This window comes from Stigmatopora nigra, chromosome 11 (assembly GCF_051989575.1).
Source record: "Stigmatopora nigra isolate UIUO_SnigA chromosome 11, RoL_Snig_1.1, whole genome shotgun sequence".
Lineage (NCBI taxonomy): Eukaryota > Metazoa > Chordata > Actinopteri > Syngnathiformes > Syngnathidae > Stigmatopora > Stigmatopora nigra.
In genome coordinates, this window is record NC_135518.1 from 480,801 (window position 1) to 624,979 (window position 144,179).

The 144,179-nt window shown below is 42.2% G+C and overlaps 1 long non-coding RNA gene across 1 annotated transcript in view; it reads right to left on the minus strand.

Annotated features, from left to right (window-relative positions):
• Positions 1 to 144,176: 144,176 nt before the first annotated feature.
• The window catches only part of LOC144204102 (uncharacterized), a 6,040-nt gene continuing 6,037 nt past the window's right edge, over positions 144,177 to 144,179 (minus strand). Inside the window, exon 2 of the long non-coding RNA XR_013327818.1 lies at positions 144,177 to 144,179. This exon is cut by the window's right edge and continues 3,587 nt beyond it. This is a non-coding gene — a long non-coding RNA (uncharacterized LOC144204102).

The window sequence follows — 144,179 nt, forward strand, 5'->3', positions numbered from 1 at the left end:
TTCTCTGTCTCCCACAGAGGAGGTCCTGTCCCCAGGAGACCTGGTACTCGTCAAGGTGATAAAAAGAAAGTGCTGGTCTTCTCCACGTTGGGACGGACCTCACCGTGTGATTTTGGCCATCATCATCACCGCTCTGTGTTCAACCACATGGGGGGAACGTACCAGAACCTTGGTACATTCCCACTGGAGGAGAATGCCCCACTCGCTGGTTCAGGAAACGATTAGGGACCCCAGATCTGCATCCCATTAACCAAGACACCAATCGTCGTTCAAGTCCCTTTGCTCAGCCTACAGCTTACTCACTTGGGATTATACGGGACTGACTCCAGTTATTTTTATTGGTACCTACAAGCTCCCAGAGTCTGAGTGGTCTGTCCGGACACCTTGGACCAGGTCCTCCTCCATACAGGCTACAAAACCATCACATGGCCCCTTTCCAAAGAAGCTACCACCATGACCGCTAACTTCACCAAGTTAGCCACCACCATCAAAGATGGTAAACATATGCTAGACCTTACGACCAATATCCAACAAAAAGGCTGCATCAACCTATGCCTCCGACCGGACCGACCAGGAAAAGGCCCCCTCTTTACTATCACCATCCGCACTACTAGTCCAGCCATAGTCCCAAAAGTGATTGGTGTGAACCCCTTCGTACAACCATCCGCCACACGCCTACTCAAAATCCGTCCGGCAGGAACACCTAAGCCTGAGTAGATACACCTTATTCTCGCCCATGTCCAAACACAGCAAGAAAACGACTACAACCTGATGATGAGGAACAGTTGGTACAGATACACCGCACTCACAGCCCGCGCCACAACCAATGAGTTGTTATGTCTGTTCCCTCTTGCCTACTGCCGTAGCCCAACCACAGCTATGGGCCAACCGACAGAACGAAGAACTCGCCACCCTCACCTACAACTGTATTCTGGGTAATTTGAGAGAATCCTTCCAGCAAAGCTCGACCGCCTACATACCATGGTCGCAGTACCATTAGCAGCTACAGTCAATACCGCAACGTATGTCCAGTGCAAACACCGAACAGACTGTTATCCATCCTGTTTCAACTTCAGCGGACCGGATCCGAAGACCCCTTTAGACCAAGTTCACGTCACCAGGTGTGCCGAGATCAGACACATTCCTTCCCAATCATGGACAGTACTGGACCAAATATGGTGGATCTGCGAATGGCAAGTGTATATGATCATCCCCACCAATACAACTGGGCTCTGTGTCCCTACATCTGCATCCGAACACACGTACGTTCTAACAGCAGACTCGAATCCAACTGTCGACGCCAACCCACATCTACCCACCAGGCGTCAACGACGGAGCTTTGATTTCTTCCCCCATGATTCAGTTTGGGGCTCGGATGTCCCCCTTCTAATACAAACAATGGTCAGTCCCCTCCAAAATCATGATGGCGGTGTTCCCCAGGGTAGGAACAGCGAAGAACACCCTACGTCTGGAAACCATTGACTACAGATTCCAGGCCCGACACTAATCAATTACTTGTTTCCCTGCAAATGACTGAAACGTATCTGTCCAAAGTCTTAGGGACAACTGTCAGTTTTGCCTGTATTTAAGACACACTCACTAGTCATTCGACTAGAGTTGAAGTAACATCGCAGTGAACAGGACCCCACTGTAGGAACTCTCACTGTCCACTTTGCAGTCTGGTAATACATATTTTCTATTTAAATTTATCTCACTCTTTCTTAGCCTGCTCCTGAAGTTGTATTTTCAGACCTAACAAACATTTCAGTTTTTTTGCCCTAATGTGCGTTTCATGCGCTGAAAATCACGTTTTGGCCAAGTATCATAGTTTTCACTATAACTTAACTTAACCTAACCCTAACCCTAACCCTAACCCTAACCCTAACCCTAACCCTAACCCTAACCCTAACCCTAACCCTAACCCTAACCCTAACTCTAACCCTAACCCTAACCCTAACCCTAACTTCCATCACTTAGAATTATATCAAATGAAAAACCTACCTAATTTGGACGATTATACACTATATACACATGTGTCACTGACAGTTTGTTTCGCAGCAGGGGAACATTTCAGTTTTTATTGCCTTAATGTGCATTTCATGCGCTGAAAATCACGTTTTGGCCAAGTATCATAGTTTTCACTATAACCTAATTTCTAGCACTTAGAATGATGCAAAATGAAAAACTTACTTGAATTGGACAATTAAACACTATATACACAGTAACTATGTGCCTCTGACAGTTTGTTTCGCAGCAGGGGAACATTTCAGTTTTTATTGCCTTAACGTGCGTTTCATGCGCTGAAAATCACGTTTTGGCCAAGTATCATAGTTTTCACTATAACATAATTTCTAGCACTTAGAATGATGCTAAATGCAATACTTACTTGAATTGGATGATTTAACACTATAGACACAGTAACTATGTGCCTCTGGCAGTTTGTTTCGCAGCAGGGGAACATTTCAGTTTTTTTTGCCTTAACGTGCGTTTCATGAGCTGAAAATCACGTTTTGGCCAAGTATCATAATTTTCACTATAACTTAATTTCTATCACTAAGAATGATGCTAAATGCAAAATTTACTTGAATTGGACGATTTTACAATATATACACAGTAACTATGTGCCTCTGACAGTTTGTTTCGCAGCAGGGGAACATTTCAGTTTTTATTGCCTTAACGTGCGTTTCATGCGCTGAAAATCATGTTTTGGCCGAGTATGATAGTTTTCACTATAACTTAATTTCTATCACTTAGAATGATGCTAAATGAAAAACTTACTTGAATTGGACGATAATACACTATATACACAGTAACTATATGTCTCTGACAGTTTGTTTCGCAGCAGGGGAATATTTCAGTTTTTATTGCCTTAACGTGCATTTCATGCGCTGAAAATCACGTTTTGTCCAAGTATCACAATTTTCACTATAACTTAATTTCTATCACTTAGAATGATGCTAAATGAAAAACTTAGTTGAATTGGACGATAATACACTATATACACAGTAACTATGTGTCTCTGACAGTTTGTTTCGCAGCAGGGGAACCTTTCAGTTTTTATTGCCTTAACGTGCGTTTCATGCGCTGAAAATCACGTTTTGGGCTAGTATCATAATTTTCACTATAACTTAATTTCTATCACTTAGAATGATGCTAAATGCAAAACTTACTTGAATTGGACGAATTTACACTATATACACAGTAACTATGTGTCTCTGACAGTTTGTTTCTAAGCAGGGGAACATTTCAGTTTTATTGCCTTAACGTGCGTTTCATGCGCTGAATATCACATTTTGGCCAAGTATCATAGTTTTCACTATAACTTAATTTCTATCACTTAGAATGATGCCTAATGAAAAACTAACTTGAATTGGACGATAATACACTATATACACAGTAACTATGTGTCTCTGACAGTTTGTTTCGAAGCAGGGGAACATTTCAGTTTTTATTGCCTTAACGTGCGTTTCATGTGCTGAAAATAACGTTTTGGGCAAGTATCACAATTTTCACTATAACTTAATTTCTAGCACTTAGAATGATGCTAAATGCAAAACTTACTTGAATTGGAAGATTTTACACAATAAACACAGTAACTATGTGTCTCTGACAGTTTGTTTCGCAGCCGGGGAATATTTCAGTTTTTATTGCCTTAACGTGCGTTTCATGCGCTGAAAATCATGTTTTGGCCGAGTATGATAGTTTTCACTATAACTTAATTTCTATCACTTAGAATGATGCTAAATGAAAAACTTACTTGAATTGGACGATTTTACACTATATATACAATAACTATGTGCCTCTGACATTTGTTTCGCAGCAGGGGAACATTTCAGTTTTTATTGCCTTAACGTGCGTTTCATGTGCTGAAAATCACGTTTTGGCCAAGTATCACAATTTTCACTATAACTTAATTTCTATCACTTAGAATGATGCTAAATGAAAAACTTACTTGAATTGGACGATAATACACCATATACACAGTAACTATGTGTCTCTGACAGTTTGTTTCGCAGCAGGGGAACATTTCAGTTTTTATTGCCTTAACGTGCGTTTCATGCGCTGAAAATCACGTTTTGGCCAAGTATCATAGTTTTCACTATAACCTAATTTCTATCACTTAGAATGATGCTAAATGCAAAACTTACTTGAATTGGACGATTTTACACTATATACACAATAACTATGTGCCTCTGACAGTTTGTTTCGCAGCAGGGGATCATTTCAGTTTTTATTGCCTTAACGTGCGTTTCATGCGCTGAAAATCACGTTCTGGCCAAGTATAATAATTTTCACTATAACTTAATTTCTATCACTTAGAATGATGCTAAATGCAAAACTTACTTGAATTAGGCGATTTTACACTATATACACAGTAACTATGTGCCTCTGACAGTTTGTTTCGCAGCAGGGGAACATTTCAGTTTTTATTGCCTTAACGTGCGTTTCATGCGTTGAAAATGACGTTTTGGCCAAGTATCATAATTTTCACTATAACTTAATTTTTATCACTTAGAATGATGCTAAATGCAAAACATACTTGAATTGGACGATTTTACACTATATACACAGTAACTATGTGCCTCTGACAGTTTGTTTCGCAGCAGGGGAACATTTCAGTTTTTATTGCCTTAACGTGCGTTTCATGCGCTGAAAATCACGTTTTGGCCAAGTATCATAGTTTTCACTATAACTTAATTTCAAGCACTTAGAATGATGCTAAATGCAAAACTTACTTGAATTGGACGATTTTACACTATATACACAGTAACTATGTGCCTCTGGCAGTTTGTTTCGCAGCAGGGGAACATTTCAGTTTTTATTGCCTTAACGTGCGTTTCATGCGCTGAAAATCACGTTTTGGCCAAGTATCATAGTTTTCACTATAACTTAATTTCTATCACTTAGAATGATGCTAAATGCAAAACTTACTTGAATTGGACTATTTTACACTATATACACAGTAACTATGTGTCTCTGACAGTTTGTTTCGCAGCAGGGGGACATTTCAGTTTTTATTGCTAACGTGCGTTTCATGCGCTGAAAATCATGTTTTGGCCGAGTATGATAGTTTTCACTATAACTTAATTTCTATCACTTAGAATGATGCTAAATGAAAAACTTACTTGAATTGGACGATAATACACTATATACACAGTAACTATATGTCTCTGACAGTTTGTTTCGCAGCAGGGGAATATTTCAGTTTTTATTGCCTTAACGTGCGTTTCATGCGCTGAAAATCACGTTTTGGCCAAGTATCATAATTTTCACTATAACTTAATTTATATCACTTAGAATGATGCCAAATGAAAAACTTACTTGAATTGGACAATTATACACTATATACACAGTAACTATGTGTCTCTGACAGTTTGTTTCGCAGCAGGGAACATTTCAGTTTTTATTGGCTTAACGCGCGTTTCATTTGCTGAAAATCACGTTTTGGCCAAGTATCATAGTTTTCATTATAACTTAATATCTAGCCATTAGAATGATCCCAAATGAAAAACTTATTAAATTATAAAATTTGATGATATTACACTATGTCATTTGTGTCTCTGACATTTTTACACCGTTTTACAAGTTATGACTCCAGACTCTTAATTTACAATTCTGCCTTTATGGATACATTGCATCACCACCCCTTGAGTGGATCTCTTACCTCTCACTGTCTTTCACTTACCTTCATTCAGCATGTAGGTGTCAGATCACCTTGTACCTAATGTCTATTCATATTACCTCACCCGAAGTTATTACACAGAAGGGATTGTGTTGTGTTACCCCAAGTTTAGAGTCCCAACGGATGTGGGAAACTTACAGCGTCTGTCTGCCAGAGAGCAGCAGCTGGAACCGATTGTGACCAGGGTGGCATGGGTCCCTGATCATGTCCCTGGCTCTGCTGAGGTAACGAGGGCTGGCAATGTCTTCCAGTGAGGGCAGAGTTGTTAAGATCGCCGCCGCGTAGTGCGAGGCGATCGGAGGGGAAGTTGAACCCAGATGCAGAGTCGCCGAAGGAATGGAAAGGTGAGGCAGGTCTGTAGCTCTTGTAGGTTGATTTATTGAACGGGGTATCATAACTTCAACAACTTAGCTTGACCACTCATTACAAACGAAAACAACATGCGGCGGGGCGTCATGGAAACAGCAATGACTACGAGGATTAACAGGAAACGAAACCAGAACTAAACCAGTACTACACCAGTGTACTACAACAGACGATCTAACGGCGTCCACAGAAAGTCACAATGCTTAAATACCAAAAATAATCCAATCACGTAATTAGCCACGGCTGATAACTACCGTGACGTCATGTCAGGAGAGGCGATCCAGCGACTCCTGACAGTACACCCCCTCTAAGGGACGGATTCTAGACGTCCCAAGGTCAATTACAACATGAGAAACGGGAACAAGCAGGGAGGGTGGGTGGGAGATCTAGAATTGTCCGGTGGTCTTCCACACCAACCCAAGAACAGACGGAGAGGTCGCTCCGGCGGGCGTCCGCGCCAGCCAGAAACGAGACAAGTCAGTGGCAGGTCTGGCGGGCCTCCGTGCCGGTCAGAAACAAGACGGGGCAGAGGCAAGTCTGGCGGGCGTCCGTGTCGGCCAGAAACAAGACGAGGCTGTGGTCGATCCGGTGGGCGTCCGCGCCGGCCAGAAACGAGACGAGTCAGTGGCAGGTCTGGCGGGCGTCCGCGCCGGCCAGAAACGAAACGAGGCTGAGGTCGATCCGGCGGGCGTCCGCGCCGGCCAGAAACGAGACGAGGCGGTGGTCGATCCGGCGGGCGTCCGCGCCGGCCAGAAACAAGACGAGGTTGTGGTCGGTCCGGCGGGCGTCCGCGCCGGCCAGAAACGAGACGAGGCAGTGGTCGATCCGGCGGGCGTCCGCGCCGGCCAGAAACGAGACGAGGCAGTGGTCGGTCCGGCGGGCGTCCGCGTCGGCCAGAAACGAGACGAGGCTGAGGTCGATCCGGCGGGCGTCCGCGCCGGCCAGAAACGAGACGAGGCTGTGGTCGATCCGGCGGGCGTCCGCGCCGGCCAGAAACGAGACGAGGCAGTGGTCGGTCCGGCGGGCGTCCGCGTCGGCCAGAAACAAGACGAGGTTGTGGTCGATCCGGCGGGCGTCCGCGCCGGCCAAGAACGTGACGAGGCTGTGGTCGATCCGGCGGGCGTCCGCGCAGGCCGGATACAAGACGAGGCTGAGGTCGATCCGGCGGGCGTCCGCGCCGGCCAGAAACGAGACGAGGCAGTGGTCGGTCCGGCAGGCATCCCAGCTGGTCCCTTAAGTCTTTGCCAAACTGCCTGCCTTCAGGAAATATTAGAAGTTTAGTACGGTCGGGCACCTTACCCTGTTTGCTCGGGGGGTGGACAGCCCTCGTCTCCCAGGAACCCGGATCATTGCTTCTCTGGACGTCGCCGGCTTCTTCCTCCAGGAGCACCGGCGAATTACCACTCTTGACGTCGCCAGCCCCTTCCTCCAGGGGCAACGGCAAATTGGCACTCTCGACGTCGCCAGCCCCTTCATCCAGGGACTCCGGCGAATTGCCACTCTCGACGTCACCGGCTTCTTCCTCCAGGAGCACCGGCGAATTGGCACTCTCGACGTCGCAAGCCCCTTCCTCCAGGGACTCCGGCGAATTGCCTCTCTCGACGTCACCGGCTTCTTCCTCCAGGGGCACCGGCGAATTGGCACTCTCGACGTCGCCAGCCCCTTCCTCCAGGGGCTCCGGCGAATTGCTTCTCTCGACGTCGCCAGTCCCTTCTTCCAGGGACTCCGGCGAATTACCTCTCTTGACCTCGCCAGCCCCTACTGCCAGGGACTCCGGCGCATTACCACTCTTTACGTCGCCAGCCCCTACTGCCAGGGACTCCGGCGCATTGCCACTCTCGACGTCACCGGCTTCCTCCTCCAGGGGCACCAGCGAATTACCACTCTCGACGTCGCCGGCCCCGTCTTCATCGAGCGCCGGAGCATCGTCGCCACTTCTGGGCGGGCAGGCGCTGGACGGGCAGGCGCTTGGGAGAGCGGTGCTTGGGAGAGCGGTGCTTGGGAGAGCGGTGCTTGGGAGAGCGGTGCTTGGGAGAGCGGTGCTTGGGAGAGCGGTGCTAGGGAGAGCGGTGCTTGGGAGAGCGGTGCTTGGGAGAGCGGTGCTTGGGAGAGCGGTGCTTGGGAGAGCGGTGCTTGGGAGAGCGGTGCTTGGGAGAGCGGTGCTAGATTTGCCGTCAGTCACCAGAAACCTGATCCGTGGCTTCGGTACGGGTGCGACCGGCGACCCCAAAGGCAACGGGAGTAATTTGCGTGGCCTTGGCACAGGAGCTTGGGGCACTTGAGACGGCGCGCTGGGCCGAGTAACTTCGGCCACTTGGACAGGCGTGGTCGGCCGAGTGACTTCGGGCACTTGGAACGGGGAGGGCTGCATAGTCCTTAGGAGCTGCTGGTACAGCGTGTTCGGCCTAGTAACTTCGGGCACTTGGAAAAGCGTGGTCGGCCGAGTGGCTTCGGCCACTTGGAACGGGGAGGGCTGCAAAGTCCTTAGGAGCTGCTGGTACAGCGGGGTCGGCCGAGTAACTTCGGGCACTTGGAAAAGCGTGGTGGTGGTCGGAAAAGGAGCTTGGAGGGACGTGGTCGGAAAAGGAGCTTGGAGGGACGTGGTCGGAAAAGGAGCTTGGAGGGACGTGGTCGGAAAAGGAGCTTGGAGGGACGTGGTCGGAAAAGGAGCTTGGAGGGACGTGGTCGGAAAAGGAGCTTGGAGGGACGTGGTCGGAAAAGGAGCTTGGAGGGACGTGGGCGGGCGCGTAACTTGGACAGTGGTTTGTGTGTCCAGGCATTGCTTTCGTTTCGCCCTACGGCGTGGCGCTCGGCGCCTCCTCTGGGAGGATTGCACAGCACCCCCGCCATCACGTCGTGCCCCATAATTGGTGGCTAGCCCACTCTGTAATTGCTGGTCTGGATATTTGTAATAGGAATTATCGGGGAAACAATCGGGATAATCCTCCTCCAGTGGAAGGTCTCGGGGTCCGAATTGGTCAAAGAATTCATCATCGGATTCCGAAACGCCAGCGAAAAAATCAATTTCCTCAACGATGTCCTCCTCACCAGAGTCTTCAGGCTCCCTCCATGGTGAATCAATACCTCTGGGCATAGGCATAAGATAACTTGGGCGGCCTCTGGTGGTTGTACGCACCTGGGCCTCATGATGAAACGGTAAAGGCTTCCCAGGGCGGCGTGCATAGCAGTGGTGGGGCGTATGAGTACGCTGCGGCTCTAACTCTCCTCCTAGCTGTGGCTCATCTCTAGCGATGATGTGCCTGAGAGCCCCGCACCACAGTGTGTCCATTACAAAATTCCTAAATGATTCTGAGGGGTTTCTTATACATTCCAAGCAGTCCGGTGTCTTCGAGGTGGATGGTTTGCGGCGTCGCCGAGTGCGTCGCCGCGAGCGTGGGTGGCGCTCCGCTGGGTCCATAATGGTTGGATCGTGCTGTTACGATCGCCGCCGCGTAGTGCGAGGCGATTGGAGGGGAAGTTGAACCCAGATGCAGAGTCGCCGAAGGAATGGAAAGGTGAGGCAGGTCTGTAGCTCTTGTAGGTTGATTTATTGAACGGGGTATCATAACTTCAACAACTTAGCTTGACCACTCATTACAAACGAAAACAACATGCGGCGGGGCGTCATGGAAACAGCAATGACTACGAGGATTAACAGGAAACGAAACCAGAACTAAACCAGTACTACACCAGTGTACTACAACAGACGATCCAACGGCGTCCACAGAAAGTCACAATGCTTAAATACCAAAAATAATCCAATCACGTAATTAGCCACGGCTGATAACTACCGTGACGTCATGTCAGGAGAGGCGATCCAGCGACTCCTGACAAGAGTAGCCGACGTTCTTCTGCGTAGTGGTGATACCTTTCTAAATAGCCTTTTTGTCTGCTGCCGTTCTTCCCGCGTACCACCAAATGTGCTTTTTATGTGCTGATAAGCACGTTTTGGTCGAATATGAAAGTTTTCAAGTGTGCACTTGACCCTAGATGACCTGGAGAGTGACAGTTACTCCTGAAGTTGAACCTCTTTTCATCGCACAATACAAGGAAAAAATTGCAAACCCTGTTAGCCAGCCTTTCTTATATTTCTCGAGGCGAACAAACAATTGCAAGGCCAACTAGTTAGTCTTTCTTACATTCCACGATCTTTTAATTCAATTGTAAAACCAGTTTGGCTAGTCTACCTTGCATTCTACGATCTTAAAAAACAAAGTTAAACCAGTATGACCACATGGTGCGACAAGAATAAACAATTATTAAGCCAGTTAGCCAGTCCATCCCACAATTCCCTCCTTTTGTGTCTGTGAAAATATTGAAATATTGAAGTGGCTGTTTCCATGAGCCAAAGAAGAACCAGTCAAGCCATCCTCGTTGTGGAACCGGATCTCCGGTCACAGCTCTCTGCATGTTCCTAATAGCCTGCAGGGCATCATGGACCGAGCAGGACATGCCGGCAGGGATGAAGGGGCAGCACGAGTCTCCCACCATGAAACACACACAGCCCCGCTGGGTGGCCACTCCGTCAAGAGCAGGGCAGCCCTGGAAAATCACCTGGGCCATAGCGGCTACCCAGCCTGACTGATGCGCCGATACAGGCCCGGAACCTGCCTTCACTACTATTTTTTATCACAAAATGCATGTTTTGGAGACTATTTATGGTAGTAAATACCCCTAGAACCATCCTGGATCTTTATTTTTAGACAGAATAGTGAAAATACATCCACCTACACAATCAACACTAACTCTGGGTAAAAGCACCAACCAGAACCGACTGGGCTTGGTTCTACTACAACCAACATGTAAAATAAAGTGCCCAAATGGAGGTCATTTATTCGGGCATAGAAGAACTTCTGAACATCCCTAGATGATAATTTTTATACAGAATAGTCAAAAATACAACCCCATTCCTATTGGACACACGTTAAGGGGGTATACACAAACCAGAACCGACTGGGCCTGGTTCTAATACAACCACTATTTTTGTCGCAAAATGCATGTTTTTGACACTATTTCTGGTGGGAAATAGTCTCAGAACATCCCTGGATCTTTATTCTTACAGAGAATAGTGAAAATACATCAAACCCACACAATCGACACTAATTGTGGGTAAAGCACCAACCAGAACCGACTGGGCCTGGTTCTAAACAACCACTTGTAAATAAAGTGCCCAAATTGAGGTCATTGATTAGGGCATAACAGAACTTCTGAACATCCCTAGAATATTATTTTTATAAAGAATAATAAAAAATACATCCCCATAATCATTGGACACAATTTCTGGGTAAAAACACGAACCAGAACCGACTGGGCGTGGTTCTAATACAACCACTACTTTAACCGCAAAATGCCTGTTTTGGACACTGTTTGTGGTGGGAAATAGCTCCAGAATCATCCTGGATCATTATTGTTATACAAAATAGTGAAAATACATCCACTCACACAATAAACACAAATTCTGGGTAAAAGCACCAACCAAAACCGACTGGGCCTGTTTCTAAACCACCACTTGTAAATAAAGTGACCAAATGAAAGTAATTCATTCGGGCATAACAGAACTTCTGAACATCGCTAGATGATTACTTCTATACAGAATAGTCAAGTATACATCCCCATCATAATTGGACACAAGTTTCGTATACAAACACCCACCAGAACCGACTGGACCCTGTTATAATGCAGCCACTATTTTGTATCGCAAAATGCATATTTTGGACACTATTTATGGAGGGAAATAGCCCCGGAACTGTCCTGGATCTTTATTTTTAGACAGAATAGTGAAAATACATCTACCCACACAATGGATACTATATCTGGGTAAAAGCACCAACCAGAACCGACTGGGCCTGGTTCTTAAAAACCACCACTTGTAAATAAAGTGCCCAAATTGAGGTCATTGATTCGGGCGTAACAAAACTTCTGAACATCCCTAGATGATTATTTTTATACAGAATAATCAAAAATACATCCTTATCATCATTGGACACAATTTCAGGGTAAAAACACCAACCAGAATCGCCTGGGCCTGGTTCTAATACAACCACTATTTTAATCGCAAAATGCCTGTTTTGGACACTTTTTATGGTGGGAAATAGCTCCAGAATCACCTAGAATGATGCCAATGAAAGACTTACATGGATAGGACGATTTTACACTATATACACAGGAACTATGTGTCTCTGACAGTTTGTTTGGCAGCAGGGGAACTTTTCAGTTTTTATTGCCTTAATGTACTTTTCATACCCTGAAAATCACGTTTTGGCCAAGTATGATTGTTTTCATTGTAACTTAATTTTTAGCAATGAGAATAATGCCAAATGGATAACTTACTTGAATTGGACGATTTTACACTATATACACAGTAACTATGTGTCTCTGACAGTTTTTTTGGCAGCAGGGGAATATGTAAGATTAGACAAAGTATCTTTGCAAATGCTTGTTCATATTGTATAAGTTTTTGTGAGTATAACAGCATTGTAGTCATCCTTACGGCTGACATAGCAGCATAAACACCCAACTGTCTGACTGAATAAACAATCTTAGTCTTGTGATTGGGGTGACATGTCAGCACAAATATTCAACTGTCTGACACTGATCAATTACTTTTTGCCCTGCAAATGACTGAAATGTATCTGTCCAAAGTCCTAGTGACAACTGTCAGTTTTTCCTGTATTTAAGACACACACACTGGTCATTCGACTAGAGTTTCAGGAACATCGCGTTGAACAGGACCCTACTGTAGGAACTCTCACTGTCCACTTTGCAGTCTGGTAATAAACCAATTGGTCCGGGACCAATGAAAGTAGAACAAGAATTAGCAAAGGCATTATAGTCTTGGTCTGTTAATAGAGTCAGGGACTTAACTAAGACAAAGTCAGGGACTTTTGGTCTTTGTGTGTTCAGAGATATTGGGTTAATCACAAAGTGGAGATCAATTTCGGGTAATTTAGAAAATAATTGTTGTTTAAACTATTAAGTAAGTGATTAATATGGGTCAGAAAGCAACAAAAGGGATGGGTTTATTGTCAGACTGCAAAATGAAAATCGGAGAGTTACCGGGACGAGATATCATGGTCCAGCTTGGGCTAAGCCTAGTGGCCACCCAAAATGGCCTCCGACCCAGGGAATTACAGACCAAAAATATCTTCCACACCACCACATCTAACAGCTTCTACTCTCTCGACATTGTCGGGAATGATTCTGCCAAGGTAGCTGAAAGTCTAAGAGAACAGTCTGAAGATATCTGCCCAGCAGCCCCAGGACAGGAACAACAAACATGGCCATTACGTGTCACCCTGAAGTTCATGGGAGACCGGACGACAAGTGGTTAAACCAATTCTCACAGTTGCCCACTCAACGAATCATAATTAACCACGTATATGCAACTGACCTAATGGACAACCCATTGCCCCCCGGACACATTGCCTATGGGGATGGATCATCATCAAAAACCCTGGATGGAGAAAAACACAACGTATATGCCGTGGTGACTCAAAAAGACAACCTCAAGACAGGACGACTCCCCGGCGACTGGTCTGCACAAGCCGCAGAAATAGTGGCACTGACAGAGGCATGTAGACTATTCCTAGAACAAGACGTGACGGTGGAAAGACACAGCCCAATCCCTGCTGAATTCCTAAGAGAAATGCAAAATCATTCCCCAGAAAAAGAGAAACTGCAATGGGAAACAGAAGGAGCCACTCAACACAAGAACGGACTCTATGCAGTAGAAAACAAGCCATGCGTGACACGATCATTGTTTGAAGTAATTGCCAAATTGAGCCATGGGAGGAGCCATGTCTCAACAGGAGGGATGATCAGTACAGTACAACAAACAATGCATGTTCCCAGAGGTCTCCAAACTTACCTCAATTATTTTGCAGAAACTGTCTAAACTGCTGTAGACACAACTCTCAAGGCAATGAACAACCCAAGCATGGAACAAGGCAAACAGGAACATATCCCTTCGAGCTTCTGAACATGGATTTCATCAAACTGAACCAAAGTGCTGGACTCGTCGAACAAACCATTAGAACAGTAAAACTCAGACTCAGAAAAACCATGGAAGATACAGGAAAACCATGGCAAGAATGCCTGAGCCTGGTAGAAACGTACATGAGAATCATTCCAACAGCACAGGGATGCACACCATTTGAGGCAGTGAAAGACAGAATCTTCCACTAACAATGTGGGAAAAAGATCTGGTGGTAAAAGAGAAAGGAGAAACAGAATCCCTCAATAAGTGGTTATGCAAAATGTTCCAAGAAAGAACTGTGATGAATGCAAAATAATCTGCCGACATCTTCTCTGTCTCCCACAGAGGAGGTCCTGTCCCCAGGAGACCTGGTACTCGTCAAGGTGATAAAAAGAAAGTGCTGGTCTTCTCCACGTTGGGACGGACCTCACCGTGTGATTTTGGCCATCATCATCACCGCTCTGTGTTCAACCACATGGGGGGAACGTACCAGAACCTTGGTACACTCCCACTGGAGGAGAATGCCCCACTAGCTGGTTCAGGAAACGATCAGGGACCCCAGATCTGCATCCCATTAACCAAGACACCAATCGTCGTTCAAGTACCTTTGCTCAGCCTACAGCTTACTCACTTGGGATTACACAGGACTGACTCCAGTTATTTTTATTGGTACCTACAAGCTCCCAGAGTCTGAATGGTCTGGCCAGACACCTTGGACCAGGTCCTCCTCCATACAGGCTACAAAACCATCACATGGCCCCTTTCCAAAGAAGCTACCACCATGACCGCTAACTTCACCAAGTTAGCCACCACCATCAAAGATGGTAAACATATGCTAGACCTTACGACCAATATCCAACAAAAAGGCTGCATCAACCTATGCCTCTGACCGGACCGACCAGGAAAAGGCCCCCTCTTTACTATCACCATCCGCACTACTAGTCCAGCCATGGTCCCCAAAGTGATTGGTGTGAACCCCTTCGTACAACCATCCGCCACACGCCTACTCAAAATCCGTCCGGCAGGAACACCTAAGCCTGAGTAGATACACCTTATTCTCGCCCATGTCCAAACACAGGAAGAAAACGACTACAACCCGATGATGAGGAACAGTTGGTACAGATACATCGCACTCACAGCCCGCGCCACAACCAATGAGTTGTTATGTCTGTTCCCTCTTGCCTACTGCCGTAGCCCAACCACAGCTATGGTCCAACCGACAGAACAAAGAACTCGCCAACCTCACCTACAACTGTATCCTGGGTAATCTGAGAGAATCCTTCCAGCAAAGCTCGACCGCCTACATACCATGGTCGCAGTACCATTAGCAGCTACAGTCAATACCGCAACGTATGTCCAGTGCAACAACCGAACAGACTGTTATCCATCCTGTTTCAACTTCAGCGGACCGGATCCGAAGACCCCTTTGGACCAAGTTCACGTCACCAGGTGCGCCGAGATCAGACACATTCCTTCCCAATCATGGACAGTACTGGACCAAATATGGTGGCTCTTCGAATGGCAAGTGTATATGATCATCCCCACCAATACAACTGGGCTCTGTGTCCCTACATCTGCATCCGACCACACGTACGTTCTAACAGCAGACTCGATTCCAACTGTCGACGCCAACCCACATCTACCCACCAGGCGTCAACGACGGAGCTTTGATTTCTTCCCCCATGATTCAGTTTGGGGCTCGGATGTCCCCCTCTAATACAAACACTGGTCAGTCTCCTCCAAAATCATGATGGCGGTATTCCCCAGGGTAGGAACAGCGAAGAACACCCTAGGTCTGGAAACCATTGACTACAGATTCCAGGCCCGACACTAATCAATTACTTGTTGCCCTGCAAATGACTGAAACGTATCTGTCCAAAGTCTTAGGGACAACTGTCAGTTTTGCCTGTATTTAAGACACACTCACTGGTCATTCGACTAGAGTTGCAGTAACATCGCAGTGAACAGGAGCCCACTGTAAGAACTCTCTGTCCACTTTGCAGTCTGGTCATACATATTTTCTATTTAAATTTATCTCACTCTTTCTTAGCCTGCTCCTGAAGTTGTATTTTCAGACCTAAAAAACATTTCAGTTTTTTTGCCCTAATGTGCGTTTCATGCGCTGAAAATCATGTTTTGGCCAAGTATCATAGTTTTCACTATAACTTAACCTAACCCTAACCCTAACTTTCATCACTTAGAATGATATCAAATGAAAAACCTACTTAATTTGGACGATTATACACTATATACACAGTAACTATGTGTCACTGACAGTTTGTTTCGCAGCGGGGGAACATTTCAGTTTTTATTGCCTTAATGTGCATTTCATGCGCTGAAAATCACGTTTTGGCCAAGTATCATAGTTTTCACTATAACTTAATTTCTAGCACTTAGAATGATGCAAAATGAAAAACTTACTTGAATTGGACAATTAGACACTATATACACAGTAACTATGTGCCTCTGAGTGTTTGTTTCGCAGCAGGGGAACATTTCAGTTTTTATTGCCTTAACGTGCGTTTCATGCGCTGAAAATCACGTTTTGGCCAAGTATCATAGTTTTCACTATAACTTAACCTAACCCTAACCCTAACTTTCATCACTTAGAATGATATCAAATGAAAAACCTACTTAATTTGGACGATTATACACTATATACACAGTAACTATGTGTCACTGACAGTTTGTTTCGCAGCGGGGGAACATTTCAGTTTTTATTGCCTTAATGTGCATTTCATGCGCTGAAAATCACGTTTTGGCCAAGTATCATAGTTTTCACTATAACTTAATTTCTAGCACTTAGAATGATGCAAAATGAAAAACTTACTTGAATTGGACAATTATACACTATATACACAGTAACTATGTGCCTCTGAGTGTTTGTTTCGCAGCAGGGGAACATTTCAGTTTTTATTGCCTTAACGTGCGTTTCATGCGCTGAAAATCACGTTTTGGCCAAGTATCATAGTTTTCACTATAACTTAATTTCTAGCACTTAGAATAATGCTAAATGCAATACTTACTTGAATTGGATGATTTTACACTATAGACACAGTAACTATGTGCCTCTGACAGTTTGTTTCGCAGCAGGGGAACATTTCAGTTTTTATTGCCTTAACGTGCGTTTCATGCGCTGAAAATCACGTTTTGGCCAAGTATCATAGTTTTCACTATAACTTAATTTCTAGCACTTAGAATGATGCTAAATGCAAAACTTACTTGAATTGGACTATTTTACACTATATACACAGTAACTATGTGTCTCTGACAGTTTGTTTCGCAGCAGGGGGACATTTCAGTTTTTATTGCTAACGTGCGTTTCATGCGCTGAAAATCATGTTTTGGCCGAGTATGATAGTTTTCACTATAACTTAATTTCTATCACTTAGAATGATGCTAAATGAAAAACTTACTTGAATTGGACGATAATACACTATATACACAGTAACTATATGTCTCTGACAGTTTGTTTCGCAGCAGGGGAATATTTCAGTTTTTATTGCCTTAACGTGCGTTTCATGCGCTGAAAATCACGTTTTGGCCAAGTATCATAATTTTCACTATAACTTAATTTATATCACTTAAAATGATGCCAAATGAAAAACTTACTTGAATTGGACAATTATACACTATATACACAGTAACTATGTGTCTCTGACAGTTTGTTTCGCAGCAGGGGAACATTTCAGTTTTTATTGGCTTAACGTGCGTTTCATGCGCTGAAAATCACGTTTTGGCCAAGTATCATAGTTTTCATTATAACTTAATATCTAGCCATTAGAATGATGCCAAATGAAAAACTTATTAAATTATAAAATTTGATGATATTACACTATGTCATTTGTGTCTCTGACATTTTTACACAGTTTTACAAGTTATGACTCCAGACTCTTAATTTACAATTCTGCCTTTATGGATACATTGCATCACCACCCCTTGAGTGGATCTCTTACCTCTCACTGTCTTTCACTTACCTTCATTCAGCATGTAGGTGTCAGATCACCTTGTACCTAATGTCTATTCATATTACCTCACCCGAAGTTATTACACAGAAGGGATTGTGTTGTGTTACCCCAAGTTTAGAGTCCCAACGGATGTGGGAAACTTACAGCGTCTGTCTGCCAGAGAGCAGCAGCTGGAACCGATTGTGACCAGGGTGGCATGGGTCCCTGATCATGTCCCTGGCTCTGCTGAGGTAACGAGGGCTGGCAATGTCTTCCAGTGAGGGCAGAGTAGCCGACGTTCTTCTGCGTAGTGGTGATACCTTTCTAAATAGCCTTTTTGTCTGCTGCCGTTCTTCCCGCGTACCACCAAATGTGCTTTTTATGTGCTGATAAGCACGTTTTGGTCGAATATGAAAGTTTTCAAGTGTGCACTTGACCCTAGATGACCTGGAGAGTGACAGTTACTCCTGAAGTTGAACCTCTTTTCATCGCACAATACAAGGAAAAAATTGCAAACCCTGTTAGCCAGCCTTTCTTATATTTCTCGAGGCGAACAAACAATTGCAAGGCCAACTAGTTAGTCTTTCTTACATTCCACGATCTTTTAATTCAATTGTAAAACCAGTTTGGCTAGTCTACCTTGCATTCTACGATCTTAAAAAACAAAGTTAAACCAGTATGACCACATGGTGCGACAAGAATAAACAATTATTAAGCCAGTTAGCCAGTCCATCCCACAATTCCCTCCTTTTGTGTCTGTGAAAATATTGAAATATTGAAGTGGCTGTTTCCATGAGCCAAAGAAGAACCAGTCAAGCCATCCTCGTTGTGGAACCGGATCTCCGGTCACAGCTCTCTGCATGTTCCTAATAGCCTGCAGGGCATCATGGACCGAGCAGGACATGCCGGCAGGGATGAAGGGGCAGCACGAGTCTCCCACCATGAAACACACACAGCCCCGCTGGGTGGCCACTCCGTCAAGAGCAGGGCAGCCCTGGAAAATCACCTGGGCCATAGCGGCTACCCAGCCTGACTGATGCGCCGATACAGGCCCGGAACCTGCCTTCACTACTATTTTTTATCACAAAATGCATGTTTTGGAGACTATTTATGGTAGTAAATACCCCTAGAACCATCCTGGATCTTTATTTTTAGACAGAATAGTGAAAATACATCCACCTACACAATCAACACTAACTCTGGGTAAAAGCACCAACCAGAACCGACTGGGCTTGGTTCTACTACAACCAACATGTAAAATAAAGTGCCCAAATGGAGGTCATTTATTCGGGCATAGAAGAACTTCTGAACATCCCTAGATGATAATTTTTATACAGAATAGTCAAAAATACAACCCCATTCCTATTGGACACACGTTAAGGGGGTATACACAAACCAGAACCGACTGGGCCTGGTTCTAATACAACCACTATTTTTGTCGCAAAATGCATGTTTTTGACACTATTTCTGGTGGGAAATAGTCTCAGAACATCCCTGGATCTTTATTCTTACAGAGAATAGTGAAAATACATCAAACCCACACAATCGACACTAATTGTGGGTAAAGCACCAACCAGAACCGACTGGGCCTGGTTCTAAACAACCACTTGTAAATAAAGTGCCCAAATTGAGGTCATTGATTAGGGCATAACAGAACTTCTGAACATCCCTAGAATATTATTTTTATAAAGAATAATAAAAAATACATCCCCATAATCATTGGACACAATTTCTGGGTAAAAACACGAACCAGAACCGACTGGGCGTGGTTCTAATACAACCACTACTTTAACCGCAAAATGCCTGTTTTGGACACTGTTTGTGGTGGGAAATAGCTCCAGAATCATCCTGGATCATTATTGTTATACAAAATAGTGAAAATACATCCACTCACACAATAAACACAAATTCTGGGTAAAAGCACCAACCAAAACCGACTGGGCCTGTTTCTAAACCACCACTTGTAAATAAAGTGACCAAATGAAAGTAATTCATTCGGGCATAACAGAACTTCTGAACATCGCTAGATGATTACTTCTATACAGAATAGTCAAGTATACATCCCCATCATAATTGGACACAAGTTTCGTATACAAACACCCACCAGAACCGACTGGACCCTGTTATAATGCAGCCACTATTTTGTATCGCAAAATGCATATTTTGGACACTATTTATGGAGGGAAATAGCCCCGGAACTGTCCTGGATCTTTATTTTTAGACAGAATAGTGAAAATACATCTACCCACACAATGGATACTATATCTGGGTAAAAGCACCAACCAGAACCGACTGGGCCTGGTTCTTAAAAACCACCACTTGTAAATAAAGTGCCCAAATTGAGGTCATTGATTCGGGCGTAACAAAACTTCTGAACATCCCTAGATGATTATTTTTATACAGAATAATCAAAAATACATCCTTATCATCATTGGACACAATTTCAGGGTAAAAACACCAACCAGAATCGCCTGGGCCTGGTTCTAATACAACCACTATTTTAATCGCAAAATGCCTGTTTTGGACACTTTTTATGGTGGGAAATAGCTCCAGAATCACCTAGAATGATGCCAATGAAAGACTTACATGGATAGGACGATTTTACACTATATACACAGGAACTATGTGTCTCTGACAGTTTGTTTGGCAGCAGGGGAACTTTTCAGTTTTTATTGCCTTAATGTACTTTTCATACCCTGAAAATCACGTTTTGGCCAAGTATGATTGTTTTCATTGTAACTTAATTTTTAGCAATGAGAATAATGCCAAATGGATAACTTACTTGAATTGGACGATTTTACACTATATACACAGTAACTATGTGTCTCTGACAGTTTTTTTGGCAGCAGGGGAATATGTAAGATTAGACAAAGTATCTTTGCAAATGCTTGTTCATATTGTATAAGTTTTTGTGAGTATAACAGCATTGTAGTCATCCTTACGGCTGACATAGCAGCATAAACACCCAACTGTCTGACTGAATAAACAATCTTAGTCTTGTGATTGGGGTGACATGTCAGCACAAATATTCAACTGTCTGACACTGATCAATTACTTTTTGCCCTGCAAATGACTGAAATGTATCTGTCCAAAGTCCTAGTGACAACTGTCAGTTTTTCCTGTATTTAAGACACACACACTGGTCATTCGACTAGAGTTTCAGGAACATCGCGTTGAACAGGACCCTACTGTAGGAACTCTCACTGTCCACTTTGCAGTCTGGTAATAAACCAATTGGTCCGGGACCAATGAAAGTAGAACAAGAATTAGCAAAGGCATTATAGTCTTGGTCTGTTAATAGAGTCAGGGACTTAACTAAGACAAAGTCAGGGACTTTTGGTCTTTGTGTGTTCAGAGATATTGGGTTAATCACAAAGTGGAGATCAATTTCGGGTAATTTAGAAAATAATTGTTGTTTAAACTATTAAGTAAGTGATTAATATGGGTCAGAAAGCAACAAAAGGGATGGGTTTATTGTCAGACTGCAAAATGAAAATCGGAGAGTTACCGGGACGAGATATCATGGTCCAGCTTGGGCTAAGCCTAGTGGCCACCCAAAATGGCCTCCGACCCAGGGAATTACAGACCAAAAATATCTTCCACACCACCACATCTAACAGCTTCTACTCTCTCGACATTGTCGGGAATGATTCTGCCAAGGTAGCTGAAAGTCTAAGAGAACAGTCTGAAGATATCTGCCCAGCAGCCCCAGGACAGGAACAACAAACATGGCCATTACGTGTCACCCTGAAGTTCATGGGAGACCGGACGACAAGTGGTTAAACCAATTCTCACAGTTGCCCACTCAACGAATCATAATTAACCACGTATATGCAACTGACCTAATGGACAACCCATTGCCCCCCGGACACATTGCCTATGGGGATGGATCATCATCAAAAACCCTGGATGGAGAAAAACACAACGTATATGCCGTGGTGACTCAAAAAGACAACCTCAAGACAGGACGACTCCCCGGCGACTGGTCTGCACAAGCCGCAGAAATAGTGGCACTGACAGAGGCATGTAGACTATTCCTAGAACAAGACGTGACGGTGGAAAGACACAGCCCAATCCCTGCTGAATTCCTAAGAGAAATGCAAAATCATTCCCCAGAAAAAGAGAAACTGCAATGGGAAACAGAAGGAGCCACTCAACACAAGAACGGACTCTATGCAGTAGAAAACAAGCCATGCGTGACACGATCATTGTTTGAAGTAATTGCCAAATTGAGCCATGGGAGGAGCCATGTCTCAACAGGAGGGATGATCAGTACAGTACAACAAACAATGCATGTTCCCAGAGGTCTCCAAACTTACCTCAATTATTTTGCAGAAACTGTCTAAACTGCTGTAGACACAACTCTCAAGGCAATGAACAACCCAAGCATGGAACAAGGCAAACAGGAACATATCCCTTCGAGCTTCTGAACATGGATTTCATCAAACTGAACCAAAGTGCTGGACTCGTCGAACAAACCATTAGAACAGTAAAACTCAGACTCAGAAAAACCATGGAAGATACAGGAAAACCATGGCAAGAATGCCTGAGCCTGGTAGAAACGTACATGAGAATCATTCCAACAGCACAGGGATGCACACCATTTGAGGCAGTGAAAGACAGAATCTTCCACTAACAATGTGGGAAAAAGATCTGGTGGTAAAAGAGAAAGGAGAAACAGAATCCCTCAATAAGTGGTTATGCAAAATGTTCCAAGAAAGAACTGTGATGAATGCAAAATAATCTGCCGACATCTTCTCTGTCTCCCACAGAGGAGGTCCTGTCCCCAGGAGACCTGGTACTCGTCAAGGTGATAAAAAGAAAGTGCTGGTCTTCTCCACGTTGGGACGGACCTCACCGTGTGATTTTGGCCATCATCATCACCGCTCTGTGTTCAACCACATGGGGGGAACGTACCAGAACCTTGGTACACTCCCACTGGAGGAGAATGCCCCACTAGCTGGTTCAGGAAACGATCAGGGACCCCAGATCTGCATCCCATTAACCAAGACACCAATCGTCGTTCAAGTACCTTTGCTCAGCCTACAGCTTACTCACTTGGGATTACACAGGACTGACTCCAGTTATTTTTATTGGTACCTACAAGCTCCCAGAGTCTGAATGGTCTGGCCAGACACCTTGGACCAGGTCCTCCTCCATACAGGCTACAAAACCATCACATGGCCCCTTTCCAAAGAAGCTACCACCATGACCGCTAACTTCACCAAGTTAGCCACCACCATCAAAGATGGTAAACATATGCTAGACCTTACGACCAATATCCAACAAAAAGGCTGCATCAACCTATGCCTCTGACCGGACCGACCAGGAAAAGGCCCCCTCTTTACTATCACCATCCGCACTACTAGTCCAGCCATGGTCCCCAAAGTGATTGGTGTGAACCCCTTCGTACAACCATCCGCCACACGCCTACTCAAAATCCGTCCGGCAGGAACACCTAAGCCTGAGTAGATACACCTTATTCTCGCCCATGTCCAAACACAGGAAGAAAACGACTACAACCCGATGATGAGGAACAGTTGGTACAGATACATCGCACTCACAGCCCGCGCCACAACCAATGAGTTGTTATGTCTGTTCCCTCTTGCCTACTGCCGTAGCCCAACCACAGCTATGGTCCAACCGACAGAACAAAGAACTCGCCAACCTCACCTACAACTGTATCCTGGGTAATCTGAGAGAATCCTTCCAGCAAAGCTCGACCGCCTACATACCATGGTCGCAGTACCATTAGCAGCTACAGTCAATACCGCAACGTATGTCCAGTGCAACAACCGAACAGACTGTTATCCATCCTGTTTCAACTTCAGCGGACCGGATCCGAAGACCCCTTTGGACCAAGTTCACGTCACCAGGTGCGCCGAGATCAGACACATTCCTTCCCAATCATGGACAGTACTGGACCAAATATGGTGGCTCTTCGAATGGCAAGTGTATATGATCATCCCCACCAATACAACTGGGCTCTGTGTCCCTACATCTGCATCCGACCACACGTACGTTCTAACAGCAGACTCGATTCCAACTGTCGACGCCAACCCACATCTACCCACCAGGCGTCAACGACGGAGCTTTGATTTCTTCCCCCATGATTCAGTTTGGGGCTCGGATGTCCCCCTCTAATACAAACACTGGTCAGTCTCCTCCAAAATCATGATGGCGGTATTCCCCAGGGTAGGAACAGCGAAGAACACCCTAGGTCTGGAAACCATTGACTACAGATTCCAGGCCCGACACTAATCAATTACTTGTTGCCCTGCAAATGACTGAAACGTATCTGTCCAAAGTCTTAGGGACAACTGTCAGTTTTGCCTGTATTTAAGACACACTCACTGGTCATTCGACTAGAGTTGCAGTAACATCGCAGTGAACAGGAGCCCACTGTAAGAACTCTCTGTCCACTTTGCAGTCTGGTCATACATATTTTCTATTTAAATTTATCTCACTCTTTCTTAGCCTGCTCCTGAAGTTGTATTTTCAGACCTAAAAAACATTTCAGTTTTTTTGCCCTAATGTGCGTTTCATGCGCTGAAAATCATGTTTTGGCCAAGTATCATAGTTTTCACTATAACTTAACCTAACCCTAACCCTAACTTTCATCACTTAGAATGATATCAAATGAAAAACCTACTTAATTTGGACGATTATACACTATATACACAGTAACTATGTGTCACTGACAGTTTGTTTCGCAGCGGGGGAACATTTCAGTTTTTATTGCCTTAATGTGCATTTCATGCGCTGAAAATCACGTTTTGGCCAAGTATCATAGTTTTCACTATAACTTAATTTCTAGCACTTAGAATGATGCAAAATGAAAAACTTACTTGAATTGGACAATTAGACACTATATACACAGTAACTATGTGCCTCTGAGTGTTTGTTTCGCAGCAGGGGAACATTTCAGTTTTTATTGCCTTAACGTGCGTTTCATGCGCTGAAAATCACGTTTTGGCCAAGTATCATAGTTTTCACTATAACTTAACCTAACCCTAACCCTAACTTTCATCACTTAGAATGATATCAAATGAAAAACCTACTTAATTTGGACGATTATACACTATATACACAGTAACTATGTGTCACTGACAGTTTGTTTCGCAGCGGGGGAACATTTCAGTTTTTATTGCCTTAATGTGCATTTCATGCGCTGAAAATCACGTTTTGGCCAAGTATCATAGTTTTCACTATAACTTAATTTCTAGCACTTAGAATGATGCAAAATGAAAAACTTACTTGAATTGGACAATTATACACTATATACACAGTAACTATGTGCCTCTGAGTGTTTGTTTCGCAGCAGGGGAACATTTCAGTTTTTATTGCCTTAACGTGCGTTTCATGCGCTGAAAATCACGTTTTGGCCAAGTATCATAGTTTTCACTATAACTTAATTTCTAGCACTTAGAATAATGCTAAATGCAATACTTACTTGAATTGGATGATTTTACACTATAGACACAGTAACTATGTGCCTCTGACAGTTTGTTTCGCAGCAGGGGAACATTTCAGTTTTTATTGCCTTAACGTGCGTTTCATGCGCTGAAAATCACGTTTTGGCCAAGTATCATAGTTTTCACTATAACTTAATTTCTAGCACTTAGAATGATGCTAAATGCAAAACTTACTTGAATTGGACTATTTTACACTATATACACAGTAACTATGTGTCTCTGACAGTTTGTTTCGCAGCAGGGGGACATTTCAGTTTTTATTGCTAACGTGCGTTTCATGCGCTGAAAATCATGTTTTGGCCGAGTATGATAGTTTTCACTATAACTTAATTTCTATCACTTAGAATGATGCTAAATGAAAAACTTACTTGAATTGGACGATAATACACTATATACACAGTAACTATATGTCTCTGACAGTTTGTTTCGCAGCAGGGGAATATTTCAGTTTTTATTGCCTTAACGTGCGTTTCATGCGCTGAAAATCACGTTTTGGCCAAGTATCATAATTTTCACTATAACTTAATTTATATCACTTAAAATGATGCCAAATGAAAAACTTACTTGAATTGGACAATTATACACTATATACACAGTAACTATGTGTCTCTGACAGTTTGTTTCGCAGCAGGGGAACATTTCAGTTTTTATTGGCTTAACGTGCGTTTCATGCGCTGAAAATCACGTTTTGGCCAAGTATCATAGTTTTCATTATAACTTAATATCTAGCCATTAGAATGATGCCAAATGAAAAACTTATTAAATTATAAAATTTGATGATATTACACTATGTCATTTGTGTCTCTGACATTTTTACACAGTTTTACAAGTTATGACTCCAGACTCTTAATTTACAATTCTGCCTTTATGGATACATTGCATCACCACCCCTTGAGTGGATCTCTTACCTCTCACTGTCTTTCACTTACCTTCATTCAGCATGTAGGTGTCAGATCACCTTGTACCTAATGTCTATTCATATTACCTCACCCGAAGTTATTACACAGAAGGGATTGTGTTGTGTTACCCCAAGTTTAGAGTCCCAACGGATGTGGGAAACTTACAGCGTCTGTCTGCCAGAGAGCAGCAGCTGGAACCGATTGTGACCAGGGTGGCATGGGTCCCTGATCATGTCCCTGGCTCTGCTGAGGTAACGAGGGCTGGCAATGTCTTCCAGTGAGGGCAGAGTAGCCGACGTTCTTCTGCGTAGTGGTGATACCTTTCTAAATAGCCTTTTTGTCTGCTGCCGTTCTTCCCGCGTACCACCAAATGTGCTTTTTATGTGCTGATAAGCACGTTTTGGTCGAATATGAAAGTTTTCAAGTGTGCACTTGACCCTAGATGACCTGGAGAGTGACAGTTACTCCTGAAGTTGAACCTCTTTTCATCGCACAATACAAGGAAAAAATTGCAAACCTTGTTAGCCAGCCTTTCTTATATTTCTCGAGGCGAACAAACAATTGCAAGGCCAACTAGTTAGTCTTTCTTACATTCCACGATCTTTTAATTCAATTGTAAAACCAGTTTGGCTAGTCTACCTTGCATTCTACGATCTTAAAAAACAAAGTTAAACCAGTATGACCACATGGTGCGACAAGAATAAACAATTATTAAGCCAGTTAGCCAGTCCATCCCACAATTCCCTCCTTTTGTGTCTGTGAAAATATTGAAATATTGAAGTGGCTGTTTCCATGAGCCAGAGAAGAACCAGTCAAGCCATCCTCGTTGTGGAACCGGATCTCCGGTCACAGCTCTCTGCATGTTCCTAATAGCCTGCAGGGCATCATGGACCGAGCAGGACATGCCGGCAGGGATGAAGGGGCAGCACGAGTCTCCCACCATGAAACACACACAGCCCCGCTGGGTGGCCACTCCGTCAAGAGCAGGGCAGCCCTGGAAAATCACCTGGGCCATAGCGGCTACCCAGCCTGACTGATGCGCCGACACAGGCCCGGAACCTGCCTTCAATGGTCTTCAAATGCAGGGCGTTCCTTGCCGCTCCCACTCAAGGGAACTGAGCCATTAGGATTTTGGATGAGACTGACCAGTATTTGTGTTTGAGGGACACATCCGAGCCACACACTGGATCATGGTCGTGAGCTCCGTCAATAATGTGCCCAAATGGAGGTCATTGATTCGGGAATAACAGAACTTCTGAAGATCCCTAGATGATTATTTTTATACATAATAATCAAAAATACATCCCCATCGTCAATGGATACAATTTTTCGGGTAAATTCACCAACCAGAACAGACTGGGCCTGGTTCTAATACAACCACTATTTTAATCGCAGAATGCCTGTTTTGGACACTGTTTATGGTGGGAAAATAGCTCCAGAACCATCCTGGATCATTATTTTTACACATAATAGTGAAAATACATCCATCTACACATTCAACACTAATTATGGGTAGAAGCACCAACCAGAACCGACTGGGCCTGGTTCTAATACGACCTCTTTTTTAATCGCAAAATGCCTGTTTTGGACAATGTTTATGGTGGGAAACATTATTTTTATAGAAAATAGTGAAACTACATCCACCCACTCAATCAACACAAATTCTGGGTAAATACACCAACCAGAACCGATTGGGCCTTGTTCTAATACAACCACTATTTTTATCGCAAAATGTTTTGGACACTATTGACGGTGTGAAATATTCCCAGAACATCCCTGCATCTTTAATTTTACACATAATAGTGAAAATGCATCCATCCACACAATTGACACTAAATCTGGGTAAAAGCGGCAACCAGAACCGACTGGGCCCGGTTCTAATTCAACCACCGTGCAAAATAAAGATCCATTGGAGGTTTTGGATTCTTGTGTAAAAAAAGCCCCAAAACATCCCTACATGATTATTTTTAAACAGAATAGTAAAATATACATCCCCATCCTCTTTGGACACAAGTTTCGGATATAAACAGCAACCAGAACCGAGACTACCCAGTTATAATGCAACTATCCATCGTTCCTGCCTGCCTAAAATCTGCCACCATCATTCCTGTCCCCAAAAAGGCCAACCATCTGCAGCATGAACGATTACAGGCCTGTTGCTCTCACGCCTGTGATCATGAAGTGCTTTGAAAAGTTGGTGGCCCGACACATCAGAAGGACAATCCCCCCCTCAGTTGACCCTCACCAGTTTGCTTATAGAGAAAACAGGTCCACTGAGGATGCTATCGCTGTGGCTCTTCACACAGCACTGAGCCACCTGGAGCACCGGGGGAACTATGTGACGATGCTTTTCATAGTGTCAGGAGTCGCTGGATCGCCTCTCCTGACATGACGTCACGGTAGTTATCAGCCGTGGCTAATTACGTGATTGGATTATTTTTGGTATTTAAGCATTGTGACTTTCTGTAGACGCCGTTGGATCGTCTGTTTTCGTCCTGGTGTAGTACTGGTTTAGTTCTGGTTTCGTTTCCTGTTAATCCTCGTAGTCATTGCTGTTTCCATGACGCCCCGCCGCATGTTGTTTTCGTTTGTAATGAGTGGTCAAGCTAAGTTGTTGAAGTTATGTTACCCCGTTCAATAAATCAACCTACAAGAGCTACAGACCTGCCTCACCTTTCCATTCCTTCGGCGACTCTGCATCTGGGTTCAACTTCCCCTCCGATCGCCTCGCACTAAGCGGCGGCGATCGTAACAGCACGATCCAACCAATATGGACCCAGCGGAGCGTCACCCACGCTCGCGCCGACGCACTCGGCGACGCAAACCATCCACCTCGAAGACACCGGACTGTTTGGAATGTATAAGAAACCCCTCAGAATCGTTTAGGAATTTTGTAATGGACACACCGTGGTGCGGGGCTCTCAGGCACATCATCGCTAGAGATGAGCCACAGCTAGGAGGAGAGTTAGAGCCGCAGCGTACTCATACGCCCCACCACTGCTATGCACGCCGCCCTGGGAAGCCTTTACCGTTTCATCATGAGGCCCAGGTGCGTACAACCACCAGAGGCCGCCCAAGTTATCTTATGCCTATGCCCAGAGGTATTGATTCACCATGGAGGGAGCCTGAAGACTCTGGTGAGGAGGACATCATTGAGGAAATTGATTTTTTCGCTGGCGTTTCGGAATCCGATGATGAATTCTTTGACCAATTCGGACCCCGAGACCTTCCACTGGAGGAGGATTATCCCGATTGTTCCCCCGATAATTCCTATTACAAATACCCCGACCAGCAATTGCAGAGTGGGCTGGCCACCAATTGTGGGGCGCGGCGTGGTGGCGGGGGTGCTGTGCAGTCCTCCCAGAGGAGGCGCCGAGCGCCACGCCGTAGAGCGAAGCGAAAGCAATGCCTGGACACACTAACCACTGTCCAAGTTACGCGCCCGCCCACGTCCTTCCAAGCTCCTTTTCTGACCACGTCCCTCCAAGCTCCTTTTCCGACCACGTCCCTCCAAGCTCCTTTTCCGACCACGTCCCTCCAAGCTCCTTTTCCGACCACGTTCCTCCAAGCTCCTTTCCAAGTGCCCGAAGTTACTCGGCCGACCACGCCTTTCCAAGTGCCCGAAGTTACTCGGCCGACCACGCCTTTCCAAGTGCCCGAAGTTACTCGGCCGACCACGCCTTTCCAAGTGCCCGAAGTTACTCGGCCGACCACGCCTTTCCAAGTGCCCGAAGTTACTCGGCCGACCCCGCTGTACCAGCAGCTCCTAAGGACTTTGCAGCCCTCCCCGTTCCAAGTGGCCGAAGCCACTCGGCCGACCACGCTTTTCCAAGTGCCCGAAGTTACTCAGCCGACCCCGCTGTACCAGCAGCTCCTAAGGACTATGCAGCCCTCCCCGTTCCAAGTGCCCGAAGTCACTCGGCCGACCACGCCTGTCCAAGTGGCCGAAGTTACTCGGCCCAGCGCGCCGTTTCAAGTGCCCCAAGCTCCTGTGCCAAGGCCACGCAAATTACTCCCGTTGCCTTTGGGGTCGCCGGTCGCACCCGTACCGAAGCCACGGATCAGGTTTCTGGTGACGGACGGCCATTCTAACACCGCTCTCCCAAGCACCGCTCTCCCAAGCACCGCTCTCCCAAGCACCGCTCTCCCAAGCACCGCTCTACCAAGCACCGCTCTACCAAGCACCGCTCTACCAAGCACCGCTCTCCCTAGCACCGCTCTCCCTAGCACCGCTCTCCCAAGCGCCTGCCCGTCCTGCGCCTGCCCGCCCAGAAGTGGCGACGATGCTCCGGCGCTCGATGAAGACGGGGCCGGCGACGTCGAGAGTGGTATTTCGCCGGAGTCCCTGGAAGATGGGACTGGCGACATCGAGAGAGGCAATTCGCCGGAGTCCCTGGAGGAAGGGGCTGGCGATGTCGAGAGTGCCAATTCGCCGGTGCCCCTGGAGGAAGAAGCCGGTGACGTCGAGAGAGGCAATTCGCCGGAGTCCCTGGAGGAAGGGGCTGGCGATGTCGAGAGTGCCAATTCGCCGGTGCCCCTGGAGGAAGAAGCCGGTGACGTCGAGAGTGGTAATTCGCTGGTGCCCCTGGAGGAGGAAGCCGGTGACGTCGAGAGTGGCAATGCGCCGGAGTCCCTGGCAGTAGGGGCTGGCGACGTCAAGAGTGGTAATGCGCCGGAGTCCCTGGCAGTAGGGGCTGGCGAGGTCAAGAGTGGTAATTCGCCGGAGTCCCTGGAAGAAGGGACTGGCGACGTCGAGAGAAGCAATTCGCCGGAGCCCCTGGAGGAAGGGGCTGGCGATGTCGAGAGTGCCAATTCGCCGGTGCCCCTGGAGGAAGAAGCCGGTGACGTCGAGAGTGGTAATTCGCTGGTGCCCCTGGAGGAGGAAGCCGGTGACGTCGAGAGTGGCAATGCGCCGGAGTCCCTGGCAGTAGGGGCTGGCGACGTCAAGAGTGGTAATGCGCCGGAGTCCCTGGCAGTAGGGGCTGGCGAGGTCAAGAGTGGTAATTCGCCGGAGTCCCTGGAAGAAGGGACTGGCGACGTCGAGAGAAGCAATTCGCCGGAGCCCCTGGAGGAAGGGGCTGGCGACGTCGAGAGTGCCAATTCGCCGGTGTCCCTGGAGGAAGAAACCGGTGACGTCGAGAGAGGCAATTCGCCGGAGTCCCTGGAGGAAGGTGCTGGCGACGTCGAGAGTGCCAATTCGCCGGTGCTCCTGGAGGAAGAAGCCGGTGACGTCGAGAGTGGCAATTCGCCGGAGTCCCTGGATGAAGGGGCTGGCGACGTCGAGAGTGCCAATTTGCCGTTGCCCCTGGAGGAAGGGGCTGGCGACGTCAAGAGTGGTAATTCGCCGGTGCTCCTGGAGGAAGAAGCCGGCGACGTCCAGAGAAGCAATGATCCGGGTTCCTGGGAGAAGAGGGCTGTCCACCCCCCGAGCAAACAGGGTAAGGTGCCCGACTGTACTAAACTTCTAATATTTCCTGAAGGCAGGCAGTTTGGCAAAGACTTAAGGGTCTAACTGGGATGCCTGCCGGACCGACCACTGCCTCGTCTCGTTTCTGGCCGGCGCGGACGCCCGCCGGATCGACCTCAGCCTCGTCTCGTTTCTGGCCGACGCGGACGCCCGCCGGACCGACCACTGCCTCGTCTCGTTCCTGGCCGGCGCGGACGCCCGCCGGATCGACCACTGCCTCGTCTCGTTTCTGGCCGGCGCGGACGCCCGCCGGATCGACCTCAGCCTCGTCTCGTTTCTGGCCGACGCGGACGCCCGCCGGACCGACCACTGCCTCGTCTCGTTTCTGGCCGGCGCGGACGCCCGCCGGATCGACCACTGCCTCGTCTTGTTTCTGGCCGACGCGGACGCCCGCCGGACCGACCACTGCCTCGTCTCGTTTCTGGCCGGCGCGGACGCCCGCCGGATCGACCACTGCCTCGTCTCGTTTCTGGCCGGCGCGGACGCCCGCCGGACCGACCACAACCTCGTCTTGTTTCTGACCGGCACGGACGCCCGCCAAACTTGCCACTGCCCCGGCTTTTTTCTGGCCGACACGGACGCCCGCCAGACTTGCCTCTGCCCAGTCTTGTTTCTGACCGGCACGGACGCCCGCCAGACCTGCCACTGACTTGTCTCGTTTCTGGCTGGCGCGGACGCCCGCCGGAGCGACCTCTCCGTCTGTTCTTGGGTTGGTGTGGAAGACCACCGGACAATTCTAGATCTCCCACCCACCCTCCCTGCTCGTTCCCATTTCTCATGTTGTAATTGACCTTGGGACGTCTAGAATCCGTCCCTTAGAGGGGGTGTACTGTCAGGAGTCGCTGGATCGCCTCTCCTGACATGACGTCACGGTAGTTATCAGCCGTGGCTAATTACGTGATTGGATTATTTTTGGTATTTAAGCATTGTGACTTTCTGTAGACGCCGTTGGATCGTCTGTTTTCGTCCTGGTGTAGTACTGGTTTAGTTCTGGTTTCGTTTCCTGTTAATCCTCGTAGTCATTGCTGTTTCCATGACGCCCCGCCGCATGTTGTTTTCGTTTGTAATGAGTGGTCAAGCTAAGTTGTTGAAGTTATGTTACCCCGTTCAATAAATCAACCTACAAGAGCTACAGACCTGCCTCACCTTTCCATTCCTTCGGCGACTCTGCATCTGGGTTCAACTTCCCCTCCGATCGCCTCGCACTAAGCGGCGGCGATCGTAACACATAGACTATAGCTCAGCCTTTAACACCATCAAGCCGGACATCCTGAAGGACAAACTCTACCACCTTGGACTATCCTCTTCAATCTGCTGCTGGGTAAAGAACTTCTTGACTGGTCGACCACAAACTATCAGAATGGGTCCACACCTCTCTTCCGCCATTACACTGAACACTGGCTCACCACAAGGCTGTGTACTGAGTCCTGTCCTGTACTCCTTGTACACATACGACTGCACACCAGCCCACCAGTCAAACTCTATCATCAAATTCGCCGATGACACCACTGTGATCGGACTCATCTCAGGCGGGGATGAGTCAGCTTACAGAGACGAGGTCGACAAACTGTCTTCTTGGTGCTCGGCGAACAATCTTACACTAAATACCGCAAAGACTAAAGAAATAATCCTGGACTTTCGCAAGCGCAGCACAGACCTGGCCCCACTCCTCATTAACGGAGTATGTGTAGACAGGGTCCAATCCTTCAAATTTCTGGGAGTCCACGTCACGGATAGGCTCTCCTGGTCCACAAACACCACAGTGTTAGTAAAGAAGGCCCAGAAACGACTCCACTTTCTCAGGGTACTGAGAAGGGACAAATTGGACACCAAGCTTCTGGCAACCTTCTACAGAGCCACTGTGGAGAGCATCCTGACTTACGGCATTACAGTGTGGTATACCGGAAGCACGGCAGCAGACAAAAAAGCCATACAGAGGGTGATAAACACTGCCCAGAAGATCGTCGGCTGCTCTCTGCCATCACTAGAAGACATTGCCAACCCCCGATACCTTAGAAGAGCCGGGTCCATTGTTGGAGACCCATACCACCCTGGACACGGCCTATTCCAGTTGCTTCCATCTGGCAGACGCTACAGGTCCTACAAAGCACGGACAAACAGGCTCAAGGACAGCTTTTTCCCAACAGCCATCAGGTCTCTGAACCTGCAGCAACACGTGACGTGACGACTACACATATCCCTACTATGAAATTAAGTCAAGTCGAAATGAAGTAACAGGAAGGTCGTTTGGCGCAGATCTGCCTTCCAAAGGCTGACTGAGGGAGGGTAAGTATAAAGACTGAGAGGTAAGTGATCCACCTTATTCTTGTTGGCATCGGTGAGGCATCTTGCAGTCGCCGCAAAATGGCGCTCAAGGCGGAGAGCTAACAAGTATGAATATGTCATAAATAAATGTCATAAATGTGTCTGGCCTGGGAAGACGAACTTGTGGAGAAGCACTATACAATTTCGTCATACGCTGCTGAGGGTATGATGACTACTAGGCTTTTTGTCAAGTCAATGATGACGACAATGCCTATGTCTGATTTTCATTTTTTCATTTTTTCAACTACTATTTTTTATCACAAAATGCATGTTTTGGAGACTATCTATGGTAGTAAATACCCCTAGAACCATCCTGGATCTTTATTTTTAGACAGAATAGTGAAAATACATCCACCTACACAATCAACACTAACTCTGGGTAAAAGCACCAACCAGAACCGACTGGGCTTGGTTCTACTACAACCAACATGCAAAATAAAGTGCCCAAATGGAGGTCATTTATTCGGGCATAGAAGAACTTCTGAACATCCCTAGATGATAATTTTTATACAGAATAGTCAAAAATACAACCCCATTCCTATTGGACACACGTTAAGGGGGTATACACAAACCAGAACCGACTGGGCCTGGTTCTAATACAACCACTATTTTTGTCGCAAAATGCATGTTTTTGACACTATTTCTGGTGGGAAATAGTCTCAGAACATCCCTGGATCTTTATTCTTACAGAGAATAGTGAAAATACATCAAACCCACACAATCGACACTAATTGTGGGTAAAGCACCAACCAGAACCGACTGGGCCTGGTTCTAAACAACCACTTGTAAATAAAGTGCCCAAATTGAGGTCATTGATTAGGGCATAACAGAACTTCTGAACATCCCTAGAATATTATTTTTATAAAGAATAATAAAAAATACATCCCCATAATCATTGGACACAATTTCTGGGTAAAAACACGAACCAGAACCGACTGGGCGTGGTTCTAATACAACCACTACTTTAACCGCAAAATGCCTGTTTTGGACACTGTTTGTGGTGGGAAATAGCTCCAGAATCATCCTGGATCATTATTGTTATACAAAATAGTGAAAATACATCCACTCACACAATAAACACAAATTCTGGGTAAAAGCACCAACCAAAACCGACTGGGCCTGTTTCTAAACCACCACTTGTAAATAAAGTGACCAAATGAAAGTAATTCATTCGGGCATAACAGAACTTCTGAACATCGCTAGATGATTACTTCTATACAGAATAGTCAAGTATACATCCCCATCATAATTGGACACAAGTTTCGTATACAAACACCCACCAGAACCGACTGGACCCTGTTATAATGCAGCCACTATTTTGTATCGCAAAATGCATGTTTTGGACACTATTTATGGAGGGAAATAGCCCCGGAACTGTCCTGGATCTTTATTTTTAGACAGAATAGTGAAAATACATCTACCCACACAATGGATACTATATCTGGGTAAAAGCACCAACCAGAACCGACTGGGCCTGGTTCTTAAAAACCACCACTTGTAAATAAAGTGCCCAAATTGAGGTCATTGATTCGGGCGTAACAAAACTTCTGAACATCCCTAGATGATTATTTTTATACAGAATAATCAAAAATACATCCTTATCATCATTGGACACAATTTCAGGGTAAAAACACCAACCAGAATCGCCTGGGCCTGGTTCTAATACAACAACTATTTTAATCGCAAAATGCCTGTTTTGGACACTTTTTATGGTGGGAAATAGCTCCAGAATCACCTAGAATGATGCCAATGAAAGACTTATATGGATAGGACGATTTTACACTATATACACAGGAACTATGTGTCTCTGACAGTGCGTTGGCAGCAGGGGAACTTTTCAGTTTTTATTGCCTTAATGTGCTTTTCATGGCCTGATAATCACGTTTTGGCCAAGTATGATAGTTTTCATTGTAACTTAATTTCTATCACTTTGAACGATGCCAAATAAAAAACTTACTTGAATTGGACGATTTTACACTATATACACAGTAACTGTGTCTCTGACAGTTTGTTTGGCAGCAGGGGAACTTTTCAGTTTTTATTGCCTTAATGTACTTTTCATACCCTGAAAATCACGTTTTGGCCAAGTATGATTGTTTTCATTGTAACTTAATTTTTATCAATGAGAATGATGCCAAATGGATAACTTACTTGAATTGGACGATTTTACACTATATACACAGTAACTATGTGTCTCTGACAGTTTTTTTTGCAGCAGGGGAATATGTAAGATTAGACAAAGTATCTTTGCAAATGCTTGTTCATATTGTATAAGTTTTTGTGAGTATAACAGCATTGTAGTCATCCTTACGGCTGACATAGCAGCATAAACACCCAACTGTCTGACTGAATAAACAATCTTAGTCTTGTGATTGGGGTGACATGTCAGCACAAATATTCAACTGTCTGACACTGATCAATTACTTTTTGCCCTGCAAATGACTGAAACGTATCTGTCCAAAGTCTTAGGGACAACTATCAGTTTTGCCTGTATTTAAGACACACTCACTGGTCATTCGACTAGAGTTGAAGTAACATCGCAGTGAACAGGACCCCACTGTAGGAACTCTCACTGTCCACTTTGCAGTCTGGTAATACATATTTTCTATTTAAATTTATCTCACTCTTATTTAGCCTGCTCCTGAAGTTGTATTTTCAGACCTAACAAACATTTCAGTTTTTTTGCCCTAATGTGCGTTTCATGCGCTGAAAATCACGTTTTGGCCAAGTATCATAGTTTTCACTATAACTTAACTTAACCTAACCCTAACCCTAACCCTAACCCTAACCCTAACCCTAACCCTAACCCTAACCCTAACTCTAACCCTAACCCTAACCCTAACCCTAACCCTAACTTCCATCACTTATATCTTATGAAAAACCTACAAATGAAAAACCTACTTAATTTGGACGATTATACACTATATACACAGTAACTATGTGTCACTGACAGTTTGTTTCGCAGCAGGGGAACATTTCAGTTTTTATTGCCTTAATGTGCATTTCATGCGCTGAAAATCACGTTTTGGCCAAGTATCATAGTTTTCACTATAACCTAATTTCTAGCACTTACAATGATGCAAAATGAAAAACTTACTTGAATTGGACAATTATACACTATATACACAGTAACTATGTGCCTCTGACAGTTTGTTTCGCAGCAGGGGAACATTTCAGTTTTTATTGCCTTAATGTGCATTTCATGCGCTGAAAATCACGTTTTGGCCAAGTATCATAGTTTTCACTATAACTTAATTTCTAGCACTTAGAATGATGCTAAATGCAATACTTACTTGAATTGGATGATTTTACACTATAGACACAGTAACTATGTGCCTCTGGCAGTTTGTTTCGCAGCAGGGGAACATTTCAGTTTTTTTTGCCTTAACGTGCATTTCATGCGCTGAAAATCACGTTTTGGCCAAGTATCATAGTTTTCACTATAACCTAATTTCTAGCACTTAGAATGATGCAAAATGAAAAACTTACTTGAATTGGACAATTATACACTATATACACAGTAACTATGTGCCTCTGACAGTTTGTTTCGCAGCAGGGGAACATTTCAGTTTTTATTGCCTTAACGTGCGTTTCATGCGCTGAAAATCACGTTTTGGCCAAGTATCATAGTTTTCACTATAACTTAATTTCTATCCCTAAGAATGATGCTAAATGCAAAATTTACTTGAATTGGACGATTTTACAATATATACACAGTAACTATGTGCCTCTGACAGTTTGTTTCGCAGCAGGGGAACATTTCAGTTTTTATTGCCTTAAAGTGCGTTTCATGCGCTAAAAATCATGTTTTGGCCGAGTATGATAGTTTTCACTATAACTTAATTTCTATCACTTAGAATGATGCTAAATGCAAAACTTAATTGAATTGGACGATAATACACTATATACACAGTAACTATATGTCTCTGACAGTTTGTTTCGCAGCAGGGGAACATTTCAGTTTTTATTGCCTTAACGTGCGTTTCATGCGCTGAAAATCACGTTTTGGCCAAGTATCATAATTTTCACTATAACTTAATTTCTATCACTTAGAATGATGCTAAATGCAAAATTTACTTGAATTGGACGATTTTACACTATATATACAGTAACTATGTGCCTCTGACAGTTTGTTTCGCAGCAGGGGAACATTTCAGTTTTTATTGCCTTAACGTGCGTTTCATGCGCTGAAAATCATGTTTTGGCCGAGTATGATAGTTTTCACTATAACTTAATTTCTATCACTTAGAATGATGCTAAATAAAAAACTTACTTGAATTGGACGATTTTACACTATATATACAATAACTATGTGCCTCTGACATTTGTTTCGCAGCAGGGGAACATTTCAGTTTTTATTGCCTTAACGTGCGTTTCATGTGCTGAAAATCACGTTTTGGCCAAGTATCACAATTTTCACTATAACTTAATTTCTATCACTTAGAATGATGCTAAATGAAGAACTTACTTGAATTGGACGATAATACACCATATACACAGTAACTATGTGTCTTTGACAGTTTGTTTCGCAGCAGGGGAACATTTCAGTTTTTATTGCCTTAACGTGCGTTTCATGCGCTGAAAATGACGTTTTGGCCAAGTATCATAGTTTTCACTATAACTTAATTTCTAGCACTTAGAATGATGCCAAATGCAAAACTTACTTGAATTGGACGATTTTACACTATATACACAGTAACTATGTGCCTCTGACAGTTTGTTTCGCAGCAGGGGAACATTTCAGTTTTTATTGCCTTAACGTGCGTTTCATGCGCTGAAAATCACGTTTTGGCCAAGTGTCATAATTTTCACTATAACTTAATTTCTGTCACTTAGAATGATTCCAAATGAAAAACTTGCTTGAAATGGACGATTTTACACTATATACACAGTAACTATGTGTCTCCGACAGTTTGTTTCGCAGCAGGGGAACATTTCAGTTTTTATTGCCTTAACGTGCGTTTCATGCGCTGAAAATCACGTTTTGGCCAAGTGTCATAATTTTCACTATAACTTAATTTCTGTCACTTAGAATGATTCCAAATGAAAAACTTGCTTGAATTGGACGATTTTACACTATATACACAGTAACTATGTGTCTCCGACAGTTTGTTTCGCAGCAGGGGAACATTTCAGTTTTTATTGCCTTAACGTGCGTTTCATGCGCTGAAAATCACGTTTTGGCCAAGTATCACAATTTTCACTATAACTTAATTTCTATCACTTAGAATGATGCTAAATGCAAAAGTTACTTGGATTGGACGATTTTACACTATATACACAGTAACTATGTGCCTCTGACAGTTTGTTTCGCAGCAGGCGAATATTTCAGTTTTTATTGCCTTAACGTGCGTTTCATGTGCTGAAAATCACGTTTTGGCCAAGTATCACAATTTTCACCATAACTTAAATTCTATCACTTAGAATGATGCTAAATGAAAAACTTACTTGAATTGGACGATTTTACACTATATACACAGTAACTATGTGTCTGTGACAGTTTGTTTCGCAGCAGGGGAACATTTCAGTTTTTATTGCCTTAACGTGCGTTTCATGCGCTGAAAATCACGTTTTGGGCTAGTATCATAATTTTCACCAGAACTTAATTTCTATCACTTAAAATGATGCTAAATGAAAAACTTACTTGAATTGGACGATAATACACTATATACACAGTAACTATGTGTCTCTGACAGTTTGTTTGGCAGCAGGGGAACATTTCAGTTTTTATTGCCTGAATGTGCTTTTCATGCGCTGAAAATCACGTTTTGGCCAAGTATCACAATTTTCACTATAACTTAATTTCTATCACTTAAAATGATGCTAAATGAAAAACTTACTTGAATTGGACGATAATACACTATATACACAGTAACTATGTGTCTCTGACAGTTTGTTTGGCAGCAGGGGAACATTTCAGTTTTTATTGCCTGAATGTGCTTTTCATGCGCTGAAAATCATGTTTAGGCCAAGTATCATAGTTTTCATTATAACTTAATATCTAGCCATTAGAATGATGCCAAATTAAAAACTTATTAAATTATAAAAATTGATGATATTACACTATATATAGAGAGTCATTTGTGTCTCTGACAGTTTTACAGTTTTACAAGTTATGACTCCAGACTCTTAATTTACAATTCTGCCTTTATGGATACATTGCATCACCACCCCCTGAGTGGATCACTTACCTCTCACTGTCTTTCACTTACCTTCATTCAGCATGTAGGTGTCAGATCACCTTGTACCTGATGACTATTCATATTACCTCACCCGAAGTTATTACACAGAAGGGATTGTGTTGTGTTACCCCAAGTTTAGAGTCCCTACGGATGTGGGAAACTTACAGCGTCTGTCTGCCAGAGAGCAGCAGCTGGAACCGATTGTGACCAGGGTGGCATGGGTCCCTGATCATGTCCCTGGCTCTGCTGAGGTAACGAGGGCTGGCAATGTCTTCCAGTGAGGGCAGAGTAGCCGACAATCTTCTGCGTAGTGGTAATATCTTTCTAAATAGCCTTTTTGTCTGCTGCCGTTCTTTCTGCGTACCACCAAATGTGCTTTTTTTGCGCTGATAAGCACATTTTGGTCGAATATGAAAGTTTCCAAGTGTGCACTTGACCCTGGATGACCTGGAGAGTGACAGTTACTCCTGAAGTTGAACCTTTTTTTCATCCCACAATTCAAGGAAACAATTGCAAACCCTGTTAGCCAACCTTTCTTATATTTCGCGAGGCGAACAAACAATTGCAAGGCCAACTAGTTAGTCTTTCTTACATTCCACGATCTTTTAATTCAATTGTAAAACCAGTTTGGCTAGTCTACCTTGCAGTCTACGATCTTATCAAACAAAGGTAAAACCAGTATGACCACATGGTAAGACAAGAATAAACAATTATTAAGCCAGTTAGCCAGTCCATCCCACAATTCCCTCCTTTTGTGTCTGTGAAAATATCGAAATATTGAAATGGCTGTTTCCATGAGCCAGAGAAGAACCAGTCAAGCCATCCTCGTTGTGAAACCGAATCTCCGGTCACAGCTCTCTGCATGTTCCTAATAGCCTGCAGGGCATCATGGACCGAGCAGGACATGCCGGCAGGGATGAAGGGGCAGCAGGAGTCTCCCACCATGGCACACACACAGCCCCGCTGGGTGGCCACTCCGTCAAGAGCAGGGCAGCCCTGGAAAATCACCTGGGCCATGGCGGCTACCCAGCCTGACTGATGCGCCGACACAGGCCCGGAACCTGCCTTCAATGGTCTTCAAATGCAGGGCGTTCCTTGCCGCTCCCACTCAAGGGAACTGAGCCATTACGATTTTGGATGAGACTGACCAGTATTTGTGTTTGAGGGACACATCCGAGCCACACACTGGATCATGGTCGTGAGCTCCGTCAATAATGTGCCCAAATGGAGGTCATTGATTCGGGAATAACAGAACTTCTGAAGATCCCTAGATGATTATTTTTATACATAATAATCAAAAATACATCCCCATCGTCAATGGATACAATTTTTCGGGTAAATTCACTAACCAGAACAGACTGGGCCTGGTTCTAATACAACCACTATTTTAATCCCAGAATGCCTGTTTTGGACACTGTTTATGGTGGGAAAATAGCTCCAGAACCATCCTGGATCATTATTTTTACACAGAATAGTGAAAATACATCCATCTACACATTCAACACTAATTATGGGTAGAAGCACCAACCAGAACCGACTGGGCCCGGTTCTAATACGACCACTATTTTAATCGCAAAATGCCTGTTTTGGACAATGTTTATGGTGGGAAACATTATTTTTATAGAAAATAGTGAAACTACATCTACCTACTCAATCAACACAAATTCTGGGTAAATACACCAACCAGAACCGATTGGGCCTTGTTCTAATACAACCACTATTTTTATCGCAAAATGTTTTGGACACTATTGACGGTGGGAAATATTCCCAAAACATCCCTGCATCTTTAATTTTACACATAATAGTGAAAATGCATCCATCCACACAATTGACATAAATCTGGGTAAAAGCGGCAACCAGAACCGACTGGGCCCGGTTCTAATACGACCACTATTTTAATCGCAAAATGCCTGTTTTGGACAATGTTTATGGTGGGAAACATTATTTTTATAGAAAATAGTGAAACTACATCCACCTACTCAACCAACACAAATTCTGGGTATATACACCAACCAGAACCGATTGGGCCTTGTTCTAATACAACCACTATTTTTATCGCAAAATGTTTTGGACACTATTGACGGTGGGAAATATTCCCAAAACATCCCTACATCTTTAATTTTACACATAATAGTGAAAATGCATCCATCCACACAATTGACACTAAATCTGGGTAAAAGCGGCAACCAGAACCGACTGGTCCCGGTTCTAATTCAACAACCATGCAAAATTAAGATCCATTGGAGGTTTTTTATTCTTGTATAAAAAAAGCCCCAAAACATCCCTGCATGATTATTGTTAAACAGAATAGTAAAATATACATCCCAATCATCTTTGGACACAAGTTTCAGATATAAACAGCAACCAGACCCGACTGGACCCAGTTATAATGCAACTACTATTTTTTATCGCAAAATGCATGTTTTGGAGAAAATTTATGCTGGGAAATAGCCCTAGAACCATCCTGGATCTTTAATTTTAGACAGAATTGTGAAAATACATCCACCTACGCAATCAATACTAACTCTGGGTATAAGACCCAACCAGAACCGACTGGGCTTGGTTCTAATACAACCACCATGCAAAATAAAGTGCCCAAATGGAGGTCATTTATTCGGAAATAAAAAAACTTCTGAACATCCCTAGATGATGATTTTTATACAGAATAGTGAAAAATACAACCCCATTCCGATCGGACACAAGTTACGGGTGTATACACAAACCAGAACCGACTGAGCCTGGTTCTAATACAACCACTATGCAAAATAAAGTGCCCAAAGGGAGGTCATTGATTCGGGCATAAAAGAACTTCTGAAAATCCCTAGATGAATATTTTTATAGAGAATAGTCAAAAATACATCCCCATTATCATTTGACACAAGTTCCGGCTACATACACCAACCAGAACCGACTGGGCCTGGTTCTAATAGGACCACTATTTTAATCGCAAAGTGCCTGTTTTGGACACTATTGATGGTGGGAAATATTCCCTGAACATCCCTGCATCTTTAATTTCACACAGAATAGTGAAAATGCATCCTTCAACACAATTGACACTAATTCTTGGTAAAAGCACCAACCAGAACCGACTGGGCCCGGTTCTAATTCAACCACCATGCAAAATAACGATCCATAATGGAGGTTTTTGATTCTTTTATAAAAAAAGCCCCAAAACATCCCTGCATGATTATGTTTAAACAGAATAGTAAAATATACATCCCCTTCATCTTTGGACACAAGTTTCGGATTTAAACAGCAACCAGAACCGAGACGACCCAGTTATAATGCAACTACTATTTTTTTCGCAAAATGCATGTTTTGGAGACTATTTATGGCGGCAAATACCCCTAGAACCATCCTGGATCTTTATTTTTAGACAGAATAGTGAAAATACATCCACCTACACAATCAACACTAACTCTGGGTAAAAGCACCAACCAGAACCGACTCGGCTTGGTTCTACTACAACCACCATGCAAAATAAAGTGCCCAAATGGAGGTCATTTATTCGGGCATAGAAGAACTTCTGAACATCCCTAGATGATATTTTTTATACAGAATAGTAAAAAATACAACCCCATTCCTATTGGACACACGTTACGGGTGTATACACAAAACAGAACCGACTGGGCCTGGTTCTAATACAACCACTATTTTTGTCGCAAAATGCATGTATTTTGTATCGCCTGTTTTGGACACTGTTTATAGTGGGAGATAGCTCCAGAATCACCTAGAATGATGTCAAATGAAAAACGTACTTGAATTAGACAATTATACACTGTATACACAGTAACTATGTGTCTCTGACAGTTTATTTCGCAGCAGGGGAACATTTCAGTTTTTATTGCCTTAACGTGCGTTTCATGCGCTGAAAATCACGTTTTGGCCAAGTATCATAATTTTCACTATAACTTAATTTCTATCACTTAGAATGATGCTAAATGCAAAACTTACTTGAATTGGACGATTTTACACTATATACACAGTAACTATGTGCCTCTGAATGTTTCTTTCGCAGCAGGGGAACATTTCAGTTTTTATTGCTTTAACGTGCGTTTCATGTGCTAAAAATCACGTTTTGGCCAAGTATCAGAATTTTCACTATAACTTAATTTCTATCAATTAGAATGATGCTAAATGAAAAACTTACTTGAATTGGACGATTTTTCACTACTTACACAATAACTGTGTCTCTGACAGTTTGTTTGGCAGCAGGGGAACTTTTCAGTTTTTATTGCCTTCATGTACTTTTCATGCCCTGAAAATCAAGTTTTGGCCAAGTATGATTGTTTTCATTATAACTTAATTTCTAGCTTGAGAATGATGCCAAATTGATAACTTACTTGAATTGGACGATTTTTCACTTTATACACAGTAATTATGTGTCTCTGACAGTTTGTTTGGCAGCAGGGGAACATGTGAGATTAGACAAAGTATCTTTGCAAATGCTTTATCATATTGTATATGTTTTTGTGAGTATAACAGCATCATAGTCATCCTTATGGCTGACATGTCAGCATAAACACCCAACTGTCTGACTGAATAAACAATCTTAGTCTTGTGATTGGGGTGACATGTCAGCACAAATACTCAACTGTCCGACACTGATCAATTACTTTTTGCCCTGCAAATGACTGAAATGTATCTGTCCAAAGTCCTAGCGACAACTGTCAGTTTTTCCTGTATTTGAGACACACACACTGGTCATTCGACTAGAGTTGCAGGAACATCGCGTTGAACAGGACCCTACTGTAGGAACTCTCACTGTCCACTTTGCAGTCTGGTAATAAACCAATTGGTCCGGGACCAATGAAAGTAGAACAATAATTAGCAAGGGCTTTATAGTCTTGGTCTGTTAATAGAGTCAGGGACTTAACTAAGACAAAGTCAGGGACTTTTGGTCTTTGTGTGTTCAGAGATATTGGGTTAATCACAAAGTAGAAATCACTTTCGGGTAATTTAGAAAATAATTGTTGTTTAAACTATTAAGTAGGTGATTAATAAGGGTCAGAAAGCAACAAAAGGAATGGGTTTATTGTCAGAATGCAAAATGAAAATCGGAGAGTTACCGGGACGAGATATCATGGTCCAGCTTGGGCTAAGCCTAGTGGCCACCCAAAATGGCCTCCGACCCAGCGAATTACAGACCAAAAATATCTTCCACACCACCACATCTAACAGCTTCTACTCTCTCGACATTGTCGGTAATGATTCTGCCAAGGTAGCTGAAAGTCTAAGAGAACAGTCTGAAGATATCTGCCCAGCAGCACCAGGACAGGAACAACAAACATGGCCATTACATGTCACCCTGAAGTTCATGGGAGACCGGACGACAAGTAGTTAAACCAATTCTCACAGTTGCCCAATGTTAGACTATAAATATTTTACCTGACTCCAATTCCTTAACTCTGTAGTCTCCAGTCTAACAATGGAGCGTGTTCACCATCGGAGGAGACAAACCAGGGTTGAGCGAGTTTATCCACAGATGATTTATTCCATTCAAATTGATTCATACAGAGCTCCGGGTCTCCCTCCCATTGAATAAGCCCGCTGAGTGTTGATGTCCCAAAGCGGAGGATGGAAAAGACATTGTCCAAACCCGCGTTTGCCCAGTTATAGTCCAACAAAAATGCATATTCATTCGCTGATTAATAATGAGATGTGGGCTGGTCCAGGGCTGCTGTGAGGGGGGGTTTCTCTGGGCTCCACATCTTCCAGCCTTGAATCCACATCATCCAGACCTCTGTCTCCGCTGGTCCTATAAAGTCCCGACCCTCCGCCCTGCTCTTTGTTCCTCTGCCCTTTGAAGTCCTCCATCTGGTCTCTTATCAGTGTGGATCCCACCTTGAAATAAGAATGTCAGGAAGAGCCTTTTGTTAACATTATAGTTGAGGAGTCTCAGACCCATCCTTCTGTTCATATTGTATTTGAGTTGGGAACCAGTGGCGACTCTAAAACAAGACCGCCACAACAAAAGGAATGAGTAAAATGTGATATCAAAATGAAACAGCTATACTAAAAAGAATGAGTAAAATATGATATCAAAATGAAACAGCTATACTAAAAAGAATGAGTAAAATATGTTATATTCTTCATTCCCTCTCTTGGTCTCCTAAAGAGACCACATCAACAACACCACACAGGTTAGTGTCAAATGAAATGTAAAACTATATTAGTATAAAAACAAAGAAGCACTACATTAGTATATCCATGAACACGTGCCCAGCGGGGGGTCCAGAGGGGTCAGTTTGGCGCAACTGGACATACTGACCTCTAGGGCCTGGTCCCACTGCTTTATCGATCAGTCGAGTGACTAGAGTACGAGCTAAGGGGAAGATACAACAGCTACAGAGAATAAGCAGAGTAATGAGCACTCCAGCAGATATGAGGATGTTGCCTATCAAACCTTTCCAGGCACCAAAATAATCCATCCATTGGTCCCAGATTGAGGTGTCCACACCTGACTGATCGGCCATCTTATTAGTCAGGGTTCGGAGGCCTTCTAAAGCTTTGGTGAGACGACCATTTGGAATGAAAGTACAACAGGCATCACCAAAGATAGCACACACACCACCCTTCTCAGCCAATAACATGTCTAATGCTATACGATTTTGGAAGGCCATGAGGGATGTTGCCGCTAGCTGGTCACGTACCGCCTCTAACGACTCAACCGTGTAATTGCCAAGTCGCTGGACATTGTAATGAATATAATTGATGCGATCAACATTTTTGTTGGGAGTTACCCAAATTAGAATACTTTCGAATCCCGCTGAAACCTGATTAGCAAGTTTATACTAATTAGGAACGCCACGGGGGACGCCTATGGCGTCAATATAGGTGGGATCGGAGTTACCCATCCAGGTGTGTGGTGCTCTCTTTTGGCGATGCAAGACCTCCTTCAGGTTTGGAGGTAACCTTATTTCAGCTGTGAGATTCACTGAGGAAACAGAAACAGGAAGTAACAGAGACACCACAGAACACACACCCGCAGCATTTGTGGGCAATCTATCATACAACTTATCACTTCCACACCATAACCAGATGTCAGCTCGGGATAAGGGGTATGGTACCGGAAAGAACATGTTTGATACACACCAGTCAGACGGAATGCTTCCCAATGATGTTCCAGTCCCTTGTAATTTGAGGCAGGTACAATTTTGGCGTGCTACATATTTGTTAAAAATTGTTTTTTCTTTGTTCTCTCGGGTAAGTGGGAATATCGAATCGTATTTAGAGCACTTAAAGGTTGGATTGGTGTTTTTTAGGAGGTCCACAATACATTCTTTATCAATTGGGGCCGAAATGATACGGAGTACGGGTCGGGCACCCATACATACGAGACAATCATTTCGGGTTTCGCTGGCAGCTTGTTCCGCCATTAACAGCCAATTGTTAGATAACGCTGAAACACCTGTAGTCATTCTAAACCACTCGTCCACTGATGGTTTGCCATGAATTATCTGGACTATACTCGATCTAGGGGATACAAATGACGGAATCACCTTGCCGGTTGTCGCCTGAGTAATATTGGGGTTTTTACATATCCCCACTGACCAGCATGGATCGTTGTCCGAACACCATACAACAGGTTCAGGAAGCTACACTTTGTGGACGATGAAGTCCAGTCCCCCTCCCTCCACAGAGGTAAAGTGCCTTCCGACTCATTTATCCTGAGATACAAACCAGAATTATCAACAGAAAAATTTGAAACCCTCTTTTGCCATTCTTTAGCTGTTTTTGACCAGCCATAAGTACCAGGTGACCAGCGGGTCGACTGATCCATTACAAAGGTGTGTGCCCAATTACCCCCTGTGTCCTGGTACGGCCTAGCATCAATATACCATTGGTATCTGTTTCCCATTTCCATTATTTGTTGAGTATAACGCTGCATATGGAATAAACATGCGAATTTCGAACGTACCGTTGTAACAAAACCATAGCCTATTGTCATATAATAATTAATTGAAAAGATTATTGCTCAGCAAGCAATACCATAAAACTATAGGGAACTCTTTTATATTGGGTTTGATGTCTCCATATGGTTTCAATTGAGACTAAACCATCTTACAAAGGATTAGGATAACCTACCAGACAAGGGAAAATACGATGGGATCTAACAACTCCCTCAATCACCATTCTTTTGGGGAAAAGTGTTTTTACAAATGAAAAAACGTGTCCTACTTGGCAAGAAAAAAAAATATTGAAACAGTGTTTATCCTGTTACGCAGTAAATAGGAAGTCAATTTTTCCACTGTTTAATCATTTTACCTGCTTAAACCTTACAGGGCATGGTCTGAAGCTGGGGGCGATAAATGAGACGTGGTGTACCGGCGTTTTAAAACAAGCTACACCCCTGATACCACGTTCTTGCCTATGGTGGCGGGGTGGTAGATAAATTATACGACTCCTGCCAAAACGCGGCAGGACTAGGTACTTTGGTCTCACTGCTCTTACCGGTGTCTGTTTTTCCATCCACAGTGGAGGAGATACAATTGGCGGCTCAGAATTTGGAGGTGAAGGGTCGACCCTCCCGACATCGTCGAGAGGCATGGAGGGAAGGAGATCCAACATACATTGATGCGATTGGCATCCCCCGGGGCGTACCAGATGAGTATAAGCTGGCTAATCAGATCGCAGCAGGTTGGGAGTCCATCTTCCTTCTAATCACCCCAAACAAAAATGTGGATAGAATAAATTACTTACATTACAATGTCCAAAACTTGGAAATTATGTTAAACAGGGATTTGTGGCCATGAAGGAACAACTGGCAGCTACCAGTCTGATGGCGTTCCAGAATCGCATAGCGGTGGATATGATCCTTGAAACAGGGGGCGTGTGTGCAATGTTTGGAAAACAATGTTGCACCTTCATACCGAACAACACGTCACCCAGTGGATCTCTCACCAGGGCCATTACTGGCCTGCAAACACTGAACCGCAATATGCAAGAGCATTCTGGAGTAGATACGTCCGCATTGTCAGATTGGTGGGATAAGACCTTTGGAAAATATAAAGATTTGGCTACATCCTTCATGGTGACTATTGGCACAATAACCGCTATCCTAACATTGTGTGGGTGCTGTATTATCCCCTGTTTGCGCTCCTTGCTAAGCCGACTTATAAATACTGCAATTGCCCCTACAAATTCTAAAGTACATGAGTTGTATCTTATGGGACGGTTTGGGGAAAGCAGTGAGGTCCAGGAGTACGGTAAATCCGAGGACCAATTGGACGAATATAATTATGTTCTTTCTCTTTCAGACCAGCCATGGGAGTAAGGAGTAGGCGGGAAAAATCACAGGCACCCGACATTACCATTTAGTGATTACTAAGAAATGACTAATAACATACATATTATAAAAACGGGGGAATGTTGGGTTTATTCTGTTTTACTATTATAATAGTTATATTAATTCATTTCTTTATTAAATCATTCTCTTTCTATTCTCTGTATTAATTCATTACTTTGTTAAATCATTCTCTTTCTGTTTTCAAAAGTGTTGCGAGGTCACGAGTATTGCCAAGTCATCTTTAACCTGGACGGCCTGTTCCAGGATGGTTATAAAAACAATCCACCCAATCTGGGTCCTTGAGATTTGGTGGGCCCTTGGTGACGAGGCCAGGGCTATTCGGCCAATAACAAGAATGTTGTTATCGTTATGTAACCGTGCACTTCGGGTTTTTCTGTATGTAACCATTATATGATTATGATTATATTATATGATTCATTAGGTCAAGGAGGTTGTATAATTACTCTAATCTAAATGTTGTTAGGTCTAGTCTCCTGTTTTTGTTATTAGTAAAAAACTTTGATTGTTATTGTAGTCCCAGATGTTGTTTTTACTCATACGTGATGGAATGATCAACAACTCTGTAACTTGTTTTGATTCATGACCATAAGAGTGGGACGAAAACGTCTATTCGGTGAGACGTTCGGAAGTTGTAAGGTGACACTTGCTGACTCTCCCCTTCGGAGGCTTTTATCTGTTGTATCCATTTCTATTTAATTAAATGTCAATAATTGAATAAGATGTCTTCCTGCAGTTATTGATAATTACGGACGAAGGTAATTATTAATGAACCTAATATTTTGGTCCCTCGGAGCTTTGGAGGTCAATATACCGACGCGGGAACCCAGGCGCTGCTGACCGACATCTGGATAAAGACCGTGCACGGCGTCTTCAATACCCTTTTCCAGGGCCGGAGTTTTCGACGGGGGCGCCTGGATTCTCGGCGGTTGAAGACTTTTCCTGCTGGAGGGAGACATCTGATGGATCTCGGGTAAGTCCACATTAATGTCTGCATGTTGTGACGGTGTTTCCAAATGCGTTAAAGGAACATTGTATGTGAGGTCCATTGTGGGCTGGTTTCGCGTCCTGGGTGACGGCGATAAAACCCTGTGTTTATACTAGTCAATGGCAGGTACGGTGGGGCATTTTGCTGGAAAGTGTCCTGTGTCTAAAGGGTAGGCACGAATATATTGTAAACGTTGTATGGTGTTTGTGTGGTTTCTGCAGTAAAATTAAGAAAGGCCTAGGAGATACAGTCGATACAGTCGAATAGACAATAATAATATTAATAATAATAAATATAATAGAGTTAACTGTGTGAGGCACACAAACTCACTACAAAAATAAAAAGTAAAATATGGGAAACAAGTGTAGCAAGGCGGGTTTGGATGACGATCCAAAAATACGTCTAACTTGTAAAGATTGGAAATTTGTGGAAAGACAAAGCGCTTCAAAAGTTAAACATTTAAATAAATGGATAAAAAATTATGGGTTTGCTGGCCAGCTTGATTTACAAAAAAATTCTGAATTACAAGATAAAATACGCGCTAAACATAAAGGGGACCTAAGGAAAATGGAGAAGGATGGTTATAATGACACCTATTTTTGTTTTTTAATGGCGAAAAAATGTTGTGATGGGAATGCCAAAAATGCTGATAAAGGTGGGGCTGGAAGCGCAGAACAGGCTGTGTTTTTCCAAAGAAAAGAGGATTCTGAGACGGGCCCGGTGGGTAAGAAACGGGACGTGAAAAAAGAGGAAACCGATGAGCAATTGTCGGGGGAGGTTGGGGCGGTACGGTCAACAAATCCGTTTGTACCCTTTCCAACAGATGTGCAAGACCGTTTGACCAGGTCGGGGGGATCCGTGGGGGAATGGTCAAAAACATTGGGACAAACGCTATCACTGCCTGAAAAGCCGCTAATGAATGACATGGTGCTTGAACAATTCCCCATGATCGAGGTTGCTAACCCTAATGTGGAGAGTGACCAACCCCGTGTTATTTTGGTGCATAGAACTTGGACTCAGGACGACGTGAAAAAAGCCGTAGACGGCATCACGTCGTACAAAATAGACGTGGGGGAATTTGTCGTGCAGATGGAAGATATTAGACGGTCATATCACTTAAATGGAGTAGAAACGCAGCAGATTTGGATGGCCGCGTTAAAAGGTGATTGGCATGCTATTAGAGGAGATTGGGATCCAAAATCAAAGTGTGGACCATTAGCTCATGATAGCCGTGAATTGGAAATAAGAGTGCGTGAGCTGATAGAGCGTGCCACGAAAAAATTTAAAACAAAAGCAAATTATACTGCGATTGGTAGAGCTAAACAAAAAGATAATGAGGCTTTTGATGAATATTTAATCAGGATGTCTGCTTGTTTTAAAGTCAACAGTGGCATTCCTGAGGATAACACGGTGGGCAGCCTTTATCAAGAGCAACTAAAAAATGTGTTACACGCTAATTCAAATCATGCCCTCCGGGAATGGATTGAGAAATATTGGGTAGATAGGCCCACGGGCACGCTTGACCAATACGTAAATCAAGCGTTGCATGCAGAAGGGGTGCTAAAGAAAAACGGTAAAAAATAAAATTAACTGGAGAAAAGATGGGGGTAAGTTAAATAAATATCGGAGATTTAAAAGTAATGCATGCTGGATTTGTGGAAGAACTGGGCACATTTCGCGGGATTGCCCAGACAACAGAGCCTCTAGGGCTGGGACTCAATCAGCAAGGCCTGGCGTAGGGCCAGGGCCCAGTGGGACAACTGGTGGGGTCCAGTCTAGGGGAGTGGAGCTAAATTTAGCGGAAATACTGACACTTGATTCAATTAAACCTGAAATTACATTGTTTGTGAATGGGGTACGTTTAACATTTTTGTGTGATACTGGAGCTTGTAAAACTGCAATTACACAGGATGTTCCGGGAATTAAATTTATGAAAAATAAGGTTTATGTGGCGACAGCTGATGGGCAGGTTGCTACTGCTTCAGAGACGTTTCCGGTTTGGATAAGGGATCCGGAAGGGGAAACATGTAAAATGTCGGTGTTGGTGGTAAAAGAGTGTCCTGTCAATTTACTGGGAAGGGATGGACTATTACAATTGGGATTGGCGTTAGTACCCTCCGCTAGTGGAAATATGGTGGTTACAAGGCGAAAGGAAATTAATTGTGGCCAATTAAATGTTTTGCATGTAGAGCAACCTGCTTTCTTTTACTATACTCTGGATGTGTCTAATAATACGCCGGCTTGTGTGGGAAACAGTTTGTTATCTACAGCTGCTAGTTTGATTGAGACGCGGCAGAGTGTGGCGAGCATAAACTCCCTCCATGTTATAATGTGGTACAAAATGACGGAGGGGCCTGACGAAATTTATGAAAACAAATTGAGACGAGTCACGCCGTCTGAAATTAAATTGGAATATATGTACACGGACGGAATTTCTACAGTTGTGGCAGGGGTTGAGTTGTCAAGGGAATATAAGACTCTTTTTCTCGAGTGGGGAACTCCACACATTGTATTATGCAAGCCACATAATCAGGGAAAGGAGGTGATACGTGACTTTATACAAACAGCCCGCGAGACGAGTGATTGGATAATGTTGGATACAGGTCTTGAGTATAGCGAAAGTACGGAAACATACAGAAAGGCAGTGTTTCAGACTGTGGGGGTGAATGTGAATGTGGGAATTTACCTGCTATGACTATCACAAACAACTAAGGAAGTATATCTACTATCGGAAGAGGAGGAGGAGTTGTTAGCAACAGTCCCTCCTGAAATATGGTCAAAAGGACCTTCCGATGTAGGGCTCGTTAAAGGGGTTATACCTGTAGTAATTAGACCAAAAAGTGAATTTAGGCCATGTATACGACAATATCCACTAAAACCTGATGCCTTAAAAGGAATAAGTCCGGTAATTGAAGATTTATTAAGGGCGGGAGTGATAATTGAATGTGATGATTCACCCTGTAATTCCCCAATTTTTCCAGTAAAAAAGGCGGCTCCTTCTGTGGGATGGAGAATGGTTCAGGATTTACAAGCGGTAAACTCTGCAGTAATTCAACGCGCGCCGTGTGTGCCAGATCCACACACACTTCTGAATAATTTGGATCCAGAGGCAGCATTTTTTACGGTAATTGACATGAGTAATGCTTTTTTCTCCATCCCATTAGATCGAGATAGTCAATATTGGTTTGCGTTTACGTTTGGTAGGAAAAAATATACTTTTACAAGATTACCACAAGGATACTGTGAAAGCCCCACGATATATTCACAGATAATGAGTAGCAGTGTAGCAAGATTCCAGCCACCGGGGGGCAGCCAGATTATTGTGTATGTGGATGATGTGCTTGTGGCGTCGCCTAGTGTGGAAGTGTGTAAAAAGGACACTGTGACATTGATAAGGCACCTGGCGTCGGAGGGCCACAAAATAAGCAGAAATAAATTGCAGTTTTCTAAAGAACAAGTGAAATATTTGGGACATAATCTGGTGAAAGGTGGGAAAAAGATTTTGGATGACAGAAAGAGGGTGGTGTTGGAAGCACCCAAGCCGCTAACTAAAAGACAAATCATGTCATTTTTGGGTCTTACTAATTACTGCAGGACGTGGGTTCCAAATTATGCAGAAATTGTTTCCCCCCTTTCTAAATTAATGAATGAAGATGGGTTAAAAATGAACTCGGCTCTGAATTGGACGGCAGAGGCTGAGAATGCGTTTTGTACAATAAAACAGATGCTAGTTACTAGTGGGATTTTGGCGTTACCTAATTATAATAAACCCTTTGTGCAAATGGTGGACTGTAGAGGAGAGTACATGACGTCTGTTTTAACTCAGGATTTCGGAGGGAAATTGAGGCCTGTTGCATATTTTTCAACCAGATTAGATAAGGTGGCCTGCGCGCTACCTCACTGTGTGCGTGCAGTTGTGGCTGCTTCCATGGCAGTGGAGAGCAGCGCCACAATAGTACTTTTTCATTCTGTAACCCTTAGGGTGCCGCATGCAGTGGCTGCATTGTTATTACAGACTAATATGAAATTTTTGTCTCCTGCCAGGCATTTGTCTTGCATAGCCATTTTACTTTCACAACCGCATCTCACACTCGAGAGGTGCGTCAAAATTAACCCAGCTACTTTGTTGCCAATTCCAGGGGATGGGGAACGGCATGATTGCCAAGCATTAGCTGAAGAGGCTACAAGGTGTAGGAAAGATTTGAAAGATCAACCGCTAGACAGCGGTGAAGTCCTATTTGTTGATGGTTCTGCTAGGATAGATGAAATGGGAAAATTAAGGGCAGGGTATGCGGTTGTCACCGCGACTAAAGTTTTAAAAGCAGAACCATTGCCACCAAATTACTCAGCACAAACAGCAGAATTGGTTGCGTTAAGGGAAGCATGCATTTTGATGACCAACGGTGTTGTTACGATTTATACCGATAGTCAATATGCGCACTCGTCGTGCCATGTTTTTGCTAGTTATTGGGCAAATAGGGGCATGGTTTCGTCTACGGGTAAAGCAGTGACTCATGCCAAATTATTGCAACAACTGATAGCCGCAGTTCAGCTTCCAAAACAAATCGCTGTTTGTAAATGTGCGGCACACACTTCAAAAAAGGATCAGGTTTCCCTGGGAAATGCCTTTGCTGATAAGACAGCGAAGGAAGCTGCGGGGAGACCCTTTATTGGGATGACTGACTCTGTATATAAAAACATTATACTATCGGAAGACATTTTGGCAAAAATGCAGATACAGAGTCCTCAATTGGAATTTAAAAAATGGATTGACAATGGGGCAAAATTAAAAATGGGGTTTATACCAGTATTGAGGGGAAGCCAATCTTACCAAAAAACTTGTTTAGATGGGCTGCTATTTTGATTCATGGGAAGTCACATGTCTCAACAGGGGGGATGGTGGCCTTAGTACAACGCCACTACAAGACGTACGGTTTTAATTTATACGCAAAACATTTCTGTAGAGCATGTTTGATTTGTGCTCGGCATAATTCCCAAGGGGCCGTACGGCCAAAACGCGGACAATTCCCAAAAGCTACATATCCATTTCAAAAAATACATATGGATTTTATTGAATTAAGTAAGAGTGCAGGAAAAAAATATTGTTTAGTCATTGTGGATGCCTTTTCAAAATGGGTTGAGATTTTCCCAGCAAAAACCCCGGATGCTTTAACAGTAGCAAAGGCATTATGTAAGGATATAATTCCAAGATATGGAATACCAGAAACCATCTATAGTGATAATGGTACTCATTTTATTAATAAAATAATTGAAGGAATTGGCACTAGGTTCCATATTTCGCTGTGAAATCATTGCGCATACCATCCACAATCAGCTGGCCTTGTCGAAAGAATGAATGGAACCATAAAAAATAGACTAAACAAATGCATGGAAGAAACAAAAAGGCCTGGACTGAATGCATTGATTTAGTAAAATTATATATTAACATCACAGCTTCAAATGGATTAACCCCATATGAAGTCCTGTTCGGTAGACCCTACAAATTACCATTATTCACTACACAATGGGAATTGGATGATGAGGCAAATTTAGCAGACTACATGCGGAAATCTTTAGAAAAGCGCACCGAACTTAAGTTACCAGAGGGAGATTTTGCTTCTCAACAGGAAACGGACGAAGCGACAGTGGTTCCTGGAGACTGGGTGCTGATACGCAGCATTAAAAAGAAACACTGGAGCGACGCCAAGTGGGAAGGTCCATACCAAGTGTTGCTGACCACCCCAACTGCTGTCAAGATAGCTGAGAGAGCTACCTGGATCCATCTTTCCCACAGTAAGAAGGTTATCTCAATTGAAACGTTCCAAAGGAAAACTCTCCCAGAGAAAACCAAAAGGTCATGTTAAAAACAAAAACAATCATTGCCCTTAGGGCAATGGGATTGATGTTTGTGATTCTATTCCCATCCACAGTAGGGCTGCTTTCTACAATTGGAGAAAGAGGAGGAGGCGTTTCAATCGAGGATACACCTTCTTACAAAAGGGTAAAAAGGGAAGCTGTCCCTGGGAAAAAATTATACGACATGACAACACCCACCAAATCAAATTTACAAACGTGTTTCAAAGATATTGTTCCAAGGGAAAACGCATACAAAATATTCTGTTTTCCAGAAAATAAGACTGCGGAAATCTACCTTTTCTGGGAGAAATTAACTTTAGAAACACGATTATCCCAAACAACATACAAGGGATCAGCCTATGGGGGAGGGTATGAGTGGTATATAACGGTTCAGTATGAGGATTGGGGGCCTTGTCGCAGAAACTGGTCAAGATTGGAAAACGTGGAGTACACGACCTTGCGCGAAAATCATCAGACCCCTGATAAAATAAACCCATACGTTGAAAGGATTAAAGATAGTGATCCAGACGGAAAAAATTAAATGTGGAAAAGGGCCTTGTCAAATGTATTTCCTAAGACCATGGGCAAGTGGAGAAGACATGTTTTTCAAATTCTACATTTGTGTCTCAACAGAAATAACCACGCTTATGGATCTTGAGGGAGAAAATTTGGAGAAGGGGACGCCCGGTTCGGCCATAATCAGATTAAAGGGGAAAATGACCAGGGATGAGGAATTCATTACTGCGACAGGGGTTTCCCAAACATGGAATAATTGGTTACTGCTAATGGGAAGTACAGTTGGCGCTATAAATCAATCTTGTGTAGCATGTATGGGGCCTCGGCCTCTTTTACGAATAATACCCGCGCAGATTACTTTTGATTGTGTAACAGAGGTAATGACAAAAAAAGATGTAAGTCCCAATTGTGAGAAGTGGAATAAGGTATACTCTGTTACAAAAGGTGAAAAGGAGATACCCACATTTTCAAAACATGTTGCCTTTAATCATTTTTCCTGCTTAAACCTTACAGGGCATGGTCTGAAGCTGGGGGCGATAAATGAGACGTGGTGTGCCGGCGTTCTAAAAACAACTGCACCCCTAATATCACGATCTGACCTGTGGTGGTTGTGTGGTGGAGATAAAATATACGATTCCTGTCAAAACGCGGCAGGACTATGTGCTTTGGTCTCACTGCTCTTACAAGTGTCTGTTTTTCCATCCACAGTGGAGGAGATACAATTGGCGGCTCAAAATTCGGAGATGCTGAAGGGTCGTCCCTCCCGACATCGTCGAGAGGCATGGAGGGAAGGAGATCCAACATACATTGATGCGATTGGCATCCCCCGGGGCGTACCAGATGAGTATAAGCTGGCTAATCAGATCGCAGCAGGTTGGGAGTCTATCTTCCTTCTAATCACCCCAAACAAAATGTGGATAGAATAAATTACTTACATTACAATGTCCAAAAACTCGGAAATTATACTGAACAGGGATTTGTGGCCATAAAGGAGCAACTGGCAGCTACCAGTCTGATGGCGTTCCAGGATCGCATAGCGCTGGATATGATCCTTGCTGAAACAGGGGGCGTGTGTGCAATGTTTGGAAAAGAATGTTGCACCTTCATACCGAACAACACGTCACCCAGTGGATCTCTCACCAGGGCCATTACTGGCCTGCAAACACTGAACCGCAATATGCAAGAGCATTCTGGAGTAGATACGTCCGCATTGTCAGATTGGTGGGATAAGACCTTTGGAAAATATAAAGATTTGGCTACATCCTTCATGGTGACTATTGGCACAATAACCGCTATCCTAACATTGTGTGGGTGCTGTATTATCCCCTGTTTGCGCTCCTTGCTAAGCCGACTTATAAATACTGCAATTGCCCCTACAAATTCTAAAGTACATGAGTTGTATCTTATGGGACGGTTTGGGGAAAGCAGTGAGGTCCAGGAGTACGGTAAATCCGAGGACCAATTGGACGAATATAATTATGTTCTTTCTCTTTCAGACCAGCCATGGGAGTAAGGAGTAGGCGGGAAAAATCACAGGCACCCGACATTACCATTTAGTGATTACTAAGAAATGACTAATAACATACATATTATAAAAACGGGGGAATGTTGGGTTTATTCTGTTTTACTATTATAATAGTTATATTAATTCATTTCTTTATTAAATCATTCTCTTTCTATTCTCTGTATTAATTCATTACTTTGTTAAATCATTCTCTTTCTGTTTTCAAAAGTGTTGCGAGGTCACGAGTATTGCCAAGTCATCTTTAACCTGGACGGCCTGTTCCAGGATGGTTATAAAAACAATCCACCCAATCTGGGTCCTTGAGATTTGGTGGGCCCTTGGTGACGAGGCCAGGGCTATTCGGCCAATAACAAGAATGTTGTTATCGTTATGTAACCGTGCACTTCGGGTTTTTCTGTATGTAACCATTATATGATTATGATTATATTATATGATTCATTAGGTCAAGGAGGTTGTATAATTACTCTAATCTAAATGTTGTTAGGTCTAGTCTCCTGTTTTTGTTATTAGTAAAAAACTTTGATTGTTATTGTAGTCCCAGATGTTGTTTTTACTCATACGTGATGTAATGATCAACAACTCTGTAACTTGTTTTGATTCATGACCATAAGAGTGGGACGAAAACGTCTATTCGGTGAGACGTTCGGAAGTTGTAAGGTGACACTTGCTGACTCTCCCCTTCGGAGGCTTTTATCTGTTGTATCCATTTCTATTTAATTAAATGTCAATAATTGAATAAGATGTCTTCCTGCAGTTATTGATAATTACGGACGAAGGTAATTATTAATGAACCTAATAATTTAGCATCATTCTAAGTGATAGAAATTAAGTTATAGTGAAAACTATGATACTTGGCCAAAACGTGATTTTCAGCGCATGAAACGCACGTTAAGGCAATAAAAACTGAAATGTTCCCCTGCTGCGAAACAAACTGTCAGAGACACATAGTTACTGTGTATATAGTGTATAATTGTCCAATTCAAGTAAGTTTTTTATTTGGCATCATTCTAAGTGATAGAAATTAAGTTATAGTGAAAACTATGATACTTGGCCAAAACGTGATTTTCAGCGCATGAAACGCACGTTAAGGCAATAAAAACTGAAATGTTCCCCTGCTGCGAAACAAACTGTCAGAGACACATAGTTACTGTGTATATAGTGTATAATTCTCCAATTCAAGTAAGTTTTTCATTTAGCATCATTCTAAGTGATAGAAATTAAGTTATAGTGAAAATTATGATACTTGGCCAAAACGTGATTTTCAGCGCATGAAACGCACGTTAAGGCAATAAAAACTGAAATGTTCCCCTGCTGCGAAACAAACTGCCAGAGGCACATAGTTACTGTGTCTATAGTGTAAAATGTTCCAATTCAAGTAAGTATTGCATTTAGCATCATTCTAAGTGCTAGAAATTAAGTTATAGTGAAAACTATGATACTTGGCCAAAACGTGATTTTCAGCGCATGAAACGCACGTTAAGGCAATAAAAACTGAAATGTTCCCCTGCTGCGAAACAAACTGTCAGAGGCACATAGTTACTGTGTATATAGTGTATAATTGTCCAATTCAAGTAAGTTTTTCATTTTGCATCATTCTAAGTGCTAGAAATTAAGTTATAGTGAAAACTATGATACTTGGCCAAAACGTGATTTTCAGCGCATGAAATGCACATTAAGGCAATAAAAACTGAAATGTTCCCCCGCTGCGAAACAAACTGTCAGTGACACATAGTTACTGTGTATATAGTGTATAATCGTCCAAATTAAGTAGGTTTTTCATTTGATATCATGCTAAGTGATGGAAGTTAGGGTTAGGGTTAGGGTTAGGTTAGGTTAAGTTATAGTGAAAACTATGATACTTGGCCAAAACGTGATTTTCAGCACATGAAACGCACATTAGGGCAAAAAAACTGAAATGTTTGTTAGGTCTGAAAATACAACTTCAGGAGCAGGCTAAGAAAGAGTGAGATAAATTTAAATAGAAAATATGTATTACCAGACTGCAAAGTGGACAGTGAGAGTTCCTACAGTGGGGTCCTGTTCACTGCGATGTTACTGCAACTCTAGTCGAATGACCAGTGAGTGTGTCTTAAATACAGGCAAAACTGACAGTTGTCCCTAAGACTTTGGACAGATACGTTTCAGTCATTTGCAGGGCAACAAGTAATTGATTAGTGTCGGGCCTGGAATCTGTAGTCAATGGTTTCCAGACGTAGGGTGTTCTTCGCTGTTCCTACCCTGGGGAACACCGCCATCATGATTTTGGAGGAGACTGACCATTGTTTGTATTAGAGGGGGACATCCGAGCCCCAAACTGAATCATGGGGGAAGAAATCAAAGCTCCGTCGTTGACGCCTGGTGGGTAGATGTGGGTTGGCGTCGACAGTTGGAATCGAGTCTGCTGTTAGAACGTATGTGTGGTCGGATGCAGATGTAGGGACACAGAGCCCAGTTGTATTGGTGGGGATGATCATATACACTTGCCATTCGCAGAGCCACCATATTTGGTCCAGTACTGTCCATGATTGGGAAGGAATGTGTCTGATCTCGGCACACCTGGTGACGTAAACTTGGTCTAAAGGGGTCTTCGGATCCGGTCCGCTGAAGTTGAAACAGGATGGATAACAGTCTGTTCGGTTGTTGCACTGGACATACGTTGCGGTATTGACTGTAGCTGCTAATGGTACTGCGACCATGGTATGTAGGCGGTCGAGCTTTGCTGGAAGGATTGTCTCAAATTACCCAGAATACAATTGTAGGTGAGGTTGGCGAGTTCTTCGTTCTGTCGGTTGGCCCATAGCTGTGGTTGGGCTACGGCAGTAGGCAAGAGGGAACAGACATAACAACTCATTGGTTGTGGCGCGGGCTGTGAGTGCGGTGTATCTGTACCAACTGTTCCTCATCATCAGGTTGTAGTCGTTTTCTTCCTGTGTTTGGACATGGGCGAGCATAAGGTGTATCTACTCAGGCTTAGGTGTTCCTGCCGGACGGATTTTGAGTAGGCGTGTGGCGGATGGTTGTACGAAGGGGTTCACACCAATCACTTTGGGGACCATGGCTGGACTAGTAGTGCGGATGGTGATAGTAAAGAGGGGGCCTTTTCCTGGTCGGTCCGGTCGGAGGCATAGGTTGATGCAGCCTTTTTGTTGGATATTGGTCGTAAGGTCTAGCATATGTTTACCATCTTTGATGGTGGTGGCTAACTTGGTGAAGTTAGCGGTCATGGTGGTAGCTTCTTTGGAATGGGGCCATGTGATGGTTTTGTAGCCTGTATGGAGGAGGACCTGGTCCAAGGTGTCTGGCCAGACCACTCAGACTCTGGGAGCTTGTAGGTACCAATAAAAATAACTGGAGTCAGTCCTGTGTAATCCCAAGTGAGTAAGCTGTAGGCTGAGCAAAGGGACTTGAACGACGATTGGTGTCTTGGTTAATAAGATGCAGATCTGGGGGCCCCTGATCGTTTCCTGAACCAGCTAGTGGGGCATTCTCCTCCAGTGGGAGTGTACCAAGGTTCTGGTACGTTCCCCCCATGTGGTTGAACACAGAGCGGTGATGATGATGGCCAAAATCACACGGTGAGGTCCGTCCCAACGTGGAGAAGACCAGCACTTTCTTTTTATCACCTCGACGAGTACCAGGTCTCCTGGGGACAGGACCTCCTCTGTGGGAGACAGAGAAGATGTCGGCAGATTATTTTGCATTCATCACAGTTCTTTCTTGGAACATTTTGCTTAACCACTTAGTGAAGGATTCTGTTTCTCCTTTCTCTTCTACCACCAGATCTTTTTCCCACATTGTTAAGTGGAAGGGTCTGTCGTTCACTGCCTCAAATGGTGTGCATCCCTGTGCTGTTTTCATGTACGTTTGTACCAGGCTCAGGCATTCTTGCCATGGTTCTCCTGTCTTCCATGGTTTTTCTGAGTCTGAGTTTTACTGTTCTAATGGTTTGTTCGACAAGTCCAGCACTTTGGTTCAGTTTGATGAAATCCATGTTCAGAAGCTCGAAAGGATATGTTCCTGTTTGCCTTGTTCCATGCTTGGGTCGTTCGTTGCCTTGAGAGTTGTGTCTACAGCAGTTTAGACAGTTTCTGCAAAAAAATTGAAGTAAGTTTGGAGACCTCTGGGAACATGCATTGTTTGTTGTACTGTACTGATCATCCCTTCTGTTGAGACATGGCTCCTCCCATGGCTCAATTTGGCAATTACATCAAACAATGATCGTGTCACGCATGGCTTGTTTTCTACTGCATAGAGTCCGTTCTTGTGTTGAGTGGCTCCTTCTGTTTCCCATTGCAGTTTCTCTTTTTCTGGGGCATGATTTTGCATTTCTCTTAGGAATTCAGCAGGGATTGGGCTGTGTCTTTCCACCGTCAAGTCTTGTTCTAGGAATAGTCTACATGCCTCTGTCAGTGCCACTATTTCTGCGGCTTGTGCAGACCAGTCGCCGGGGAGTCGTCCTGTCTTGAGGTTGTCTTTTTGAGTCACCACGGCATATACGTTGTGTTTTTCTCCATCCAGGGTTTTTGATGATGATCCATCCCCACAGGCAATGTGTCCGGGGGGCAATGGGTTGTCCATTAGGTCATTTGCATATACGTGGTTAATTATGATTCGTTGAGTGGTGAAGAATATGACATATTTTACTCATTCTTTTTAGTATAGCTGTTTGATTTTGATATCATACTTTACTCATTCTTTTGAGTATAGCTGTTTCATTTTGATATCATATTTTACTCATTCTTTTTAGTATAGCTGTTTCATTTTGATATCACATTTTACTCATTCCTTTTTTTTGTGGCGGTCTTGTTTTAGAGTCGCCACTGGTTCCCAACTCAAATACAATATGAACACAAGGATGGGTCTGAGACTCCTCAACTATAATGTTTACAAAAGGCTCTTCCTCAGATTCTTATTTCAAGGTGGGATCCACACTGATAAGAGACCAGATGGAGGACTTCAAAGGGCAGAGGAACAAAGAGCAGGGCGGAGGGTCGGGACTTTATAGGACCAGCGGAGACAGAGGTCTGGATAATGTGGATTCAAGGCTGGAAGATGAGGAGCCCAGAGAAACCCCCCCTCACAGCAGCCCTGGACCAGCCCACATCTCATTATTAATCAGCGAATGAATATGCATTTTTGTTGGACTATAACTGGGCAAACGCGGGTTTGGACAATGTCTTTTCCATCCTCCGCTTTGGGACATCAACACTCAGCGGGCTTATTCTATGGGAGGGAGACCCGGAGCTCTGTATGAATCAATTTGAATGGAATAAATCATCTGTGGATAAACTCGCTCAACCCTGGTTTGTCTCCTCCGATGCTGAACACGCTCCATTGTTAGACTGGAGACTACAGAGTTAAGGAATTGGAGTCAGGTAAAATATTTATAGTCTAACAGTTTTGGTGACCCAGTCCGTGAGTCGGTTGCGTAGACAGATAGGGGTTAAGGCCGATAACTCCGTCCGTGAACCAGGGAAGAGACTGCGTAGACATATGGGTTAAGGCCAGCCGCGGACTCTAAAACACGTCGGCGAACGTGGAGTCGCGGTTATCGAAACACGTCAGCGAACGTGGGAATAAGGAAAAGTTAAACACGTCAGCGAACGTGGGAATAAGGAAAAGTTAAAACACGTCAGCGAACGTGGGAATAAAGAAAAGTTAACCACGTCAGCGAACGTGAGGGCACGCCGGCGAGCGTGAGACCTTTCTCTTGGGACTTCTCCGACAGGCGCCTGATCAACTGAAAGGTAAGCAGAATACCTATTACTGAAACGGTAAAATTCTGCTATTGGATTTTTAAATTATGGAGAAGTGACTATAGAAAGGGGATATCGGGAATAGGAGATTCCGAAAAGGTTGTGATATACCTAGAGTCGGAATTAATGACGATCCCAGAACGGTCGTTTTGAGATAGAGAAAACGGTCGTATGAAACAAAGGAACAAGAGATTCCGGAAAGAGTTGTATGCAGGAGTTATTTTAAAGTCTTCAGCAGGGAAACGACTGGGTCCACAGATGTTTGATTCCTAGAATTGATTCTAAAAAATAAAAATAAAAAAAAAATAAAAGTAACAATAATTCCTAGAATTGAACATACTAAAATTCCAAATTTATCCGGAGACTTGATCTAGATTGAATTGGTGAAAATGGAAGGATGTGAGAGTGCGGGAGAATGTGGAGAATGGAATGAATTGACAATTTTGTATGCAGATGTGGAAGCACAGGTTCTGAGTGGTGTTCAAGTTAAAAAAAACAACCAAAAATAAGACGCGAGTTGGTGAAACAATTTAGTACTTTAAAAGAAAATGTACAATTTGTAGGTCAAAAGCATGAATGGAATATGAATAACTTGTCCATTGCTTTGCGGAAAGTAGAGCGTGACGTCACAGCTCAGGAGGTGGAACTCCGAAGGAGAAAAGAGGAGGTGTGGAGGTGGAGGCGGGGGTCGATACTGAGAAAGGAGGAGGAGTTGGAACAGCATAGATTGGCAATACACAACCTGGTAATTGCGTCAATAGCTTTGGCTGCGGTGAGGGCCCCCACCCAGATCGAACCAACTTTGACTCTTGTACCTTCAGCGCCTCCACTGAATAATAAAGCTCCATTAAAACCTCACGGTATACCCATACAAGCACCAATAGTGACTTTAGGTGGACGATTGATCCTTGACGTTGAGAATGAGGAGGAAGCTATGTCCTCCGAGGCAAAAGGCCTCATAGGAAAAGCATGTAATCTCGAACACGCGAAAAAACTGGGCTCTGTGTCCCTACATCTGCATCCGACCACACGTACATTCTAACAGCAGACTCGATTCCAACTGTCGACGCCAACCCACATCTACCCACCAGGCGTCAACGACGGAGCTTTGATTTCTTCCCCCATGATTCAGTTTGGGGCTCGGATGTCCCCCTCTAATACAAACACTGGTCAGTCTCCTCCAAAATCATGATGGCGGTGTTCCCCAGGGTAGGAACAGCGAAGAACACCCTACGTCTGGAAGACTACAGATTCCAGGCCCGACACTAATCAATTACTTGTTGCCCTGCAAATGACTGAAACGTATCTGTCCAAAGTCTTAGGGACAACTGTCAGTTTTGCCTGTATTTAAGACACACTCACTGGTCATTCGACTAGAGTTGCAGTAACATCGCAGTGAACAGGACCCCACTGTAGGAACTCTCACTGTCCACTTTGCAGTCTGGTAATACATATTTTCTATTTAAATTTATCTCACTCTTTCTTAGCCTGCTCCTGAAGTTGTATTTTCAGACCTAACAAACATTTCAGTTTTTTTGCCCTAATGTGCGTTTCATGCACTGAAAATCACGTTTTGGCCAAGTATCATAGTTTTCACTATAACTTAACCTAACCCTAACCCTAACCCTAACTTCCATCACTTAGAATGATATCAAATGAAAAATCTACTTAATTTGGACGATTATACACTATATATACAGTAACTATGTGTCACTGACAGTTTGTTTCGCAGCAGGGGAAAATTTCAGTTTTTATTGCCTTAACGTGCGTTTCATGCGCTGAAAATCACGTTTTGGCCAAGTATCATAATTTTCTCTATAACTTAATTTCTAGCACTTAGAATGATGCTAAATGCAATACTGTCAGGTTCATTAATAATTACCTTCGTCCGTAATTATCAATAACTGCAGGAAGACATCTTATTCAATTATTGACATTTAATTAAATAGAAATGGATACAACAGATAGCCTCCGGAGGGAGAGTTACAGCAAGCGTCACCGTACGACTTCCGAACGTCTCCTCGAATAGACATTTTCGTCCTATTCTTATGGTCACAAGTTACAGAGTTGTTGATCATTCCATCACGTATGAGTAAAAACAACATCTGGGACTACAATAACAATCAAGGTATTTTACTAATAACAAAAACAGGGACTAGACCTAACAACATTTAGATTAGAGTAATTATACAACCTCCTTGACCTAAGAATCATATAATATAATCATAATCATATAATCGTTACATACAGAAAAACCCGAAGTGTACGGTTACATAACGATAACAATATTCTTGTTATTGTCCGAATAGCCCTGTCCTCGTCACCAAGGGCCCACCAAATCTCAAGGACCCAGATTGGGTGGATTGTTTGTATAACCATCCTGGAACAGGCTGTCTAGGTTAAAGATGACTTGGTGTGACCTCAAGACTTTTGAAAAACAGAAAGAGAATGATTTAACAAAGTAATGAATTAATACAAAGAAAAGAAAGAGATTGATTTAATAAAGAAATGAATTAATATAACTATTATAATAATAAAACAGAATAAACCCAACATTCCCCCGTTTTTATAATATGTATGTTATTAGTCATTTCTTAGTAATCACTAAATGGAAATGTCGGTGACTGCGATTTTATCCGCCTACTCCTTACTCCCATGGCTGGTCTGAAAGAGAAAAAACATAATTATATTCGTCCAATTGGTCCTCGGATTTACCGTACTCCTGGACCTCACTGCTTTCCCCAAACCGTCCCATAAGATACAACTCATGTACTTTAGAATTTGTAGGGGCAATTTCAGTAGTTATAAGTCGGCTTAGCAAGGAGCGCAAACAGGGGATACTACATCACCCACACAATGTTAGGATAGCGGTAATTGTGCCTATAGTCCAAATCTTTAGATTTTCCAAAGGTCTTATCCCACCAATCTGACAATGCGGACGTATCTACTCCAGAGTGCTCTTGCATATTGCGGTTCAGTGTTTGCAGGCCAGTAATGGCCCTGGTGAGAGATCCACTGGGTGACGCGTTGTTCGGTATGAAGGTGCAACATTGTTTTCCAAACATTGCACATACGCCCCCTGTTTCAAGGATCATATCCACCGCTATGCGATTCTGGAACGCCATCAGACTGGTAGCTGCCAGTTGTTCCTTCATGGCCACAAATCCCTGTTCAGTATAATTTCCAAGTTTTGAACATTGTAATGTAAGTAATTTATTCTATCCACATTTTTGTTTGGGGTGATTAGAAGGAAGATAGACTCCCAACCTGCTGCGATCTGATTAGCCAGCTTATACTCATCTGGTACGCCCCGGGGGATGCCAATCGCATCAATGTATGTTGGATCTCTTTCCCTCCATGCCTCTCGACGATGTCGGGAGGGTCGACCCTTCACCTCCGAATTATGAGCCGCCAATTGTATCTCCTCCACTGTGGATGGAAAAACAGACACCGGTAAGAGCAGTGAGACCAAAGTACCTAGTCCTGCCGCGTGTCGGCAGGAGTCGTATAATTTATCTACCACCCCGCCACCATAGGCCAGAACGTGGTATCAGGGGTGTAGTTTGTTTTAGAACGCCGGTACACCACGTCTCATTTATCGCCCCCAGCTTCAGACCATGCCCTGTAAGGTTTAAGCAGGTAAAATGATTAAACAGTGGAAAAATTGACTTCCTATTTACCGCGTAACAGGATAAACACTGCTTCAATATTTTTTCTTGCCAAGTAGGACACGTTTTTTCATTTGTAAAAACACTTTTCCCCAAATGAATGGTGATTGAGGGAGTTGTTAGACCCCATCGTATTTTCCCTTGTCTGGTAGGTTATCCTAATCCTTTGTAAGATGGTTTAGTCTCAATTGAAACCATATGGAGACGTCAAACCCAATATAAAAGAGTTCCCTATAGTTTTATGGTATTGCTTGCTGAGCAATAATCTTTTCAATTAATATTGGTGTTTCCCGTATCTTATTAAGTCAGAAAGTTTATCTTACCCGTCCCCTCAATGTTTCAATTGAGACCACCCTTTTACCAAAGTAGCTCCACATAGTGCTTGCCTTCTTTACACTCCATTAACAGCGCCCAATTATCCCCCGTTTGGGAAATCCCTGTTTCAGAAATAAATTTCACAGGTTAATATGTCAGTCCAAGCTTTCCAATCTTGACCAATTTCTGCAACAAGGCTTTTCCCAATCTTTAATTTTTTGCTGTTAATGTACCACACATATTTCCCACCATCTCTTTTTGTATGGCAACCGGGACGTCGCCGAGTCCAAATATATATTTTCAATTTGGAAATTTGATTTAGTAGGTAATGTTAATTAAATGTAAATGTGTATGTTTCTCGGTTTACCCTCCCGTAAGAAGGTGTATCCTTAATTGAAACGCCTCCGCCTTTTTCTCCAACTGGAGAAAACAACCCTACTGTGGAAAGGAACAGAATCACAATCATCATTAATTTCATTGCCCCAAAAGCAATAATTGTTTTCAACATGACTTTTTGTCTTTGTTTAGGGAGTTTTCCTCTTGAAACGTTTCAATTTAGACAACCTTCTTACTGTGGGAAAGGTGCATCCGTGTCCCCTTTCAGTAACAAGGACCCTCCCACTTTTGCGTTGCTCCGATGTTTCTTCTTTTATGCTGCTTATCAGCATCCAGTCTTCAAGAATCACCGTCGCTTCGTCCGTTTCCTGTTGAGAAGCAAAATCTCCCTCTGATAGTCTAAATTTGGTGTGTGCGTTTTTTTTTTTTTTCTCTGATAGATTCGCCTCATCATCCAATTGTCATTGTGTGGTGAATAATAACAATTTGTAAGGTCTACCAAACAGGACTTCATATAAGGTCCGCCAATTGTGGATGGTAGACAACTATTATATTAACAAAATGGGAGCCATTATCACTATAAATAGTTTCTGGAATTCCATATCGTGGAATGATATCCATATGATCTAATAAAAATAAAATAAAATCTATATGTATTTTTTGAAATGGATATGTGGGTATGCATATAGATTTAAACCCTAAGCCTTGTAGTGCCGTTGTAGCAAGGCCACCTCCCCCTTGTCGAGACATAGGTCTTCCCTTGACTCAAGCCCAAATTATTTTCTTTTATTGATAGATTATGTCTCGGTGGTCTGCCAATCAAAAAACACAAAAAGACAAACTATCATTCACGCTCACACTCATAAAAAGAAGAATTTAGTGTGTTCAACCAGTCTAGCATCCATAATTTCATTTTTGTGGGAGTAAACTGGAGTACCCGGAGAAAATCCACAAATTCTCGAGGACGCCATGAATACCCCACATTCCGGAAGGTCTGGATCCACCCCGCATTCATTAGTAGATCCTTTAATATACACACCCCCACTCTAGTATTTTAACCGTTTGTAAAAAATTACCTTCAAGTTTCACACAAAGTTATATCCTTTTTAATGCTATCAGTTTACCTGTTTGTTCCCCGAATTGAGGTGGGAATAGTTTCACATCTAAAGTTTTTATTTTTTACAGCCGCCATGACCTAATGGCCCCCTATCATGTTTTTGGAAAATCCCAATTCCCTCTAATAGCATGCCAATCACCTTTTAATGCGGCCATCCAATTTTGTTTCTACTTGTTTCAGGTGATAAGATAATCTCCCCCATTTGTAAAACAAATTCATTCACGCCTAATTTATACAACATGACGCCTATGGCCTTTATTACGTCGCCTTGACTCCAAATTCTATGAACCAAGATAACACGCCGAATTTGTAAGCGAATTTCCCCCATCCCATTTTGTTCATAGACAACCCATCTACCTAAAGCGTCACTTGTTTCAAAACATGAAAGGCCCCACTAGAATTCGTGCATCCAGCGCCAAATAGAGCCTATTTACACATTTGTCTCAAACTTGTTTTAGATATGGGGTCCCCAATTTCCCAAAATTTCCCAGAATTAATGTACTACCACATCCTGTCAAAAACCCAAAACGACTAACATAACCTGTTTCTAAGCCAGATTCTGGAATTTGGAGAATTTCTCCTTTCCCTCCCTTATCTAAGCTTGTTATTGTCACTCGTTATCACTGTAACATTCAGGCGTATTAACCCCATCGTTGCTAAAGTTCTAACCAATTTGCATGCCCTTAAAGCCGTAAAAGCAACGTTATTTGGTTGTATCAATTGACCAATGCTTATCCAATCCGTAATATCCTTAAAGTCATCAATATGACCTGTGACAAAGCATATTTCCTCCTGCCAGGACAACAGACAATGTTCTTTCAAGTGCACTTTGAAAAACATTCCATGTTACTCCATTCTTAGGGAAAATATGCTCATCCTAAACCAATTATTTTATTTACAATTCACCTAATTATTTGGATGAATGCCATGAATTTTATCATGCCACTATTGCATTGTAAATTTCCCATCTGATGTCGTTAATCAGCCAAATAATTCAATACCTACTATACTTTGTAAATCACCTCATATGATGTTTACTTAAGACACGAGTCATTTCCCATAGCCTGTTACCAAAACAAAATCTACAACAATTAAATGAGACAAATCAACCTTTTGTTAGACAATTCCTAATTACAAACTTTAATGTTTTAAAAACCTTATCGTCACCAATATACCATAATATTGTAAATTTTGTCATCCTGGCCTTTTTTTTTTTTTTTAAACAGCCAACCTCCTGGATTAAAGTATTTTGAACAATCAAAAAATTCTGAAATAGTATTAATATTATTTTATCCTCCAAAAGCTAGTTTCCTTTAACTAAGAGCCCTTTGAAATCCACAATTGCTCAAAAATGACTATTTTGGTCTATTTCCCAAATCCAAAGCTTTTTACCAAATCAACCTTTTACTGAACAGATTTTCTATCTTCTTAATACATTTCATTTTAAAACCCAAAATATCAATTCGAAAGCATTCGCATAACCTTGCATTTCTTGCAGCCCATGTATTGTTCTTATTCTGAAAAGTCCAAACAGAAAACGCAATTAGCCGTTAACTATGACCTCCACTCTTGCTGCGAAAACAGCATTGTTATCTTATGTTTACAAACCAGCTTTTTCCCTGTGCCCAAATACAACGCTTTTTAGAGAAGACAACCATTAAAACGTCAAATTAACCCCTCTTCCGATATTCAACTACATAACAATATTTTTCCAAGACCCCATATATCCAGAATATGTATGCTGCAAGCACAACAATATGGCAAAAACCCATTTTCTGCCCTCAAGTTTGCTTCAGCACCCCCAAGGCCAATTATTATTATTATAATGTCTTCACGGAAAGGATCACAAAATTTTAGTCGTTTACACGGTCCGAACGCTCCCGAAAGCCCAACACAGTTAAATCGTCTGCCCCGCGGCCCACATGTTTCACTCCCATCTAATCAGCAGCCGCTGCACCAGAAACGCTTCCCCCGCAGTTGACACATTTTTTGGCAAGTCTAGAGCATAATAAAAACACAGGTGACATTCCCTGCTAAACATTTAAATGATCATTTTGTATATATTCTTTTGTCTTTTTAAACACCATCCTCCCGTTAGCGGACGGGATCAAAAACCAAGCTGCAATAAGCATCACATTGCTGTAAATTGACAGTACATATAGGTTATATTAACAAAGCACCACCAGCACTTGGAAATAACCATTCTAATTGTTGTTATACAAGCCCAAGCATCACAAAAAAACCCAATTTAATTGTAATCACAAAACGTCATACCTGGATTAACCAAATCAAATACCAGTGTCCCCATTAATTTTCTAGCTCCCTTTATTTTTGTTAAACTTCCTCCGCGCCCGTCACCTATCTCGGTAAATATTTTCCCCGTCAGCCGAGGAGGCCCCGCTATTTTTTCCTTACCAAACAGTACTTTCCCGCCGCCACGGTCTTGAATATATCCCCGTTATCCGAGGGACCCCCCACTATTTTCCCAAAATAGTATTTTTTTTAACTTCTCCCCGGCCTTATTTCGCCATTAGTGTCTGTGGAACAAGCTGTTACACTTTTATCCACTCACATATTATTTATATATGTATATTACCTCTATGCATTAGTGCATATATTATCCTGCATTTTATGCATTTTAAGCTGGCCAGCAAACCCATATTTATTTATCCATAAATATAGCTGTGTAATATTTTTAAAGCGCTTTGTCTTACCAATTTTTTTTTTTCAAATCCCTACAAGTTAGACGTATTTTTTGGAACGTCATCCAAACCCGCCTTACAACACGTGTTTCCCATATTTTACTTTTTTGTAGTGAGTTCGTGTGCCTCACAGAGTTAACTTTATTATATCTATTTTTATTATTATCACTCCTTCGACTGTATTTCCTAGGCTTATCTTAATTTTACTGCAGAAACCACACAAACAACATACAACGTATATTCGTGCCTACCCTTTAGACACAGGACACTCCCCGGCCCCAATATTGTACCTCTAGTACAATACATTCGTGCCTACCCCTGAGACACAGGACACTTTCCAGCAAAGTGCCCCACCGTACCTGCCATTGACTAGTATAAACACAGGGTTTTATCGCCGTCACCCAGGACGCGAAACCAGCCCAACAATGGGCCTCACATACAATGTCCCTTTAACGCATTTGTAAACACCTTCACAACATGCAGACATTAATGTGGACTTACCCGAGATCCATCAGATGTCTCCCTCCAGCAGGAAAAGTCTTCAACCGCCGAGAATCCAGGCGCCCCCGTCGAAAAACTCCGGCCCACCAAGGGTTTTGAAGACGCCGTGCGCACGGTCACTTACCAGATGTCGAACAGCAGCGCCTGGGTTCTCGCTCCGGTATATTGACCTCCATGGCTCAGAAGGACCAAAATGTCAGGTTCATTAATAATTACCTTCGTCCGTAATTATCAATAACTGCAGGAAGACATCTTATTCAATTATTGACATTTAATTAAATAGAAATGGATACAACAGATAGCCTCCGGAGGGAGAGTTACAGCAAGCGTCACCGTACGACTTCCGAACGTCTCCTCGAATAGACATTTTCGTCCTATTCTTATGGTCACAAGTTACAGAGTTGTTGATCATTCCATCACGTATGAGTAAAAACAACATCTGGGACTACAATAACAATCAAGGTATTTTACTAATAACAAAAACAGGGACTAGACCTAACAACATTTAGATTAGAGTAATTATACAACCTCCTTGACCTAAGAATCATATAATATAATCATAATCATATAATCGTTACATACAGAAAAACCCGAAGTGTACGGTTACATAACGATAACAATATTCTTGTTATTGTCCGAATAGCCCTGTCCTCGTCACCAAGGGCCCACCAAATCTCAAGGACCCAGATTGGGTGGATTGTTTGTATAACCATCCTGGAACAGGCTGTCTAGGTTAAAGATGACTTGGTGTGACCTCAAGACTTTTGAAAAACAGAAAGAGAATGATTTAACAAAGTAATGAATTAATACAAAGAAAAGAAAGAGATTGATTTAATAAAGAAATGAATTAATATAACTATTATAATAATAAAACAGAATAAACCCAACAAATACTTACTTGAATTGGATGATTTTACACTATAGACACAGTAACTATGTGCCTCTGGCAATTTGCTTCGCAGCAGGGGAACATTTCAGATTTTATTGCCTTAACGTGCGTTTCATGCGCTGAAAATCACGTTTTGGCCAAGTATCATAATTTTCACTATAACTTAATTTCTATCACTTAGAATGATGCTAAATGCAAAACTTACTTGAATTGGACGATTTTACACTATATACACAGTAACTATGTGCCTATGACAGTTTGTTTCGCAGCAGGGGAACATTTCAGTTTTTATTGCCTTAACGTGCGTTTCATGCGCTGAAAATCATGTTTTGGCCGAGTATGATAGTTTTCATTATAACTTAATTTCTATCACTTAGAATGATGCTAAATGAAAAACTTGCTTGAATTGGACTATTTTACACTATATACACAGTAACTATGTGTCTCTGACAGTTTGTTTCGCAGCAGGGGAACATTTCAGTTTTTATTGCCTTAACGTGCGTTTCATGCGCTGAAAATCATGTTTTGGCCCTGTATGATAGTTTTCACTATAACTTAATTTCTATCACTTAGAATGATGCTAAATGAATGTTAGGTTCATTAATAATTACCTTCGTCCGTAATTATCAATAACTGCAGGCAGACATCTTATTCAATTATTGACATTTAATTAAATAGAAATGGAAAACAATGGGTAAAAGCCTCCGAAGGGGAGAGTCAGCAAGTGTCACCTTACAACTTCCGAACGTCTCCTCGAATAGACGTTTTCGTACGCCTCTTATTGCCATGAATCAAAACAATTTACAGAGTTGTTGATCATTCCATCACGTATGAGTAAAAACAACATCTGGGACTACAATAACAATCAAAGTATTTTACCAATAACAAAAACAGGAGACTAGACCTAACAACATTTAGATTAGAGTAATTATACAACTTCCTTGACCTAAGAATCATATAATATAATCATAATCATATAATGGTTACATACAGAAAAACCCGAAGTGCACGGTTACATAACGATAACAGCATTCTTGTTATTGGCCGAATAGCCCTGGCCTCGTCACCAAGGGCCCACCAAATCTCAAGGACCCAGATTGGGTGGATTGTTTGTATAACCATCCTGGAACAGGCCGTCCAGGTTAAAGATGACTTGGCAATACTCGTGACCTCGCAACACTTTGAAAATAGAAAGAGAATGATTTAACAAAGAAATGAATTAATACAAATATATTTATAATAGTAATACAGAATAAACCCAACAATGAAAAACTTACTTCAATTGGACGATAATACACTATATACACAGTAACTATATGTCTGTGACAGTTTGTTTCGCAGCAGGGGAACATTTCAGTTTTTATTGCCTTAACGTGCGTTTCATGCGCTGAAAATCACGTTTTGGCCAAGTATCATAATTTTCACTGTAACTTAATTTCTATCACTTAGAATGATGCCAAATGAAAAACTTACTTGAATTGGACAATTATACACTATATACACAGTAACTATGTGTCTCTGACAGTTTGTTTCGCAGCAGGGGAACATTTCAGTTTTTATTGCCTTAACGTGCGTTTCATGCGCTGAAAATCACGTTTTGGCCAAGTATCATAGTTTTCACTATAACTTAATTTCTATCACTTAGAATGATGCTAAATGCAAAACTTACTTGAATTGGACGATTTTACACTATATACACAGTAACTATGTGTCTCTGACAGTTTGTTTGGCAGCAGGAGAACATTTCAGTTTTTATTGCCTTAATGTGCTTTTCATGCGCTGAAAATCATGTTTTGGCCAAGTATCATAGTTTTCATTATAACTTAATATCTAGCCATTAGAATGATGCCAAATGAAAAACTTATTGAATTATAAAATTTGATGATATTACACTATGTATAGAGAGACATTTGTGTCTCTGACAGTTTTACACAGTTTTACAAGTTATGACTCCAGACTCTTAATTTACAATTCTGCCTTTATGGATACATTGCATCACCACCCTCTGAGTGGATCACTTACCTCTCACTGTCTTTCACTTACCTTCATTCAGCATGTAGGTGTCAGATCACCTTGTACCTAATGTCTATTCATATTACCTCACCCGAAGTTATTACACAGAAGGGATTGTGTTGTGTTACCCCAAGTTTAGAGTCCCAACGGATGTGGGAAACTTACAGCGTCTGTCTGCCAGAGAGCAGCAGCTGGAACCGATTGTGACCAGGGTGGCATGGGTCCCTGATCATGTCCCTGGCTCTGCTGAGGTAACGAGGGCTGGCAATGTCTTCCAGTGAGGGCAGAGTAGCCGACGTTCTTCTGCGTAGTGGTGATACCTTTCTAAATAGCCTTTTTGTCTGCTGCCGTTCTTCCCGCGTACCACCAAATGTGCTTTTTATGTGCTGATAAGCACGTTTTGGTCGAATATGAAAGTTTTCAAGTGTGCACTTGACCCTAGATGACCTGGAGAGTGACAGTTACTCCTGAAGTTGAACCTCTTTTCATCGCACAATACAAGGAAAAAATTGCAAACCCTGTTAGCCAGCCTTTCTTATATTTCTCGAGGCGAACAAACAATTGCAAGGCCAACTAGTTAGTCTTTCTTACATTCCACCATCTTTTAATTCAATTGTAAAACCAGTTTGGCTAGTCTACCTTGCATTCTACGATCTTAAAAAACAAAGTTAAACCAGTATGACCACATGGTGCGACAAGAATAAACAATTATTAAGCCAGTTAGCCAGTCCATCCCACAATTCCCTCCTTTTGTGTCTGTGAAAATATCGAAATATTGAAGTGGCTGTTTCCATGAGCCAGAGAAGAACCAGTCAAGCCATCCTCTTTGTGGAACCGGATCTCCGGTCACAGCTCTCTGCATGTTCCTAATAGCCTGCAGGGCATCATGGACCGAGCAGGACATGCCGGCAGGGATGAAGGGGCAGCACGAGTCTCCCACCATGAAACACACACAGCCCCGCTGGGTGGCCACTCCGTCAAGAGCAGGGCAGCCCTGGAAAATCACCTGGGCCATAGCGGCTACCCAGCCTGACTGATGCGCCGACACAGGCCCGGAACCTGCCTTCAATGGTCTTCAAATGCAGGGCGTTCCTTGCCGCTCCCACTCAAGGGAACTGAGCCATTACGATTTTGGATGAGACTGACCAGTATTTGTGTTTGAGGGACACATCCGAGCCACACACTGGATCATGGTCGTGAGCTCCATCAATAATGTGCCCAAATGGAGGTCATTGATTCGGGAATAACAGAACTTCTGAAGATCCCTAGATGATTATTTTTATACATAATAATCAAAAATACATCCCCATCGTCAATGGATACAATTATTCGGGTAAACTCACCAACCAGAACAGACTGGGCCTGGTTCTAATACAACCACTATTTTAATCGCAGAATGCCTGTTTTGGACACTGTTTATGGTGGGAAAATAGCTCCAGAACCATCCTGGATCATTATTTTTACACAGAATAGTGAACATACATCCATCTACACATTCAACACTAATTATGGGTAGAAGCACTAACCAGAACTGACTGGGCCCGGTTCTAATACGACCACTATTTTAATCGCAAAATGCCTGTTTTGGACAATGTTTATGGTGGGAAACATTATTTTTATAGAAAATAGTGAAACTACATCTACCTACTCAATCAACACAAATTCTGGGTAAATACACCAACCAGAACCGATTGGGCCTTGTTCTAATACAACCACTATTTTTATCACAAAATGTTTTGGACACTATTGACGGTGGGAAATATTCCCAAAACATCCCTGCGTCTTTAATTTTACACATAATAGTGAAAATGCATCCATCCACACAATTGACACTAAATCTGGGTAAAAGCGGCAACCAGAACCGACTGGGCCCGGTTCTAATACGACCACTATTTTAATCGCAAAATGCCTGTTTTGGACAATGTTTATGGTGGGAAACATTATTTTTATAGAAAATAGTGAAACTACATCCACCTACTCAACCAACACAAATTCTGGGTAAATACACCAACCAGAACCGATTGGGCCTTGTTCTAATACAACCACTATTTTTATCGCAAAATGTTTTGGACACTATTGACGGTGGGAAATATTCCCAAAACATCCCTGCATCTTTAATTTTACACATAATAGTGAAAATGCATCCATCCACACAATTGACACTAAATCTGGGTAAAAGCGGCAACCAGAACCGACTGGGCCCGGTTCTAATACGACCACTATTTTAATCGCAAAATGCCTGTTTTGGACACTTTTTGTGGTGGGAAATAGCTCCAGAACCATCCTGGATCTTTATTGTTATACAAAATAGTGAAAATACATCCACTCACACAATACACACAAATTCTGGGTAAAAGCACCTACCAAAACCGACTGGGCCTGTTTCTAAACCACCACTTGTGAATAAAGTGACCAAATGAAAGTAATTCATTCGGGCATAACAGAACTTCTGAACATCGCTAGATGATTATTCCTATACAAAATAGTCAAGTATACATCCCCATCATAATTGGACACAAGTTTCGTATACAAACACCCACCAGAACCGACTGGACCCTGTTATAATGCAACCACTATTTTGTATCGCAAAATGCATGTTTTGGACACTATTTATGGTGGGAAATAGCCCCAGAACTGTCCTGGATCTTTATTTTTAGACAGAATAGTGAAAATACATCTACCCACACAATGGATAAAGCACCAACCAGAACCGACTGGGCCTGGTTCTTAAAAACCACCACTTGTAAATAAAGTGCCCAAATTGAGGTCATTGATTCGGGCATAACAGAACTACTGAACATCCCTAGATGATTATTTTTATACAGAATAATCAAAAATACATCCTTATCAACATTCGACACAATTTCTGGGTAAAAACACAATCCAGAACCGCCTGGGCCTGGTTCTAATACAACCACTATTTTAATCGCAAAATGCCTGCTTTGGACACTGTTTATGGTGGGAAATAGCTCCAGAATCACCCGGAATGATGCCAATGAATGACTTACTTGAATTGGACGATTTTACACTATATACACAGGAACTATGTGTCTCTGACAGTGTGTTTGGCAGCAGGGGAACGTTTCAGTTTTTATTGCCTTAATGTGCTTTTCATGGCCTGATAATCACGTTTTGGCCAAGTATGATAGTTTTCATTGTAACTTAATTTCTATCACTTTGAACGATGCCAGATAAAAAACTTACTTGAATTGGACGATTTTTCTCTACATACACAGTAACTGTGTCTCTGACAGTTTGTTTGGCAGCAGGGGAACTTTTCAGTTTTTATTGCCTTAATGTACTTTTCATGCCCTGAAAATCACGTTTTGGCCAAGTAGGATTGTTTTCATTATAACTTAATTTCTAGCTTGAGAATGATGCCAAATGGATAACTTACTTGAATTGGACGATTTTTCACTTTATACACAGTAACTATGTGTCTCTGACAGTTTGTTTGGCAGCAGGAGAACATGTGAGAATAGACAAAGTATCTTTGCAAATGCTTGTTCATATTGTATAAGTTTTTGTGAGTATAACAGCATCATAGTCATCCTTATGGCTGACATGTCAGCATAAACACCCAACTGTCTGACTGAATAAACAATCTTAGTCTTGTGATTGGGGTGACATGTCAGCACAAATACTCAACTGTCCAACACTGATCAATTACTTTTTGCCCTGCAAATGACTGAAATGTATCTGTCAAAAGTCCTAGTGACAACTGTCAGTTTTTCCTGTATTTGAGACACACACACTGGTCATTTGACTAGAGTTGCAGGAACATCGCGTTGAACAGGACCCTACTGTAGGAACTCTCACTGTCCACTTTGCAGTCTGGTAATAAACCAATTGGTCCGGGACCAATGAAAGTAGAACAATAATTAGCAAGGGCTTTATAGTCTTGGTCTGTTAATAGAGTCAGGGACTTAACTAAGACAAAGTCAGGGACTTTTGGTCTTTGTGTGTTCAGAGATATTGGGTTAATCACAAAGTAGAGATCACTTTCGGGTAATTTAGAAAATAATTGTTGTTTAAACTATTAAGTAGGTGATTAATATGGGTCAGAAAGCAACAAAAGGAATCGGTTTATTGTCAGAATGCAAAATGAAAATCGGAGAGTTACCGGGACGAGATATCATGGTCCAGCTTGGGCTAAGCCTAGTGGCTACCCAAAATGTCCTCCGACCCAGCGAATTACAGACCAAAAATATCTTCCACACCACCACATCTAACAGCTTCTACTCTCTCGACATTGTCGGGAATGATTCTGCCAAGGTAGCTGAAAGTCTAAGAGAACAGTCTGAAGATATCTGCCCAGCAGCACCAGGACAGGAACAACAAACATGGCCATTACATGTCACCCTGAAGTTCATGGGAGACCGGACGACAAGTGGTTAAACCAATTCTCACAGTTGCCCACTCAACGAATCATAATTAACCACGTATATGCAACTGACCTAATGGACAACCCATTGCCCCCGGACACATTGCCTATGGGGATGGATCATCATCAAAAACCCTGGATGGAGAAAAACACAACGTATATGCCGTGGTGACTCAAAAAGACAACCTCAAGACAGGACGACTCCCCGGCGACTGGTCTGCACAAGCCGCAGAAATAGTGGCACTGACAGAGGCATGTAGACTATTCCTAGAACAAGACGTGACGGTGGAAAGACACAGCCCAATCCCTGCTGAATTCCTAAGAGAAATGCAAAATCATTCCCCAGAAAAAGAGAAACTGCAATGGGAAACAGAAGGAGCCACTCAACACAAGAACGGACTCTATGCAGTAGAAAACAAGCCATGCGTGACACGATCATTGTTTGAAGTAATTGCCAAATTGAGCCATGGGAGGAGCCATGTCTCAACAGGAGGGATGATCAGTACAGTACAACAAACAATGCATGTTCCCAGAGGTCTCCAAACTTCAATTTTTTTGGCAGAAACTGTCTGAACTGCTGTAGACACAACTCTCAAGGCAATGAACGACCCAAGCATGGAACAAGGCAAACAGGAACATATCCCTTCGAGCTTCTGAACATGGATTTCATCAAACTGAACCAAAGTGCTGGACTCGTCGAACAAACCATTAGAACAGTAAAACTCAGACTCAGAAAAACCACGGAAGATACAGGAAAACGATGGCAAGAATGCCTGAGCCTGGTAGAAACGTACATGAGAATCATTCCAACAGCACAGGGATGCACACCATTTGAGGCAGTGAAAGACAGACCCTTCCACTGAACAATGTGGGAAAAAGATCTGGTGGTAGAAGAGAAAAGAGAAACAGAATCCCTCACTAAGTGGTTATGCAAAATGTTCCAAGAAAGAACTGTGATGAATGCAAAATAATCTGCCGACATCTTCTCTGTCTCCCACAGAGGAGGTCCTGTCCCCAGAAGACCTGGTACTCGTCAAGGTGATAAAAAGAAAGTGCTGGTCTTCTCCACGTTGGGACGGACCTCACCGTGTGATTTTGGCCATCATCATCACCGCTCTTTGTTCAACCACATGGGGGGAACGTACCAGAACCTTGGTACACTCCCACTGGAGGAGAATGCCCCACTAGCTTGTTCAGGAAACGATCAGGGGCCCCCCAGATCTGCATCCCATCAACCAAGACACCAATCGTCGTTCAAGTCCCTTTGCTCAGCCTACAGCTTACTCACTTGGGATTACACAGGACTGACTCCAGTTATTTTTATTGGTACCTACAAGCTCCCAGAGTCTGAGTGGTCTGGCCAGACACCTTGGACCAGGTCCTCCTCCATACAGGCTACAAAACCATCACATGGCCCCTTTCCAAAGAAGCTACCACCATGACCGCTAACTTCACCAAGTTAGCCACCACCATCAAAGATGGTAAACATATGCTAGACCTTACGACCAATATCCAACAAAAAGGCTGCATCAACCTATGCCTCCGACCGGACCGACCAGGAAAAGGCCCCCTCTTTACTATCACCATCCGCACAACTAGTCCAGCCATGGTCCCCAAAGTGATTGGTGTGAACCCCTTCGTACAACCATCCGCCACACGCCTACTCAAAATCCGTCCGGCAGGAACACCTAAGCCTGAGTAGATACACCTTATTCTCGCCCATGTCCAAACACAGGAAGAAAACGACTACAACCTGATGATGAGGAACAGTTGGTACAGATACACCGCACTCACAGCCCGCGCCACAACCAATGAGTTGTTATGTCTGTTCCCTCATGCCTACTGCCGTAGCCCAACCACAGCTATGGTCCAACCGACAGAACGAAGAACTCGCCAACCTCACCTACAACTGTATCCTGGGTAATCTGAGAGAATCCTTCCAGCAAAGCTCGACCGCCTACATACCATGGTCGCAGTACCATTAGCAGCTACAGTCAATACCGCAACGTATGTCCAGTGCAACAACCGAACAGACTGTTATCCATCCTGTTTCAACTTCAGCGGACCGGATCCGAAGACCCCTTTGGACCAAGTTCACGTCACCAGGTGCGCCGAGATCAGACACATTCCTTCCCAATCATGGACAGTACTGGACCAAATATGGTGTCTCTGCGAATGGCAAGTGTATATGATCATCCCCACCAATACAACTGGGCTCTGTGTCCCTACATCTGCATCCGACCACACGTACGTTCTAACAGCAGACTCGATTCCAACTGTCGACGCCAACCCACATCTACCCACCAGGCGTCAACGACGGAGCTTTGATTTCTTCCCCCATGATTCAGTTTGGGGCTCGGATGTCCCCCTCTAATACAAACACTGGTCAGTCTCCTCCAAAATCATGATGGCGGTATTCCCCAGGGTAGGAACAGCGAAGAACACCCTACGTCTGGAAACCATTGACTACAGATTCCAGGCCCGACACTAATCAATTACTTGTTGCCCTGCAAATGACTGAAACGTATCTGTCCAAAGTCTTAGGGACAACTGTCAGTTTTGCCTGTATTTAAGACACACTCACTGGTCATTCGACTAGAGTTGCAGTAACATCGCAGTGAACAGGAGCCCACTGTAGGAACTCTCTGTCCACTTTGCAGTCTGGTCATACATATTTTCTATTTAAATTTATCTCACTCTTTCTTAGCCTGCTCCTGAAGTTGTATTTTCAGACCTAACAAACATTTCAGTTTTTTTGCCCTAATGTGCATTTCATGCGCAGAAAATCATGTTTTGGCCAAGTATCCTAGTTTTCACTATAACTTAACCTAACCCTAACCCTAACCCTAACTTTCATCACTTAGAATGATATCAAATGAAAAACCTACTTCATTTGGATGATTATACACTATATACAGAGTAACTATGTGTCACTGACAGTTTGTTTCGCAGCGGGGGAACATTTCAGTTTTTATTGCCTTAATGTGCATTTCATGCGCTGAAAATCACGTTTTGGCCAAGTATCATAGTTTTCACTATAACTTAATTTCTAGCACTTAGAATGATGCAAAATGAAAAACGTACTTGAATTGGACAATTATACACTATATACACAGTAACTATGTGCCTCTGACAGTTTGTTTCGCAGCAGGGGATCATTTCAGTTTTAATGCCTTAACGTGCGTTTCATGCGCTGAAAATCACGTTTTGGCCAAGTATCATAATTTTCACTATAACCTAATTTCTATCACTTAGAATGATGCTAAATGCAAAACTTACTTGAATTTGACGATTTTACACTATATACACAGTAACTATGTGCCTCTGACAGTTTGTTTCGCAGCAGGGGAACATTTCAGTTTTTATTGCCTTAACGTGCACTTCATGCGCTGAAAATCACGTTTTGGCCAAGTATCATAGTTTTCACTATAACTTAATTTCTAGCACTTAGAATGATGCTAAATGCAATACTTACTTGAATTGGATGATTTTACACTATAGACACAGTAACTATGTGCCTCTGACAGTTTGTTTCGCAGCAGGGGAACATTTTAGTTTTTATTGCCTTAACGTGCGTTTCATGCGCTGAAAATCACGTTTTGGCCAAGTATCATAGTTTTCACTATAACTTAATTTCTAGCACTTAGAATGATGCTAAATGCAATACTTACTTGAATTGGATGATTTTACACTATAGACACAGTAACTATGTGCCTCTGGCAGTTTGTTTCGCAGCAGGGGAACATTTCAGTTTTTATTGCCTTAACGTGCGTTTCATGCGCTGAAAATCACGTTTTGGCCAAGTATCATAATTTTCACTATAACTTAATTTCTATCACTTAGAATGATGCCAAATGAAAAACTTACTTGAATTGGACAATAATACACTATATACACAGTAACTATGTGTCTCGGACAGTTTGTTTCGCAGCAGGGGAACATTTCAGTTTTTATTGCCTTAACGTGCGTTTCATGCGCTGAAAATCACGTTTTGGCCAAGTATCATAGTTTTCACTATAACTTAATTTCTATCACTTAGAATGATGCTAAATGCAAAACTTACTTGAATTGGACTATTTTATACTATATACACAGTAACTATGTGTCTCTGACAGTTTGTTTCGCAGCAGGGGGACATTTCAGTTTTTATTGCCTTAACGTGCGTTTCATGCGCTGAAAATCACGTTTTGGCCAAGTATCATAATTTTCACTATAACTTAATTTATATCACTTAGAATGATGCCAAATGAAAAACTTACTTGAATTGGACTATTTTATACTATATACACAGTAACTATGTGTCTCTGACAGTTTGTTTCGCAGCAGGGGAACATTTCAGTTTTTATTGGCTTAACGTGCGTTTCATGCGCTGAAAATCACGTTTTGGCCAAGTATCATAGTTTTCACTATAACTTAATTTCTATCACTTAGAATGATGCTAAATGCAAAACTTACTTGAATTTGACTATTTTATACTATATACACAGTAACTATGTGTCTCTGACAGTTTGTTTCGCAGCAGGGGGACATTTCAGTTTTTATTGCCTTAACGTGCGTTTCCTGCGCTGAAAATCACGTTTTGGCCAAGTATCATAATTTTCACTATAACTTAATTTCTATCACTTAGAATGATGCCAAATGAAAAACTTACTTGAATTGGACAATTATACACTATATACACAGTAACTATGTGTCTCTGACAGTTTGTTTCGCAGCAGGGGAACATTTCAGTTTTTATTGGCTTAACGTGCGTTTCATGCGCTGAAAATCACGTTTTGGCCAAGTATCATAGTTTTCATTATAACTTAATACCTAGCCATTAGAATGATGCCAAATGAAAAACTTATTAAATTATAAAATTTGATGATATTACACTATGTATAGAGAGACATTTGTGTCTCTGACAGTTTTACACAGTTTTACAAGTTATGACTCCAGACTCTTAATTTACAATTCTGCCTTTATGGATACATTGCATCACCACCCCTTGAGTGGATCACTTACCTCTCACTGTCTTTCACTTACCTTCATTCAGCATGTAGGTGTCAGATCACCTTGTACCTAATGTCTATTCATATTACCTCACCCGAAGTTATTACACAGAAGGGATTGTGTTGTGTTACCCCAAGTTTAGAGTCCCAACGGATGTGGGAAACTTACAGCGTCTGTCTGCCAGAGAGCAGCAGCTGGAACCGATTGTGACCAGGGTGGCATGGGTCCCTGATCATGTCCCTGGCTCTGCTGAGGTAACGAGGGCTGGCAATATCTTCCAGTGAGGGCAGAGTAGCCGACGTTCTTCTGCGTAGTGGTGATACCTTTCTAAATAGCCTTTTTGTCTGCTGCCGTTCTTCCCGCGTACCACCAAATGTGCTTTTTATGTGCTGATAAGCACGTTTTGGTCGAATATGAAAGTTTTCAAGTGTGCACTTGACCCTAGATGACCTGGAGAGTGACAGTTACTCCTGAAGTTGAACCTCTTTTCATCGCACAATACAAGGAAAAAATTGCAAACCCTGTTAGCCAGCCTTTCTTATATTTCTCGAGGCGAACAAACAATTGCAAGGCCAACTAGTTAGTCTTTCTTACATTCCACCATCTTTTAATTCAATTGTAAAACCAGTTTGGCTAGTCTACCTTGCATTCTACGATCTTAAAAAACAAAGTTAAACCAGTATGACCACATGGTGCGACAAGAATAAACAATTATTAAGCCAGTTAGCCAGTCCATCCCACAATTCCCTCCTTTTGTGTCTGTGAAAATATCGAAATATTGAAGTGGCTGTTTCCATGAGCCAGAGAAGAACCAGTCAAGCCATCCTCGTTGTGGAACTGGATCTCCGGTCACAGCTCTCTGCATGTTCCTAATAGCCTGCAGGGCATCATGGACCGAGCAGGACATGCCGGCAGGGATGAAGGGGCAGCACGAGTCTCCCACCATGAAACACACACAGCCCCGCTGGGTGGCCACTCCGTCAAGAGCAGGGCAGCCCTGGCAAATCACCTGGGCCATAGCGGCTACCCAGCCTGACTGATGCGCCGACACAGGCCCGGAACCTGCCTTCAATGGTCTTCAAATGCAGGGCGTTCCTTGCCGCTCCCACTCAAGGGAACTGAGCCATTACGATTTTGGATGAGACTGACCAGTATTTGTGTTTGAGGGACACATCCGAGCCACACACTGGATCATGGTCGTGAGCTTCGTCAATAATGTGCCCAAATGGAGGTCATTGATTCGGGAATAACAGAACTTCTGAAGATCCCTAGATGATTATTTTTATACATAATAATCAAAAATACATCCCCATCGTCAATGGATACAATTATTCGGGTAAATTCACCAACCAGAACAGACTGGGCCTGGTTCTAATACAACCACTATTTTAATCGCAGAATGCCTGTTTTGGACACTGTTTATGGTGGGAAAATAGCTCCAGAACCATCCTGGATCATTATTTTTACACAGAATAGTGAACATACATCCATCTACACATTCAACACTAATTATGGGTAGAAGCACTAACCAGAACCGACTGGGCCCGGTTCTAATACGACCACTATTTTAATCGCAAAATGCCTGTTTTGGACAATGTTTATGGAGGGAAACATTATTTTTATAGAAAATAGTGAAACTACATCTACCTACTCAATCAACACAAATTCTGGGTAAATACACCAACCAGAACCGATTGGGCCTTGTTCTAATACAACCACTATTTTTATCGCAAAATGTTTTGGACACTATTGACGGTGTGAAATATTCCCAAAACATCCCTGCGTCTTTAATTTTACACATAATAGTGAAAATGCATCCATCCACACAATTGACACTAAATCTGGGTAAAAGCGGCAACCAGAACCGACTGGGCCCGGTTCTAATACGACCACTATTTTAATCGCAAAATGCCTGTTTTGGACAATGTTTATGGTGGGAAACATTATTTTTATAGAAAATAGTGAAACTACATCCACCTACTCAACCAACACAAATTCTGGGTAAATACACCAACCAGAACCGATTGGGCCTTGTTCTAATACAACCACTATTTTTATCGCAAAATGTTTTGGACACTATTGACGGTGGGAAATATTCCCAAAACATCCCTGCATCTTTAATTTTACACATAATAGTGAAAATGCATCCATCCACACAATTGACACTAAATCTGGGTAAAAGCGGCAACCAGAACCGACTGGGCCCGGTTCTAATACGACCACTATTTTAATCGCAAAATGCCTGTTTTGGACTTTTTGTGGTGGGAAATAGCTCCAGAACCATCCTGGATCTTTATTGTTATACAAAATAGTGAAAATACATCCACTCACACAATACACACAAATTCTGGGTAAAAGCACCTACCAAAACTGACTGGGCCTGTTTCTAAACCACCACTTGTGAATAAAGTGACCAAATGAAAGTAATTCATTCGGGCATAACAGAACTTCTGAACATCGCTAGATGATTATTTCTATACAAAATAGTCAAGTATACATCCCCATCATAATTGGACACAAGTTTCGTATACAAACACCCACCAGAACCGACTGGACCCTGTTATAATGCAACCACTATTTTGTATCGCAAAATGCATGTTTTGGACACTATTTATGGTGGGAAATAGCCCCAGAACTGTCCTGGATCTTTATTTTTAGACAGAATAGTGAAAATACATCTACCCACACAATGGATAAAGCACCAACCAGAACCGACTGGGCCTGGTTCTTAAAAACCACCACTTGTAAATAAAGTGCCCAAATTGAGGTCATTGATTCGGGCATAACAGAACTACTGAACATCCCTAGATGATTATTTTTATACAGAATAATCAAAAATACATCCTTATCAACATTCGACACAATTTCTTGGTAAAAACACAATCCAGAACCGCCTGGGCCTGGTTCTAATACAACCACTATTTTAATCGCAAAATGCCTGCTTTGGACACTGTTTATGGTGGGAAATAGCTCCAGAATCACCCGGAATGATGCCAATGAATGACTTACTTGAATTGGACGATTTTACACTATATACACAGGAACTATGTGTCTCTGACAGTGTGTTTGGCAGCAGGGGAACGTTTCAGTTTTTATTGCCTTAATGTGCTTTTCATGGCCTGATAATCACGTTTTGGCCAAGTATGATAGTTTTCATTGTAACTTAATTTCTATCACTTTGAACGATGCCAAATAAAAAACTTACTTGAATTGGACGATTTTTCTCTACATACACAGTAACTGTGTCTCTGACAGTTTGTTTGGCAGCAGGGGAACTTTTCAGTTTTTATTGCCTTAATGTACTTTTCATGCCCTGAAAATCACGTTTTGGCCAAGTAGGATTGTTTTCATTATAACTTAATTTCTAGCTTGAGAATGATGCCAAATGGATAACTTACTTGAATTGGACGATTTTTCACTTTATACACAGTAACTATGTGTCTCTGACAGTTTGTTTGGCAGCAGGAGAACATGTGAGAATAGACAAAGTATCTTTGCAAATGCTTGTTCATATTGTATAAGTTTTTGTGAGTATAACAGCATCATAGTCATCCTTATGGCTGACATGTCAGCATAAACACCCAACTGTCTGACTGAATAAACAATCTTAGTCTTGTGATTGGGGTGACATGTCAGCACAAATACTTAACTGTCCGACACTGATCAATTACTTTTTGCCCTGCAAATGACTGAAATGTATCTGTCAAAAGTCCTAGTGACAACTGTCAGTTTTTCCTGTATTTGAGACACACACACTGGTCATTCGACTAGAGTTGCAGGAACATCGCGTTGAACAGGACCCTACTGTAGGAACTCTCACTGTCCACTTTGCAGTCTGGTAATAAACCAATTGGTCCGGGACCAATGAAAGTAGAACAATAATTAGCAAGGGCTTTATAGTCTTGGTCTGTTAATAGAGTCAGGGACTTAACTAAGACAAAGTCAGGGACTTTTGGTCTTTGTGTGTTCAGAGATATTGGGTTAATCACAAAGTAGAGATCACTTTCGGGTAATTTAGAAAATAATTGTTGTTTAAACTATTAAGTAGGTGATTAATATGGGTCAGAAAGCAACAAAAGGAATCGGTTTATTGTCAGAATGCAAAATGAAAATCGGAGAGTTACCGGGACGAGATATCATGGTCCAGCTTGGGCTAAGCCTAGTGGCTACCCAAAATGTCCTCCGACCCAGCGAATTACAGACCAAAAATATCTTCCACACCACCACATCTAACAGCTTCTACTCTCTCGACATTGTCGGGAATGATTCTGCCAAGGTAGCTGAAAGTCTAAGAGAACAGTCTGAAGATATCTGCCCAGCAGCACCAGGACAGGAACAACAAACATGGCCATTACATGTCACCCTGAAGTTCATGGGAGACCGGACGACAAGTGGTTAAACCAATTCTCACAGTTGCCCACTCAACGAATCATAATTAACCACGTATATGCAACTGACCTAATGGACAACCCATTGCCCCCGGACACATTGCCTATGGGGATGGATCATCATCAAAAACCCTGGATGGAGAAAAACACAACGTATATGCCGTGGTGACTCAAAAAGACAACCTCAAGACAGGACGACTCCCCGGCGAATGGTCTGCACAAGCCGCAGAAATAGTGGCACTGACAGAGGCATGTAGACTATTCCTAGAACAAGACGTGACGGTGGAAAGACACAGCCCAATCCCTGCTGAATTCCTAAGAGAAATGCAAAATCATTCCCCAGAAAAAGAGAAACTGCAATGGGAAACAGAAGGAGCCACTCAACACAAGAACGGACTCTATGCAGTAGAAAACAAGCCATGCGTGACACGATCATTGTTTGAAGTAATTGCCAAATTGAGCCATGGGAGGAGCCATGTCTCAACAAAAGAGATGATCAGTACAGTACAACAAACAATGCATGTTCCCAGAGGTCTCCAAACTTCAATTTTTTTGGCAGAAACTGTCTGAACTGCTGTAGACACAACTCTCAAGGCAATGAACGACCCAAGCATGGAACAAGGCAAACAGGAACATATCCCTTCGAGCTTCTGAACATGGATTTCATCAAACTGAACCAAAGTGCTGGACTCGTCGAACAAACCATTAGAACAGTAAAACTCAGACTCAGAAAAACCATGGAAGATACAGGAAAACGATGGCAAGAATGCCTGAGCCTGGTAGAAACGTACATGAGAATCATTCCAACAGCACAGGGATGCACACCATTTGAGGCAGTGAAAGACAGACCCTTCCACTGAACAATGTGGGAAAAAGATCTGGTGGTAGAAGAGAAAAGAGAAACAGAATCCCTCACTAAGTGGTTATGCAAAATGTTCCAAGAAAGAACTGTGATGAATGCAAAATAATCTGCCGACATCTTCTCTGTCTCCCACAGAGGAGGTCCTGTCCCCAGGAGACCTGGTACTCGTCAAGGTGATAAAAAGAAAGTGCTGGTCTTCTCCACGTTGGGACGGACCTCACCGTGTTATTTTGGCCATCATCATCACCGCTCTGTGTTCAACCACATGGGGGGAACGTACCAGAACCTTGGTACACTCCCACTGGAGGAGAATGCCCCACTAGCTTGTTCAGGAAACGATCAGGGGCCCCCAGATCTGCATCCCATCAAACAAGACACCAATCGTCGTTCAAGTCCCTTTGCTCAGCCTACAGCTTACTCACTTGGGATTACACAGGACTGACTCCAGTTATTTTTATTGGTACCTACAAGCTCCCAGAGTCTGAGTGGTCTGGCCAGACACCTTGGACCAGGTCCTCCTCCATACAGGCTACAAAACCATCACATGGCCCCTTTCCAAAGAAGCTACCACCATGACCGCTAACTTCACCAAGTTAGCCACCACCATCAAAGATGGTAAACATATGCTAGACCTTACGACCAATATCCAACAAAAAGGCTGCATCAACCTATGCCTCCGACCGGACCGACCAGGAAAAGGCCCCCTCTTTACTATCACCATCCGCACTACTAGTCCAGCCATGGTCCCCAAAGTGATTGGTGTGAACCCCTTCGTACAACCATCCGCCACACGCCTACTCAAAATCCGTCCGGCAGGAACACCTAAGCCTGAGTAGATACACCTTATTCTCGCCCATGTCCAAACACAGGAAGAAAACGACTACAACCTGATGATGAGGAACAGTTGGTACAGATACACCGCACTCACAGCCCGCGCCACAACCAATGAGTTGTTATGTCTGTTCCCTCATGCCTACTGCCGTAGCCCAACCACAGCTATGGTCCAACCGACAGAACGAAGAACTCGCCAACCTCACCTACAACTGTATCCTGGGTAATCTGATAGAATCCTTCCAGCAAAGCTCGACCCCCTACATACCATGGTCGCAGTACCATTAGCAGCTACAGTCAATACCGCAACGTATGTCCAGTGCAACAACCGAACTGACTGTTATCCATCCTGTTTCAACTTCAGCGGACCGGATCCGAAGACCCCTTTGGACCAAGTTCACGTCACCAGGTGCGCCGAGATCAGACACATTCCTTCCCAATCATGGACAGTACTGGACCAAATATGGTGGCTCTGCGAATGGCAAGTGTATATGATCATCCCCACCAATACAACTGGGCTCTGTGTCCCTACATCTGCATCCGACCACACGTACGTTCTAACAGCAGACTCGATTCCAACTGTCGACGCCAACCCACATCTACCCACCAGGCGTCAACGACGGAGCTTTGATTTCTTCCCCCATGATTCAGTTTGGGGCTCGGATGTCCCCCTCTAATACAAACACTGGTCAGTCTCCTCCAAAATCATGATGGCGGTATTCCCCAGGGTAGGAACAGCGAAGAACACCCTACGTCTGGAAACCATTGACTACAGATTCCAGGCCCGACACTAATCAATTACTTGTTGCCCTGCAAATGACTGAAACGTATCTGTCCAAAGTCTTAGGGACAACTGTCAGTTTTGCCTGTATTTAAGACACACTCACTGGTCATTCGACTAGAGTTGCAGTAACATCGCAGTGAACAGGAGCCCACTGTAGGAACTCTCTGTCCACTTTGCAGTCTGGTCATACATATTTTCTATTTAAATTTATCTCACTCTTTCTTAGCCTGCTCCTGAAGTTGTATTTTCAGACCTAACAAACATTTCAGTTTTTTTGCCCTAATGTGCGTTTCATGCGCTGAAAATCATGTTTTGACCAAGTATCATAGTTTTCACTATAACTTAACCTAACCCTAACCCCAACCCTAACTTTCATCACTTAGAATGATATCAAATGAAAAACTTACTTGAATTGGACAATTATACACTATATACACAGTAACTATGTGCCTCTGAGTGTTTGTTTCGCAGCAGGGGAACATTTCAGTTTTTATTGCCTTAACGTGCGTTTCATGCGCTGAAAATCACGTTTTGGCCAAGTATCATAGTTTTCACTATAACTTAATTTCTAGCACTTAGAATGATGCTAAATGCAATACTTACTTGAATTGGATGATTTTACACTATAGACACAGTAACTATGTGCCTCTGACAGTTTGTTTCGCAGCAGGGGAACATTTCAGTTTTTATTGCCTTAACGTGCGTTTCATGCGCTGAAAATCACGTTTTGGCCAAGTATCATAGTTTTCACTATAACTTAATTTCTAGCACATAGAATGATGCTAAATGCAACACTTACTTGAATTGGATGATTTTACACTATAGACACAGTAACTATGTGCCTCTGGCAGTTTGTTTCGCAGCAGGGGAACATTTCAGTTTTTATTGCCTTAACGTGCGTTTCATGCGCTGAAAATCACGTTTTGGCCAAGTATCATAATTTTCACTATAACTTAATTTCTATCACTTAGAATGATGCCAAATGAAAAACTTACTTGAATTGGACAATAATACACTATATACACATTAACTATGTGTCTCTGACAGTTTGTTTCGCAGCAGGGGAACATTTCAGTTTTTATTGCCTTAACGTGCGTTTCATGCGCTGAAAATCACGTTTTGGCCAAGTATCATAGTTTTCACTATAACTTAATTTCTATCACTTAGAATGATGCTAAATGCAAAACTTACTTGAATTGGACTATTTTACACTATATACACAGTAACTATGTGTCTCTGACAGTTTGTTTCGCAGCAGGGGGACATTTAAGTTTTTATTGCTAACGTGCGTTTCATGCGCTGAAAATCATGTTTTGGCCGAGTATGATAGTTTTCACTATAACTTAATTTCTATCACTTAGAATGATGCTAAATGAAAAACTTACTTGAATTGGACGATAATACACTATATACACAGTAACTATATGTCTCTGACAGTTTGTTTCGCAGCAGGGGAATATTTCAGTTTTTATTGCCTTAACGTGCGTTTCATGCGCTGAAAATCACGTTTTGGCCAAGTATCATAATTTTCACTATAACTTAATTTATATCACTTAGAATGATGCCAAATGAAAAACTTACTTGAATTGGACAATTATACACTATATACACAGTAACTATGTGTCTCTGACAGTTTGTTTCGCAGCAGGGGAACATTTCAGTTTTTATTGGCTTAACGTGCGTTTCATGCGCTGAAATTCACGTTTTGGCCAAGTATCATAGTTTTCATTATAACTTAATATCTAGCCTTTAGAATGATGCCAAATGAAAAACTTATTAAATTATAAAATTTGATGATATTACACTATGTCATTTGTGTCTCTGACATTTTTACACAGTTTTACAAGTTATGACTCCAGACTCTTAATTTACAATTCTGCCTTTATGGATACATTGCATCACCACCCCTTGAGTGGATCTCTTACCTCTCACTGTCTTTCACTTACCTTCATTCAGCATGTAGGTGTCCGATCACCTTGTACCTAATGTCTATTCATATTACCTCACCCGAAGTTATTACACAGAAGGGATTGTGTTGTGTTACCCCAAGTTTAGAGTCCCAACGAATGTGGGAAACTTACAGCGTCTGTCTGCCAGAGAGCAGCAGCTGGAACCGATTGTGACCAGGGTGGCATGGGTCCCTGATCACGTCCCTGGCTCTGCTGAGGTAACGAGGGCTGGCAATGTCTTCCAGTGAGGGCAGAGTAGCCGACGTTCTTCTGCGTAGTGGTGATACCTTTCTAAATAGCCTTTTTGTCTGCTGCCGTTCTTCCCGCGTACCACCAAATGTGCTTTTTATGTGCTGATAAGCACGTTTTGGTCGAATATGAAAGTTTTCAAGTGTGCACTTGACCCTAGATGACCTGGAGAGTGACAGTTACTCCTGAAGTTGAACCTCTTTTCATCGCACAATACAAGGAAAAAATTGCAAACCCTGTTAGCCAGCCTTTCTTATATTTCTCGAGGCGAACAAACAATTGCAAGGCCAACTAGTTAGTCTTTCTTACATTCCACGATCTTTTAATTCAATTGTAAAACCAGTTTGGCTAGTCTACCTTGCATTCTACGATCTTAAAAAACAAAGTTAAACCAGTATGACCACATGGTGCGACAAGAATAAACAATTATTAAGCCAGTTAGCCAGTCCATCCCACAATTCCCTCCTTTTATGTCTGTGAAAATATTGAAATATTGAAGTGGCTGTTTCCATGAGCCAGAGAAGAACCAGTCAAGCCATCCTCGTTGTGGAACCGGATCTCCGGTCACAGCTCTCTGCATGTTCCTAATAGCCTGCAGGGCATCATGGACCGAGCAGGACATGCCGGCAGGGATGAAGGGACAGCACGAGTCTCCCACCATGAAACACACACAGCCCCGCTGGGTGGCCACTCCGTCAAGAGCAGGGCAGCCCTGGAAAATCACCTGGGCCATAGCGGCTATCCCAGCCTGACTGATGCGCCGACACAGGCCCGGAACCTGCCTTCACTACTATTTTTTATCACAAAATGCATGTTTTGGAGACTATTTATGGTAGTAAATACCCCTAGAACCATCCTGGATCTTTATTTTTAGACAGAATAGTGAAAATACATCCACCTACACAATCAACACTAACTCTGGGTAAAAGCACCAACCAGAACCGACTGGGCTTGGTTCTACTACAACCAACATGCAAAATAAAGTGCCCAAATGGAGGTCATTTATTCGGGCATAGAAGAACTTCTGAACATCCCTAGATGATAATTTTTATACAGAATAGTCAAAAATACAACCCCATTCCTATTGGACACACGTTAAGGGGGTATACACAAACCAGAACCGACTGGGCCTGGTTCTAATACAACCACTATTTTTGTCGCAAAATGCATGTTTTTGACACTATTTCTGGTGGGAAATAGTCTCAGAACATCCCTGGATCTTTATTCTTACAGAGAATAGTGAAAATACATCAAACCCACACAATCGACACTAATTGTGGGTAAAGCACCAACCAGAACCGACTGGGCCTGGTTCTAAACAACTACTTGTAAATAAAGTGCCCAAATTGAGGTCATTGATTAGGGCATAACAGAACTTCTGAACATCCCTAGAATATTATTTTTATAAAGAATAATAAAAAATACATCCCCATAATCATTGGACACAATTTCTGGGTAAAAACACGAACCAGAACCGACTGGGCGTGGTTCTAATACAACCACTACTTTAACCGCAAAATGCCTGTTTTGGACACTGTTTGTGGTGGGAAATAGCTCCAGAATCATCCTGGATCATTATTGTTATACAAAATAGTGAAAATACATCCACTCACACAATAAACACAAATTCTGGGTAAAAGCACCAACCAAAACCGACTGGGCCTGTTTCTAAACCACCACTTGTAAATAAAGTGACCAAATGAAAGTAATTCATTCGGGCATAACAGAACTTCTGAACATCGCTAGATGATTACTTCTATACAGAATAGTCAAGTATACATCCCCATCATAATTGGACACAAGTTTCCTATACAAACACCCACCAGAACCGACTGGACCCTGTTATATTGCAGCCACTATTTTGTATCGCAAAATGCATGTTTTGGACACTATTTATGGAGGGAAATAGCCCCGGAACTGTCCTGGATCTTTATTTTTAGACAGAATAGTGAAAATACATCTACCCACACAATGGATACTATATCTGGGTAAAAGCACCAACCAGAACCGACTGGGCCTGGTTCTTAAAAACCACCACTTGTAAATAAAGTGCCCAAATTGAGGTCATTGATTCGGGCGTAACAAAACTTCTGAACATCCCTAGATGATTATTTTTATAAAGAATAATCAAAAATACATCCTTATCATCATTGGACACAATTTCAGGGTAAAAACACCAACCAGAATCGCCTGGGCCTGGTTCTAATACAACCACTATTTTAATCGCAAAATGCCTGTTTTGGACACTTTTTATGGTGGGAAATAGCTCCAGAATCACCTAGAATGATGCCAATGAAAGACTTATATGGATAGGACGATTTTACACTATATACACAGGAACTATGTGTCTCTGACAGTGCGTTGGCAGCAGGGGAACTTTTCAGTTTTTATTGCCTTAATGTGCTTTTCATGGCCTGATAATCACGTTTTGGCCAAGTATGATAGTTTTCATTGTAACTTAATTTCTATCACTTTGAACGATGCCAAATAAAAAACTTACTTGAATTGGACGATTTTACACTATATACACAGTAACTGTGTCTCTGACAGTTTGTTTGGCAGCAGGGGAACTTTTCAGTTTTTATTGCCTTAATGTACTTTTCATACCCTGAAAATCACGTTTTGGCCAAGTATGATTGTTTTCATTGTAACTTAATTTTTATCAATGAGAATGATGCCAAATGGATAACTTACTTGAATTGGACGATTTTACACTATATACACAGTAACTATGTGTCTCTGACAGTTTTTTTTGCAGCAGGGGAATATGTAAGATTAGACAAAGTATCTTTGCAAATGCTTGTTCATATTGTATAAGTTTTTGTGAGTATAACAGCATTGTAGTCATCCTTACGGCTGACATAGCAGCATAAACACCCTACTGTCTGACTGAATAAACAATCTTAGTCTTGTGATTGGGGTGACATGTCAGCACAAATATTCAACTGTCTGACACTGATCAATTACTTTTTGCCCTGCAAATGACTGAAATGTATCTGTCCAAAGTCCTAGTGACAACTGTCAGTTTTTCCTGTATTTAAGACACACACACTGGTCATTCGACTAGAGTTTCAGGAACATCGCGTTGAACAGGACCCTACTGTAGGAACTCTCACTGTCCACTTTGCAGTCTGGTAATAAACCAATTGGTCCGGGACCAATGAAAGTAGAACAAGAATTAGCAAAGGCATTATAGTCTTGGTCTGTTAATAGAGTCAGGGACTTAACTAAGACAAAGTCAGGGACTTTTGGTCTTTGTGTGTTCAGAGATATTGGGTTAATCACAAAGTGGAGATCAATTTCGGGTAATTTAGAAAATAATTGTTGTTTAAACTATTAAGTAAGTGATTAATATGGGTCAGAAAGCAACAAAAGGGATGGGTTTATTGTCAGACTGCAAAATGAAAATCGGAGAGTTACCGGGACGAGATATCATGGTCCAGCTTGGGCTAAGCCTAGTGGCCACCCAAAATGGCCTCCGACCCAGGGAATTACAGACCAAAAATATCTTCCACACCACCACATCTAACAGCTTCTACTCTCTCGACATTGTCGGGAATGATTCTGCCAAGGTAGCTGAAAGTCTAAGAGAACAGTCTGAAGATATCTGCCCAGCAGCCCCAGGACAGGAACAACAAACATGGCCATTACATGTCACCCTGAAGTTCATGGGAGACCGGACGACAAGTGGTTAAACCAATTCTCACAGTTGCCCACTCAACGAATCATAATTAACCACGTATATGCAACTGACCTAATGGACAACCCATTGCCCCCCGGACACATTGCCTATGGGGATGGATCATCATCAAAAACCCTGGATGGAGAAAAACACAACGTATATGCCGTGGTGACTCAAAAAGACAACCTCAAGACAGGACGACTCCCCGGCGACTGGTCTGCACAAGCCGCAGAAATAGTGGCACTGACAGAGGCATGTAGACTATTCCTAGAACAAGACGTGACGGTGGAAAGACACAGCCCAATCCCTGCTGAATTCCTAAGAGAAATGCAAAATCATTCCCCAGAAAAAGAGAAACTGCAATGGGAAACAGAAGGAACCACTCAACACAAGAACGGACTCAATGCAGTAGAAAACAAGCCATGCGTGACACGATCATTGTTTGAAGTAATTGCCAAATTGAGCCATGGGAGGAGCCATGTCTCAACAGGAGGGATGATCAGTACAGTACAACAAACAATGCAGGTTCCCAGAGGTCTCCAAACTTACCTTAATTATTTTGCAGAAACTGTCTAAACTGCTGTAGACACAACTCTCAAGGCAATGAACAACCCAAGCATGGAACAAGGCAAACAGGAACATATCCCTTCGAGCTTCTGAACATGGATTTCATCAAACTGAACCAAAGTGCTGGACTCGTCGAACAAACCATTAGAACAGTAAAACTCAGACTCAGAAAAACCATGGAAGATACAGGAAAACCATGGCAAGAATGCCTGAGCCTGGTAGAAACGTACATGAGAATCATTCCAACAGCACAGGGATGCACACCATTTGAGGCAGTGAACGACAGACCCTTCCACTTAACAATGTGGGAAAAAGATCTGGTGGTAGAAGAGAAAAGAGAAACAGATTCCCTCACTAAGTGGTTATGCAAAATGTTCCAAGAAAGAACTGTGATGAATGCAAAATAATCTGCCGACATCTTCTCTGTCTCCCACAGAGGAGGTCCTGTCCCCAGGAGACCTGGTACTCGTCAAGGTGATAAAAAGAAAGTGCTGGTCTTCTCCACGTTGGGACGGACCTCACCGTGTGATTTTGGCCATCATCATCACCGCTCTGTGTTCAACCACATGGGGGGAACGTACCAGAACCTTGGTACATTCCCACTGGAGGAGAATGCCCCACTAGCTGGTTCAGGAAACGATCAGGGACCCCAGATCTGCATCCCATTAACCAAGACACCAATCGTCGTTCAAGTACCTTTGCTCAGCCTACACCTTACTCACTTGGGATTACACGGGACTGACTCCAGTTATTTTTATTGGTACCTACAAGCTCCCAGAGTCTGAATGGTCTGGCCAGACACCTTGGACCAGGTCCTCCTCCATACAGGCTACAAAACCATCACATGGCCCCTTTCCAAAGAAGCTACCACCATGACCGCTAACTTCACCAAGTTAGCCACCACCACGTTTTGGCCAAGTATCATAGTTTTCACTATAACTTAATTTCTAGCACTTAGAATGATGCAAGATGAAAAACTTACTTGAATTGGACAATTATACACTATATACACAGTAACTATGTGCCTCTGAGTGTTTGTTTCGCAGCAGGGGAACATTTCAGTTTTTATTGCCTTAACGTGCGTTTCATGCGCTGAAAATCACGTTTTGGCCAAGTATCATAGTTTTCACTATAACTTAATTTCTAGCACTTAGAATGATGCTAAATGCAATACTTACTTGAATTGGATGATTTTACACTATAGACACAGTAACTATGTGCCTCTGACAGTTTGTTTCGCAGCAGGGGAACATTTCAGTTTTTATTGCCTTAACGTGCGTTTCATGCGCTGAAAATCACGTTTTGGCCAAGTATCATAGTTTTCACTATAACTTAATTTCTAGCACTTAGAATGATGCTAAATGCAATACTTACTTGAATTGGATGATTTTACACTATAGACACAGTAACTATGTGTCTCTGACAGTTTGTTTCGCAGCAGGGGAACATTTCAGTTTTTATTGCCTTAACGTGCGTTTCATGCGCTGAAAATCACGTTTTGGCCAAGTATCATAGTTTTCACTATAACTTAATTTCTATCACTTAGAATGATGCTAAATGCAAAACTTAATTGAATTGGACTATTTTACACTATATACACAGTAACTATGTGTCTCTGACAGTTTGTTTCGCAGCAGGGGGACATTTCAGTTTTTATTGCTAACGTGCGTTTCATGCGCTGAAAATCATGTTTTGGCCGAGTATGATAGTTTTCACTATAACTTAATTTCTATCACTTAGAATGATGCTAAATGAAAAACTTACTTGAATTGGACGATAATACACTATATACACAGTAACTATATGTCTCTGACAGTTTGTTTCGCAGCAGGGGAATATTTCAGTTTTTATTGCCTTAACGTGCGTTTCATGTGCTGAAAATCACGTTTTGGCCAAGTATCATAATTTTCACTATAACTTAATTTATATCACTTAGAATGATGCCAAATGAAAAACTTACTTGAATTGGACAATTATACACTATATACACAGTAACTATGTGTCTCTGACAGTTGGTTTCGCAGCAGGGGAACATTTCAGTTTTTATTGCCTTAACGTGCGTTTCATGCGCTGAAAATCACGTTTTAGCCAAGTATCATAGTTTTCACTATAACTTAATTTCTATCACTTAGAATGATGCTAAATGCAAAACTTACTTGAATTGGACTATTTTACACTATATACACAGTAACTATGTGTCTCTGACAGTTTGTTTCGCAGCAGGGGAACATTTCAGTTTTTATTGCCTTAACGTGCGTTTCATGCGCTGAAAATCATGTTTTGGCCCTGTATGACTTCACTATAACTTAATTTCTATCACTTAGAATGATGCTAAATGAATGTTAGGTTCATTAATTATTACATTCGTCCGTAATTATCAATAACTGCAGGCAGACATCTTATTCAATTATTGACATTTAATTAAATAGAAATGGATAACAATGGGTAAAAGCCTCCGAAGGGGAGAGTCAGCAAGTGTCACCTTACAACTTCCGAACGTCTCCTCAAATAGACGTTTTCGTACGCCTCTTATTGCCATGAATCAAAACAATTTACAGAGTTGTTGATCATTCCATCACGTATGAGTAAAAACAACATCTGGGACTACAATAACAATCAAAGTATTTTACCAATAACAAAAACAGGAGACTAGACCTAACAACATTTAGATTAGAGTAATTATACAACTTCCTTGACCTAAGAATCATATAATATAATCATAATCATATAATGGTTACATACAGAAAAACCCAAAGTGAACGGTTACATAACGATAACAGCATTCTTGTTATTGGCCGAATAGCCCTGGCCTCGTCACCAAGGGCCCACCAAATCTCATGGACCCAGATTGGGTGGATTGTTTGTATAACCATCCTGGAACAGGCCGTCCAGGTTAAAAATGACTTGGCAATATTCGTGACCTCGCAACACTTTGAAAATAGAAAGAGAATGATTTAACAAAGAAATGAATTAATACAAATATATTTATAATAGTAATACAGAATAAACCCAACAATGAAAAACTTACTTGAATTGGACGATAATACACTATATACACAGTAACTATATGTCTGTGACAGTTTGTTTCGCAGCAGGGGAACATTTCAGTTTTTATTGCCTTAACGTGCGTTTCATGCGCTGAAAATCACGTTTTGGCCAAGTATCATAGTTTTCACTATAACTTAATTTCTATCACTTAGAATGATGCTAAATGCAAAACTTACTTGAATTGGACGATTTTACACTATATACACAGTAACTATGTGTCTCTGACAGTTTGTTTGGCAGCAGGAGAACATTTCAGTTTTTATTGCCTGAATGTGCTTTTCATGCGCTGAAAATCATGTTTTGGCCAGGTATCATAGTTTTCATTATAACTTAATATCTAGCCATTAGAATGATGCCAAATGAAAAACTTATTAAATTATAAAATTTGATGATATTACACTATGTCATTTGTGTCTCTGACATTTTTACACCGTTTTACAAGTTATGACTCCAGACTCTTAATTTACAATTCTGCCTTTATGGATACATTGCATCACCACCCCTTGAGTGGATCTCTTACCTCTCACTGTCTTTCACTTACCTTCATTCAGCATGTAGGTGTCAGATCACCTTGTACCTAATGTCTATTCATATTACCTCACCCGAAGTTATTACACAGAAGGGATTGTGTTGTGTTACCCCAAGTTTAGAGTCCCAACGGATGTGGGAAACTTACAGCGTCTGTCTGCCAGAGAGCAGCAGCTGGAACCGATTGTGACCAGGGTGGCATGGGTCCCTGATCATGTCCCTGGCTCTGCTGAGGTAACGAGGGCTGGCAATGTCTTCCAGTGAGGGCAGAGTAGCCGACAATCTTCTGCGTAGTGGTAATATCTTTCTAAATAGCCTTTTTGTCTGCTGCCGTTCTTTCCGCGTACCACCAAATGTGCTTTTTTTGCGCTGATAAGCACATTTTGGTCGAATATGAAAGTTTCCAAGTGTGCACTTGACCCTGGATGACCTGGAGAGTGACAGTTACTCCTGAAGTTGAACCTTTTTTTCATCCCACAATTCAAGGAAACAATTGCAAACCCTGTTAGCCAACCTTTCTTATATTTCGCGAGGCGAACAAACAATTGCAAGGCCAACTAGTTAGTCTTTCTTACATTCCACGATCTTTTAATTCAATTGTAAAACCAGTTTGGCTAGTCTACCTTGCAGTCTACGATCTTATCAAACAAAGGTAAAACCAGTATGACCACATGGTAAGACAAGAATAAACAATTATTAAGCCAGTTAGCCAGTCCATCCCACAATTCCCTCCTTTTGTGTCTGTGAAAATATCGAAATATTGAAATGGCTGTTTCCATGAGCCAGAGAAGAACCAGTCAAGCCATCCTCGTTGTGAAACCGAATCTCCGGTCACAGCTCTCTGCATGTTCCTAATAGCCTGCAGGCTATCATGGACCGAGCAGGACATGCCGGCAGGGATGAAGGGGCAGCAGGAGTCTCCCACCATGGCACACACACAGCCCCGCTGGGTGGCCACTCCGTCAAGAGCAGGGCAGCCCTGGAAAATCACCTGGGCCATGGCGGCTACCCAGCCTGACTGATGCGCCGACACAGGCCCGGAACCTGCCTTCAATGGTCTTCAAATGCAGGGCGTTCCTTGCCGCTCCCACTCAAGGGAACTGAGCCATTACGATTTTGGATGAGACTGACCAGTATTTGTGTTTGAGGGACACATCCGAGCCACACACTGGATCATGGTCGTGAGCTCCGTCAATAATGTGCCCAAATGGAGGTCATTGATTCGGGAATAACAGAACTTCTGAAGATCCCTAGATGATTATTTTTATACATAATAATCAAAAATACATCCCCATCGTCAATGGATACAATTTTTCGGGTAAATTCACTAACCAGAACAGACTGGGCCTGGTTCTAATACAACCACTATTTTAATCCCAGAATGCCTGTTTTGGACACTGTTTATGGTGGGAAAATAGCTCCAGAACCATCCTGGATCATTATTTTTACACAGAATAGTGAAAATACATCCATCTACACATTCAACACTAATTATGGGTAGAAGCACCAACCAGAACCGACTGGGCCCGGTTCTAATACGACCACTATTTTAATCGCAAAATGCCTGTTTTGGACAATGTTTATGGTGGGAAACATTATTTTTATAGAAAATAGTGAAACTACATCTACCTACTCAATCAACACAAATTCTGGGTAAATACACCAACCAGAACCGATTGGGCCTTGTTCTAATACAACCACTATTTTTATCGCAAAATGTTTTGGACACTATTGACGGTGGGAAATATTCCCAAAACATCCCTGCATCTTTAATTTTACACATAATAGTGAAAATGCATCCATCCACACAATTGACATAAATCTGGGTAAAAGCGGCAACCAGAACCGACTGGGCCCGGTTCTAATACGACCACTATTTTAATCGCAAAATGCCTGTTTTGGACAATGTTTATGGTGGGAAACATTATTTTTATAGAAAATAGTGAAACTACATCCACCTACTCAACCAACACAAATTCTGGGTATATACACCAACCAGAACCGATTGGGCCTTGTTCTAATACAACCACTATTTTTATCGCAAAATGTTTTGGACACTATTGACGGTGGGAAATATTCCCAAAACATCCCTACATCTTTAATTTTACACATAATAGTGAAAATGCATCCATCCACACAATTGACACTAAATCTGGGTAAAAGCGGCAACCAGAACCGACTGGTCCCGGTTCTAATTCAACAACCATGCAAAATTAAGATCCATTGGAGGTTTTTTATTCTTGTATAAAAAAAGCCCCAAAACATCCCTGCATGATTATTGTTAAACAGAATAGTAAAATATACATCCCAATCATCTTTGGACACAAGTTTCAGATATAAACAGCAACCAGACCCGACTGGACCCAGTTATAATGCAACTACTATTTTTTATCGCAAAATGCATGTTTTGGAGAAAATTTATGCTGGGAAATAGCCCTAGAACCATCCTGGATCTTTAATTTTAGACAGAATTGTGAAAATACATCCACCTACGCAATCAATACTAACTCTGGGTATAAGACCCAACCAGAACCGACTGGGCTTGGTTCTAATACAACCACCATGCAAAATAAAGTGCCCAAATGGAGGTCATTTATTCGGAAATAAAAAAACTTCTGAACATCCCTAGATGATGATTTTTATACAGAATAGTGAAAAATACAACCCCATTCCGATCGGACACAAGTTACGGGTGTATACACAAACCAGAACCGACTGAGCCTGGTTCTAATACAACCACTATGCAAAATAAAGTGCCCAAAGGGAGGTCATTGATTCGGGCATAAAAGAACTTCTGAAAATCCCTAGATGAATATTTTTATAGAGAATAGTCAAAAATACATCCCCATTATCATTTGACACAAGTTCCGGCTACATACACCAACCAGAACCGACTGGGCCTGGTTCTAATAGGACCACTATTTTAATCGCAAAGTGCCTGTTTTGGACACTATTGATGGTGGGAAATATTCCCTGAACATCCCTGCATCTTTAATTTCACACAGAATAGTGAAAATGCATCCTTCAACACAATTGACACTAATTCTTGGTAAAAGCACCAACCAGAACCGACTGGGCCCGGTTCTAATTCAACCACCATGCAAAATAACGATCCATAATGGAGGTTTTTGATTCTTTTATAAAAAAAAGCCCCAAAACATCCCTGCATGATTATGTTTAAACAGAATAGTAAAATATACATCCCCTTCATCTTTGGACACAAGTTTCGGATTTAAACAGCAACCAGAACCGAGACGACCCAGTTATAATGCAACTACTATTTTTTTCGCAAAATGCATGTTTTGGAGACTATTTATGGCGGCAAATACCCCTAGAACCATCCTGGATCTTTATTTTTAGACAGAATAGTGAAAATACATCCACCTACACAATCAACACTAACTCGGGGTAAAAGCACCAACCAGAACCGACTCGGCTTGGTTCTACTACAACCACCATGCAAAATAAAGTGCCCAAATGGAGGTCATTTATTCGGGCATAGAAGAACTTCTGAACATCCCTAGATGATATTTTTTTATACAGAATAGTAAAAAATACAACCCCATTCCTATTGGACACACGTTACGGGTGTATACACAAAACAGAACCGACTGGGCCTGGTTCTAATACAACCACTATTTTTGTCGCAAAATGCATGTTTTTGACACTATTAATGGTGGGAAATAGTCTCAGAACATCCCTGGATCTTTATTCTTACAGAGAATAGTGAAAATACATCCACCCACATAATCGACACTAATTGTGGGTAAAGCACCAACCAGAACCGACTGGGCCTGGTTCTAAACAACCACTTGTAAATAAAGTGCCCAAATTTAGGTCATTGATTCGGGCATAACAGAACTTCTGAACATCCCTAGAATATTATTTTTATAAAGAATAATCAAAAATACATCCCCATCATCATTGGACACAATTTCTGGGTAAAAACACGAACCTGAACCGACTGGTCCTGGTTCTAATACAACCACTAATTTAACCGCAAAATGCCTGTTTTGGACACTGTTTGTGGTGGGAAATAGCTCCAGAACCATCCTGGATCATTATTGTTATACAAAATAGTGAAAATACATCCACTCACACAATAAACACAAATTCTGGGTAAAAGCACCAACCAAAACCGACTGGGCCTGTTTCTAAACCACCACTTGTGAATAAAGTGACCAAATGAAAGTAATTCATTCGGGCATAACAGAACTTCTGAACATCGCTAGATGATTATTTCTATACAAAATAGTCAAGTATACATCCCCATCATAATTGGACACAAGTTTCGTATACAAACACCCACCTGAACCGACTGGACCCTGTTATAATGCAACCACTATTTTGTATCGCCTGTTTTGGACACTGTTTATGGTGGGAGATAGCTCCAGAATCACCTAGAATGATGTCAAATGAAAAACGTACTTGAATTAGACAATTATACACTGTATACACAGTAACTATGTGTCTCTGACAGTTTATTTCGCAGCAGGGGAACATTTCAGTTTTTATTGCCTTAACGTGCGTTTCATGCGCTGAAAATCACGTTTTGGCCAAGTATCATAATTTTCACTATAACTTAATTTCTATCACTTAGAATGATGCTAAATGCAAAACTTACTTGAATTGGACGATTTTACACTATATACACAGTAACTATGTGCCTCTGAATGTTTCTTTCGCAGCAGGGGAACATTTCAGTTTTTATTGCTTTAACGTGCGTTTCATGTGCTAAAAATCACGTTTTGGCCAAGTATCAGAATTTTCACTATAACTTAATTTCTATCAATTAGAATGATGCTAAATGAAAAACTTACTTGAATTGGACAATTTTTCACTACATACACAATAACTGTGTCTCTGACAGTTTGTTTGGCAGCAGGGGAACTTTTCAGTTTTTATTGCCTTCATGTACTTTTCATGCCCTGAAAATCAAGTTTTGGCCAAGTATGATTGTTTTCATTATAACTTAATTTCTAGCTTGAGAATGATGCCAAATTGATGACTTACTTGAATTGGACGATTTTTCACTTTATACACAGTAATTATGTGTCTCTGACAGTTTGTTTGGCAGCAGGGGAACATGTGAGATTAGACAAAGTATCTTTGCAAATGCTTTATCATATTGTATATGTTTTTGTGAGTATAACAGCATCATAGTCATCCTTATGGCTGACATGTCAGCATAAACACCCAACTGTCTGACTGAATAAACAATCTTAGTCTTGTGATTGGGGTGACATGTCAGAACAAATACTCAACTGTCCGACACTGATCAATTACTTTTTGCCCTGCAAATGACTGAAATGTATCTGTCCAAAGTCCTAGCGACAACTGTCAGTTTTTCCTGTATTTGAGACACACACACTGGTCATTCGACTAGAGTTGCAGGAACATCGCGTTGAACAGGACCCTACTGTAGGAACTCTCACTGTCCACTTTGCAGTCTGGTAATAAACCAATTGGTCCGGGACCAATGAAAGTAGAACAATAATTAGCAAGGGCTTTATAGTCTTGGTCTGTTAATAGAGTCAGGGACTTAACTAAGACAAAGTCAGGGACTTTTGGTCTTTGTGTGTTCAGAGATATTGGGTTAATCACAAAGTAGAAATCACTTTCGGGTAATTTAGAAAATAATTGTTGTTTAAACTATTAAGTAGGTGATTAATAAGGGTCAGAAAGCAACAAAAGGAATGGGTTTATTGTCAGAATGCAAAATGAAAATCGGAGAGTTACCGGGACGAGATATCATGGTCCAGCTTGGGCTAAGCCTAGTGGCCACCCAAAATGGCCTCCGACCCAGCGAATTACAGACCAAAAATATCTTCCACACCACCACATCTAACAGCTTCTACTCTCTCGACATTGTCGGTAATGATTCTGCCAAGGTAGCTGAAAGTCTAAGAGAACAGTCTGAAGATATCTGCCCAGCAGCACCAGGACAGGAACAACAAACATGGCCATTACATGTCACCCTGAAGTTCATGGGAGACCGGACGACAAGTAGTTAAACCAATTCTCACAGTTGCCCAATGTTAGACTATAAATATTTTACCTGACTCCAATTCCTTAACTCTGTAGTCTCCAGTCTAACAATGGAGCGTGTTCACCATCGGAGGAGACAAACCAGGGTTGAGCGAGTTTATCCACAGATGATTTATTCCATTCAAATTGATTCATACAGAGCTCCGGGTCTCCCTCCCATTGAATAAGCCCGCTGAGTGTTGATGTCCCAAAGCGGAGGATGGAAAAGACATTGTCCAAACCCGCGTTTGCCCAGTTATAGTCCAACAAAAATGCATATTCATTCGCTGATTAATAATGAGATGTGGGCTGGTCCAGGGCTGCTGTGAGGGGGGGTTTCTCTGGGCTCCACATCTTCCAGCCTTGAATCCACATCATCCAGACCTCTGTCTCCGCTGGTCCTATAAAGTCCCGACCCTCCGCCCTGCTCTTTGTTCCTCTGCCCTTTGAAGTCCTCCATCTGGTCTCTTATCAGTGTGGATCCCACCTTGAAATAAGAATGTCAGGAAGAGCCTTTTGTTAACATTATAGTTGAGGAGTCTCAGACCCATCCTTCTGTTCATATTGTATTTGAGTTGGGAACCAGTGGCGACTCTAAAACAAGACCGCCACAACAAAAGGAATGAGTAAAATGTGATATCAAAATGAAACAGCTATACTAAAAAGAATGAGTAAAATATGATATCAAAATGAAACAGCTATACTAAAAAGAATGAGTAAAATATGTTATATTCTTCATTCCCTCTCTTGGTCTCCTAAAGAGACCACATCAACAACACCACACAGGTTAGTGTCAAATGAAATGTAAAACTATATTAGTATAAAAACAAAGAAGCACTACATTAGTATATCCATGAACACGTGCCCAGCGGGGGGTCCAGAGGGGTCAGTTTGGCGCAACTGGACATACTGACCTCTAGGGCCTGGTCCCACTGCTTTATCGATCAGTCGAGTGACTAGAGTACGAGCTAAGGGGAAGATACAACAGCTACAGAGAATAAGCAGAGTAATGAGCACTCCAGCAGATATGAGGATGTTGCCTATCAAACCTTTCCAGGCACCAAAATAATCCATCCATTGGTCCCAGATTGAGGTGTCCACACCTGACTGATCGGCCATCTTATTAGTCAGGGTTCGGAGGCCTTCTAAAGCTTTGGTGAGACGTCCATTTGGAATGAAAGTACAACAGGCATCACCAAAGATAGCACACACACCACCCTTCTCAGCCAATAACATGTCTAATGCTATACGATTTTGGAAGGCCATGAGGGATGTTGCCGCTAGCTGGTCACGTACCGCCTCTAACGACTCAACCGTGTAATTGCCAAGTCGCTGGACATTGTAATGAATATAATTGATGCGATCAACATTTTTGTTGGGAGTTACCCAAATTAGAATACTTTCGAATCCCGCTGAAACCTGATTAGCAAGTTTATACTAATTAGGAACGCCACGGGGGACGCCTATGGCGTCAATATAGGTGGGATCGGAGTTACCCATCCAGGTGTGTGGTGCTCTCTTTTGGCGATGCAAGACCTCCTTCAGGTTTGGAGGTAACCTTATTTCAGCTGTGAGATTCACTGAGGAAACAGAAACAGGAAGTAACAGAGACACCACAGAACACACACCCGCAGCATTTGTGGGCAATCTATCATACAACTTATCACTTCCACACCATAACCAGATGTCAGCTCGGGATAAGGGGTATGGTACCGGAAAGAACATGTTTGATACACACCAGTCAGACGGAATGCTTCCCAATGATGTTCCAGTCCCTTGTAATTTGAGGCAGGTACAATTTTGGCGTGCTACATATTTGTTAAAAATTGTTTTTTCTTTGTTCTCTCGGGTAAGTGGGAATATCGAATCGTATTTAGAGCACTTAAAGGTTGGATTGGTGTTTTTTAGGAGGTCCACAATACATTCTTTATCAATTGGGGCCGAAATGATACGGAGTACGGGTCGGGTACCCATACATACGAGACAATCATTTCGGGTTTCGCTGGCAGCTTGTTCCGCCATTAACAGCCAATTGTTAGATAACGCTGAAACACCTGTAGTCATTCTAAACCACTCGTCCACTGATGGTTTGCCATGAATTATCTGGACTATACTCGATCTAGGGGATACAAATGACGGAATCACCTTGCCGGTTGTCGCCTGAGTAATATTGGGGTTTTTACATATCCCCACTGACCAGCATGGATCGTTGTCCGAACACCATACAACAGGTTCAGGAAGCTACACTTTGTGGACGATGAAGTCCAGTCCCCCTCCCTCCACAGAGGTAAAGTGCCTTCCGACTCATTTATCCTGAGATACAAACCAGAATTATCAACAGAAAAATTTGAAACCCTCTTTTGCCATTCTTTAGCTGTTTTTGACCAGCCATAAGTACCAGGTGACCAGCGGGTCGACTGATCCATTACAAAGGTGTGTGCCCAATTACCCCCTGTGTCCTGGTACGGCCTAGCATCAATATACCATTGGTATCTGTTTCCCATTTCCATTATTTGTTGAGTATAACGCTGCATATGGAATAAACATGCGAATTTCGAACGTACCGTTGTAACAAAACCATAGCCTATTGTCATATAATAATTAATTGAAAAGATTATTGCTCAGCAAGCAATACCATAAAACTATAGGGAACTCTTTTATATTGGGTTTGACGTCTCCATATGGTTTCAATTGAGACTAAACCATCTTACAAAGGATTAGGATAACCTACCAGACAAGGGAAAATACGATGGGATCTAACAACTCCCTCAATCACCATTCTTTTGGGGAAAAGTGTTTTTACAAATGAAAAAACGTGTCCTACTTGGCAAGAAAAAAAAATATTGAAACAGTGTTTATCCTGTTACGCAGTAAATAGGAAGTCAATTTTTCCACTGTTTAATCATTTTACCTGCTTAAACCTTACAGGGCATGGTCTGAAGCTGGGGGCGATAAATGAGACGTGGTGTACCGGCGTTTTAAAACAAGCTACACCCCTGATACCACGTTCTTGCCTATGGTGGCGGGGTGGTAGATAAATTATACGACTCCTGCCAAAACGCGGCAGGACTAGGTACTTTGGTCTCACTGCTCTTACCGGTGTCTGTTTTTCCATCCACAGTGGAGGAGATACAATTGGCGGCTCAGAATTTGGAGGTGAAGGGTCGACCCTCCCGACATCGTCGAGAGGCATGGAGGGAAGGAGATCCAACATACATTGATGCGATTGGCATCCCCCGGGGCGTACCAGATGAGTATAAGCTGGCTAATCAGATCGCAGCAGGTTGGGAGTCCATCTTCCTTCTAATCACCCCAAACAAAAATGTGGATAGAATAAATTACTTACATTACAATGTCCAAAACTTGGAAATTATGTTAAACAGGGATTTGTGGCCATGAAGGAACAACTGGCAGCTACCAGTCTGATGGCGTTCCAGAATCGCATAGCGGTGGATATGATCCTTGAAACAGGGGGCGTGTGTGCAATGTTTGGAAAACAATGTTGCACCTTCACACCGAACAACACGTCACCCAGTGGATCTCTCACCAGGGCCATTACTGGCCTGCAAACACTGAACCGCAATATGCAAGAGCATTCTGGAGTAGATACGTCCGCATTGTCAGATTGGTGGGATAAGACCTTTGGAAAATATAAAGATTTGGCTACATCCTTCATGGTGACTATTGGCACAATAACCGCTATCCTAACATTGTGTGGGTGCTGTATTATCCCCTGTTTGCGCTCCTTGCTAAGCCGACTTATAAATACTGCAATTGCCCCTACAAATTCTAAAGTACATGAGTTGTATCTTATGGGACGGTTTGGGGAAAGCAGTGAGGTCCAGGAGTACGGTAAATCCGAGGACCAATTGGACGAATATAATTATGTTCTTTCTCTTTCAGACCAGCCATGGGAGTAAGGAGTAGGCGGGAAAAATCACAGGCACCCGACATTACCATTTAGTGATTACTAAGAAATGACTAATAACATACATATTATAAAAACGGGGGAATGTTGGGTTTATTCTGTTTTACTATTATAATAGTTATATTAATTCATTTCTTTATTAAATCATTCTCTTTCTATTCTCTGTATTAATTCATTACTTTGTTAAATCATTCTCTTTCTGTTTTCAAAAGTGTTGCGAGGTCACGAGTATTGCCAAGTCATCTTTAACCTGGACGGCCTGTTCCAGGATGGTTATAAAAACAATCCACCCAATCTGGGTCCTTGAGATTTGGTGGGCCCTTGGTGACGAGGCCAGGGCTATTCGGCCAATAACAAGAATGTTGTTATCGTTATGTAACCGTGCACTTCGGGTTTTTCTGTATGTAACCATTATATGATTATGATTATATTATATGATTCATTAGGTCAAGGAGGTTGTATAATTACTCTAATCTAAATGTTGTTAGGTCTAGTCTCCTGTTTTTGTTATTAGTAAAAAACTTTGATTGTTATTGTAGTCCCAGATGTTGTTTTTACTCATACGTGATGGAATGATCAACAACTCTGTAACTTGTTTTGATTCATGACCATAAGAGTGGGACGAAAACGTCTATTCGGTGAGACGTTCGGAAGTTGTAAGGTGACACTTGCTGACTCTCCCCTTCGGAGGCTTTTATCTGTTGTATCCATTTCTATTTAATTAAATGTCAATAATTGAATAAGATGTCTTCCTGCAGTTATTGATAATTACGGACGAAGGTAATTATTAATGAACCTAATATTTTGGTCCCTCGGAGCTTTGGAGTTCAATATACCGACGCGGGAACCCAGGCGCTGCTGACCGACATCTGGATAAAGACCGTGCACGGCGTCTTCAATACCCTTTTCCAGGGCCGGAGTTTTCGACGGGGGCGCCTGGATTCTCGGCGGTTGAAGACTTTTCCTGCTGGAGGGAGACATCTGATGGATCTCGGGTAAGTCCACATTAATGTCTGCATGTTGTGACGGTGTTTCCAAATGCGTTAAAGGGACATTGTATGTGAGGTCCATTGTGGGCTGGTTTCGCGTCCTGGGTGACGGCGATAAAACCCTGTGTTTATACTAGTCAATGGCAGGTACGGTGGGGCATTTTGCTGGAAAGTGTCCTGTGTCTAAAGGGTAGGCACGAATATATTGTAAACGTTGTATGGTGTTTGTGTGGTTTCTGCAGTAAAATTAAGAAAGGCCTAGGAGATACAGTCGATACAGTCGAATAGACAATAATAATATTAATAATAATAAATATAATAGAGTTAACTGTGTGAGGCACACAAACTCACTACAAAAATAAAAAGTAAAATATGGGAAACAAGTGTAGCAAGGCGGGTTTGGATGACGATCCAAAAATACGTCTAACTTGTAAAGATTGGAAATTTGTGGAAAGACAAAGCGCTTCAAAAGTTAAACATTTAAATAAATGGATAAAAAATTATGGGTTTGCTGGCCAGCTTGATTTACAAAAAATTTCTGAATTACAAGATAAAATACGCGCTAAACATAAAGGGGACCTAAGGAAAATGGAGAAGGATGGTTATAATGACACCTATTTTTGTTTTTTAATGGCGAAAAAATGTTGTGATGGGAATGCCAAAAATGCTGATAAAGGTGGGGCTGGAAGCGCAGAACAGGCTGTGTTTTTCCAAAGAAAAGAGGATTCTGAGACGGGCCCGGTGGGTAAGAAACGGGACGTGAAAAAAGAGGAAACCGATGAGCAATTGTCGGGGGAGGTTGGGGCGGTACGGTCAACAAATCCGTTTGTACCCTTTCCAACAGATGTGCAAGACCGTTTGACCAGGTCGGGGGGATCCGTGGGGGAATGGTCAAAAACATTGGGACAAACGCTATCACCGCCTGAAAAGCCGCTAATGAATGACATGGTGCTTGAACAATTCCCCATGATCGAGGTTGCTAACCCTAATGTGGAGAGTGACCTACCCCGTGTTATTTTGGTGCATAGAACTTGGACTCAGGGCGACGTGAAAAAAGCCGTAGACGGCATCACGTCGTACAAAATAGACGTGGGGGAATTTGTCGTGCAGATGGAAGATATTAGACGGTCATATCACTTAAATGGAGTAGAAACGCAGCAGATTTGGATGGCCGCGTTAAAAGGTGATTGGCATGCTATTAGAGGAGATTGGGATCCAAAATCAAAGTGTGGACCATTAGCTCATGATAGCCGTGAATTGGAAATAAGAGTGCGTGAGCTGATAGAGCGTGCCACGAAAAAATTTAAAACAAAAGCAAATTATACTGCGATTGGTAGAGCTAAACAAAAAGATAATGAGGCTTTTGATGAATATTTAATCAGGATGTCTGCTTGTTTTAAAGTCAACAGTGGCATTCCTGAGGATAACACGGTGGGCAGCCTTTATCAAGAGCAACTAAAAAATGTGTTACACGCTAATTCAAATCATGCCCTCCGGGAATGGATTGAGAAATATTGGGTAGATAGGCCCACGGGCACGCTTGACCAATACGTAAATCAAGCGTTGCATGCAGAAGGGGTGCTAAAGAAAAACGGTAAAAAACAAAATTAACTGGAGAAAAGATGGGGGTAAGTTAAATAAATATCGGAGATTTAAAAGTAATGCATGCTGGATTTGTGGAAGAACTGGGCACATTTCGCGGGATTGCCCAGACAACAGAGCCTCTAGGGCTGGGACTCAATCAGCAAGGCCTGGCGTAGGGCCAGGGCCCAGTGGGACAACTGGTGGGGTCCAGTCTAGGGGAGTGGAGCTAAATTTAGCGGAAATACTGACACTTGATTCAATTAAACCTGAAATTACATTGTTTGTGAATGGGGTACGTTTAACATTTTTGTGTGATACTGGAGCTTGTAAAACTGCAATTACACAGGATGTTCCGGGAATTAAATTTATGAAAAATAAGGTTTATGTGGCGACAGCTGATGGGCAGGTTGCTACTGCTTCAGAGACGTTTCCGGTTTGGATAAGGGATCCGGAAGGGGAAACATGTAAAATGTCGGTGTTGGTGGTAAAAGAGTGTCCTGTCAATTTACTGGGAAGGGATGGACTATTACAATTGGGATTGGCGTTAGTACCCTCCGCTAGTGGAAATATGGTGGTTACAAGGCGAAAGGAAATTAATTGTGGCCAATTAAATGTTTTGCATGTAGAGCAACCTGCTTTCTTTTACTATACTCTGGATGTGTCTAATAATACGCCGGCTTGTGTGGGAAACAGTTTGTTATCTACAGCTGCTAGTTTGATTGAGACGCGGCAGAGTGTGGCGAGCATAAACTCCCTCCATGTTATAATGTGGTACAAAATGACGGAGGGGCCTGACGAAATTTATGAAAACAAATTGAGACGAGTCACGCCGTCTGAAATTAAATTGGAATATATGTACACGGACGGAATTTCTACAGTTGTGGCAGGGGTTGAGTTGTCAAGGGAATATAAGACTCTTTTTCTCGAGTGGGGAACTCCACACATTGTATTATGCAAGCCACATAATCAGGGAAAGGAGGTGATACGTGACTTTATACAAACAGCCCGCGAGACGAGTGATTGGATAATGTTGGATACAGGTCTTGAGTATAGCGAAAGTACGGAAACATACAGAAAGGCAGTGTTTCAGACTGTGGGGGTGAATGTGAATGTGGGAATTTACCTGCTATGACTATCACAAACAACTAAGGAAGTATATCTACTATCGGAAGAGGAGGAGGAGTTGTTAGCAACAGTCCCTCCTGAAATATGGTCAAAAGGACCTTCCGATGTAGGGCTCGTTAAAGGGGTTATACCTGTAGTAATTAGACCAAAAAGTGAATTTAGGCCATGTATACGACAATATCCACTAAAACCTGATGCCTTAAAAGGAATAAGTCCGGTAATTGAAGATTTATTTGGGCGGGAGTGATAATTGAATGTGATGATTCACCCTGTAATTCCCCAATTTTTCCAGTAAAAAAGGCGGCTCCTTCTGTGGGATGGAGAATGGTTCAGGATTTACAAGCGGTAAACTCTGCAGTAATTCAACGCGCGCCGTGTGTGCCAGATCCACACACACTTCTGAATAATTTGGATCCAGAGGCAGCATTTTTTACGGTAATTGACATGAGTAATGCTTTTTTCTCCATCCCATTAGATCGAGATAGTCAATATTGGTTTGCGTTTACGTTTGGTAGGAAAAAATATACTTTTACAAGATTACCACAAGGATACTGTGAAAGCCCCACGATATATTCACAGATAATGAGTAGCAGTGTAGCAAGATTCCAGCCACCGGGGGGCAGCCAGATTATTGTGTATGTGGATGATGTGCTTGTGGCGTCGCCTAGTGTGGAAGTGTGTAAAAAGGACACTGTGACATTGATAAGGCACCTGGCGTCGGAGGGCCACAAAATAAGCAGAAATAAATTGCAGTTTTCTAAAGAACAAGTGAAATATTTGGGACATAATCTGGTGAAAGGTGGGAAAAAGATTTTGGATGACAGAAAGAGGGTGGTGTTGGAAGCACCCAAGCCGCTAACTAAAAGACAAATCATGTCATTTTTGGGTCTTACTAATTACTGCAGGACGTGGGTTCCAAATTATGCAGAAATTGTTTCCCCCCTTTCTAAATTAATGAATGAAGATGGGTTAAAAATGAACTCGGCTCTGAATTGGACGGCAGAGGCTGAGAATGCGTTTTGTACAATAAAACAGATGCTAGTTACTAGTGGGATTTTGGCGTTACCTAATTATAATAAACCCTTTGTGCAAATGGTGGACTGTAGAGGAGAGTACATGACGTCTGTTTTAACTCAGGATTTCGGAGGGAAATTGAGGCCTGTTGCATATTTTTCAACCAGATTAGATAAGGTGGCCTGCGCGCTACCTCACTGTGTGCGTGCAGTTGTGGCTGCTTCCATGGCAGTGGAGAGCAGCGCCACAATAGTACTTTTTCATTCTGTAACCCTTAGGGTGCCGCATGCAGTGGCTGCATTGTTATTACAGACTAATATGAAATTTTTGTCTCCTGCCAGGCATTTGTCTTGCATAGCCATTTTACTTTCACAACCGCATCTCACACTCGAGAGGTGCGTCAAAATTAACCCAGCTACTTTGTTGCCAATTCCAGGGGATGGGGAACGGCATGATTGCCAAGCATTAGCTGAAGAGGCTACAAGGTGTAGGAAAGATTTGAAAGATCAACCGCTAGACAGCGGTGAAGTCCTATTTGTTGATGGTTCTGCTAGGATAGATGAAATGGGAAAATTAAGGGCAGGGTATGCGGTTGTCACCGCGACTAAAGTTTTAAAAGCAGAACCATTGCCACCAAATTACTCAGCACAAACAGCAGAATTGGTTGCGTTAAGGGAAGCATGCATTTTGATGACCAACGGTGTTGTTACGATTTATACCGATAGTCAATATGCGTACTCGTCGTGCCATGTTTTTGCTAGTTATTGGGCAAATAGGGGCATGGTTTCGTCTACGGGTAAAGCAGTGACTCATGCCAAATTATTGCAACAACTGATAGCCGCAGTTCAGCTTCCAAAACAAATCGCTGTTTGTAAATGTGCGGCACACACTTCAAAAAAGGATCAGGTTTCCCTGGGAAATGCCTTTGCTGATAAGACAGCGAAGGAAGCTGCGGGGAGACCCTTTATTGGGATGACTGACTCTGTATATAAAAACATTATACTATCGGAAGACATTTTGGCAAAAATGCAGATACAGAGTCCTCAATTGGAATTTAAAAAATGGATTGACAATGGGGCAAAATTAAAAATGGGGTTTATACCAGTATTGAGGGGAAGCCAATCTTACCAAAAAACTTGTTTAGATGGGCTGCTATTTTGATTCATGGGAAGTCACATGTCTCAACAGGGGGGATGGTGGCCTTAGTACAACGCCACTACAAGACGTACGGTTTTAATTTATACGCAAAACATTTCTGTAGAGCATGTTTGATTTGTGCTCGGCATAATTCCCAAGGGGCCGTACGGCCAAAACGCGGACAATTCCCAAAAGCTACATATCCATTTCAAAAAATACATATGGATTTTATTGAATTAAGTAAGAGTGCAGGAAAAAAATATTGTTTAGTCATTGTGGATGCCTTTTCAAAATGGGTTGAGATTTTCCCAGCAAAAACCCCGGATGCTTTAACAGTAGCAAAGGCATTATGTAAGGATATAATTCCAAGATATGGAATACCAGAAACCATCTATAGTGATAATGGTACTCATTTTGTTAATAAAATAATTGAAGGAATTGGCACTAGGTTCCATATTTCGCTGTGAAATCATTGCGCATACCATCCACAATCAGCTGGCCTTGTCGAAAGAATGAATGGAACCATAAAAAATAGACTAAACAAATGCATGGAAGTAACAAAAAGGCCATGGACTGAATGCATTGATTTAGTAAAATTATATATTAACATCACAGCTTCAAATGGATTAACCCCATATGAAGTCCTGTTCGGTAGACCCTACAAATTACCATTATTCACTACACAATGGGAATTGGATGATGAGGCAAATTTAGCAGACTACATGCGGAAATCTTTAGAAAAGCGCACCGAACTTAAGTTACCAGAGGGAGATTTTGCTTCTCAACAGGAAACGGACGAAGCGACAGTGGTTCCTGGAGACTGGGTGCTGATACGCAGCATTAAAAAGAAACACTGGAGCGACGCCAAGTGGGAAGGTCCATACCAAGTGTTGCTGACCACCCCAACTGCTGTCAAGATAGCTGAGAGAGCTACCTGGATCCATCTTTCCCACAGTAAGAAGGTTATCTCAATTGAAACGTTCCAAAGGAAAACTCTCCCAGAGAAAACCAAAAGGTCATGTTAAAAACAAAAACAATCATTGCCCTTAGGGCAATGGGATTGATGTTTGTGATTCTATTCCCATCCACAGTAGGGCTGCTTTCTACAATTGGAGAAAGAGGAGGAGGCGTTTCAATCGAGGATACACCTTCTTACAAAAGGGTAAAAAGGGAAGCTGTCCCTGGGAAAAAATTATACGACATGACAACACCCACCAAATCAAATTTACAAACGTGTTTCAAAGATATTGTTCCAAGGGAAAACGCATACAAAATATTCTGTTTTCCAGAAAATAAGACTGCGGAAATCTACCTTTTCTGGGAGAAATTAACTTTAGAAACACGATTATCCCAAACAACATACAAGGGATCAGCCTATGGGGGAGGGTATGAGTGGTATATAACGGTTCAGTATGAGGATTGGGGGCCTTGTCGCAGAAACTGGTCAAGATTGGAAAACGTGGAGTACACGACCTTGCGCGAAAATCATCAGACCCCTGATAAAATAAACCCATACGTTGAAAGGATTAAAGATAGTGATCCAGACGGAAAAAATTAAATGTGGAAAAGGGCCTTGTCAAATGTATTTCCTAAGACCATGGGCAAGTGGAGAAGACATGTTTTTCAAATTCTACATTTGTGTCTCAACAGAAATAACCACGCTTATGGATCTTGAGGGAGAAAATTTGGAGAAGGGGACGCCCGGTTCGGCCATAATCAGATTAAAGGGGAAAATGACCAGGGATGAGGAATTCATTACTGCGACAGGGGTTTCCCAAACATGGAATAATTGGTTACTGCTAATGGGAAGTACAGTTGGCGCTATAAATCAATCTTGTGTAGCATGTATGGGGCCTCGGCCTCTTTTACGAATAATACCCGCGCAGATTACTTTTGATTGTGTAACAGAGGTAATGACAAAAAAAGATGTAAGTCCCAATTGTGAGAAGTGGAATAAGGTATACTCTGTTACAAAAGGTGAAAAGGAGATACCCACATTTTCAAAACATGTTGCCTTTAATCATTTTTCCTGCTTAAACCTTACAGGGCATGGTCTGAAGCTGGGGGCGATAAATGAGACGTGGTGTGCCGGCGTTCTAAAAACAACTGCACCCCTAATATCACGATCTGACCTGTGGTGGTTGTGTGGTGGAGATAAAATATACGATTCCTGTCAAAACGCGGCAGGACTATGTGCTTTGGTCTCACTGCTCTTACAAGTGTCTGTTTTTCCATCCACAGTGGAGGAGATACAATTGGCGGCTCAAAATTCGGAGATGCTGAAGGGTCGTCCCTCCCGACATCGTCGAGAGGCATGGAGGGAAGGAGATCCAACATACATTGATGCGATTGGCATCCCCCGGGGCGTACCAGATGAGTATAAGCTGGCTAATCAGATCGCAGCAGGTTGGGAGTCTATCTTCCTTCTAATCACCCCAAACAAAATGTGGATAGAATAAATTACTTACATTACAGTGTCCAAAAACTCGGAAATTATACTGAACAGGGATTTGTGGCCATAAAGGAGCAACTGGCAGCTACCAGTCTGATGGCGTTCCAGGATCGCATAGCGCTGGATATGATCCTTGCTGAAACAGGGGGCGTGTGTGCAATGTTTGGAAAAGAATGTTGCACCTTCATACCGAACAACACGTCACCCAGTGGATCTCTCACCAGGGCCATTACTGGCCTGCAAACACTGAACCGCAATATGCAAGAGCATTCTGGAGTAGATACGTCCGCATTGTCAGATTGGTGGGATAAGACCTTTGGAAAATATAAAGATTTGGCTACATCCTTCATGGTGACTATTGGCACAATAACCGCTATCCTAACATTGTGTGGGTGCTGTATTATCCCCTGTTTGCGCTCCTTGCTAAGCCGACTTATAAATACTGCAATTGCCCCTACAAATTCTAAAGTACATGAGTTGTATCTTATGGGACGGTTTGGGGAAAGCAGTGAGGTCCAGGAGTACGGTAAATCCGAGGACCAATTGGACGAATATAATTATGTTCTTTCTCTTTCAGACCAGCCATGGGAGTAAGGAGTAGGCGGGAAAAATCACAGGCACCCGACATTACCATTTAGTGATTACTAAGAAATGACTAATAACATACATATTATAAAAACGGGGGAATGTTGGGTTTATTCTGTTTTACTATTATAATAGTTATATTAATTCATTTCTTTATTAAATCATTCTCTTTCTATTCTCTGTATTAATTCATTACTTTGTTAAATCATTCTCTTTCTGTTTTCAAAAGTGTTGCGAGGTCACGAGTATTGCCAAGTCATCTTTAACCTGGACGGCCTGTTCCAGGATGGTTATAAAAACAATCCACCCAATCTGGGTCCTTGAGATTTGGTGGGCCCTTGGTGACGAGGCCAGGGCTATTCGGCCAATAACAAGAATGTTGTTATCGTTATGTAACCGTGCACTTCGGGTTTTTCTGTATGTAACCATTATATGATTATGATTATATTATATGATTCATTAGGTCAAGGAGGTTGTATAATTACTCTAATCTAAATGTTGTTAGGTCTAGTCTCCTGTTTTTGTTATTAGTAAAAAACTTTGATTGTTATTGTAGTCCCAGATGTTGTTTTTACTCATACGTGATGTAATGATCAACAACTCTGTAACTTGTTTTGATTCATGACCATAAGAGTGGGACAAAAATGTCTATTCGGTGAGACGTTCGGAAGTTGTAAGGTGACACTTGCTGACTCTCCCCTTCGGAGGCTTTTATCTGTTGTATCCATTTCTATTTAATTAAATGTCAATAATTGAATAAGATGTCTTCCTGCAGTTATTGATAATTACGGACGAAGGTAATTATTAATGAACCTAATAATTTAGCATCATTCTAAGTGATAGAAATTAAGTTATAGTGAAAACTATGATACTTGGCCAAAACGTGATTTTCAGCGCATGAAACGCACGTTAAGGCAATAAAAACTGAAATGTTCCCCTGCTGCGAAACAAACTGTCAGAGACACATAGTTACTGTGTATATAGTGTATAATTGTCCAATTCAAGTAAGTTTTTTATTTGGCATCATTCTAAGTGATAGAAATTAAGTTATAGTGAAAACTATGATACTTGGCCAAAACGTGATTTTCAGCGCATGAAACGCACGTTAAGGCAATAAAAACTGAAATGTTCCCCTGCTGCGAAACAAACTGTCAGAGACACATAGTTACTGTGTATATAGTGTATAATTCTCCAATTCAAGTAAGTTTTTCATTTAGCATCATTCTAAGTGATAGAAATTAAGTTATAGTGAAAATTATGATACTTGGCCAAAACGTGATTTTCAGCGCATGAAATGCACGTTAAGGCAATAAAAACTGAAATGTTCCCTGCTGCGAAACAAACTGCCAGAGGCACATAGTTACTGTGTCTATAGTGTAAAATCATCCAATTCAAGTAAGTATTGCATTTAGCATCATTCTAAGTGCTAGAAATTAAGTTATAGTGAAAACTATGATACTTGGCCAAAACGTGATTTTCAGCGCATGAAACGCACGTTAAGGCAATAAAAACTGAAATGTTCCCCTGCTGCGAAACAAACTGTCAGAGGCACATAGTTACTGTGTATATAGTGTATAATTGTCCAATTCAAGTAAGTTTTTCATTTTGCATCATTCTAAGTGCTAGAAATTAAGTTATAGTGAAAACTATGATACTTGGCCAAAACGTGATTTTCAGCGCATGAAATGCACATTAAGGCAATAAAAACTGAAATGTTCCCCCGCTGCGAAACAAACTGTCAGTGACACATAGTTACTGTGTATATAGTGTATAATCGTCCAAATTAAGTAGGTTTTTCATTTGATATCATTCTAAGTGATGGAAGTTAGGGTTAGGGTTAGGGTTAGGGTTAGGTTAGGTTAAGTTATAGTGAAAACTATGATACTTGGCCAAAACGTGATTTTCAGCACATGAAACGCACATTAGGGCAAAAAAACTGAAATGTTTGTTAGGTCTGAAAATACAACTTCAGGAGCAGGCTAAGAAAGAGTGAGATAAATTTAAATAGAAAATATGTATTACCAGACTGCAAAGTGGACAGTGAGAGTTCCTACAGTGGGGTCCTGTTCACTGCGATGTTACTGCAACTCTAGTCGAATGACCAGTGAGTGTGTCTTAAATACAGGCAAAACTGACAGTTGTCCCTAAGACTTTGGACAGATACGTTTCAGTCATTTGCAGGGCAACAAGTAATTGATTAGTGTCGGGCCTGGAATCTGTAGTCAATGGTTTCCAGACGTAGGGTGTTCTTCGCTGTTCCTACCCTGGGGAACACCGCCATCATGATTTTGGAGGAGACTGACCATTGTTTGTATTAGAGGGGGACATCCGAGCCCCAAACTGAATCATGGGGGAAGAAATCAAAGCTCCGTCGTTGACGCCTGGTGGGTAGATGTGGGTTGGCGTCGACAGTTGGAATCGAGTCTGCTGTTAGAACGTACGTGTGGTCGGATGCAGATGTAGGGACACAGAGCCCAGTTGTATTGGTGGGGATGATCATATACACTTGCCTTTCGCAGAGCCACCATATTTGGTCCAGTACTGTCCATGATTGGGAAGGAATGTGTCTGATCTCGGCACACCTGGTGACGTGAAGTTGGTCTAAAGGGGTCTTCGGATCCGGTCCGCTGAAGTTGAAACAGGATGGATAACAGACTGTTCGGTTGTTGCACTGGACAAACGTTGCGGTATTGACTGTAGCTGCTAATGGTACTGCGACCATGGTATGTAGGCGGTCGAGCTTTGCTGGAAGGATTCTCTCAAATTACCCAGAATACAGTTGTAGGTGAGGTTGGCGAGTTCTTCGTTCTGTCGGTTGGCCCATAGCTGTGGTTGGGCTACGGCAGTAGGCAAGAGGGAACAGACATAACAACTCATTGGTTGTGGCACGGGCTGTGAGTGCGGTGTATCTGTACCAACTGTTCCTCATCATCAGGTTGTAGTCGTTTTCTTCCTGTGTTTGGACATGGGCGAGAATAAGGTGTATCTACTCAGGCTTAGGTGTTCCTGCCGGACGGATTTTGAGTAGGCGTGTGGCGGATGGTTGTACGAAGGGGTTCACACCAATCACTTTGGGGACCATGGCTGGACTAGTAGTGCGGATGGTGATAGTAAAGAGGGGGCCTTTTCCTGGTCGGTCTGGTCGGAGGCATAGGTTGATGCAGCCTTTTTGTTGGATATTGGTCGTAAGGTCTAGCATATGTTTAACATCTTTGATGGTGGTGGCTAACTTGGTGAAGTTAGCGGTCATGGTGGTAGCTTCTTTGGAAAGGGGCCATGTGATGGTTTTGTAGCCTGTATGGAGGAGGACCTGGTCCAAGGTGTCTGGCCAGACCACTCAGACTCTGGGAGCTTGTAGGTACCAATAAAAATAACTGGAGTCAGTCCTGTGTAATCCCAAGTGAGTAAGCTGTAGGCTGAGCAAAGGGACTTGAACGACGATTGGTGTCTTGGTTAATGGGATGCAGATCTGGGGGCCCCTGATCGTTTCCTGAACCAGCTAGTGGGGCATTCTCCTCCAGTGGGAGTGAACCAAGGTTCTGGTACGTTCCCCCCATGTGGTTGAACACAGAGCGGTGATGATGATGGCCAAAATCACACGGTGAGGTCCGTCCCAACGTGGAGAAGACCAGCACTTTCTTTTTATCACCTTGACGAGTACCAGGTCTCCTGGGGACAGGACCTCCTCTGTGGGAGACAGAGAAGATGTCGGCAGATTATTTTGCATTCATCACAGTTCTTTCTTGGAACATTTTGCATAACCACTTAGTGAGGGAATCTGTTTCTCTTTTCTCTTCTACCACCAGATCTTTTTCCCACATTGTTAAGTGGAAGGGTCTGTCGTTCACTGCCTCAAATGGTGTGCATCCCTGTGCTGTTGGAATGATTTTCATGTACGTTTCTACCAGGCTCAGGCATTCTTGCCATGGTTTTCCTGTGTCTTCCATGGTTTTTCTGAGTCTGAGTTTTACTGTTCTAATGGTTTGTTCGACGAGTCCAGCACTTTGGTTCAGTTTGATGAAATCCATGTTCAGAAGCTCGAAGGGATATGTTCCTGTTTGCCTAGTTCCATGCTTGGGTCGTTCATTGCCTTGAGAGTTGTGTCCACAGCAGTTCAGACAGTTTCTGCCAAAAAAATTGAAGTTTGGAGACCTCTGGGAACATGCATTGTTTGTTGTACTGTACTGATCATCCCTCCTGTTGAGACATGGCTCCTCCCATGGCTCAATTTGGCAATTACTTCAAACAATGATCTTGTCACGCATGGCTTGTTTTCTACTGCATAGAGTCCATTCTTGTGTTGAGTGGCTCCTTCTGTTTCCCATTGCAGTTTCTCTTCTTCTGGGGCATGATTTTGCATTTCTCTTAGGAATTCAGCAAGGATTGGGCTGTGTCTTTCCACCGTCACGTCTTGTTCTAGGAATAGTCTACATGCCTCTGTCAGTGCCACTTTTTCTGCGGCTTGTGCAGACCAGTCGCCGGGGAGTCATCCTGTCTTGAGGTTGTCTTTTTGAGTCACCACGGCATATACGTTGTGTTTTTCTCCATCCAGGGTTTTTGATGATGATCCATCCCCATAGGCAATGTGTCCGGGGGCAATGGGTTGTCCATTAGGTCAGTTGCATATACGTGGTTAATTATGATTCGTTGAGTGGGCAACTGTGAGAATTGGTTTAACCACTTGTCGTCCGGTCTCCCATGAACTTCAGGGTGACATGTAATGGCCATGTTTGTTGTTCCTGTCCTGGTGCTGCTGGGCAGATATCTTCAGACTGTTCTCTTAGACTTTCAGCTACCTTGGCAGAATCATTCCCGACAATGTCGAGAGAGTAGAAGCTGTTAGATGTGGTGGTGTGGAAGATATTTTTGGTCTGTAATTCCCTGGGTCGGAGGCCATTTTGGGTGGCCACTAGGCTTAGCCCAAGCTGGACCATGATATCTCGTCCCGGTAACTCTCCGATTTTCATTTTGCAATCTGACAATAAACCCATCCCTTTTGTTGCTTTCTGACCCATATTGATCACCTACTTAATAGTTTAAACAACAATTATTTTCTAAAAAACCCGAAATTGATCTCTACTTTGTGATTAACCCAACATCTCTGAACACACAAAGACCAAAAGTCCCTGACTTTGTCTTAGTTAAGTCCCTGACTCTATTAACAGACCAAGACTATAAAGCCCTTGCTAATTCTTGTTCTACTTTCATTGGTCCCGGACCAATTGGTTTATTACCAGACTGCAAAGTGGACAGTGAGAGTTCCTACAGTAGGGTCCTGTTCAACGCGATGTTCCTGCAACTCTAGTCGAATGACCAGTGTGTGTGTCTTAAATACAGGAAAAACTGACAGTTGTCAATAAGACTTTGGACAGATAAATTTCAGTCATTTGCAGGGCAAAAAGTAATTGATCAGTGTCAGACAGTTGAGTATTTGTGCTGACATGTCACCCCTATCACAAGACTAAGATTGTTTATTCAGTCAGACAGTTGGGTGTTTATGCTGACATGTCAGCCATAGGATGACTACGATGCTGTTATACTCACAAAAATGTATACAATATGAACAAGCTTTTGCAAAGATAATTTGTCTAATCTTACATGTTCCCCTGCTGCCAAACAAACTGTCAGAGACACATAGTTACTGTGTATATAGTGAAAAATCGTCCAATTCAAGTAAGTTATCCATTTGGCATCATTCTCATGGCTAGAAATTAAGTTATAATGAAAACAATCATACTTGGCCAAAACGTGATTTTCAGGGCATGAAAAGTACATTAAGGCAATAAAAACTGAAAAGTTCCCCTGCTGCCAAACAAACTGTCAGAGACACAGTTACTGTGTATATAGTGTAAAATCGTCAAATTCAAGTAAGTTTTTTATTTGGCATTGTCAAAGTGATAGAAATTGAGTTACAATGAAAACTATCATACTTGGCCAAAACGTGATTATCAGGCCATGAAAAGCACATTAAGGCAATAAAAACTGAAATGTTCCCCTGCTGCCAAACACACTGTCAGAGACACATAGTTCCTGTGTATATAGTGTTAAATCGTCCAACTCAAGTAAGTCATTCATTGGCATTATTCTAGGTGATTCTGGAGCTATTTCCCACCATAAACAGTGTCCAAAACAGGCATTTTGCGATTAAAATAGTGGTTGTATTAGAACCAGGCCCAGGCGGTTCTGGTTGGTGTTTTCACCCAGAAATTGTGTCCAATGATGATAAGGATGTATTTTTGATTATTCTGTATAAAAATAATCATCTAGGGATGTTCAGAAGTTCTGTTATGCCCGAATCAATGACCTCAATTTGGGCACTTTATTTACAAGTGGTTGTTTAGAACCAGGCCCAGTCGGTTCTGGTTGGTGCTTTTACCCAGAATTAGTATCCATTGTGTGGGTAGATGTATTTTCACTATTCTGTCTAAAAATAAAGATCCAGGACAGTTCTGGGGCTATTTCCCACCATAAATAGTGTCCAAAACATGCATTTTGCGATACAAAATAGTGGTTGCATTATAACAGGGTCCAGTCGGTTCTGGTGAGTGTTTGTAAACGGAACTTGTGTCCAATTATGATGGGGATGTATACTTGACTATTTTGTATAGAAATAATCATCTAGCGATGTTCAGAAGTTCTGTTATGCCCGAATGAATTACTTTCATTTGGTCTCTTTATTTACAAGTGGTGGTTTAGAAACAGGCCCAGTCGGTTTTGGTTGGTGCTTTTACCCAGAATTTGTGTTTATTGTGCGAGTGGACGTATTTTCACTATTTTGTATAACAATAATGATCCAGGATGGTTCTGGAGCTATTTCCCACCACAAAAAGTGTCCAAAACAGGCATTTTGCGGTTAAAGTAGTGGTTGTATTAGAACCAGGACCAGTCGGTTCAGGTTCGTGTTTTTACCCAGAAATTGTGTCCAATGATGATGGGGATGTATTTTTGATTATTCTTTATAAAAATAATATTCTAGGGATGTACAGAAGTTCTGTTATGCCTGAATCAATGACCTCAATTTGGGCACTTTAATTACAAGTGGTTGTTTAGAACCAGGCCCAGTCGGTTCTGGTTGGTGCTTTACCCACAATTAGTGTCGATTGTGTGAGTGGATGTATTTTCACTATTCTCTGTAAGAATAAAGATCCAGGGATGTTCTGAGACTATTTCCCACCATAAATAGTGTCAAAAACATGCATTTTGCGACAAAAATAGTGGTTGTACTAGAACCAGGCCCAGTCGGTTCTGGTTTGTGTCTACACCCGTAACGTGTGTCCAATAGGAATGGGGTTGTATTTTTCACTATTCTGTATAAAAATCGTCATCTAGGGATGTTCAGAAGTTATTTTATGCCCGTATTAATGACCTCCATTTGGGCACTTTATTTTGCATGGTGGTTGTATTAGAACCAAGCCCAGTCGGTTCTGGTTGGGTCTTATACCCAGAGTTAGTATTGATTGTGTAGGTGGATGTATTTTCACAATTCTGTCTAAAATTAAAGATCCAGGATGGTTCTAGGGCTATTTCCCAGCATAAATTTTCTCCAAAACAGGCATTTTGCGATAAAAAATAGTAGTTGCATTATAACTGGGTCCAGTCGGGTCTGGTTGCTGTTTATATCTGAAACTTGTGTCCAAAGATGATTGGGATGTATATTTTACTATTCTGTTTGAAAATAATCATGCAGGGATGTTTTGGGGCTTTTTTTATACAAGAATAAAAAACCTCCAATGGATCTTAATTTTGCATGGTTGTTGAATTAGAACCGGGACCAGTCGGTTCTGGTTGCCGCTTTTACCCAGATTTAGTGTCAAATGTGTGGATGGATGCATTTTCACTATTATGTGTAAAATTAAAGATGCAGGGATGTTTTGGGAATATTTCCCACCGTCAATAGTGTCCAAAACATTTTGCGATAAAAGTAGTGGTTGTATTAGAACAAGGCCCAATCGGTTCTGGTTGGTGTATTTACCCATGATTAGTGTTGAATGTGTAGATGGATGTATTTTCACTATTTTCTTAAAAAATAATGTTTCCCACCATAAACATTGTCCAAAACAGGCATTTTGCGATTAAAATAGTGGTCGTATTAGAACCGGGCCCAGTCGGTTCTGGTTGGTGCTTCTACCCATAATTAGTGTTTAATGTGTAGATGGATGTATTTTCACTATTCTGTGTAAAAATAATGATCCAGGATGGTTCTGGAGCTATTTTCCCACCATAAACAGTGTCCAAAACAGGCATTCTGGGATTAAAATAGTGGTTGTATTAGAACCAGGCCCAGTCTGTTCTGGTTAGTGAATTTACCCAAAAAATTGTATCCATTGACGATGGGGATGTATTTTTGATTATTATGTATAAAAATAATCATCTAGGGATCTTCATAAGTTCTGTTATTCCCGAATCAATGACCTCCATTTGGGCACATTATTGACGGAGCTCACGACCATGATCCAGTGTGTGGCTCGGATGTGTCCCTCAAACACAAATACTGGTCAGTCTCATCCAAAATCGTAATGGCTCAGTTCCCTTGAGTGGGAGCGGCAAGGAACGCCCTGCATTTGAAGACCATTGAAGGCAGGTTCCGGGCCTGTGTCGGCGCATCAGTCAGGCTGGGTAGCCGCCATGGCCCAGGTGATTTTCCAGGGCTGCCCTGCTCTTGACGGAGTGGCCACCCAGCGGGGCTGTGTGTGTGCCATGGTGGGAGACTCGTGCTGCCCCTTCATCCCTGCCGGCATGTCCTGCTCGGTCCATAATGCCCTGCAGGCTATTAGGAACATGCAGAGAGCTGTGACCGGAGATTCGGTTCCACAACGAGGATGGCTTGACTGGTTCTTCTCTGGCTCATGGAAACAGCCATTTCAATATTTCGATATTTTCACAGACACAAAAGGAGGGAATTGTGGGATGGACTGGCTAACTGGCTTGATAATTGTTTATTCTTGTCGCACCATGTGGTCATACTGGTTTTACCTTTGTTTGATAAGATCGTAGAATGCAAGGTAGACTAGCCAAACTGGTTTTACAATTGAATTAAAAGATCGTGGAATGTAAGAAAGACTAACTAGTTGGCCTTGCAATTGTTTGTTCGCCTCGCGAAATATAAGAAAGGCTGGCTAACAGGGTTTGCAATTGTTTCCTTGAATTGTGGGATGAAAAAAGGTTCAACTTCAGGAGTAACTGTCACTCTCCAGGTTATCCAGGGTCAAGTGCACACTTGGAAACTTTCATATTCGACCAAAATGTGCTTATCAGCTCATAAAAAGCACATTTGGTGGTACGTGGAAAGAACGGCAGCAGACAAAAAGGCTATTTAGAAAGGTATCACCACTACGCAGAAGATCGTCGGCTACTCTGCCCTCACTGGAAGACATTGCCAGCCCTCGTTACCTCAGCAGAGCCAGGGACATGATCAGGGACCCATGCCACCCTGGTCACAATCGGTTCCAGCTGCTGCTCTCTGGCAGACAGACGCTGTAAGTTTCCCACATCCGTTGGGACTCTAAACTTGGGGTAACACAACACAATCCCTTCTGTGTAATAACTTCGGTGAGGTAATATGAATAGACATTAGTTACAAGGTGATCTGACACCTACATGCTGAATGAAGGTAAGTGAAAGACAGTGAGAGGTAAGTGATCCACTCAGGGGGTGGTGATGCAATGTATCCATAAAGGCAGAATTGTAAATTAAGAGTCTGGAGTCATAACTTGTAAAACTGTGTAAAACTGTCAGAGACACAAATGTCTCTCTATACATAGTGTAATATCATCAAATTTTATAATTTAATAAGGTTTTCATTTGGCATCATTCTAATGGCTAGATATTAAGTTATAATGAAAACTATGATACCTGGCCAAAACATGATTTTCAGCGCATGAAAAGCACATTCAGGCAATAAAAACTGAAATGTTCTCCTGCTGCCAAACAAACTGTCAGAGACACATAGTTACTGTGTATATAGTGTAAAATCGTCCAATTCAAGTAAGTTTTGCATTTAGCATCATTCTAAGTGATAGAAATTAAGTTATAGTGAAAACTATGATACTTGGCCAAAACGTGATTTTCAGCGCATGAAACGCACGTTAAGGCAATAAAAACTGAAATGTTCCCCTGCTGCGAAACAAACTGTCACAGACATATAGTTACTGTGTATATAGTGTATTATCGTCCAATTCAAGTAAGTTTTTCATTGTTGGGTTTATTCTGTATTACTATTATAAATATATTTGTATTAAATCATTTCTTTGTTAAATCATTCTCTTTCTATTTTCAAAGTGTTGCGAGGTCACGAGTATTGCCAAGTCATTTTTAACCTGGACGGCCTGTTCCAGGATGGTTATACAAACAATCCACCCAATCTGGGTCCATGAGATTTGGTGGGCCCTTGGTGACGAGGCCAGGGCTATTCGGCCAATAACAAGAATGCTGTTATCGTTATGTAACCGTTCACTTTGGGTTTTTCTGTATGTAACCATTATATGATTATGATTATATTATATGATTCTTAGGTCAAGGAAGTTGTATAATTACTCTAATCTAAATGTTGTTAGGTCTAGTCTCCTGTTTTTGTTATTGGTAAAATACTTTGATTGTTATTGTAGTCCCAGATGTTGTTTTTACTCATACGTGATGGAATGATCAACAACTCTGTAAATTGTTTTGATTCATGGCAATAAGAGGCGTACGAAAACGTCTATTTGAGGAGACGTTCGGAAGTTGTAAGGTGACACTTGCTGACTCTCCCCTTCGGAGGCTTTTACCCATTGTTATCCATTTCTATTTAATTAAATGTCAATAATTGAATAAGATGTCTGCCTGCAGTTATTGATAATTACGGACGAATGTAATAATTAATGAACCTAACATTCATTTAGCATCATTCTAAGTGATAGAAATTAAGTTATAGTGAAGTCATACAGGGCCAAAACATGATTTTCAGCGCATGAAACGCACGTTAAGGCAATAAAAACTGAAATGTTCCCCTGCTGCGAAACAAACTGTCAGAGACACATAGTTACTGTGTATATAGTGTAAAATAGTCCAATTCAAGTAAGTTTTGCATTTAGCATCATTCTAAGTGATAGAAATTAAGTTATAGTGAAAACTATGATACTTGGCTAAAACGTGATTTTCAGCGCATGAAACGCACGTTAAGGCAATAAAAACTGAAATGTTCCCCTGCTGCGAAACCAACTGTCAGAGACACATAGTTACTGTGTATATAGTGAATAATTGTCCAATTTAAGTAAGTTTTTCATTTGGCATCATTCTAAGTGATAGAAATTAAGTTATAGTGAAAATTATGATACTTGGCCAAAACGTGATTTTCAGCGCATGAAACGCACGTTAAGGCAATAAAAACTGAAATGTTCCCCTGCTGCGAAACAAACTGTCAGAGACATATAGTTACTGTGTATATAGTGTATTATCATCCAATTCAAGTAAGCTTTTCATTTAGCATCATTCTAAGTGATAGAAATTAAGTTAAAGTGAAAACTATCATAATCGGCCAAAACATGATTTTCAGCGCATGAAACGCACGTTAAGGCAATAAAAACTGAAATGTTCCCCTGCTGCGAAACAAACTGCCAGAGGCACATAGTTACTGTGTCTATAGTGTAAAATGTTCCAATTCAAGTAAGTATTGCATTTAGCATCATTCTAAGTGCTAGAAATTAAGTTATAGTGAAAACTATGATACTTGGCCAAAACGTGATTTTCAGCGCATGAAACGCACGTTAAGGCAATAAAAACTGAAATGTTCCCCTGCTGCGAAACAAACTGTCAGAGGCACATAGTTACTGTGTATATAGTGTATAATTGTCCAATTCAAGTAAGTATTGCATTTAGCATCATTCTAAGTGCTAGAAATTAAGTTATAGAGAAAATTATGATACTTGGCCAAAACGTGATTTTCAGCGCATGAAACGCACGTTAAGGCAATAAAAACTGAAATTTTCCCCTGCTGCGAAACAAACTGTCAGTGACACATAGTTACTGTATATATAGTGTATAATCGTCCAAATTAAGTAGATTTTTCATTTGATATCATTCTAAGTGATGGAAGTTAGGGTTAGGGTTAGGGTTAGGGTTAGGTTAGGTTAAGTTATAGTGAAAACTATGATACTTGGCCAAAACGTGATTTTCAGCACATGAAACGCACATTAGGGCAAAAAAACTGAAATGTTTGTTAGGTCTGAAAATACAACTTCAGGAGCAGGCTAAGAAAGAGTGAGATAAATTTAAATAGAAAATATGTATTACCAGACTGCAAAGTGGACAGTGAGAGTTCCTACAGTGGGGTCCTGTTCACTGCGATGTTACTGCAACTCTAGTCGAATGACCAGTGAGTGTGTCTTAAATACAGGCAAAACTGACAGTTGTCCCTAAGACTTTGGACAGATACGTTTCAGTCATTTGCAGGGCAACAAGTAATTGATTAGTGTCGGGCCTGGAATCTGTAGTCAATGGTTTCCAGACGTAGGGTGTTCTTCGCTGTTCCTACCCTGGGGAACACCGCCATCATGATTTTGGAGGAGACTGACCATTGTTTGTATTAGAGGGGGACATCCGAGCCCCAAACTGAATCATGGGGGAAGAAATCAAAGCTCCGTCGTTGACGCCTGGTGGGTAGATGTGGGTTGGCGTCGACAGTTGGAATCGAGTCTGCTGTTAGAACGTATGTGTGGTCGGATGCAGATGTAGGGACACAGAGCCCAGTTGTATTGGTGGGGATGATCATATACACTTGCCATTCGCAGAGCCACCATATTTGGTCCAGTACTGTCCATGATTGGGAAGGAATGTGTCTGATCTCGGCACACCTGGTGACGTAAACTTGGTCTAAAGGGGTCTTCGGATCCGGTCCGCTGAAGTTGAAACAGGATGGATAACAGTCTGTTCGGTTGTTGCACTGGACATACGTTGCGGTATTGACTGTAGCTGCTAATGGTACTGCGACCATGGTATGTAGGCGGTCGAGCTTTGCTGGAAGGATTCTCTCAAATTACCCAGAATACAATTGTAGGTGAGGTTGGCGAGTTCTTCGTTCTGTCGGTTGGCCCATAGCTGTGGTTGGGCTACGGCAGTTGGCAAGAGGGAACAGACATAACAACTCATTGGTTGTGGCGCGGGCTGTGAGTGCGGTGTATCTGTACCAACTGTTCCTCATCATCAGGTTGTAGTCGTTTTCTTCCTGTGTTTGGACATGGGCGAGCATAAGGTGTATCTACTCAGGCTTAGGTGTTCCTGCCGGACGGATTTTGAGTAGGCGTGTGGCGGATGGTTGTACGAAGGGGTTCACACCAATCACTTTGGGGACCATGGCTGGACTAGTAGTGCGGATGGTGATAGTAAAGAGGGGGCCTTTTCCTGGTCGGTCCGGTCGGAGGCATAGGTTGATGCAGCCTTTTTGTTGGATATTGGTCGTAAGGTCTAGCATATGTTTACCATCTTTGATGGTGGTGGCTAACTTGGTGAAGTTAGCGGTCATGGTGGTAGCTTCTTTGGAATGGGGCCATGTGATGGTTTTGTAGCCTGTATGGAGGAGGACCTGGTCCAAGGTGTCTGGCCAGACCACTCAGACTCTGGGAGCTTGTAGGTACCAATAAAAATAACTGGAGTCAGTCCTGTGTAATCCCAAGTGAGTAAGCTGTAGGCTGAGCAAAGGGACTTGAACGACGATTGGTGTCTTGGTTAATAAGATGCAGATCTGGGGGCCCCTGATCGTTTCCTGAACCAGCTAGTGGGGCATTCTCCTCCAGTGGGAGTGTACCAAGGTTCTGGTACGTTCCCCCCATGTGGTTGAACACAGAGCGGTGATGATGATGGCCAAAATCACACGGTGAGGTCCGTCCCAACGTGGAGAAGACCAGCACTTTCTTTTTATCACCTCGACGAGTACCAGGTCTCCTGGGGACAGGACCTCCTCTGTGGGAGACAGAGAAGATGTCGGCAGATTATTTTGCATTCATCACAGTTCTTTCTTGGAACATTTTGCTTAACCACTTAGTGAAGGATTCTGTTTCTCCTTTCTCTTCTACCACCAGATCTTTTTCCCACATTGTTAAGTGGAAGGGTCTGTCGTTCACTGCCTCAAATGGTGTGCATCCCTGTGCTGTTTTCATGTACGTTTGTACCAGGCTCAGGCATTCTTGCCATGGTTTTCCTGTCTTCCATGGTTTTTCTGAGTCTGAGTTTTACTGTTCTAATGGTTTGTTCGACAAGTCCAGCACTTTGGTTCAGTTTGATGAAATCCATGTTCAGAAGCTCGAAGGGATATGTTCCTGTTTGCCTTGTTCCATGCTTGGGTCGTTCGTTGCCTTGAGAGTTGTGTCTACAGCAGTTTAGACAGTTTCTGCAAAAAAATTGAAGTAAGTTTGGAGACCTCTGGGAACATGCATTGTTTGTTGTACTGTACTGATCATCCCTTCTGTTGAGACATGGCTCCTCCCATGGCTCAATTTGGCAATTACATCAAACAATGATCGTGTCACGCATGGCTTGTTTTCTACTGCATAGAGTCCGTTCTTGTGTTGAGTGGCTCCTTCTGTTTCCCATTGCAGTTTCTCTTTTTCTGGGGCATGATTTTGCATTTCTCTTAGGAATTCAGCAGGGATTGGGCTGTGTCTTTCCACCGTCAAGTCTTGTTCTAGGAATAGTCTACATGCCTCTGTCAGTGCCACTATTTCTGCGGCTTGTGCAGACCAGTCGCCGGGGAGTCGTCCTGTCTTGAGGTTGTCTTTTTGAGTCACCACGGCATATACGTTGTGTTTTTCTCCATCCAGGGTTTTTGATGATGATCCATCCCCATAGGCAATGTGTCCGGGGGGCAATGGGTTGTCCATTAGGTCATTTGCATATACGTGGTTAATTATGATTCGTTGAGTGGTGAAGAATATGACATATTTTACTCATTCTTTTTAGTATAGCTGTTTGATTTTGATATCATACTTTACTCATTCTTTTGAGTATAGCTGTTTCATTTTGATATCATATTTTACTCATTCTTTTTAGTATAGCTGTTTCATTTTGATATCACATTTTACTCATTCCTTTTGTTGTGGCGGTCTTGTTTTAGAGTCGCCACTGGTTCCCAACTCAAATACAATATGAACAGAAGGATGGGTCTGAGACTCCTCAACTATAATGTTAACAAAAGGCTCTTCCTCAGATTCTTATTTCAAGGTGGGATCCACACTGATAAGAGACCAGATGGAGGACTTCAAAGGGCAGAGGAACAAAGAGCAGGGCGGAGGGTCGGGACTTTATAGGACCAGCGGAGACAGAGGTCTGGATAATGTGGATTCAAGGCTGGAAGATGAGGAGCCCAGAGAAACCCCCCCTCACAGCAGCCCTGGACCAGCCCACATCTCATTATTAATCAGCGAATGAATATGCATTTTTGTTGGACTATAACTGGGCAAACGCGGGTTTGGACAATGTCTTTTCCATCCTCCGCTTTGGGACATCAACACTCAGCGGGCTTATTCTATGGGAGGGAGACCCGGAGCTCTGTATGAATCAATTTGAATGGAATAAATCATCTGTGGATAAACTCGCTCAACCCTGGTTTGTCTCCTCCGATGCTGAACACGCTCCATTGTTAGACTGGAGACTACAGAGTTAAGGAATTGGAGTCAGGTAAAATATTTATAGTCTAACAGTTTTGGTGACCCAGTCCGTGAGTCGGTTGCGTAGACAGATAGGGGTTAAGGCCGATAACTCCGTCCGTGAACCAGGGAAGAGACTGCGTAGACATATGGGTTAAGGCCAGCCGCGGACTCTAAAACACGTCGGCGAACGTGGAGTCGCGGTTATCGAAACACGTCAGCGAACGTGGGAATAAGGAAAAGTTAAACACGTCAGCGAACGTGGGAATAAGGAAAAGTTAAAACACGTCAGCGAACGTGGGAATAAAGAAAAGTTAACCACGTCAGCGAACGTGAGGGCACGCCGGCGAGCGTGAGACCTTTCTCTTGGGACTTCTCCGACAGGCGCCTGATCAACTGAAAGGTAAGCAGAATACCTATTACTGAAACGGTAAAATTCTGCTATTGGATTTTTAAATTATGGAGAAGTGACTATAGAAAGGGGATATCGGGAATAGGAGATTCCGAAAAGGTTGTGATATACCTAGAGTCGGAATTAATGACGATCCCAGAACGGTCGTTTTGAGATAGAGAAAACGGTCGTATGAAACAAAGGAACAAGAGATTCCGGAAAGAGTTGTATGCAGGAGTTATTTTAAAGTCTTCAGCAGGGAAACGACTGGGTCCACAGATGTTTGATTCCTAGAATTGATTCTAAAAAATAAAAAATAAAAAAAAATAAAAGTAACAATAATTCCTAGAATTGAACATACTAAAATTCCAAATTTATCCGGAGACTTGATCTAGATTGAATTGGTGAAAATGGAAGGATGTGAGAGTGCGGGAGAATGTGGAGAATGGAATGAATTGACAATTTTGTATGCAGATGTGGAAGCACAGGTTCTGAGTGGTGTTCAAGTTAAAAAAAACAACCAAAAATAAGACGCGAGTTGGTGAAACAATTTAGTACTTTAAAAGAAAATGTACAATTTGTAGGTCAAAAGCATGAATGGAATATGAATAACTTGTCCATTGCTTTGCGGAAAGTAGAGCGTGACGTCACAGCTCAGGAGGTGGAACTCCGAAGGAGAAAAGAGGAGGTGTGGAGGTGGAGGCGGGGGTCGATACTGAGAAAGGAGGAGGAGTTGGAACAGCATAGATTGGCAATACACAACCTGGTAATTGCGTCAATAGCTTTGGCTGCGGTGAGGGCCCCCACCCAGATCGAACCAACTTTGACTCTTGTACCTTCAGCGCCTCCACTGAATAATAAAGCTCCATTAAAACCTCACGGTATACCCATACAAGCACCAATAGTGACTTTAGGTGGACGATTGATCCTTGACGTTGAGAATGAGGAGGAAGCTATGTCCTCCGAGGCAAAAGGCCTCATAGGAAAAGCATGTAATCTCGAACACGCGAAAAAACTGGGCTCTGTGTCCCTACATCTGCATCCGACCACACGTACATTCTAACAGCAGACTCGATTCCAACTGTCGACGCCAACCCACATCTACCCACCAGGCGTCAACGACGGAGCTTTGATTTCTTCCCCCATGATTCAGTTTGGGGCTCGGATGTCCCCCTCTAATACAAACACTGGTCAGTCTCCTCCAAAATCATGATGGCGGTGTTCCCCAGGGTAGGAACAGCGAAGAACACCCTACGTCTGGAAGACTACAGATTCCAGGCCCGACACTAATCAATTACTTAATGCCCTGCAAATGACTGAAACGTATCTGTCCAAAGTCTTAGGGACAACTGTCAGTTTTGCCTGTATTTAAGACACACTCACTGGTCATTCGACTAGAGTTGCAGTAACATCGCAGTGAACAGGACCCCACTGTAGGAACTCTCACTGTCCACTTTGCAGTCTGGTAATACATATTTTCTATTTAAATTTATCTCACTCTTTCTTAGCCTGCTCCTGAAGTTGTATTTTCAGACCTAACAAACATTTCAGTTTTTTTGCCCTAATGTGCGTTTCATGCACTGAAAATCACGTTTTGGCCAAGTATCATAGTTTTCACTATAACTTAACCTAACCCTAACCCTAACCCTAACTTCCATCACTTAGAATGATATCAAATGAAAAATCTACTTAATTTGGACGATTATACACTATATATACAGTAACTATGTGTCACTGACAGTTTGTTTCGCAGCAGGGGAAAATTTCAGTTTTTATTGCCTTAACGTGCGTTTCATGCGCTGAAAATCACGTTTTGGCCAAGTATCATAATTTTCTCTATAACTTAATTTCTAGCACTTAGAATGATGCTAAATGCAATACTTACTTGAATTGGATGATTTTACACTATAGACACAGTAACTATGTGCCTCTGGCAATTTGCTTCGCAGCAGGGGAACATTTCAGATTTTATTGCCTTAACGTGCGTTTCATGCGCTGAAAATCACGTTTTGGCCAAGTATCATAATTTTCACTATAACTTAATTTCTATCACTTAGAATGATGCTAAATGCAAAACTTACTTGAATTGGACGATTTTACACTATATACACAGTAACTATGTGCCTATGACAGTTTGTTTCGCAGCAGGGGAACATTTCAGTTTTTATTGCCTTAACGTGCGTTTCATGCGCTGAAAATCATGTTTTGGCCGAGTATGATAGTTTTCATTATAACTTAATTTCTAGCACTTAGAATGATGCTAAATGAAAAACTTGCTTGAATTGGACTATTTTACACTATATACACAGTAACTATGTGTCTCTGACAGTTTGTTTCGCAGCAGGGGAACATTTCAGTTTTTATTGCCTTAACGTGCGTTTCATGCGCTGAAAATCATGTTTTGGCCCTGTATGATAGTTTTCACTATAACTTAATTTCTATCACTTAGAATGATGCTAAATGAATGTTAGGTTCATTAATAATTACCTTCGTCCGTAATTATCAATAACTGCAGGCAGACATCTTATTCAATTATTGACATTTAATTAAATAGAAATGGAAAACAATGGGTAAAAGCCTCCGAAGGGGAGAGTCAGCAAGTGTCACCTTACAACTTCCGAACGTCTCCTCGAATAGACGTTTTCGTACGCCTCTTATTGCCATGAATCAAAACAATTTACAGAGTTGTTGATCATTCCATCACGTATGAGTAAAAACAACATCTGGGACTACAATAACAATCAAAGTATTTTACCAATAACAAAAACAGGAGACTAGACCTAACAACATTTAGATTAGAGTAATTATACAACTTCCTTGACCTAAGAATCATATAATATAATCATAATCATATAATGGTTACATACAGAAAAACCCGAAGTGCACGGTTACATAACGATAACAGCATTCTTGTTATTGGCCGAATAGCCCTGGCCTCGTCACCAAGGGCCCACCAAATCTCAAGGACCCAGATTGGGTGGATTGTTTGTATAACCATCCTGGAACAGGCCGTCCAGGTTAAAGATGACTTGGCAATACTCGTGACCTCGCAACACTTTGAAAATAGAAAGAGAATGATTTAACAAAGAAATGAATTAATACAAATATATTTATAATAGTAATACAGAATAAACCCAACAATGAAAAACTTACTTCAATTGGACGATAATACACTATATACACAGTAACTATATGTCTGTGACAGTTTGTTTCGCAGCAGGGGAACATTTCAGTTTTTATTGCCTTAACGTGCGTTTCATGCGCTGAAAATCACGTTTTGGCCAAGTATCATAATTTTCACTGTAACTTAATTTCTATCACTTAGAATGATGCCAAATGAAAAACTTACTTGAATTGGACAATTATACACTATATACACAGTAACTATGTGTCTCTGACAGTTTGTTTCGCAGCAGGGGAACATTTCAGTTTTTATTGCCTTAACGTGCGTTTCATGCGCTGAAAATCACGTTTTGGCCAAGTATCATAGTTTTCACTATAACTTAATTTCTATCACTTAGAATGATGCTAAATGCAAAACTTACTTTAATTGGACGATTTTACACTATATACACAGTAACTATGTGTCTCTGACAGTTTGTTTGGCAGCAGGAGAACATTTCAGTTTTTATTGCCTTAATGTGCTTTTCATGCGCTGAAAATCATGTTTTGGCCAAGTATCATAGTTTTCATTATAACTTAATATCTAGCCATTAGAATGATGCCAAATGAAAAACTTATTGAATTATAAAATTTGATGATATTACACTATGTATAGAGAGACATTTGTGTCTCTGACAGTTTTACACAGTTTTACAAGTTATGACTCCAGACTCTTAATTTACAATTCTGCCTTTATGGATACATTGCATCACCACCCTCTGAGTGGATCACTCACCTCTCACTGTCTTTCACTTACCTTCATTCAGCATGTAGGTGTCAGATCACCTTGTACCTAATGTCTATTCATATTACCTCACCCGAAGTTATTACACAGAAGGGATTGTGTTGTGTTACCCCAAGTTTAGAGTCCCAACGGATGTGGGAAACTTACAGCGTCTGTCTGCCAGAGAGCAGCAGCTGGAACCGATTGTGACCAGGGTGGCATGGGTCCCTGATCATGTCCCTGGCTCTGCTGAGGTAACGAGGGCTGGCAATGTCTTCCAGTGAGGGCAGAGTAGCCGACGTTCTTCTGCGTAGTGGTGATACCTTTCTAAATAGCCTTTTTGTCTGCTGCCGTTCTTCCCGCGTACCACCAAATGTGCTTTTTATGTGCTGATAAGCACGTTTTGGTCGAATATGAAAGTTTTCAAGTGTGCACTTGACCCTAGATGACCTGGAGAGTGACAGTTACTCCTGAAGTTGAACCTCTTTTCATCGCACAATACAAGGAAAAAATTGCAAACCCTGTTAGCCAGCCTTTCTTATATTTCTCGAGGCGAACAAACAATTGCAAGGCCAACTAGTTAGTCTTTCTTACATTCCACCATCTTTTAATTCAATTGTAAAACCAGTTTGGCTAGTCTACCTTGCATTCTACGATCTTAAAAAACAAAGTTAAACCAGTATGACCACATGGTGCGACAAGAATAAACAATTATTAAGCCAGTTAGCCAGTCCATCCCACAATTCCCTCCTTTTGTGTCTGTGAAAATATCGAAATATTGAAGTGGCTGTTTCCATGAGCCAGAGAAGAACCAGTCAAGCCATCCTCTTTGTGGAACCGGATCTCCGGTCACAGCTCTCTGCATGTTCCTAATAGCCTGCAGGGCATCATGGACCGAGCAGGACATGCCGGCAGGGATGAAGGGGCAGCACGAGTCTCCCACCATGAAACACACACAGCCCCGCTGGGTGGCCACTCCGTCAAGAGCAGGGCAGCCCTGGAAAATCACCTGGGCCATAGCGGCTACCCAGCCTGACTGATGCGCCGACACAGGCCCGGAACCTGCCTTCAATGGTCTTCAAATGCAGGGCGTTCCTTGCCGCTCCCACTCAAGGGAACTGAGCCATTACGATTTTGGATGAGACTGACCAGTATTTGTGTTTGAGGGACACATCCGAGCCACACACTGGATCATGGTCGTGAGCTCCATCAATAATGTGCCCAAATGGAGGTCATTGATTCGGGAATAACAGAACTTCTGAAGATCCCTAGATGATTATTTTTATACATAATAATCAAAAATACATCCCCATCGTCAATGGATACAATTATTCGGGTAAACTCACCAACCAGAACATACTGGGCCTGGTTCTAATACAACCACTATTTTAATCGCAGAATGCCTGTTTTGGACACTGTTTATGGTGGGAAAATAGCTCCAGAACCATCCTGGATCATTATTTTTACACAGAATAGTGAACATACATCCATCTACACATTCAACACTAATTATGGGTAGAAGCACTAACCAGAACTGACTGGGCCCGGTTCTAATACGACCACTATTTTAATCGAAAAATGCCTGTTTTGGACAATGTTTATGGTGGGAAACATTATTTTAATAGAAAATAGTGAAACTACATCCACCTACTCAACCAACACAAATTCTGGGTAAATACACCAACCAGAACCGATTGGGCCTTGTTCTAATACAACCACTATTTTTATCGCAAAATGTTTTGGACACTATTGACGGTGGGAAATATTCCCAAAACATCCCTGCATCTTTAATTTTACACATAATAGTGAAAATGCATCCATCCACACAATTGACACTAAATCTGGGTAAAAGCGGCAACCAGAACCGACTGGGCCCGGTTCTAATACGACCACTATTTTAATCGCAAAATGCCTGTTTTGGACTTTTTGTGGTGGGAAATAGCTCCAGAACCATCCTGGATCTTTATTGTTATACAAAATAGTGAAAATACATCCACTCACACAATACACACAAATTCTGGGTAAAAGCACCTACCAAAACCGACTGGGCCTGTTTCTAAACCACCACTTGTGAATAAAGTGACCAAATGAAAGTAATTCATTCGGGCATAACAGAACTTCTGAACATCGCTAGATGATTATTTCTATACAAAATAGTCAAGTATACATCCCCATCATAATTGGACACAAGTTTCGTATACAAACACCCACCAGAACCGACTGGACCCTGTTATAATGCAACCACTATTTTGTATCGCAAAATGCATGTTTTGGACACTATTTATGGTGGGAAATAGCCCCAGAACTGTCCTGGATCTTTATTTTTAGACAGAATAGTGAAAATACATCTACCCACACAATGGATAAAGCACCAACCAGAACCGACTGGGCCTGGTTCTTAAAAACCACCACTTGTAAATAAAGTGCCCAAATTGAGGTCATTGATTCGGGCATAACAGAACTACTGAACATCCCTAGATGATTATTTTTATACAGAATAATCAAAAATACATCCTTATCAACATTCGACACAATTTCTTGGTAAAAACACAATCCAGAACCGCCTGGGCCTGGTTCTAATACAACCACTATTTTAATCGCAAAATGCCTGCTTTGGACACTGTTTATGGTGGGAAATAGCTCCAGAATCACCCGGAATGATGCCAATGAATGACTTACTTGAATTGGACGATTTTACACTATATACACAGGAACTATGTGTCTCTGACAGTGTGTTTGGCAGCAGGGGAACGTTTCAGTTTTTATTGCCTTAATGTGCTTTTCATGGCCTGATAATCACGTTTTGGCCAAGTATGATAGTTTTCATTGTAACTTAATTTCTATCACTTTGAACGATGCCAAATAAAAAACTTACTTGAATTGGACGATTTTTCTCTACATACACAGTAACTGTGTCTCTGACAGTTTGTTTGGCAGCAGGGGAACTTTTCAGTTTTTATTGCCTTAATGTACTTTTCATGCCCTGAAAATCACGTTTTGGCCAAGTAGGATTGTTTTCATTATAACTTAATTTCTAGCTTGAGAATGATGCCAAATGGATAACTTACTTGAATTGGACGATTTTTCACTTTATACACAGTAACTATGTGTCTCTGACAGTTTGTTTGGCAGCAGGAGAACATGTGAGAATAGACAAAGTATCTTTGCAAATGCTTGTTCATATTGTATAAGTTTTTGTGAGTATAACAGCATCATAGTCATCCTTATGGCTGACATGTCAGCATAAACACCCAACTGTCTGACTGAATAAACAATCTTAGTCTTGTGATTGGGGTGACATGTCAGCTGTCAGGTTTAAGACCATATACATTCAATAATATCGGAGCAGAGGAAACACACAGCCAGTCGTGATGA